General features: G+C 37.0%; 2 long non-coding RNA genes across 2 annotated transcripts; one reads left to right on the top strand and one right to left on the bottom strand.

Annotated features, from left to right (window-relative positions):
- Positions 1-48,456: 48,456 nt before the first annotated feature.
- Positions 48,457-74,809, bottom strand: LOC123480082 (uncharacterized). The gene is made up of 3 exons (XR_006655945.2): positions 73,814-74,809; positions 69,186-72,580; positions 48,457-50,276 (listed from the first exon to the last, which is right to left on the bottom strand). It is a non-coding gene; the product is annotated as an uncharacterized lncRNA (long non-coding RNA).
- Positions 74,810-78,985: 4,176 nt separating this feature from the next.
- LOC123480093 (uncharacterized) lies at positions 78,986-111,163 on the top strand. Its single transcript, XR_006655957.2, has 3 exons — positions 78,986-79,113; positions 104,692-104,862; positions 109,389-111,163. It is a non-coding gene; the product is annotated as an uncharacterized lncRNA (long non-coding RNA).
- The last annotated feature ends 33,016 nt before the right edge of the window (positions 111,164-144,179 follow it).

Here is a 144,179-nt window from a genome sequence, read left to right as displayed (position 1 = left end):
ATGCTCACAGAACTGATTGAATTTGGTCACAAATTAGATGAAAAAATAAAGGCTATGCTAAGAGAAACAAAGGAAAATGTACAGGGAACCAATAATGATGGGAAGGAAACCGGAACTCAAATCAACGGTGTGGACCAGAAGGAAGAAAGAAACATCCAACCAGAAAAGAATGAAGAAACAAGAATTCAAGAAAATGAGGAGAGGCTTAGGAACCTCCAGGACATCTTTAAAGGTTCCAACATCTGAATTATAGGGGTACCAGAAGGAAAAGAGGAAGAGCAAGAAATTGAAAACTTATTTGAACAAATAATGAAAGACAACTTCCCTAATCTGGCAAAGGAAATAGACTTCCAGGAAGTCCAGGAAACTCAGAGAGTCCCAAGGAAGCTGGACCCAAGGAGGAACACACCAAGGCACATCATAATTACATTAGCCAAGATGAAACAGAAGGAGAGAATCTTAGAAGCAGCAACAGAAAAGGACACAGTTACCTACAAAGGAGTTCCCACAAGACTGTCAGCTGATTTCTCAAAAGAGACCTTACAGACAAGAAGGGTCTGGAAAGAAGTATTTCAAGTCATGAAAGGCAAGGACCTACATCCAAGATTGCTCTATCCAGCAAAGCTTTCATTTAGAATAGCAGGGCAGATGAAGTGTTCCTCAGATAAGGTCGGATTAAAGGAGTTCATCATCACCAAGCCCTTATTATATGAAATGTTAAAGGGACTTATCTAAGAAAAAGGAGATAAACAATATGAACAGTAAAAATGACAGCAAACTCACAGTTATTAACAACCACACCTAAAACAAAAACAAAAGCAAACTAAGCAAACAACTAGAACAGGAAAACCACAGAAATGGAGATCACATGGAGGGTTATCAAAAGGGGAGTGGGAGAGGGAGAGAGGCAAGAAAGGTACAGAGAATAAGTAGCATAAATGGTAGGTAGAAAATAGACAGGGGGAGGGTAAGAATGGTGTAGGAAATGTAGAAGCCAAAGAACTTACATGTATGACCCATGGACATGAACTATAGGGGGGGAATGTGGGAGGGAGGGGGTGTGCAGGATGGAGTGGAGTGAAGGGGGGGAAATGGGACAACTGTAATAGCATAATCAACAAAATATATTTTAAAAAGACAATAAATGGGTCAACAATGAAATCAAGGAAGAAATCAAAAGATACCTTGAAACAAATGAAAATAAGGACACAACAATCCAACATCTGTGGGACACAAAGAAACAATCCTAAGAGGCAAAATCATAGCATTATAGTCCTATTCAAAAGCAAGAAAAAGCCAAATAAATAATCTAACTTCACACTTAAAGAAACTTGAAAAAGAACAACAAATAAAGCCCAAAGTAAGTAGAAAGAGGGAAATAATAAAGATCACAGCATAAACAAAATAGAATTTAAAAAATGATACAAAAGATCAATGAATCTGAGAGCTGGTTTTTGAAAATATAAACAAGGTTGATAAACCTTTAACCAGATTCATCAAGAAAGAAAGGGAAAGGACCCAAGTAAATAAAATCAGAAATGAAAGAGGAGAAATAACATCTGACACCAAAGAAATACAAAGGATTGTAAGAAAACATTATGAACAACTATATGCCAGCAAACTGGACAACTTGGGTGAAATGGATAAATTCTTAGAAACATACAATCTTCCAAAACTAAATCAGGAAGAATCAAAGAATCTGAATAGACAGATTACACCTAGTGAAACTGAAGCAATAATCAAAATTCTCCCAAATCACCTGGATGGCTTCACAGGTGAATTTTACCACATATTCGGAGAAAAATTAACACCTCTCCTCAAACTATTTCATAAAATTCAAGAGGAGGATAGTCTCCCAAACTTATTTTATGAGGCCAGCATTATCCTAATTTCAAAGCCAGATAAAGACACTACAAAGAAAGAAAGTATAGGCCAATATCCTTGATGAACATAGATGCTAAAATCCTCAAGAAAATATTAGCAAACCAAATACAACAATGCACCAAAAAGATCATACACTATGATCAAGTGGGATTTATTTTGGGAATGCAAAGTTGGTACAACATTCACAAATCAATAAATATGATTCATCACATAAACAAAATGAAGGATAAAAAACATATGATATCAATAGATGCACAAAAAGCATTTGATAAAATCCATCACCCATTTATGATCAAAACTCTCAGCAAAACTCTTATACCTAAACATAGTGAAGGACATATATGACAAACCCACTGCCAGCATCATACTCAGAAGGCAAAAACTACAAGCATTCCCCTTAACATCTGGAACAAGATAGGAATCTCCACTTTCCCTTCTCTTATTCAACATAGTACTGTAAGTCCAAGCCACAGCAATCAAAAAAGAAGGAATAAAAGGCATCCGAACTGGAAAGGAAAAAGTAAAATTGTCTTTATTTGCAGATGACATGATACTGTACATTGAGAATGCCAAAGATTTCCCCAAGAAACTACTAGAATTGATAAATGAATTCAGCAAATTAGCAGGAACAAAATTAATATCAGTTTCATTTTTGTATGCCAATAATGAATTAATAGAAAGGGAAATTAAGAAAACCATTCTATTCACAACTGCTACTAAAAGAATAAAATACCTAGGAATAAACCAAACCAAGGATGTAAAAGACCTGTACACAGAAAATTATATGACACTGAAGAAAGAAACTGAAGATGATACAATAAGTGGAAGCACACACCATGCTCATGGATAGGAAGAATTAACATGATTAAAATGTCCATACTACCCAAAGCAATCTATAGATTCAATGCAATTCCTATCAAGATTCCAATGATGTATTTCACAGAATTAGAACAAATATTTCAAAAATATATGGAACCACAAAAAGCCCTGAATAGCAACAGAAATCCTGAGAAAGAAGAATGAAGTTGGAAGAATCATGCTACCTAATATCAAACTATACTACAAGGCCATAGTAATCAAAACAGAATGGTACTGGCATAAAAACAGACATATAGATCAATGCAACAGAATAGAGAACCCAGAAATAAACCCGCTATAATTGACTATAAACCTATAAACCTTTATAGTCAATTAATATTCAACAGAGGAAGCAAGCACATACAATGGGCTAAAGATAGTTTATTCAACAAATGGTGGTGGGAAAATTGGACAGATATGTGCAGAAAAATGAAACTAAGACCACCTTCTTATACCACACACAAGAATAAATTCAAAATGGGTCAAAGACTTAAATGTTAGACCCCAAATCATAAAAATCCTATAGGAAACATAGGCAGCAAAATCTTGGAGATGCTTGTAGAAATTTTTTATTGGATATATCTTCCCAAGCAAGGAAAACAAAAGAAAAGATGAACAAATGGGACTACATCAAACTAGAAAGTATTGGCACAGCAAAGTAAATCATCAACAAAATAAAAAGACAACTCAGAGAATGGGAGAACATAATTACCGATACATCTGATAAGGAGTTAATATCCAAAATTTATTAAGAACTTACAAAACTCAACACCAAGAAACAAAAGACCAATTAAAAAATGGGCAAAGACCTGAATAGACACTTCTCTAAGGAGGATATACAGATGACCAATAGACATATGAAAATATACTCAACATCACTAATCATCAGAGAAATGAAAATTAAAACCACAATGAATTACCATCTCATACCTGTCAGATGACTATCACCAATAAATAAACAAACAAGTGCTGGTGAGGATGTGGAAAAAGGGGAACCCTTTTTCACTGTGGGTGGGAATGCAGACTGGTGCAGCCACTGTGGAAAGCAGTATGGAGATACCTCAAAAAATTCAAAATGGATCTGCCTTTTGACGCAGTGATCCCAATTCTGGGAATGTATCTGAAGAAACCCAAAACACTAATTCAAAAGAACATAAACACCCTTATGTTCATTGCAGCATTATTTACAATTACCAAGATATGGAAGCAGCCCAAATGCCCATCAATAGATCAGTAGATAAAATAACTATGGGACATTTACACAATGGAATGCTACTCGGCGATAGTAAAGAAAAAACTTTATCCTTTGCAGCAGTATGGATGGACCTGGAGAATATTATGCTAAGTGAAATAAGCCAGTTAGAGAAAGACAAATATCATATGCTTTCACTCATGCAGAATCTAATGAACAAACTGAACTAACTGGCAAAATAAAAACAGACTCATAGATGGAGAACAGCTTGAGAGCTAAGGGGTAGGGGGAGGTTTGGGGGTGGAGAAATTGAGCAAAAGGGCAAAAGAACTCATGGACATGGACAACAGTGTGGTGATTGCTGGGGAAAGGAGGTATAAGGGGACTAAATGGTAATGGAAAAATACAGTAAAGATTATATTTAAAAATGTAGTTAGATGTGCTCTACTTCTCCAATATATATAATTTTTAAACAATAGTCTGGATTATGAACTAGAAAGCTAGCTATTACCATGTCATGGTTTTATGCAATGGGGTATTGTTTACTATTTGTTCCATATTTTCTCACCTTCCTTCCTTCTGGCCTTCCTCCCTTCCTTCCTTCCTTGGTAAATTTTCAGTAGCTCCAGGTCTGAATAAATATCAAGTTTTGCTAAACTCTGAGGGTTGATAAAACAGGTGTGATTCCAACTATCTTATCTGTGTGGCCTTGAGCAAATGATGAACATCTCTAAGCTTCAGATTCTTCTAGTATAAATGGAATAATTAGGATACCTTCCTCATAGGGTTGCATTGAGGTATAAATAATGTAAAGTGACTAAATGATGTAAAAGAAATAAAACATTTCCATTTTTTTCAAATAGTTCAGTATTTAAGTTTGCTAATGTTGAAAATAGGACATGTCTATAGTCTTTTCTTCTATCACATATGCCTTTAGCTCTGTTGTTGAAAGTATATTGTATAAAATGTATTTTATTTGTCTGTTATCATATCATGGGAAAAGTTCAGGACTGATTTTCACCAAATTTGAGGTTATGTCTGACTGGAACTAAAGATTCAAAAATGTGATAGCACTGGCCAGTGTGGCTCAGTTGGCTGGAGAGTCATCCCATAACCGAAAGATTGTGGATTCAATTCCCTGTTAGGGTACATACCTGGGTTGTGGATTCAATCCCAGTGCAGGCAGGTACAGGAGGCAACCAACTGATGTTTCTCTCTCACACTGATGTTTCTCTCTCTCCCTTCTTCTCTTCCTAAAAGCAATGAAGGGATGTTCTTGGGTGAGGATTAAAACACACACACACACACACACAAACCCTCCTAAATGTAATAAACCCTCAGGGCATCTAAAACTAAGGCACAATAAAGGGTCCCTGTGACTACTCACTGGGAGAAGTAAGCCATGGGTAACAAGATGGAGTGGCCACTTTCCACATGGGCAATTCCAGATATAAAGACAGCAGCAGCAACAAATTATTTATTTTTTCCTTTTAATGACAATACATTTATATGAGGATATGAGCATGGGAAATATAAGTTACTATATTAACAAATGAAAAATTTATATAACCTCAAATACTTGCAAATCCAAATCCAAGGAGAACTAGATTGGAATACAGTATTTTTAAAGAAACTATTAGACCCAGCCACTGAGCTTCCTCCCTGTTTTCTGGGCTTCCAGAACCTCTGCACCTCCCTCCCTCCTGCCACTTCTCCCAATCTAGATAATAATGCAAAGCCAAGCCAGTTTTTCAGTTTAACTATGATTAGTACAGCTAATTTATATAAAACAGGATTTTTAACCTGTCTTATGTCGTGGCACACATAAATTAATTACTAAAATTCTGCAGCACACCAAAAAATATATCTTTTGATGATCTGACAAAAAATAGGTATAATTTTGATTGATTTTTAAAAAATAATAGCAGTAGTAATTACCTACCCATTTTCCTTCAAAGTGACTTTAAAAAAAAACAGATGCCTATTCTTGTATATAAGGATTTCTTAATACAAGAATTAACCAATCAGACACAGCCTTGCTATGTGATGTGATCAATCAGATGCAACTCTATTATATGACCTATATATATATGGTTCAAGACAGGACATTCACAATGGATGGCTATTGTTGTGTTGGCTATTGTATTTTCTTTTTGACAATCTAAGGGAAAAGAGGTCAGTGCCCTTGACTAAATAGCAGGTATTGCATGTTTTAAAAACTGCTGTGGCACACTGGTTGAAAATTACTGATATAATAAACTGAAAAGAACCATTCAAGGACAAAGAAAAACATATACTATAATCGAAGACACATAACATTCATTTAATCTAACATATGATTTCTAAAACTGATATATAAGTATTTATATAAAACATAGATATAGATATAAAATGCATAAATATAGTTACTAGGCAATCATCAGAAAGCATACTAAGGTAAATTGCATACACTGTCAAAATCTGTCATATATTATATTTCTATTTAATGCACCCAAATGTCCTAATGATTACTAAGTGGAAGCAAGCTGATAAGCTGCAAAATACGTTTAGAAAATTGGTCACCAAGACTATATTAGAAATCTTTCAAGAACAGAAGTAAACAGAAAACAAGTCAGTCTAATTGTTTGCACTGTTGTAAATATTAAAATGTACTGCATCATTTTTAAACTTTTGATTTGAATTTTTTTGGCTTTAAATGTGAAGAATGCATCCTCTAAAGTATCCCTAAAATAAAATAGAATACTTAATAGCAAAAATAACTATGATAGAGCTCTGTGGTTTATTCCCTTATTTTATTTGTCTAGACTGTAAATAAAGGATTTCAACCCTTCATTTGGCATCTTTTAGAAGTACTAAATTCACACTCATAAAAAGTAATCATACTTTTATTTTCTTAAGTGATTTCAGAAAATAAATAAACTAGTGGTTTTAGTAAGCATTTATTAACCTTGGTACCATGCCTCAGACTAATGTTAAGCAGATTGCTTGTTTGTCTTGAGAACTATTTTTAAAATGGGGCGGAAACGGGCCATCTTTTGAAAGACAGAAGAAATACAGAACTAAGAAATATGCATTTTCATTTAAAATTTAAACAGCAGCCCTAGCTGGTGTGGCTCAGTGGATTGAATGTCAGCCTGCAAATCAAAGGGTCTCAGGTTTGATTCCCAGTCAGGGCACATGCCTGGGTTGCGGGCCAGGTCCCCAGTAGGGGGCACCCGAGAGGCAACCACACATTGATGTTTCTCTGTCTTTCTCCCTCCCTCCCCCTCTTTAAATATAAATAAATAAAATCTTTAAAAAAATAAATGAAATTTAAGCAGCATTTTTTTAGAGAGACAAGAAAAATACATAAAACACTTTTTTTCTTAATCAGAGTTTTTAGGTTATTTGGGGCTAATGATGGACAATAGGAGAGATTTGGTTGCTTGATATTGTTTCTGTGAGATATAATTCAACACAATACGTGTGAGACTTTGCCCTGGCCCTTCAGGTCTACTGAACTCTAAGACACATAGAAGTGTGCAAAGATTTTTCTGGTGCCATGTGGTTGAGGGCTTCCAATGCAGAATACAGAGACTCCCCACAATTGGGTAAGCAATAAAGAACAAGTGAAGATTAAAGGGAAGGGGTGGGTGATGGTTAGGTGTAGAAAAATCATTCTTAGGAAAGAAACTCAGTAATTTTCTTAGTGCAAAGAAATGGTAACGAAGAATTTGAAATGAAGAATTTGAATGACAGTGTCAAACTCAGGCATGTACTTATACAATATAATCTATAGTGGACTTCAAAAATGGGATCCCAACTGATATTTCAGAGATTCTTTAGATGCAAGTGAGATCTTACACAGAGGTAAGTGGAGGTGGTGGTAAATCTAATCAGTAGTTTTCAAACATTTTTAATAGTGAGCACTTAAAATAAAAAATAAGCAACCATATATAACATTTCATTAAGACCGATGAAAGCACAGCTGCTCTGGTTGATGTGGGAATGGGGAGGGATATTCCTACATCTACATGTGTCAGTATATCCTGCTGGCTTCTCTGCACAGTTTCAGGGCATTGCGCAACTTAAGAGGCATAGACTAATAATGGCTTCCCCAGTCCTTTATAATTCTTCATCAATGATAAACTAGCCTTGCTTTGTAAAGATGTGCACTTAGGTTTGCAAACCTCCAAATTAGTCAATACCACCAAAGTACATAATTATTTTTGCCCCCTGTTTAATATAGCCTAATTTTATCAAAATGACTGCACATACAATAAACAGAAAAGTACAGAAAGATCCTGAAATGACAGTGCCGGGTAATCCCCTAGGCTCACTGGTTACCTACGTGACTTGTTTCCTCACGTTAACCTTGCATAATAATGTAACTGTTCAGATACAGCCTTTTGCATAGGCCTTTATATAATCCCTTTTTTGGTTTAATGTTGAGCTTAGTATTTCACTCTTAAGAATGAATAAACTAAATAGAAACTTAAATACAGCCCCCAATTTCATTCTCAACTTTAGAAATTAGGATGGAAACATAGTGAATGATTTTGTGAAATTCATGTCTCATTTCTATCTGTCCTGTTAGGGTATGATGAAATTCTTGAATCAATGAAATATCAAAATTGAAGAAGTTCAGGATATCCATTGATTAAAAAAACATATACTTAGATACACAAAAGTAACAAACATAAAGATCTTTAAGGAATTCAAAATGTTTCACATATTATTCTTTATTATTCATGTTAATGAAAGGCAGATGACCTTCATTTTAGTTAATGGGTTTAATTGTCTACCCTGCCATATTTTTTAATAATCCCACTGCTAGATAATTTAAGCTTAATGTCCTCTTTCTCTCTTTGCATCATCATCCTTTGTGGGGAGAGCTAGTGAATAATACAAACACACAATTGGACAACAGGTCTAGAAAGGGCAAAAAAGAAATTCTGAATGGTTTATAACTTATATAATCAATTGGTGACTACCCCATTTAATCTCATAATTCTCTTGTGAGCTAGACTGGGAAAATGCGATTTGCTAATAAGGAAATAGGCAAAGAGAATATATTCACCATGCAAATTCCACATGATTTATCCAATGTCACCCTGAGCTAAGGCTCTGCATAGAACTGAGTGATTATTGAGATAATCCAAACAGCACATTGCATTAGTACAAAAGCACATAGATCTCCTTCTCAGAAAATTTAGAAATACAATTGGTGCTCATTGTGGCTTTGCATAATTTTGTCAAAAGATGCAATTATTAACTTTAAGGAGAATACTGTTTAAAAATATCATTAGATATTTCAATTCAAATTAAAATTTTTTGTTGTTTTTCCCCTTGATTCAGGACACTGTGTGGTGCTACATAGGTGGTCAAGGACAGCAACACACAGACCTTACCCTCAAGGGACTTTCAGTCTAGGAGAGAGTATAAAATGTATGCCAAGGGTTATAAAATGCTCATAGCAACACTAGTGCTGCAAGAAAAATACACAAAGGAGGGGGTGATTATATTCAAGTTGGGTAGTAGGTAAAGATACAAATGAAACAAGAATGGGCATGAACTGCTAATTATTGAAGTTGTATAGTGGGTCCATAGGGGCTCATTACATTATTTTGTCCATTTAACATTTTTCGTAATAAAATGTGTCCCTTAAAAAGGCTTCATGGGGGTTCCAAGATGGCTGCAGAATAGTTGGGAGCTCCATTCACTTGCTCCCAGCCTGCATTGGTCATGCAGCCAAACTACACAGCAATCAACTTGAAAATTCAGTTGAGTGTTTGTGAGAGTATGTTTGAGTGAGCGTGTGTGAATGTGCAAGCACCTGTCCGTCTGTGCAGGTGCTCGGCGGGGGGTGGGGGAGTCTGGGCTCTACTGGTGGAGCTGCTGCCACTGATGCTGCCCAGCTTGTCCCCTAGCTCTCTGTGCCAGACTGGGCTGCATGCCCTGACACTGGGAGCCACACTTGGGGGGCTGCAGTAATGCCAGGCAGGGGGCTGTCACCTCCCCAACCCCTGGCACCACTGGAACTGTGAGCTGGACAGTCTGACCGCGGAGGCTGTGGTGGGAGTGCAGCGGCAGGAGCCCAAGGCTTGGAGTCTTTGGAGAGTGGCATGAGCGCCCAGCCGTCGTCCTGTGTTACAGTTTTGCTGCTGGACTCTTCTCGCCCTTCCCCCATCCCATCTGGGTGATATGAGACTTAAAAGAAGACAATGCATACAGGATATATTCTATTGATTTGAGAGAGAAAGAGAGAAACACTGATGGGTTACCTCCATACATACCCCAGCTGGGGATCCCACCCATACCTAGAAGTGCTCTCAAGGCAGAGATGGATGTGGTAGGGATTGAACCCTGCAGTGAGCCAGCCAGAGCGGAGCTCCCACCAACGAATGGGCCAATAACAATCAGGACGCAAATACAACAGGAGAGTCCACATAACCCACACAAAGGACATTCATAGAGGATCCGGATCAGATCAAGGAGTCTGCACCATGGGGACTCTCTGCTAGGGAGGAATGAAAACTGCTGGAGACAAGCCCACTATCTTTTTTTTCCCCTTAAAGGGGCAAAGCGCAAGTTTTGTGTTTACAGCTTGGGCCCCAGCAAAGAGAGGGCAGGATGGACTGGAGTCACAGGAGGAGAGTTTGGAGTGGGAGGCACTGTGGAGAGACTTGGGGGAGTGGCTGTGGGATTTTCAGGGCAAGGATATACCTGGGCAAGGATATACAGCAGCCATCTTTCTTGAGAAGAGCTAGACCCTCTCAGGGGAAAATCAATTACCTTACTCTGTAGGATACCATTCCCCCCACCCTCTGGAATCCTGTTTGCTCCACCCTGTACATTTTCTTGTTCTTTTTTCAGTTTTGTTCTATCTTGAACTTTTGTTCTATTGTTTGTTTGTTTGTTTTCTTTCTTTTCTACTATCCTGTAGCTTAATCTTTGCTTAGGACACAGCAACATTAAAAGACTCGGGGGTCCTCAGACACTGGCTATAGGGCACAGCTAATCTGTACACTTTCCTGGAAAAGAGACTGGGTTTTTTCTGTCATGGGAGAGCCACACAAACACCCTCCTGGAGTCTGGAAGCCCCAAAATCTGGGCTCTGGAGACCTACTAGGGACTCTGCCCCACTGAGTGCAGGGACATAATCCCTGACAGACTCAGACTAGTGGTGCGGGGGAGGGGGAAACACACCCACCATCTTCCCTGAAGTCTGAAAGGCACCTGTCACGGGAGATCCAGGAATCACAGCCCTCCAGTTTCCACCAGAAGCCCTCTCAGAAAGTTGGGTCTATGACTGGTCTAAGATTGACAGCAGGCCAGCTGGCAGAGACAGGCAGAGGTGGATCCTATGGTAACTTGTGACATTTGCTGACACACCCCTGGACCCAGTGCCAATAAAAGCCAGCTTTGCAGTGCAGTATGGTTCATCCTGGGAGCAGCCAAGCCTAGAGGAATCAGTTGCAAACTGTAGATCACTTGTAGCTTCAAAAGCAGCCAAGGGCTAGATGTTGACAGCACCTGTGATTGGCTTACACCAGACTGAGACGTCAGAGCAGTTTCCAAAGGGAGAAACCAGTAGGTAAAATCTAAATTCTGCTGAGACAAATCCACTTAGTTCTTTCTTTCATTATTTCTGCTATTTTAATTTTTATATTATTTTTATTATTTGTATGTATTTTTCTTTCTCTTTTATTTTTTTGTGCTCTAATTTTTCCTTCATTTTGCCTATTCTATGCTTACATTTGATTGCTTCATTGTTTCCTTCTTTTCTCCTTTCATTATTTTTTTTTACTTTTTCTGAGTTCATTTTCCTCTTTCAGTTCATTACTATTATGAGTTCTCTTCCCCTTTCTCCTCTCATAATCACCTTTCTCCCCTTTGGTCTTTTCATATTCTTTTTCTGTTTCCTCTTTCACTACTATTCCATTTCTCTGTTGACTTTTATTCTTTGCCTCTTGTCATTGATATTGCTGTTGTGGTTGGCAGGGTCAGGCACTTGTTTTGGTGTTGTTTTCATATTGTTTTTCTTTGTTCTGACAGAACTGACACAACACGTGGTGGGTGTTGAGCTTTTTGGTCAGCCAGCTGGAGGGGAGCTACCACCAATGAATGGACCAATAACAATCAGGACCCAAATAAAACAGGAGTGTCCACATAACCCACAAAAAGGACATTCCTAGAGCATCCAGATCAGGAGATCAAGGAGCCTTAACCACTGGGTCCCATAGAACTCCTACCACATCATGCCACTCCACAAGACAGAGAATCAAAGCAGATCAATCTAATACATAGAAACAAACATAAAGAGACAACTAAAATGTAGAGACAAAGAAACAACCCCAAAATGAAAGAAATAGAGGAATCTCCAGAAAAACAGCTAAATGAAATCAAGGTGAACAATTTATCAGACATAGAATTCAAAGTAATAGTTATAAGGATGCTCAAGGAATTTAGTAAGAACTACAAGGAACTTAGTGAAATATATTAGCATAAAAAACATAGAAACCTTGAATAAGAACCAGTTGGAAATGAAGAATACAAGGTCTGATATGAAGAACACACTAGAAGGAATTAAAAGCAGGCCAGATGAAGCAAAGGATGGAACCAGCGAGTTGGAAGACAAGGTGGAAAAAACAGAGCAACAAAATGAAAAGACTCAGAAAGGAGGATGGTTTAAGAGAATTTTGGGACAACATGAAACATAACAATATTTGCATCATAAGGATACCAGAAGTAGAAGAAATGGAGAAAGGGATAGAAAAACTTGTTTGAAAAAAATAGTAAAAGAAAATTTTCCTAATTTGATGAGGGAAAAAAGTCAAACAAGTCCCTGAAGCACAGAGGGTCCCAATGAAGATGAACCCAAAGAGACCTATTCCAAGACACATTACAATCAAAATGGTAAAATTTAAAGGCAAAGAGAAAATCTTAAAGGCAGCAAGGGTGAAACAGCAAATGACATAGAGTTCTGATAAGGCTATCAGCTGATTTCTCAACAGAAACATTACAAGCCAGAAGGGTTTGGCATGAAATATTCCAAGTAATGAAAAGCAAGGACCTGCAACCAAGACTGCTCTAACCAGCAAAGCTCTCATTTAAAATGGAAGGTGAAATAAAGAGCTTCCCAGACCAAAAAAGGCTGAAAGGGTAGATTTCCAGCTTTGCAAGAGATACTAAATGGACTGCTTTAAGAAGAAAAGATATTTAAAAAATTATATATAAATATATAAAATATTCATATATAAACATAAAATTTTATATATACATAAAATTTATATAAAGATATAAAATATTATAAAGAATAAATATATTCTTATAAATATATAATATATTTAATAATATAATATAATATAATATATGCAATATATTACTATACTATATAATATAAAATATGTAGTATAATATATTTATGCCACAATATATATTTTATATATAATATTCATAAAACATATACATATATAAAATATAAATATAAATATATATAGAGAGAGAGGGGGGAACACAGGTACAAAAGAAAAAATGGCAATGAAAGTGTCTATCAATAATAACCTTAAGCCCTGGCTGGTGTGGCTCAGTGGATTGAGTGCTGACCTGTGAACCAAAGGGTTACTGGTTTGATTCTGAGTCAGGGCGCATGCCTGGGTTGTGAGCCAGGTCCCCATTAGGGGGTACATGGGAGTTAACCACACACTGATGTTTCTCTCTCTTTCTTTCTCTCTTCCCCTCTCTCTAAATAAATAAAATTGTAAAGAATAAGAAACTTAAATGTAAATGGATTAAATGCTCCAATCAAAAGACAAAGGGTACCTGAATGGATAAGAAAACACAACTGCCATATATGCTGTCCAAAAGAGACCTGCTTCAGCACAAAAGATATACACAAGCTAAAAGTGAAAAAATGGAAAAAAATATTCCATGCAAGTGGACATAAAAAAGGTAGCCATCCTTGTATCAGATAAAATAGACTTCAAAACTAAGGCCATAATAAGAAACAAATAAGATCATTACATAATACTTAAGGAAGTAATCCAACAAGAGAATATAACTCTTATAAACATATATGCACATAATATAGGAACACCTAAATACAGGATGCAGAACAAATAACACCCTTCTTTAATTACATAAAAGTCTTTTATTACAAAATCAAAAGACATAACTCTGTAACATAACAATGTCACATCCAAGCACACCATAAGACATTTTAGGTGGAATGTTCAATTTGCTGTCCATCTCATGCTAGACATTCATCTACCCTACCAATCACACTCAATGGTTTTACTTCTCCTGGATCCTGTATATAAAGAAAATCTTCAAGGACTTTAAGAAAGAAATAGACAGTAATACATTCATTGCAGGGGTTTTTAACACCCCACTGTCAACGATGCATAGATTGTCCAAACAAAAAATCAACAAGGATACTGCAGCATTGAATGGCACACTAGATCAAATCGACTTAATTGATAGTTATAGGACATTTCACCCCAAAATATAAATTCTTCTGAAATGCATATGGATCATTTTCAAACATAGGAAACAAAACACCCTTAACAAATTGAAGAAAATTGAAATCATATCAAGCTTGAAACTAAAACTTGGATCACAATGGCTTGAAACTAAAACCAACCTCAAGAAAAAAATTCAAAAACATTCAAATACATGGAGGCTGAATAACATGTTATTAAATAATAAGTAGTTTAACAATGAGATCAAGGAAGAAATTGGAAAGTATCTGGAAACAAATGAAAATGAACACACAACAACTCCAAACCTATGGGACCCAGTGAAGGCTGCCCTGAGAGGGAAGGTCATAGCAATACAGACCTACCTAAAGAAGATAGAAAACTCCCACATAAACAACCTAACACTACATCTAAAAGAACTAGATGAACAACAATGAACAAAGCCCAGAGTGAGCAAGAGGAAGAAAATCATCAAGAGCAGAGCAAAATTAAATGACATAGAGACTAAAAAAACAATCCAAAGAATCAATGAACCAAGAAACTGATTCTTTGAAAAGACAAACAAAAATGAAAAACTATTAACCAGACTCATCACACAAAAAAGGAGGGAGAACCCCCCAAAATAGAATCAGAAATGAAAGAGAAGTAACAACTGATACCACAGAAATACAAAAGATTGTATTTACTATGAATAGGTATATGACAAGAAATTGAACAATCTGGGTGAAATGGGTAAATTTCTAGAATCTTCCAAAACTGAATCAAGAAGAAGCAGAAAACCTGAATAGACTGATAACAACTAATGAAATTGAAACGGTAATAAAAAAAACTCCTGGTATACAAAATCCCTGGACCAGATGACTTCACAGGTGAATTTTGCCAAACTTTTAAAGAACTAACACATATTCTTCTCAAACTATTCTAAAAAGTTTGAGAAGAGGGAAGACTCCCAGACTCCTTTTTATGAGTCCAGTATTATCCTAATTCCAAAGCCAGGTAAAGACACAACAAAGAAAGAAAACTACAGGCCAATATCTCTTGTAAACATAGATGCTAAAATCCTCAAGAAAATACTAGCAAACCAGATCCAGCAATATATTAAAAAGATCATATACCATGATAAATGTGATTTATTCCAGGGAGGCAAGGATGATACAATATTCACAAATCAATAAATGTTACACATCACATAAACAAATTAAATATATAAATCACATGACCATATCAATAGATGCAGAGAAAGCATTTGATAAAATCCAGCACCCATTTATGATAAAAACATTCAGAAAAGTGGTAATTGAGGGAGCATACCCCAATGTAATAAAAGCCATATATGAAATACCTATTTTCAACATCACACTAAATGGCCAAAAACTAAAAGCATTTTCCTTAAGATCAGGACCAAGACAAGGGTCTCTGCTTTTACCACTCTTATTCAATATAGTACTGAAAGCCCTAGCCACACCTATCAGATCAGAAGAAATAAAAAGCATCCAAATTGGAAAGGAGGAAGTAAAACTGTCATTATTCACAGATGACATGATAGTGTACATAGAAAACCCTATAGGCTCCACCAAAAAACTACTTGACCTAATAAGTGAGTTTGGCAAAGTAGCAGGATACAAAGTCAATATTCAGAAATTGATGGCATTTCTGTACACCAATAATCTATCAGAAAGAGAAACTGAGAAAAAATCCCATATACTATAGCAACAACAACAACAACAAAGTACCTAGGAATAAATTTAACCAAGGAGATAAAAGACCTGTACTCCGAAAACCAGAGAACGCTGAAAAAAGATATTGAGGAAGATATAAATAAATGGAATCATATACCATGTTCATGGGTTGGAAGAATTAACATCCTTAAAATGTCCATACTACCCAAAACAATACATAGATTCAATGCAATTCCTATTAAAATATCAATGGCATATTTCACAGATATAGTCCAAGAATTTATATGGAACCCCCCAAAACTCAAATAGCTGCAGAAATCTTGAGAAAAAAGAACAAAGTTGGAAGAATCACAATACCTGATATCAAACAATATTACAAGGTCACTATAATCAAAACAGTCTGGTAGTGGCATAAGAACAGACACATAGATCATTGGAACAGAACAGAGAACCCAGAAATAAGCCCATGTCTCTATGCTCAATTCATATTTGACAAAGGGGGCATGAGCATACAATGGTATAAAGACAGTCTCCTCAATGAATGGTGTTGGGAGAACTGGATTGGCCCATGCAAAAAAATGAAACTAGACCATCAACTTACACCATATACTAAAATAAACTCAAAATAGATAAAAGATAAATATAAGTCAGGATAACATCAAAATCCTAGTGGAAAACATAGGCAGTAAAATTTCAGATACCTCATGTAGCAATATTTTTGCTGATACAGCTTCTAGGGCAAGGGAAATAAAGGAAAAAATAAATAAATAGGACTACCTCAAATTAAAAAGCTTCTGCATGGCTAAAGAAACCATCATCAAAATGAAAAGGGTACTGATTGCATGGGAGAACATATTTGCTAATGAGACATTGGATAAGGGTTTAATCTCCAAAATATATGAAGAACTCTTATGACTCAACAACAGGAAGACAAACAATCCAATTAAAAAATGGGCAAAGGGCCTGAACAGACACTTCTCCAAAGAGGACATACAGATGGCCCACACACATATGAAAAGATGGTCAACATCACTAGCCACCACAGATATTTAAATTAAAACCACAACGAGGTATCACCTCACACCAGTCAGAATGACCATCATTAATAAATCAAAAACAACAAAAGTGATGGTGCGCAAGTGAAGAAATGGGAACCCTGTTGTAACTGTTTTTGGGAACGCAGACTGTTGCAGCCACTGTGGAAAACAATATAGAATTTCCTCAAAAAATTAAAAATGGAACTGCCTTTTGACCCAGCAATTCCATTTCTGGGAATATATGCTAAGAATCGGAAAAAACAAATTCCAAAGAATGTATGCACTCCTATGTTCATAGCAGCACTATTTACAAATAGTCAAGATTTGGGAACAGCCTAAGTGCCCATCATTAGATGAGTGGATCAAAAAACCGTGGTACATTTACACAATGGGATACTACGCAGTAGAAAAAAAGAAGGAATTCCTACCTTTTGCAACAGCATGGATGGAACTGGAGACTATTGTGTTAAGTGAAGTAAGTCAGTCAGTGAAAGACAAACATCATATAATCTCACTTATAAGAGGAATCTAATGAACAAAATAAACTTGAGCAAACTAGAACCAGAGTCATGGAACCAGGGAATAGATTGACAGCTATAAGAGGGGAGGAAGGAGGTGGGGGCTGATTGAAAGGAGGTGAGGGATTGGTGGAAGAACATACATGAAGGACCCATAGTCATGGACAATGGTGTGGGGATTGACTATGGAAATGGGGGGCAACCTGGAGGGAGGAGAGTGAAGGGGAAAAATGGGACATTTGTAATAGCATAAACAATAAAACATCAAAAATTAAAAAAATAAAAAAGTAAATAAAAATCAATCCATCAAAAAATAAAAAAATAAAATTTTGCCATGTAAAAAAAATAAAAAGCCTTTATGGATGAAGTGGCAGTTGAGATAGGCTTTGACAGAAGTGCACTATTTGTTATACCCAGAAGTGCAGATAGAACAGCAAGGTCCTGACATGTAGTTTAAAAAGCCCTGGCATGTGGAGATACACAGTTTTACTGCCTAGCCAGAACATAAGATATATATTGGGGTATAGGAGAATGAAGCAAAGCTAAAAACTATTTTCATTATTATTGTTTCAATGATTTTGAATATTAAATGGTGACATTTATTTTATTACCTCAGTTAATAGCCATTCGTGACTTTAGCATGATTTGAATAAAACTTCAATTATGAGGAAGGGGGGAATGCTGACTGGTGCAGCCACTGTGGAAAACAGTATGGAATTTCCTCAAAAAACTAAAAATGGAACTGCCCTTTGACCCAGCAATTCCACTGCTGGGATTATACCCTAAGAACCCTGACACAACAATTCAGAAGAACCTATGAACCCCAATGTTCATAGCAGCACAATTTACAGTAGCCAAGTACTGAAAGCAACCTAAATGCCCATCAGCAAATGAGTGGCTCAAAAAACTATGGTACATTTACACAATGGAATTCTACACAGCAGAGAGAAAGAGCTCCTATCCTTTGAGACAGCATGGATGGAACTGGAGAGCATTATGCTAAGTGAAATAAGCCGGGCGGTGAGGGACAAATACCATGTGATCTCACCTTTAACTGGAACATAATCAACAGAAGACAAAAGCAAACAAAATATAACCAGAGACATTGAAGTTAAGAGCAATCTAACAATAGCCAGAGCGGGGGGGAGGGATAGTGGGGAGAAGGGTTTTTAGGAGCTATTATGAAGGACACATGGACAAAACTAAGGGGAAGGGAGGGAGGTGAATTTGGCTGGGGTTGGGGGGAGCTGGGGGGGGAAATGCAGACAACTATAATTGAACAACAATAAAGTAATTTTTAAAAAATTATGAGGAAAAGAGACTGGAGTGAAGCAGATCTGAATTCAATTCCACTTAAGAGGACACTGTAAAGTTCAGGGGACTCTCTGCAACTCAGAAAAAATGGTGACAGTTCACATGGAAAAGGAAGGCCAAAGCTGTAGAGGAAGAATATTAGGACAATTAATTTAATAGGGGGGAAAGAGACAGAGGACAGGGAAAGTCAAAGATAAATTTCAGATTTTGTTCCCAGTCTGGGTGTACTGAAGCAGTGATGGCAGTATCAAAATTGGTGAAGGAGACATAGTGGGTTTTGGCTGTGCCTAGTCTGAAGGACTGGGAGGAGGGCACCCTTACAGAGATGATGGAAAAACACCTACAAGAGAGGAATGGGAGAAGAGAGAAACTTGGGAGTTATTCTATGGAACTAAGCTCTGGAGCACAAAATTGCTGAGGAGGTGAGTGAGTAAAGAGAATAAAAGGCTAGAGGGATGAGAACAAAATCTGGGGGAATTAATGGCTTGGTTTGATACAAGAAAAGAAAAATAGCTAATGATAAGAGAACTAAGTAATACGACTAATAACATCTTGTGTTCATTCAAGATCAGCTAACAATACACAATGCCAAATTTAAATGGCATAAAACAATGAGTTTATTTCTCATTCAAGCAAGAGTCCAACAAGGATGTTTCTGCTTAGGGAACTCTTCTCTCAGCAGCAACTCAAGGATTCAGCTCCTTCCATCTCGGGCCCTTGTCCTCCTCAAGGTCCTTGAAGTCTTTCCCATTGATCCAAAGCATGGGGAAGGCAAAAGGAAGATCCTGGTGGGAAGGTTTTATGGCTCATCCTTGGAAGTGATGTGTATCACTTCTGCCCACATGTGATCAGCCCAATCTCAAACCACCCATGGACTTTTTAGAAATCTTACTTATACATCATTGTATAGTATAATTTCATGAAAGGCAATAAGGCACAGTGGTTAAAGCATGAACTCTAGAGTTAAAATCACTTGGATTTGTTTGCTGGCATCACTATTTGTAGCAAGGGTGTCACCTAGGATGAATTAATTCACCTTTCTGTATCTCATTTGTAAAATAGTGAAAATAACAAAATCTAACCCATAGGACTGTTAGACAGACTAAATGAGTTTGATAAATGTGAAGTGTTTAAATAGTGTCTTGCCTGTGTCTGGAATATAGTAAGTACTCAATAAGGATTAGCCATTATTATTGTATTAAAACTATTTCATTATGACTATAGCAATTTAATGGCAGATGGGCATGAAATAATGTGAAATGTAGAGAGGCAACAGCAGAGGTCAGAGGAGAAAAGGCCATACATTTGTCCATTAAGGTATATGAATGATTGAAGAAAGTTCTGCTTTATTATAGTTGTTTAGAACCAGCCAAAGAAAAGGTGAGAGAGGCAGGATTCCAGAATCACAGCAATTTGTTTAGAACTGCAAAATAAATGACCTCTGAGCAAATCAGATAGCGCTGCTGTTAAGTTAAATCCTAGAAGGCTGAGATGGGGTCTTATGCTACAGGTCTCACACTGAGACAAGTAAGCCAGAGTTTGGAGAAGAGTGCTTATCAATTTGAGATTCATGTTCTATCCCTTTCTCAGAACAAAAACTTTTAGTAGGTCACAACTGGAGGACCTGAGTCAGTTCCTTTCACCCGAGCAAGTGCTTGGTTGTCATTATACAATAGTGTAAGTGTGAATATTGCCCATTAGTATTTCTTTGTTTTTGGAAAGTTCACTTCCCTCTCCATCTTCTATTGCTCCCTCTGCACCTTGCACCCTTCTACTGCTCCCTCTGCACATAATCATTTCATTTTATCACTTCTGTGGTTTCTTGGTAAGTGTTCAAATATCTTTAAAAAAAAAATCTTTTGTTTTGACATAACTGTAGATTCACATGCAGTTGCAAGTAAATAATACAGAGCTCTAGCACACTCTTTACTATTCAGTTTCCCCAGAGGCAGCATGGTACTAGTGAACGTAGTACAGCACAGCACAGTGTCGTAACTGGAATTTTGGCAATGATATACTCAAGACACACGACATGCCCATCCTTACAAAGAACCCTCTTTTTCCCTTATTACCACTCAACTTCCCACTCACCCTGCTCCTTGAACCCTAGCAACAACTAATCTGTTTTCCATTTTTATAATTTTGTCATTTCAAGAATGTTCTATAAATAAAATAATGTAATATATGACCTTTTTGTCATTGCCTTCTTTAAAATCACTCAACATAATTCTTAGTAATATTAGTCCAGGTTGTTGAGTGTTTTAATAACTTGCTCCTTTTTATTGCTGAGTAGCATTCTATGCTATGGGTGTACCAATTTGTTTTACCATAAACTTGCTGAGGAACATTTGGGTTGTTTTTTAGTCAGGGCTATTACAAATAAAGTTACTATAAATATTCATGTACAGGATTTTGTGTGAATTTATGTCTTCATTTCTCTGAGATAAATGCCCAAAGTTCAATTGCTGGACTGGAAAATATTTGCGTTCACTTTTTAAGAAACTCTTAAACTATTTTCCAGAGTGGCCGTACTGCTAATTAACATTTTATGTTCCCACCAGAAATGTATGTGGGATCCAGATTCTCCTCATTCTCACCAATATTTGGTGTTGTCATTATTTTTTGAACGGCATTCTGGTAGGTGTTTAGTGGCATCTCATTGTAGTTGTTTGCATTCATCTAATGGTTAATGATGTTTCTGAACATCTTTTCATGTGTTCATCTGACATCTGTATAACTTCTTTGGTGAAAAATCTTTTCATGAATTTTGCCATTCCCATGTCCTAATTGGATTGTCTACATTTTTATTGTTAAATTTTAAAAAGTCTTTCTATATTCTGGATACAGAATCTCTTTTTGTCAAACATACACGTATCTTTTTTCAGATATGTGTTTTCAAATATTTTCCTTCACTATAGATTTTCTTGTCATTGTCTTAACAGAGTCCTTGCTGACCAACTTTTTAATTTTGACCAAATCAATTTATCAGGTTGTTTTTTTATGGATCATGGCTTTGGTGTTTGGTCTGATATTTCTTTGCCTAGTCCTTAAATTCCAAATTTTTTCTCCTACACTTTTGGTAAAAGTTTTATAGTTTCACATTTTGCATTTGGTTTTGTCATCCATTTGAATTAATTTTTGATAAGTTGCAATATGATCATCTATGTAGAAAACCCAAGAGAATTGAAAACAAATCTCCTGAAACCAATAAATGATTATATAACAAGGGTGCAAGATACAGGGTTAAGAGATACAAAATTCAATCATTTCTCTATATGCCAGTAATGAACAAGTGGAATTTGAGATTAAAAACACATATCATTTACATTAACACCCCAAAATACTTAGGTATAAATCTAACAAAAAATATACAAGATCTATATAAGGAAAACTACGAAATTCTGATGAATGAAATTTAAAAAAAGTGAGTAAATGAACAAGCAGACTCAATATTGTCAAGATATCAGTTCTACCCAACTTGATCAATAGATTCAATGCAATCTCAATCAAAATCCCAGAAAGCTATGTTGTGGATATCGACTAACTGATTCTAAAGTTTATCTGGAGAGGCAAAAGACCCAGAATAGGCAACACAATATTAAAGAAGAACCAGGCTCATGGGCTGACACTTGTTGACTTCAAGATTTACTATAAAGCTACAGTAATAAATACACTATTATATTTGCAAAAGAATAGATAAATAGGTCAATGGAACAGAATAGAGAGCCCAGAAATAGACCTAATGAACATAGTCAACTGATTTTTGACTAAGTAGCAAAGGCAGTAACGGAACAAAGGTAATCTTTTTAACAAATGATACTGGAAGAACAGGTCATCCATAGGCCCAAAATAATGAATCTAGACTCTCTTCACAAAAATTAACTGCAATTATCACAGACCTAAATATAAAATGCAAAACTATTAAGCTCTTAAAAGATAACACAGGAAAAATTCTAGAAGACCTTGGGTTTGTCAATGACTTTTTAGATACAACACCAAAACCACTATCTATGAAATAGGATTGATAAACTAGAATGCATTGTAATTAAAATTTTGTACTCTGCTAAAGACACTGTCAAGAAAATGAAAAGACAGTTCACAGACTGGAGAGATTATTTGCAGAAGACATATCTGATAAAGGTCTGTTACCATAAAATTAAGTTACAAACCTTAAAATTAGAAAACAGACAACCTGACTAATAAATAAACCAAAGACCTTAACAGACACCTTACCAAAGATGATATAGAGACAGCAAATAAGCATAGAAAAAGATTTTCCATATGATATATCAACAGGGAGATGCAAATTAAGACAACAATGAGGTACCACTACATACCTATTAAAATGGCCAAAATCCAGCACCATGACAACACCATATGCTGGTGAAGATGTGGAGCGACAGTAATTCTCATTCATCATTGGTAGGAATGAAAAGTAGTACAGCTGCTTTGGAAGATAGTTTCTCAGCTTCTTACAAAGTTAAATATACTCTTACCATATGATCCAGTCATTGTGCTCCTTGAAATTTACCCAAAGAAGTTGGAAACTTACCTTCACATAAAAACATGCTCATAGATATTTGTAGCAGCTTTATTCATAATTTCTAAAACTTAGAAATAACCAAGATGTCCTTCAGTGGGTAAATGGGTAAATAAACCATGGTTGGTACATCAGAGGATTTTTAGGGCAGTGAAAATACTCTATATGATAGTTTAATGGTGGATACATTTCATTATACATTGGTACAAATCCATAGAATGTACAACACAGAGAGTAAACTTTAATGATAATGTTGAGTCCAGGTAGTTTCATCAGTTGTGACAAATGTACTGCTCTCTTGGGGAATGTTGATAATGGGGAAGCCTAGGTGTGGGGACAGGGGCTATATGGGAAGTCTTTGTACCTTCCACTCCGTTTTTTTTATGAACCTAAAACTGTTCTAAAAATAAAGTTTATTTAAAAGGAGTTTATCAAACAATTAATTTAAGTAACAAGATTTTGTTTTGGTAATTACTGTAATCTCTCTCTGCTACAGAACCTGTGAAAACTCTATTCAAGTATAGCTTTTTAGTAACATCAATACTAATTCTATATCAATTTGCTTTCTTGTCTTCTGATTCTGAGTTACATGTAGATTCCTCTACTTCATTTCTACTAATGTATATCCTACACTAGATAGTGTTTGAATAGTAACTACACTGTATATGAGCTGATACTTAGTACAGAGAAATCTATCTTGCAACTATTCAAAATTCAGATAATATCTGAATGTTAAATAATATCCTCCTCAAAAGTATTTATTAGTATTTTTTTCTAGTCTTTCTTCCTTCTCTACCATTCTTTTACAATACAAATAATGAGATGTGATGTTCCAGGTATGAACGCTGGGAGCCTTCATCAAGGACATGGCAGATATCATAAGGGCATTTCATTTCCCAGAATTTGGGTGCAGGATGCTGTAGTCAGTCCCTGTGTGAAAAGTAGTGGGGTATTTATACCCACCCATGTATGGTGTGTTTCCCTATCTATAAAGACAAGGCTCTCACATCAAGCACCTCCACAGTGGGCAGGTATTTTCTAGGGAGGACAGTCTTATTGCAGCCTCCTCATTCTCCAGTTCTTCCTATATCCATCCTTGAAATTTCATCTCTCTATTTAACTAGACAGGAACTCCAAAAGAAGAGCTGGGAGGTCATATACTCAGGCAGCAAAATCAAGAATCAAGTTCTTCTTCTTCTTTTTTTTTAACCAGCAAATCCACACTAGCTAGGAGACTTCAAATATAAATATCCAGAACGTTGGGTAGAAATAATTTGTACCAACCAGCCCTCCATTTTAATATCTAAAGCAATGGATCAAAGAACAGCTTTGAAGGGAAGACTGGATTAGGCAGATTTTTCCTAACTTATAAATGTATAGGGAAAAAAGAAACCCAATATGAGGCCTCTGAGAGTATTCTGCCATGTCAAATTCAAACATCACTTTTATAATATAAATGAACAGCTCAGTTTTAAAGAACATTTACCACAGGAAATTTTAGAGAGCTTTTCCCTTTATTCCCCCAAATCCAGGAAAATTTAGATGTTATGAATCAGGAACTAAAAGGTGAAACAACAGGCTGGGGGGAAAAGGGAGTAGTCTAGAAACAAGGTGAACTGAGTTACACAAAGAAAGGTAAGAATGTAACAAAAAAATCATTTGCAGAATTGAAAACACTGTCATAAGTAATAAATTACAGATATAGAAAATGGTTTTGTAGATAAGAAAGATACACTGGGTAACTCTGTTATAATAGAAAAAAAATAAAATTATGAAAGACAGGATTATAGAAAGAGAAGGGAGAGAACAGAGAGCCAACAAATGAAAGAAAGAATAAATGAAAGTAAAGTTAGACTTAAGATCTGACAGAAGGAAAATTCTGGTCTGAAGAAAGACTGATATGTAGAGATTGAACAGGCTCACCTTGTAGGTAGCAAAATTAATGAGAAGATATAACTCTAAAAGAGACTACTCTTTAAATATACCCCCTGTCTTTAGGGAATTCCAAGTGAAAGGAAGGATCCCAGCGGCATCATGGAAAAAACAGATTTCCTACCCTAGAATAACAGTTGGGCCTTGGACATCTTATAATAAACACAATAAACATTTCACAATGAAGAAAATAGAGCAACATCTATAGTTTTGAGGGGGAAAGGGGAATCAAACTCCAGAATTCCATAGAAAAACAAATTTGTTATTTATTTGTGAAGGCAGAAGAAATGAGTCTCAGTTATAAAAGGCCTTAGAACATGTTATTGATACTCATCTATTCTCCTTAAATAAACTGTAGAGACGCATTTCAGCTAAGTGAGAGAAACAGCCAATACAAAAGTCAATAATGACATTAAGGGATTAGTTGTAAATATTAAAGACAATAAAACAGAATTAAATTAATAAAATATTTAAAATGATTTTAAAACAAAAAGACAAAATCACTTTTTAAAAATGACACATAATATAAAAAATTCAACAATAATCTGTATTTTGGGTAGATGGGGACACTTTCTTTGTAGTACCTATTTTATTTATTTTATTCAATGCACTAATCGTTTGGGAAATGGATTATTTATTCAATTTAATGGTAATCAGTAGAATGATAAAACTGGATACTATCAAAGTCACTAGACTAAGTGGGCAAACTGTTAAGTCAGTACAAAAACAAAATCAAAACGACAGATGTTAACATGTACGAAGATGTCAGCTATCACAATAACTATCAGTGAGTTCATATTTTCAGTTGACATAAATATTTTGTGTTTCAAACTGCAAAGTCAATTACATTTTTTTATAAGAGTCACATTGTCAAACAAAACAAAAGCATTTTAAAATAAAATAGTTAGACTGTTCTGACAGTAAAAAAGAGGACAACAAAGAAAAAGCGATATACTATTAATTCTGGTCAAGTAGAACCCAAGGTAAAGAAAGAGCACTGGACTGGACAAAGGTGATGATTATTTTATTATTATAGAGGATGAATCTGTAATAAACGTAAATGAATGTGCACATAACATATAAAACTATAAAATAAAACTAATAGACAATAACAATTCTATTAATATTTGATATGGTAAAACATTCATAAGTTGATATGGTGTCTAAACAGCATAATTGTTAGTTTGTTAGATACAGATATATACACTTAACTTTGGACCCCATGAACAGAGGGTACATTTTCTTTCAAGAATCAATGGAACTTTGAACAAATAGATCATGTTAGACCACAAAGAAAACACTGATAATTTTAAAAAGTGAAAATTATACAGATCTCATTGTTTTACTGTAAAGCATAAAACTTAAAATTAATAATAGAAGATGAAATAGACACTTGAATACATGAAGTCTTATGAGTAGTTATTGGATTAAAAGGATATCAAAAGTACAATTACAAAATATCTTAAAAGTAAATATAAAGATGCTGTTCTTTAAACTTCCGTGTAGGTTTGAAGAGTTTTCATAATAACATAGTTGCAAAACCGCAGTGCGGGAGCTATGTTTGAGCACTCTCGTTCTGCACGCTGCACTGCTGAGCGCAGGAAGTTTCATGGACAACTTTGGGATCAGTCACGTTGAGCACAACTTTCACAGTGGATACTACCTGGAGGAATTCTGTGCTTTGAAATCATTTGGAAGATTACCCTGGCAGCACCTGAAGGTTTACTCTAACTAATTCATGTTCACAAGGTACGGCCTTCAAGGATATGTGGCCATTCAAACCACTATAAACTTTAGTACAATCCTTGTAATGGAGTTGTCCATGTGGTATTTGAAATCTGGTGGTATATTCCTCTGGTATGATAGTGTGCTTTTGTAAGCTAGACATCAACCTTCAAAAGCCTCTTGGAGTTAATTTCTGTTCTGTACAATTCATCACCCCGCACGTCAATGCAGATTGTACTGTTGGAAGAGGGAGTGTTATGTAGGAAGAATGCCAGGGCTCTCCTTTTAGATAGAAAAATAATCTTAAATGTTAGGATTATCCTGCTCAGAAGAACACGTACCCTTTGGTGGCAATTCAGGATTTAAATGCTGAATTCAAAAGATCAGAACAACTTGACTTTTTTACTTTTAGGTATGAGAATAAATGGTCTACATCAGGATATTAAGAGGCAAGTGCTCTTGCAATTGAAAACAGCACATTGTTACCGGTAGTGATTCAAAGAAATAAATGTTTTTCACTTGGACTTCCAATCTCATATCTGTTCCTTCAGTTGATCAGCATTAAAATGCAGTCCCCAAATATCTGACATATTGTGCCTACTTCTTCCCACATTTCTGTAGCAGATACTGCTTAATTTTCTTTTTGTACCTTGTTTTTCTTATCCTTTCTATTTTAACCAAGTAACCACATTATACAATTAACAAATTAACAGTTTTAAGTGGTTGACTAAGAGGGAGTTCAAGAATATCTTTTTTTTTTTACTTTTTGAAAATATACTTTATTGATTAGGCTATTACAGTTGATCCAATTTTTCCCTCTTTGCGCCCCTCCACTCACTACCCCTCATACCCTCTACCAGTCCTCCCCCTTAGTTCATGTTCCTAGGTCATGCATGTAAGTTCTTATTTTTATCGTTGTTCAGTTACAGTTGTCCCCATTTTCCCCCCATTACTCTCCTCTGCCCTACCCATCCATGCTTTCCACCTTCAATCCTCCTCTTCCCTGTTGTGTCTGTCCATGGGTCCTTTATGTGTGTTCCTTGATGACCCTTTTCCCTCATTTCCCCATTATCCCCCTTCCCCTCCCCTTTGGTTACTATCAGAAGAATATCTTTTAGAATCTACAAATATGATCATCTTAAATATTGCCACCAAAATTATTTTTCAGATTACATGATCTTTAAAATTGAGTTTATGAGGTTTATTCAGTATTTGCTAGCCTTTGGTTTCACTAGTAATATGAAGATAATGAAAGTTAATCATGGACATGTTAAATTTCTCACTTTTTAGTTTTGGGGTTTTTTTGCTTTGTGTCATTTATCTAATTTCTAGACAAATGTCTAAGTTCAATGGTTGAGATCACAGGTCTAATGAACTATATCTTTTTAGTAGTGTTTTCTCTCTGGTGAAGTTCAAGAGCAGATAATATACTGTGGGAGATTATTGCTTCTAAGAATTAACATTTTGTATCTTTTTTTATATTTATTCAATTTATTTTACTTTTTTAAATTTTAAAATATTTTTATTGTTGTTCAATTACAGTTATATGCCTTTTCTCCCCACCTCTCTTCCCCACCCCAGCCAAACCCACCTCCCTCCCCTGCTTCCACCCTCCCCCTTGGTTTTGTCCATGTGTCCTTTGTAGTAGTTCCTAAAAACCCTTCTCCCCATTATCCCTTCCCCTCTCCCCTCTGGCTATTGTTAGATTGCTCTTAACTTCAATGTCTCTGGTTATATTTTGTTTGCTTTTTTCTTCTGTTGATTATGTTCCAGTTAAAGGTGAGATCATATGGTATTTGTCCCTCACCGCCTGGCTTATTTCACTTAGCATAATGCTCTCCAGTTCCATCCATGCTGTTGCAAAGGGTATAAGCTCCTTCTTTCTCTCTGCTGTGTAGAATTCCATTGTGTAAATGTACCATAGTTTTTTTGAGCCACTCATTTGCTGATGGGCACTTTGGTTGCTTCCAGTACTTGGCCATTGTAAATTGTCCTGCTATGAACATTGGGGTGCACAGGTTCCTTTGGAATGGTGTTTCAGGGCTCTTAGGGTATAATCCCAGAAGCAGAATTGCTGGGTCAAAAGGCAGTTCCATTTTTAGTTTTCTGAGGAAATTCCATACTGTTTTCCACAGTGGCCACACCAATCTGCATTCCCACCAACAGTGCACTAGGGTTCCCTTTTCTCCACATCCTCTCCAACATTTGTTTGTTGATTTGTTTATGTTGGCCACTCTGACTGGTGTGAGATGGTACCTCATTGTGGTTTTAATTTGCATCTCTCTGATGGCTAATGATGCTGAGCTTCTTTTCATATGTCTCTGGGCCCTCTGTATGTCTTCCTTGGAGAAGTGTCTGTTCAAGTCCTTTGCCCATTTTTTAATTGGGTTGTTTGTCTTCCTGGAGTGGAGTCGTGTGAGTTCTTTATATATTTTGGCGATCAGGCCCTTGTCTGAGGTATCATTGGCAAATATGTTTTCCCATACTGTTGGTTCTCTTTTTATTTTAATGCTGTTTTCTTTGGCCATGCAGAAGCTTTTTATTTTGATGAGGTCCCATTTGTTTATTCTTTCCTTTATGTCCCTTGCTTTAGGGGATGTGTCTGTGAGGATGTTGCTGCGTGGAATGTCTGAGATTTTCCTGCCAATGTTTTCCTCTAGGACTTTTATGGTGTTACGACTTATATTTAAGTCTTTTATCCACCTTGAATTTATTTTTGTGTATGGTGTAAGTTGGTGATCGAGTTTCATTTTTTTGCACATAGCTGTCTAGATCTCCCATTTGTTGAAGAGACTATTTTTACTCCATTTTATGCTCCTGCCTCCTTTGTCAAATATTAGTTGACCATAGAGACTTGGGTTTATTTCTGGGTTCTCTGTTCTGTTCCATTGGTCGATGTGCCTGTTTTTATGCCAGTACCAGGCTGTTTTGATTACAGTGGCCTTGTGATACAGTTTGATATCAGGTATTGTGATCCCTCCTGCTTTGTTCTTCTTTCTCAAAATTGCTGCAGCTATTCGGGGTCGTTTATGGTTCCATATAAATTTCTGAAATGTTTGTTCTATATCTGTGAAATATGTCATGGGTACTCTAATAGGGATTGCATTGAATCTATAAATTGCTTTGGGTAATATGGCCATTTTGATGATGTTAATTCTTCCAATCCATGAGCATTTGTTTGTGTCCTTAATTTCTTTCTTCAGTGTTGTGTAGTTTTCTGAGTACAGGTCTTTTACCTCCTTGGTTAGGTTTATTCCTAGGTACTTTATTTTTCTTATTGCTATATCAAATGGGATTTTTTTCCTGATTTCTGTTTCTGCAGTTTTGTTGTTGGTGTACAAGAATGCCTTTGATTTCTGAGTATTGAATTTGTATCTGGCTGTTTTGCCAGATTCATTTATTAGGTGGAGTAGTTTTTTGGTGGAGTCTATAGGATTTTCCATGTACACTATCATGTCATCTGCAAACAATGAGAGTTTCGTTTCCTCCTTTCCAATTTGGATGCCTTTTATTTCTTTTTCTTGTCTGATTGCTGTGGCTAGGACTTCCAATACTATGTTGAATAGGAGTGGTGAGAGAGGGCATCCTTGTCTTGTTCCTGATCTTAGTGGGAAAGCTCTAAGTTTTTGTCCATTGAGTATGATGTTGGCTGTAGGTCTCTCATATATGGCCTCTATTATGTTGAGGAATGCTCCCTCTATTCCCACTTTGCTGAGTGTTTTTATCATAAATGGGTGCTGCACCTCATCAAATGCTTTTTCCACATCTATTGATATGATCATGTGGTTTTTGTCTTTGCTTTTGTTTATGTGGTGTATTATGTTTATTGATTTGCGAATATTGTACTATCCTTGCATCCTTGGTATGAATCCCACTTGATCATGGTGTATGATCTTCTTAACATATTGTTGGACATGGTTTGCCAATATTTTGTTGAGGATTTTAGCATCTATGTTCATCAGCGATATTGCCCTGAAGTTTTCTTTCTTTGTTATGTCTTTATCTGGTTTTGGGATTAGGATGATATTGGCTTCATAAAATGAGTTTGGGAGTCTTCCATCTTCTTGAAGTTTTTGAAATAATCTGTGGAGGATGGGGGTTAACTCTCCCTTAAATGCTCTGTAGAATTCTCCTGTGAAACCGTCTGGTCCAGGGCTTTTGTGTGTGTCGGAAGCTTTTTGATTACTGTTTCAATTTCATCAGGTGTTATTGGTCTGTTTAGGCTTTCTGCTTCTTCTTTATTGAGTTTTGGAAGGTTATATTTCTCTAGAAATTTGTCCATTTCAACATTTTCTACTTTAATAATTAAAGTAAATTGAGAATAGAATAGTTAACTATACAGTAGTCCCCCATTATCCGTTGTTTTGTTTTCTTCAGTCTCAGCTACAGTCAACCTCAGTCCAAAAATATTACACGGAAAATTCCAGAAAGAAGCAATTCATAAGTTTTCAATTGTGTACCATTCTGAGTAGCACGTTGAAATTCTTTTAATGCTTACTGATTTTAGGGAGAGAGAGAAGCATTTATTGGCTGTCTCCCATACACGTCCCTACTGGGGATGAACCTGGAGCCTATTTAAGTGTTCTGACTGGGAACTGAACCCCCAACCCTTCAGTATATGGGACAATGTTCCAACCAACCAAGCCACGTGGGACAGGGCTGAAATCTTGTGATTTTCCTGATCTTTTTCCAGGGGTGTGAATCATTGTTTTGTTCAGTGTATCTACACTGTATTTTCTCCCCTCCTGTTAGTTACCTGGTAGACATCCCAGTATTCAAATCAGTTATCAGAGAGAAAGAAAGATACTACATTCACAAAATTTTTATTATAGTATATTGTTATAATCATTTTATTTTATTATTATTGTTAATCTTGCTGATTTATAAATTAAATTTATTATAGGTTTGTATGTATAAGAAAAACATAGTATATGTAGGGTTTGGTACTCTCTGTGAGTTCAATCATCCACTAGCGGTCTTTTAATATAGCCCCAGTGGGTGAGGTAGGATACTGGAGGTGTGTCTACAAGATTCATCTCCCAGGACAAGAAGGAAAGAATAAAATTTCTTTTCTAAATGCCCTTTGTCAACCCTCACAGATTGGAAAAGAGAAAAGTGTTCTTTGGAAAAGCTGACATTAAACATTTTACTGCCCACTTATAATTTGTTAATGTTTATGTTGAAAGATTTAAAGAGATAAAATACTACAAATAAATATCCAAGAAAACTATTTGCCACATTCTCAAGTTAAATCCCTTTCCATTCTCCATAATCTTCTTTTTATTTTTATACGTTTACAGTGTTTCTTTTTTAAAAAAACATTATTACATTATATGCATTTATTTAGGATGATTGCTCGATTTCAGCTTCAGAAAAAAATAAAGAGAAAAAATTGATTAATAGGATTTTGATAACAAAACACATTTCTTTAAATTTAATTCCAATTCTATTTAGATTTAACACAATTTTATAAAGGATTTTACCTCACAAAAATGTGCTTGCATATTTGAGATAAAAGTGACAGAAATTTTTGGACACGAGAAATATGAAAGGCATTCTGAGTCTGAAAGACTGTCTCACATTAGAACAATTGATTATGGCTAAAATGTGTTTAATATTTTGACACAAGGAAACCTTTTCTTTTTTCTTTTTTTATCTTTATTGTATTTTTTCCATTACCACTTAGTCCCCTTATATTCCCCTCCTCCCAGCAATCATCACACTGTTGTCCATGTCCAAGAGTCCTTTACTCCTTTTTGCTCAATCCTACCCTCTCCCACTAGTTGTCATCCTGCCCTCCATCTGTGAGTCAGTCCCCATCTTCCTTGTTAGTTCAGTTTGTTCATTAGATTCCACATGTGAATGAAATCATATGGTATTTTTCCTTCCCTGACTGGTTTATTTCACTTAACAAAAAATCACCCAGAACTACCAAACTTACACATAAAAACTTCATTATGTCAGTCTCTTTCTTTACCTTAGTCACTATAATTGGGGTAGAATACCTGTTAAAACAAACAGCCCATTCATTTGCTTTAAACAACTCTTTCTTGAGTTAACCAAGAATTACCTGCGCTATAGTGTCTCTAGATCAGTGATTAGCAGCCTCTTAGTTTTTGCTAATTATATTTTATTTCCCTGTGCCTTGCATTGATCATCAGATTTTATATGTAAGCTAAATTTTTACCTTATGTTCTTAGGAAAGTGAGAAAAAAAAACCAAAGAATGCCCCCTGAAAATAGACAAAATAGACTCATGCTGACACATATTATTTTGAAATTTTAGTACACTGAATTTGGTTTTCTAGAAAGAAAAGATTAGGTCACAAAACAAATTAAAATTATTTCATACTTCTCATAGAAGCATAGAGGAAGTTCAAGGTCAGTAGGAGTACACTTTAAAATTTCTAAAGGAAAATGACTTCCAAACTAACATTCTAAAGTAAGCCAGATTTAATCAAGTTTCAGGATAGAATAAGTAAATTTCAGGATGGCAAATTCTAAAAAATATATATTCTTTGTTTCTCTTTTTTGGGACATGGCTATAAGTTAAATTCTACCAAAATGAGGGAACAAGTTAAGAAAGAAGAAATGGCAAACCAAAAACAGTATTTCCAATCCAACAGAGAGATGAAAGTAATAACTATGATGCTCCAGAAGGAGATCTCAGGATGAAAAATGAAGGCATGTAGGATAACTTATCCATATTGAACCATGGCAGAAAGATCTGTGAGAAAATCCATTAGGAAAGTGAAACTGATAGAATAGCTGATCCATTTGAACATTTTAAGAAGAGATTTAGATAACTCATGAGACAGTTGGATAGAATCATTGATAAACATATGGAAAATAAATAAATAAAAGAATTATTAGTTCTAGACAAATAGAAGTTAAGAGTAAAAGAAAAGTAATCATGATTTTCTTCTTGGGCAAGCTGGGAATAGTGTTCAAATTATACTAGTTTAGCCACTCTAGCTGTCTTTTAGTTAATCTTTCCATGGTATATCTGTGTTCTATTATTTTACTTTCAACCTGTGTGTGTTTTTAGGAGTGTGTATCTTTATACAGAGCATGGTTAGATTATGGTTTTTAAAAATCTACTTTGTCAATCCTTGCCTGTTGATTAAGAGTATTTAATTCATTCACATTTAGTGTAATTATTTGTAAATCAGGATTTATGCTCACTTTGATATTTGTTTTTTGTGTCTTTTTTGTTCCTCTATTCCTCCACTACTGCCTTTTTTATATGTTAAATAGATACTTACTCAGATACCATTTTAATTCACTGTCTTTTCTTTATAAAGTTATTTTATTAGTTCTTGCCCTCAGGATTACAATTAGCAAATTAATTCAAACAATCTAGTTTGGATTAATACCAAGTTAATTCCAAAGTACACAAAACTTTGCTTCAGTTCAGCTATGTTTTCGTCTACCCCCACTCCTTAGTGCTATTGTTATATAAATTACATTTCACACATTATAAGCCCATCAACAGTCTTATAATTATTTCTTTATGCAGATATCTTTTAAGTCAGATAGGAGAAGAAAAGGGTTAAAAACAAAAATATATTTATGCTGTTTTTCAAATTTTATTTCTATAGTTACCTTTATGAGTGTTCTTTATTTCTTTGTGTGGATTGAGTTACTTTCTAGTGTCCTTTCATTTCAGCCTGAAGTACTCTATTATTTCTTGTAGTTCAGGGCCTCTAGTCACAGATTCTTCTAGAGTTTTTTTTTAAGAGAAAATGCTTCAAACTAAGAAGTCAGGAGAAGGCATTTCAATAATATTATTTAGAGACAAAGGAATACATACTAAAATAATCAGCTTAAATTTATGAGCTCCCTGAATTCCCCAGCAGTCCGCTTGATGTTACTGATGACTCTTCAGTTAGATGATCTGACACCAAATGCATTCTCACAAGCCACAGTGAGTAGGTTTTAAGATCACGGCAGGAAGGCTTGTTAAGCTCCCGGGGCATGAACCCATGTCTCTGTGGCATTCTGCCATCTCCACCGGTGAGGACTGATGCAGTGTGTACTCCTGGTTCCTTACCTCACGCTTTGAAGAAGCCTATCACCAACTTCCCACTGGCTCTCTCTGTTGCCAGTGATGTTCACAAGGTCACTGGATCTACTCAGCACCCATGAGCCCTCAGAAGCTTACTGTGGAGCAGGGTGCAACTTGCTGGTGGGCAAATGGGGAGTACCATTACCATACAGTCACTCACTGGCTGATTCTGTGCAGTGTGGCTTAAACCACTGCATTCCTAGGTTTTGGCTTCCCTGGAAGCTGCTTGGACAGGTTAGATAGTGCAATCTGGAAATGTTAAGGAGGTGATATTCAGGAGTAAACTTTGACCAGGGGGAAACAAGAACTATTAGGTAAGTTTTTCCTCCTTCCTTACGTCCTTTCTGAAGACATCCCATTAGGCCAAGCAATCTGCTGCACTTGCCACAAAGCTTACACCAAGTAGGTGAAGTACATCCTGTTGTTTATTTCCTCTCTTTCCCTCCTTTACTTTTTTTTTTCCCTTACTACTAGGTTTCTGGATTACAGTAGAAGAAAATATATGGAACATAAACTTTTCCTTTGAACCCAGGTTTCTAGGGATCCCAAGCAAGGAGATTGTGGCTTTCCTAACATACCTGTAAAAAACATTTTTCTTTTCAGACTGGATGCATACATAATGTTGATAAAAACAGAATTTTAATCTTTAAGGGAAAAAAAAGATGGAAAGGAGGAAAAGGTACCAGAGAATGTGTTGCATCTAAATGAGAAAAATCAACCAAGAAAAATGATATTTCATCCCAAAATCATGGAATTCATCAGAAGAGTGATAAAGAGAAGTTTTGGAATGATATCTGAAGCACGGATCTAGAGCAGAGCAAGGAAATGCAGGTCTGCAGGGGCGAGATGCCAGGACAAATGAAACTGGTCAGTTTTCTGATGTCGGTTATTCTGGAAAGTAATGTAAAGAGGGTTTGACCATGTAGATTTTGGAGTGTTTGGAAAGAATTGGCAATATGTATGCAGAGAACCAAGCGAATAAAAAAAAAAAGAAGCAATTATTAGTTTTGGAAAAAGCAAAGAGTGTATAATAAAGGAAAGGAAATCAGAACACAATTTAGCTCATCAGTGAACAAGATTACACAATGATAGTAACGTGAACACTGAATGTGGATTAGCTAAAAACTGTGATATAAATATAATGGGAAGAAGGAACGTGTTCAAAGAGAGCTAAATCCTCATCTGTCATCACAGAAAGTCAGTGCGTAATGTCCAAGACAGATCAATGAAAAAAGTTCCACAAAAGTATATTATTTAGAAATATAGTACAAGCTCTGAAAAACAAATCGATTGTAAATGGTTGCCACTAGGACAAAGTACTTAGCGCGATGGCAGGAACTACTGTTCTTCTTTTCTTTGTGTCATATAATTTATTTATGCCATTTCCTTTTTTATAAAAAATGGACTATTTTAGAATGGTTTAGATTATTCACAGAAACCTTGAGAAGATAATCAGAGAGTTCCCTATTTCCCCTGCTATTAACATCTTACTTTGGTATAGTACATTGTTTACAATTAAAGAACAAAATCTGGTACATTATTGCTGTTAACCAAAGTCCATCTTTATTCAGATTTTTTAGTTTTTGCATAATGTTCTTTTTCTGCTCCAGCATCCCATCCAGAATACCACATTTAGTTGTCATGTTTCCTAGACTCTAGTGGCTGCAACAGTTGCTCAGCCTTTTTTATTTTTTTAATAACCTTGACAGTTGCGAGGAATATTGGTTAAGTATTTTGTAGAATATCTGTTGAAATCTGTCTGGTTTTTCTAATAATTGTTTTGGTAAAGAAGGCCCTTTAAGAGGTAAATGTTCATTTTCGCCCTATCCTATGTCAATGTGACTTCCTGCACTGGACTCGATCCTGTGGGTGAGGTGGTGATTGTCATGGCTCTCCTTTGTTAAGCTCGCCTTCTCCCTCCCCTACTGTCTTTTTTAAACTATATGCATTTATTACTCTGATTTAATTTAAAATCAATTAAAATATATAGATGTTTTCCAGATGTTTCACTTCTGAACTACATAGTACATTCCTAGAACTTTGGGCAGCAACATACAAAAGTGCAAGATAAGTAGCAATAAAGAGCTCTGGTGAGCATGGAGAGGCCTTTATGCAAGGAGGAGCAGAGCAGCCTGTGGCCTGCCAGTATGAGTTGGAGCAAAACCATCATCAAGTTCAGGACTAGCTATGGATTGGAGAAGCATGAATGGATTAGAAATTGATGGGTAGTGACTCAGGGCCCAGACAATGAGAACTGAGATAAACTAAACTGCCACAAAACGTTGAGGTGGATCAGAGAGGTTTCTAGGCAATTGGTTTAAGTATTAGAGTATCAGGGATCAACTCAGATAAATAATGGATCAGGACCAGGCAAGGAATCTGAATAACAGGAACAGAGCACCCTTGAGAAAAACAAGCAGACAAAATAAAATGTGGCGTTATAAACACATTTTGACTCAGGTCAGGGACTATTTCTGAACACAGAACCAGCCTCCTTTATTATCTACCTAGAGGCTTCGGCTGGAGTCCTCGAGGCTAGGTTGGATCTTTTGACTGGAGTAGGGAATGAGGAAGCAGCATTTCTGGTATAATATAAATCATATCTTGGTAATGTATGTCATAAAGTTTCAGTAAAATGGCACAGTTAACATTTTATGTGTTTGATAAATTGAAGCTGGTATTCCTTCCATCTCCAGAAGTGTATAAGTCACTATTCTGAGCCAGAAGGAATAAAAAAACCCATTTTCTTCTGGGATATTTTCCTAGAACTGATGGCCTCTACAACAATAATCAAAATTGCTTTCCCACGTAATTTTATAATGGACAGTGAAGCATGGCAAACCTTTGTCTAATATAAACCACCCTTCTGGGTATGAATGTTACTCCTGTGCAGTAGAGGAATAATCTCCATTGTGACTTTTCCTCCTCTCCCCCCAGTTCCTTTATTCATGGAAGTCACTGGTCAGAAACAGGTTCTTAGACCAGTTGTCTATCTTCACAGCGAAAAGAGCTGCTTGTTAATTTAGTTAAATGATTAAGTACTTAAGTCTTAATTGTACCTCTGAAAGTCTTAACTCTACAAGGGGCCAGGGCTGCAAGGTAAACAGGACACAGAGACTGCTTTCAAGTAGCTCACATTCTAGTGAGGAATGGAGGCAAGAACACAGTTCTCTTGCTCTGATTAGGATAAGCACACGACGTTATGGAATCCTCCTGGGAAGCATCTAACTCAACATTGGGGGTAGAAAAGCTTGTCGGAGTAAAGACTTTATTCAAAAGTGTTATTGCAGTCGGGGGAGGGGGACTGTTTCAATGAGGATAAAGCTCAAACCATAAGATCTGCAAACATCTGAAAGGTCATGAGGAGGGGAATTTTTTTATAGGGAGAGAAAAAGTCTAGAAGGAATAAGGTATGTGGGAATGGAATGAGCAGGTGGCGTGATCAGACAGTTGATGAGGGAAGGTCTTTTCTTGGGGTCAGCTAATCATCTGGAGAGGCTGTTAAGGAGGGACTGTTCTGCACCAAAGCCCAAGGGTGGAGCAAGGTTCAGGTATGTGGGGAAGAGAGAAAGGCCTGACAAAAGTTTGGTCAAGTCAGGCGTGTTGTTCAGATTGGCCAGTGGGGACAGTTTAGCTCATCGTTTATGAGACAAAGATGGGAAGGGAAGGGTCTGTGTTTGCCCTTGTCATAGGTAAACAAGGAGGACATCGATGAGCCTTATCTAAAAAGAGGAAGACTGGTTCTTGTAAGTAAGCCTTTTCCTGGAGCAGAGGGCTCAGGTAAAGTTCATTATCTGTGTCTAAAGTGACACTACTAAGCAAATTAAGGAGGCATTTCAGACAGAGGCTAGGGGGCAAGGGAGACAGCCACAAGGCAGGGTAAACATGGTGTGTTTAGGGAACATGAGAAACTGGTGTAGTTGATCTTGGAAAGAGAATGTTAGAAGGCTACCACGGCAATTCAGAAAGAAATCTTCACCTGAATTAAAGAGTGGTAGTCAAATGCCAGAGGAATGTTCTGTGAGGTGGAGTGCAGGGGAATCTAGGCAGTGAGAGCTACTGAAGAGATTTACTCAGGAAGACAGTGCACCTCTCTTGAGAAAGTAAAGGAGAAATCAAATCAAGAGGGTGGACACTCAGTTGACCTAAACCAAGATATCAGACCTTTATATCCACAAGGCCAACAGACAGAAGTACATAAAACAGGCCTATTTTCTGGGCAATCATTGTTTGGATATGGCCCAAAAGCACAGGAAAACAAAATACAAAATATTGACAAATGTTTAAAAGGCTCTGCACAGCAAAGGAAACGATCAACAGAGTAAAAGGTAACCTATGGAATGGGAGAAAATATTTGCAAACCATACACCTGATAAGGGGTTAATATCCAAAATGTTTTATATAAGGAACTCAAACAATTTTACAGCAAGAAAACTATTAACCTGATTAAAAAACAAAGAACATGAATAGACATTTTTCAATGGAAGACATACGAATAACTAATAGGTATAGGAAAAATTGCTCAACATAACTAATCATCAGGAAAATGCAAATCAAGACCAAAAAGACAAAAGAACAAATCTTGGCAGGGCTGTGAAGAAAAGGGAACCATTGTACACTCATGGTGGGAATGTAAATTAGTACAGGCCTTATGGAAAACAGTAAAAAGTTTTCTCAAAAATTAAAACTAGAACTACCATATGATCCAGAAATCCCACTTCTGGCTATAGATCCAAAGGACGTGAAGTCAGTTTCTAGAATAGGTATCTGCACTCCTGTGTTCACTGTGGCATTTTCACAGCAGCCATTGTAACCCAGGTGTCCACGGATGATTATATAAAGAAAATGTGGTACATACATACCATGGAATATTACTCGGCCTTTTAAAACAAATGAAACCTTATCATTTGTAATAATCATCTTTCTTTTTTTTAAATTTTTTATTGTTATTCAATTACAGTTGTGTGTCTTTTCTCCCCATCCCTCCACCCCACCCCAGCTGAACCCCCCTCCCTCCCCCACCTCTACCCTCCCCCTTGGTTTTGTCCATGTGTCCTTTATAGTAGTTCCTGTAACCCCCTCTCCTCACTGTCCCCTCCCCACTCCCCCCCTGCCCATTGTTAGATTGTTCTTAACTTCAATGTCTCTGGTTATATTTTGTTTCCTTTTTTCTTCTAGTTATTATGCTCCAGTTAAAGGTGAGATCATATGGTATTTGTCCCTCACTGTCTGGCTTATTTCACTTAACATAATGCTCTCCAGTTCCATCCATGCTATTGCAAAGGGTATAAGCTCCTTCTTTCTCTCTGCTGCGTAGAATTCCATTGTGTAAATGTACCATAGTTTTTGGATCCACTTGTTTACTGATGGGCACTTAGGTTGCTTCCAGTACTTGGCTATTGTAAATATAATCATCTTTCTTAATAGACTTTCTCCCATGTATTCATCCAGCAATTACTGAATGACTGATGTGCCAGAACATGTGCTGGGCCTCAAAAATGCAAAAATAAATATAACAAGGCTTTATACTCGACCATTTCACAGTAATGAAAAAGATAAGCATCCATATAGTTATACTATATTGTAAATGTATCATGTACCAATTTATAAATAATGATGTGAGCTCTTTCATTCTCTAGTCTCATTCCAGCCCTAGCATGGTTTTTGTATGGTGGGGGAGTTAAGAATATTCTTTACATTTTTAAAGGCCTGTAAAAAAACAAGAAAGAAGATTGGACAGATACCTTATGTGCCTGCAAAGGCTAAAATATTTACTATCTGCCTCTTACAGAAAAAGTTTGCTGACCTGAGCTCTAGACTAGTGATCCTTAAACAAGGGTGTTCCTGAAAATCATTTGTGAGCTTTGTTATTTTAAATACACATGGTGGATAAGATCCTGGCATTGCTATTTATGTTAGAATCGGGTGATTCTCATGTGCACCTTGGTTGAAAAGTTTTGTTCTACACACCTTCCCTAGGACAGTTCCCAGAACACTTACCTGGATTTATAGAGATGCTTAGCAAAGACTTTCTTCACTAACAGAGCTTGTGCTACAGATCATACAATATTCCTTTCATCTTATTTCACATGCCTTGGTAGGACTGCCCCTTGCCTCTTATATAACATTTTAAACTAATACAGCTCTTTAAAAGGCAGAAAACACATTTCAATCTATTTTATAAATTGATCCTATAATAATATGGCCTAGAATTACTACTTTATAGATAAAGAAAGTAAGGTTTGGAGAAGTCAAGTACTCAAGGTCATACAGAGCTTCTGACTCCTACTTCATTGTTCTTTCTCAACACTGTCTCCTACTTGCTTTTTCTGATTCTCCACTGAAATAGACTGTGCAGTCTATTCTTACTACCCACTAGCAAAATTTCATTACATTCCATAAATCTGTTAGCTAAAGAATGTAATTCCTGTTTAACTTGAGTCTGTATGTCTTAAGGCAGACTTCTGTTACAGTAATTCCTCTAATTTGCAAGCACTTTTTCACATATATTATGTACTTGAAATAAACTAGAAGCTAACACCTTCTTGGGTATAAATGGAGAAAGGAAGTATCTCTCTAGAGCATTATTCAACATAAAGCTCATGAAATAATTTGCAGAGGCACAAGGTTCATCCTGCCTAAGCAAATTAAACAATTTTGTTAACCCTGATGTCTTTTGTTAGAAGTGAAATTTATGATAACTATATTGGCTCTGCACTACATAGCACCCAGAAGCCTTTGTTTGCTCTCAGCTAGAGCTATTTATACCCCAGGATATTGATATTCCTCTACTTAATCAAAAAAAGTATTCTATCTAAATATTACTGCTACATTATTTTGAATATGCAAAGCCAAAAACAAAGGAAAAATCATAGAGGATTATTTACCAATATTTTGGATGTACTCTTCATTCTTTCCACATCTTTATTTTTTAAAAATATATTTTATTGATTATGCTATTACAGTTATCCCAGTTTATCCACCTTTGCTGCCCTTCACCAGGTACCCTCCATTCCCTCTGAAAATCACCCCCCTTATTTCTTGTCCATGGTTTGTGCTTATAAATTCTTTGGCTACTCCATTTCCTATACTGTTCTTAACATTCCCTATCTATTCTGTAGCTACCAATTTGTACTTGTTAATCCCTGCATCTTTTCCCCATTTCACCCCTTCCCCCTCCCAACTGATAACCCTTCGAATAATCTCCATATCTATGATTCTGTTTCTTTTCTACTTGTTTGTTTAGTTTGTTCTTTAGATTCAATTGCTGATAGTTATGAATTTATTATCATTTTAATGTTCATAGTTTTGATCTTTTTCTTAAATAAGTCCCTTTAACATTTCATATAACAATGGCTTGCTGATGATGAATTCCTTTAGCTTTACCTTGTCTGGGAAGCACTTTATCTGCCCTTCAATTCTAAGTGATAGTTTTGCTGGATAGAATAATCTAGCTTGTAGGTCCTTATTTTCCATCACTTTGAACACTTCTTTTGAGAAATAAGGTGACAGTCTTATGAGAACTCCTTTCTAGGTAACTGTCTGCTTTTCTCTTGCTGCTTTTAAGATCCTGTCTTTATCTTTAATCTTTGGCATTTTAATTATGATGTGTCTTGGTGTGGTCCTCTTTGGATCCATCTTGTTTAGGACTCCGTGCTTCCTGGACTTGTATGTCTATTTCCTTCACCAAATTAGGGGAGTTTTTTCCCATTATTTTTTCAAATAAGTTTTCAATTTCTTTATCTTTCTCTTCTCCTTCTGGCACCACTGTGATTCAGATGTCGATACATTTGAAATTGTTCCAGAAGCTCCTTACCCTATTGTCATTTTTTTGGATTATTTTTTTCTTCTTGTTGTTCTGATTGAATGTCTTTTCTTCCTCATGTTCCAAATCATTGATTTGATTCTTAGCTTGATCCACTCCACTGTTGCTTCCCTGTAAATTATCTTTATTTCACTTACTGTAGCCTTCTTTTCTGTCTGGATCTTTTTTATGTTGTTGAAGTACCCAATGCATTCCTTTAGCATCCTCATAGTGAGTGTTTTGAACTCTGCATCAGATAAATGACTTATCTCCATTTTGTTTAGATCTCTTTTCTGGAGTTTTGTTCTTTTCTTTCATTTGGGCCATATTTCTTTGTTTCCTCAAATTGGCAGCCTCCCTGTGCATGTTTCTATGTATGAGGTAGAGTTGCTTTGACTCCCTGTCTAGGAGCATGGCCTATTGTGGAAAAGTGCACCAGTAAGTTGGATGGGGTGGAGCCTTAGGTAATTGCTTGGGCAGGGTAACCTTTGTGAACCAGTTTGATGGAGACTCAGATATGATGTCCCTGCTGTGGCTCTGTGTGGGGGATTGCTCAGGAAGGGGACAAAGCCACTGCCTGGACTCTGGAGTACTGTCCTCGAGGAAGCTCTCCCCTGGCACTCACCCTGATGCCAGACACTTCAGTATCTCCCTGTGTGCCACTGGTGCCCTTCCAACTGTTGTGTTGAAGCCCAGAGGGAGTGAGTCTGCGTAATTCCACTGCAGGCCCTTTAATAAGAGATGCCTGAGAATCCTGCAGTTTATTCCACCACCCCAACCCCCACTGGTTTTCACAGCCAGAAGTTATCGGGACTTATCTTGGCACTGAAACCCTGGGCTGGGTGGTCTGGTGTGGGGCTGGGATCCCTTGCTTACAAGGTATCCCTCCTGATTTTCATCTACCACATGGGGCCATGTGACTGTCTGTTCCATGTCTCCATACACTCTGGGCATCTCTGCATCTCCACCCCTCTTACCCTTCTGGATGAATGTCACTTCTTTAATTCCTTAGTTGTCAGACTTCCATACTGCTTGATTTTCTGATGATTTTGGGTGACAGTTGTTTTGTAGTTTAGTTGCAATTTTTGCTGAGGTTTGTGAGGAGGTGAACCGTGTTTACCTATGCCTCCATCTTCCACATCTTTATTTTTGACCAATCATTATAGTCAGGAAATGTCAGAAGAGGTATAGACTTGATCACATCCCTTATTAGATAGTGGTTTTGACAGCTTCATTGAGAAATAAACTTGATGTTAGGAATGAAGGAGTACCACATTTTAACCCTGTATTGACATAGCTTTGGAAAATATTTACTTCTGTTACACAGGAAGTATCATGATATCCATATGCTGTTCATGTTTGGAGAGGGAGTTTTAGCTGAGAATAAATCTGGAAGTTCATGCCAAAAGAGGCAGTGGAAAATAATTCTGGGACATTACTGTGTGCAGAACACAAGGGCAATAGGCCAGAGAATTCTGAGTGCAGTTTTTAAAAGATAGACTTCATTTTTTAGAACAGTTTTATGTTTACAGAAAAATTGTTCAGGAAATATATTCCTCCCCTCCCCACCCTGTTTCCTCTATTATTGACATCTTGCATTGGTGTGGCACATTTGTCACAATTGTTGAACTAATATTGATATGTGACTGAGTATTGTTTTAGAAACAAGTTCAAGTTTTGTAAGTCAAAGGAGAGCTTTGGGGGCTAATGAGTAATAAATAACAGGCATTTTTGAAGAGAAATCATTATTCTCTTCAACTAATTATTCTTTTTCTGGCACCAAAATACCAAAAACCCTTATGTGGTGCTTAGATCCCTAAAAGTTGGTATTTTCCAAATTTGGAGGGTAAAGAATCTCATTTTTAGAGTGTTAAAAAAGTCTCCTAAATGAATATTTATGTTAAGCCAGCAAATGGCAGGCTTGGGCCCTATCTTTTGACATCCGAGTGTAAAAATTACTCTCTCCATTTCATTTATAAAATAGCTACTACCCCTCAAAAGTTAACTTTTGATTTACTGATCAATGCTGAAAACTCTTTGCTTTTATGAATTAAAAATGAAATTGTTGAGCAAAAAGTAGACTCTTACTGAGAAATGAGGGCTATGAATGGTGTATTATGGGTTGGTTTAACAACTAGCACTAACACACTTTGAATAATAACTCTCATTAGAGGACTTCATTCCTTTTGAAATACACATGAGAGCTTTGGATATTTTCTTCTACATATTATCGTTTGAGTTGGTTATTTTATTTTTAAAAACATTTAGTTTAGGTACATTTAAATCCTTCAAATTGGTATTTGAGAATGACAATAAGAATTTAAGTGTAGTCTATTTTCTCACTTTTGACCTGCATTATCAAAGTCTTAGCATGAATATGAGAACTTAAAACTGAAAGAACTATTCTAGATTTGTACTGAAGAAAATTTAAAGTCCTTTTCAATGCATCTAGTTAATACATGTAAATAATCCTCACACCTGCTGCCCATGAATGGGGGAAGTACCTTGTGCAGGGTGCAGAAACAGGGTCACCAAAGGTTTTATGGGTCAGAAACGGAATTTTAAAACCATGCCACTGCTTCACAAGGAACCTGTGTAAAGAATAACATCAGTCCATGTATTCTGAGGAGGGAGCGAGTTAACAACCTGATGACAACTGCCTTCAAAAGCTGTGCAGAAAAGCCCTGGGGTACTGGGGTACTCAAGGTTGGGGCATCACACCTACTGATTTTCAATTCTGGTGAAAATAGAACCAAAAGATTTTGATGGCCTCCAAACTGGTTTTTGTTTTGTTTTGTTTTGCTTTGCTTTGTTTTTGGAGGGGGTTCCTGAGGTTAAAGTGTAAGGTTAAAGAAGCTCTAGGACTAGACACCAATATATCATGACCTGCGCCTCACAAGCCAGTCTTTCTGCAAACTGCAACAGGCTCTCTTGGGTTTCTTATGCCAGCTATCACATCAGGTAGGCTCGGGTTATAGGAGCTGTGATAACCTGGCCTTAAACTGACTTTTCAGAATTGTTGAAATGGAATAAATAGCATGATTGTGTTAAAGTCAACTTTTTGTTTAACTGTGGAGATCTCTTTTGTTCCTAATCAGTGAATTACTAATTATAGGTGTTACACACAAAAAGTGATTTAAAAGGTGATTTAGAAATCACTAATAGGATTGTGTCCTCCAGATGTTCAAAATGCTTTGCTTATGGTACCCTGTCACAGTTAGGGCTCCACTGTGGTCAAGAAGAAATATTTGAAAGTTTTCAATGATTAACAAATCAAAGTCATTTAAGATTTTGTTTGTTTTCACATTTGTCTCACTTCTTAGGATTAGTATTAAATGGAGGGTATAAGAGTTCTTTAAACTTGGAGAAAAGACTGAACTTATCTGATATGGATTGACTGACTTAGGACAAAGTTTAGATACATCCGAATATGCTAAAAATCAGATAAGATTCAGAGGAAAAAATTAAATTTGTTAAAGGGACAAAAAATTTATATTTGTCTGGTAGTGATCATAAAATTATTCTCACAGCAAAAATATAAGGAAACATAATATCTCATAAGGGTAACGATTAGTTACTAGTAAAATGAATAGCATAATCTCATTTCTCTCAAAGGAAGCTCAAGCAGTTGATATTTTCAAGAGAAAATAGTTATTTCTGGATTACAATTGAGTTTGGAGAGACCTTTGAAAAGCAAAGTGCTTTCAACCATGGCTTGGTGTGTTATTTTGATTTAAAAAATAGCCCCTCAGGTAAAATTGAAATATATTTTTCAAAAAAGTGATCTTAGTATATTTTCTAGCAAATTCAAACAACTGCTCAGAAGTACTCTCATCAATATTAGCAATTATTAGTAATAATGATGATTAAATACTTGTATGAACAATGAGCACAATTATTTTCCTTTAAATTTACTTCATAATCAAGGAAGCAAGCATAATCTCCACCTGATGTTACACTGTATGCTGGTGAGTGAACACCTTTTCATTTAATATCCTCATTCACATTTTTCTTGATGCTTATTTGTGTCTTTCTATTGATATAATAGTTTGCAAGAAAAAGAGCTCATGTCTCTGCCTGAAGGTGGAATCTTATGAATATGCAAATAATGTTTTGATGTGATGAAGTTTTTCTTTGGAATGGAACCGTGCCCTCTTAAGTTACATTGAATATTAGCCGTAGCTTAGAAGGACACAAAGCACATGAAGACTTGAGTTCTTAAAGAAAAAATATCTAAGAAATAGTTGGTTTCTGGTTATAAAATGCTGTATTGTTAAATCTGGTCTTCTCGATTTAGGTTAATGCTTTGTTGTAAAAAAAAAAAACCACCATTTAATTTTTGTAGAAAAGAAGAGTAGTGAACCAGTAATATAAAAGATGTATGGATTGTCTACCCTGTATGTTACAGTGCACTTCTTAAAATGCAAATTCTGGGGCACATCTTAACAGTTTTAATTTTACCAGGTAGGATGTGTCCATATGATTTAAAAATGTTTCTTTGGTAAACTCTGCAAAGTAAGCCAGTTTTTCATAGTTTCTTGTACTGTAAAAATAATCTACTGATGTTTAATTTTAACCTTAGACAAAAATCTTGCACACAAACCCAGTGAAATATTAGGTTGGGAATTTAGCAGGATAGTGTTGGCTTGTGAAGCTATTATCAGTGTATAGACAGGCTGATTGTGTGTTTTCTATTCGATGTTAGATTGGTCTTCACCTCCAAACACCAAAGCAATGGTTCTTACACTTTGGTTGGTATCAAAAAAAGCCAGGGATCTTGATAAAAGTACAAAAGCTCAGGCTCTTTCCTAATTGAATGAACCTCTACCAATATGTTCTTTTGTGGGGCTCTTTAAGATTCTGATACACACCAAAGTTTGTTAACCACTGCACTGAACGAAGCCTTAGAGAAAATTTAGGATAATAAAACAAAACTTAGGATACAGGTCAAGTAGTTCTAAAATATTTGAGGTATGGCTAACTAAATAGAATATTTTAAAAGAAAGAACACAGAAAAATACTGAGTAACACTTTTATGAGACAACAATAAAGTTGTCCCCTTCTCACCTTAAGAATTTGGAAATATGGGGGGGGTGGGAAATGGAGCTAACTCTACTTAAACAACAATAAAAAAATTTAAAAAACGAATTTGGAAATAAAATTGCCCTCTGAGATTTAAACTAAGACAAATTCACAGTTAAAGAAAGAGATTAGCCCATTAGAAGCTATCCAGTATACTATCTCTAAAGGCCAGGCAGAGATTTGGAGCCTTCTGAAAGCACCATTTAAGATAAATTAGGGTGAGAATATGACTATAAAAAAACCCATCAAATCCTGTTAACCATATTTCACTCTTTTTAATGAAAGACTATGTTAAAAATAAGCATAGACTAGAGTAGATATTCGGATGGCAAGTAAACATAATAAAATTCTCAATATTATTTGTTATTATGGAAATGAAAATTAAAACAACAATGATATATCACTACTATTAGACACACCTATTAGAGTGGCTAAAATCCAAAAAGCTGACAATATCAATTGCTGGCAAGGACTTAGAGCAATAGGAAGTCTCAATGCAAAATGGTACAGCCACTTTGGAAAACAATTTGATAGTTTCTTACTGAGCTAAACATAACCTTGCCATAAAAGCCAACCAACCATGCTCCTAGGTATTTACTCAGTTAATTTGAAAATTAGGTCCACAAAAAGCCTCTACATAAATGTGTATTCCTAATCACACAAACACACAAAAAATGGGAGCAACCAAGATACCCTTCAATAGGTAAATGGATAAACTAACTGCTGGATATCCATTCAACGGAATACTATTCAGCAATAAAGAGGAATGAGTTGTTGATCCTTGCAAAGACAAAAATGAACCTTAAATGCATATTGCTAAGTAAAAGAAGTCATTTTGCAAAGACGACATAATGTATGGTTCTATTTATATAACATTCTGGAAAAGGCAAAACCATCAGTATGGAATTCAGACTATGACATCAGAATATTATTATACTAGAAACGTATGAAAGAATCTCACTAAACGTAGTTTGAAGTTGCTGACCTGAGGAACTTGGAAATGAATGAACTCTGTAAAACTAAAGACAAAAGCAACTGTATCACTAGTTGATCATGTTGTTTCCTATGGGGTGTGGGTTAAGAATTTTGAAATCCGTATATGTGTACACTGGAACTGAAAAGTTAAGTAAATGAATGTGGATGGTGAGAGTCAGGGTTCTCACTGTTGTAGTGGGAGGCTCCAGGTCGGCAAAGAGAAGGGTAGAATAATCCATATTGTAATGGATTAGAGCTGGACACTTTGATACAAAATCATGCTTAGCTTAATATACATACAGATGGCATACATATAGATACAGTTATACATATTTATAGTGGACACACATGTGTTTCCTTGCTCTGTCAGCTGAACAGACCTAAACACGAAGATGCTCCCCCAAGCAGAAATGAGCACACCTAATGCTCACATCTTTGTTTTTAATATAATTCTCCAATAAAGGCACAGACCTGCTTGGAGAAATGATTGATTCTAGGACTTGGGCAGGAAATATACAAAATGAGTCTGGAGCATCTTAAAGTGCTAGAAAGTGAGGAAGTGCTCATAAAACAAAAGCAAAACCAAACAACCCTTTATGGGCATATGTCAAAGGTACACAGGAGTTAATTGAAAGAATTCCCAATAGCCAAATTGAAAATAATTGAGCAACTAAATAAATATAATGGTATGATTATAACCCAAAGTATATAATAAGTAGACATAAAAATAGTAGGTAAATCTCCTGTGCAGAAAAGTTCCACATAATCTATGTTGATATTCATCTTTCAAGAAGGCAGATTATAGCACCAACTTCTTCAAGTGTGGGCCATGTACAGTGACTTCCTTACAAAGAGTATGGCATGGAAGTGGGGAAAAGAGTAACTTTTGAGCAGAAAAACAAAACCTCAGCCAGATGATCAAGGTTAGCTTCAACAGGGATAAGTCATATGAACAGTATGTACCCTTGATATAATATCTTGAGAACGACACTTTAGTTCTGACGTCTTCCTCCCCAAACCAGTAATCTCTGTCCAAGTGTGAGAAAAACACCACATTCCAACTGAGGGACCTTCTTCACAGTACTTGACCAGTACTCCACAAAACTGTCAATGTCATCAAAAAGAAGGAAAGACTGAAAAACTGTCACAGCCAACAGGAACCTAAGAAGACATGACAACGGAATGTAATGGGGGATTCTGAATGGAATCCTGAAACAGAAAAAAAAAACGACAGGAGATTAAAAACTAAGGGAATAGCCCTGGCTGGGTAGATCATTAGGTTAAAGAATCGTCCTGATACAACAAAATTGCAGGTTCATCCCCAGTCAGGGCACATACAAGAAGCAAACCAGTGAATGCATAAATAAGTGGAACAACACAGCAATCTCTCTCTCTCTCTCACCAATTAAAAAAAAAAAAAACTAAGGGAATAGTAATAATATGTGGACTTTCATTATAATACTGTGTCAATATCTGTCCATTAATTGTACAGAATGTGCGATACCGATGTAAGATATTAGTAACAGAGAACACTGGGTGTGTCACATATGGAAACTGTACTATTATCACAAATTTTCTCTAAATCTGAAACTATTCCAAAATAAGACATTTATGTATACATAGAAAACATTGATTCAGGAAGAAAGAAGAAAATAAAACAACAAGAATAAGACTCCATTCACATGGCCGTTTACTGAAGGTACAGGGACTCTGAGGAGTGAGCAGTTTAGATAACCTCAGACTGAATTTTCACATTTCATTCGGCCTTACCGACTGGCCATCTTCTGTTTCTCCCCTACTTTCTTCTCTGCACACTCTCTCTCTCTCTCTCCAAGTTCCTATTCCTTTTTGAGGTGGAACCATTTAATTACATTATTTGTTCTCTTGTTGCCTGCTAATCCCTTACCTCAGGATCTTATTTCCATTTTAAAAAGACACTACACTGATCAGGGCAAATCTGTTGGCACACAGGCTTCTTTACCTTTTCTTCTCTGCTGCCTACAAGGCCTAGTCAACCAACTTCCTAGTTAATGTACTCTTTCTTCTGATAATATTCAATATATTAATTTACATATTTATGTTAATTATATTTCTATCATGTGTTCTTGAAATTATAGACTACTTTTATTTCTTGGATAGAAATGCACTGAATCATTTGTGTTTTTTGTTCGTTCATTAAAAATATAATTCTCAGTATATATTTCATTTTGAAATCACTTACCAACTAGAAGAGCTGTATTAGCTAAAACTAAAGCAAGCAGGTATTTCTATTTTGCATATTTCAAGTAGAAAGCTCTAGCTTAAAGGGGTTCTTCCATCAATGAAGCATAGAAATTTTATTTGATTATTTCCTACCGGTGAGCTGGTAAATGATTAACAACTGACTCCCCCCCCCAAAAAAAATCATCTCATTTATACTACTTGGCAAATTGCATGGTATAAAAAACTCCAACCAAAGCCAGCTTCAAGCTATCAACATAACATTGTTGACTGGGAAGAGACCTGTGGTATCCAAACATTATATATGATTGCCACTATAACGCTACAACAGACATAAATAACTTCAAGGGTATAGATAATAATAAAATGTAGTGAATGAAATAATTAGGAAGTACTTCTTAGTGTTTATTGTTCTTATTTTATTTTTAAGTATATTTTATTGATTTTGCTATTACAGTTGTCTCATTTGTTTCTTCCCTTTATCCTCCTCCACCATACACCCCTGCTCCCTCCAGCATTCTTCCCATTAGTTCATGTCCATGCATGGTACATATGGGCTTCTCCATTTGTCTCTCTTTTTACAAGATTTTATTTATTTATTTTTAGAGAGAGGGGAAGGGAGGGAGAAAGAAAGGGAGAGAAACATCAATGTGTGGTTATCTCTTGTGTGCCCCCCAAACCCATGAATGTGCCCTGACTGGGAATCGAACCAGTAACCCTGGTTTGCAGGCCAGCACTCAATCCATTGCACACCAGCCAGGACTCCATTTCCTGTACTATTCTTAATTTCTCCCTGTCTATTTTTAACCTACAAATTATACTTCTTATTCCCTGTACCTTTTCCCCCATTCTCCACCCTTCCTCCCTGCTGATAACCCTCCATGTGATCTCTATTTCTGTGAATCTGTTCCTGTTCTAGTTGTTTGCTTAGTTTCTTTTTGTTTTTTACGTTCAGTTGTTGATAGTTGTGAGTTTGTTATTATTTTACTATTCATAGTTTTGATCTTGTTCTTTTTCTTAGATAAGTCCCTTTAACATTTCATATAATAAGAGCTTGGTGATGGTGAACTCCTTTAACTTGACCTTATCTGGGAAGCACTTTATCTGCCCTTCCATGCTAAGTGAAAGCTTTGCTGTATAGAGTAATCTTGGATATAGGTCCTTGCCTTTCAGGACTTCAAATATTTCTTTCCAGCCCCTTCTTACCTATAAGTTTTCTTTTGAGAAATCAGCTGACAGTCTTATGGGAATGCCTTTGTAGGTAACTGTGTCCTTTTTTCTTGCTGCTTTTACGATTCTCTCCTTCTCTTTCATCTTGGGTAATGTAATTATGATGTGCCTTGGTGTGTGCTTCCTTGGGTCCAACTTCTTTGGGACTCTCTGAGTTTCCTGGTCTTGCATGTCTATTTCCTTCACCAGATTGGGGAAGTTTTCCTTCATTATTTTTTCAAATAAGTTTCAATTTCTTGCTCTTCTTTTTCTCCTCTGGCACACCTATGATTCAGATGTTGGAATGTTTAAAGTTGTCTCAGAGATTCCTAAGCCTCTCCTTGTTTATTTGTTTGTTTGTTTTTGAATTCTTGTTTCTTCATTCTGTTTTGCTTGAACATTTATTTCTTCCTTCTATTCCAAATCATTGATTTAAATCCCAGTTTTCTTCCCTTCACTGTTGGTTCTCTGTATATTTTTCTTTATGTCACTTTGCATAGCCTTCACTTTTTCCCTTATTTTGTGTCCACACTTAGTCATTTCTGTGAGCATCCTGATTACCTGTGTTTGAAATCTGCATCTGATAGGTTGGCTATCATCTCATCGCTTAGTTCTTTTTCTGTAGTTTTAATCTATTCTTTCATTTGGGCCATATTTCTTTGCCTCAGTGTACCTTTTATGTTCTGAGAGGTACAGCCTTAGGTCTTCCCCAGGGTGGGGCAACCCAGGTCACTGTGTTGTGGCACTGTATGTGGGGGAGGGGTTCGAGAGGGAAGAATGCCACTTGCTCAGCCCTTGGCACACTTTCAGTCACTTCCTCCACTACCCAGAAGTGAATTGGGCCCTTCTGTTCCTGATTCCCAGGTAGGTGGGTTTGTGTACATTTTAGGACCCTGTGGATACCTGCAATGGACTCTTCTGTGAGACTGGGAGTTTCTCCTGCTGCTGCAACACCCATAGGTTTTTACAGCCAGAGGTTTTGAGGCTTTATTTCTCCACACTGGAACCCTGGGTTGCAAGATCCATCTCACTCCCCAGTTGTTCCTCCTGGTTTATACACACACAAATGTGGGACCACTTGGCTCACCAGCCACCACCTCGCCTGCACAATCCCCCAGCTACTGCCTTGCCTCATGTCTTCTCTGCCCTGGCTGCCTGTCTCTGCCTCTCCTACTGGCCTAGATGGATGTTTCTTCTTTAACTCCTTGGTTGTCATATTTACATACAATTCAATTTTCTGGCAGTTCTGGTTGTTTTTTTGTTTTTAAATTGGTGGTTGTCCTTCTTTTGTCTGTGTGAGGAAGTGAAGTATATCTACCTATGCCTCCATCTTGACTGGAAGTCCTATTATTCTTATTTTAAATGAGATTTATTTAATTGAAAGTCTGTATGATTTAACTTTTAATAATGACTATATTTAATAAGCAATTTACAAAATATTTTTGAAAATTTAAAAAAGTGATCCTCCTAGGTGAATAAGGCTAGCATCAGCACCACCATTGTCTACCACACACCTCAAAGTTGAATAATTTTGATTAAGAATGCACAATTTAAGGTTACACTAAGGCATAGAAAAATAAATCTTACCTGCAAATTAAAAAAAAGTAAACCTGGAGTAAAAACTAAACTTGATTTTAGATTTTGAAGCATGTGAAATAGTCACAACATTAATTTAGTTTCTCAGCCTGAAAGTCTAAAGGGGACCTGTGACCTAGAACAGCAGAAATGAGAGTGAGGTTGACAGTCATTTTTAGAATCAGAAGTCTGTCATTGTCCTTTAAAAGGTAGAGATAGGTAGTCTCTGTCCCTTGATTTCTAGGATAGGGATGGGAAGAAAGTGAAAATTTTGGAACAGAAAAAAATATATAATTTTTGGACCTGGTATCTAAGATTCTAAAAGGTGTGTGTGTATATTCATATATATATACTCTCAAGGGTCAGAAATCAGGTCCCTTCTTCCAGATGAAAAGCCTATGTATTTGTTAGTGCAGGCTAGGCTACAGTACAAAGAGACTCTCAAACTTGCTTAAAGAATACCCTCATATTTGCTTTAAAAACATGTAACTATGTCTATAGCTATATCTATAAACAATCCAGGGCAGCTGCTCACATTGGGAAGGACACCATTGGGCGGATGACAACATGCAGTCATCCGGAACCCCAATCTCCTTCCAACTTCTGGTTCTACCATCCTCTAGTGCCTCCTCATCATCTGCACTCAGATGGCACAAAGGGAAAGCACATGGTCTATATCTGCATGATAAGATGGGATGTAGTCTTTCTTTTTGTGCAAGACCAAAGGAGAACAGTGGACAGCTAGCAGTCTCCTCTACACTAAGTAATATTCTCTTGAGCCTGGAAAAGTTTATCCAGTGGAGAGCAGAGAAGGATGCCCACAAAGTCCCCATAGTTGAGAATGTGGTCAAAATCAACCAGAGTGCAGCAGAGGTCTTCTATTGGTGAATTTCAGTTAATCATTTCTAAGAAAGATTGAAAGACTTGGATACCACATTAGCCATGTCATTCAACAATGAAGAAAGGAAAATGCATGTGGATTTATCAGTGCACCAATACCACAGTTCATGAGGCAACAATTATTCCACTTATTTTAGATAACTTATCTGGGAGCAGGTAAAGAAGTCCATGCAAATGATAGGTTTACTTCTGGTCATATCTCTTCATTGAGAGTAGAAAATAAGTCAGTTATGGAAGGTGCTCTGCTAACTTCAGTGAGTGGGTCAATTCTACTTGGATTTACACCAGAGAGAACCTACCACATGGGAGCAATGTTATCTCATTTGGCATTTTCTCCCTAACATCTCTTCTGCAGTTTTCTTTTTCTTTTTTAAAATTTTTATTGTATTTTTTCCATTACCATTTAGTCCCCTTGTACCCCTCTTCCCCTAACAATCACCACACTGTTGTCTATGTCCATGAGTCCTGTTTCCTTTTTGTTCAGTCCCTCCACCCCCTTCCATCCCCCCCAATAGTTGTCACCCTGCTCTCTATCTATGAGCCTGTCTCTATTTTGCTTGATAGTTCAGTTTGTTCATTAGATTCCACATATTATTAAAATCATATGGTATTTGTCTTTCTCTGACTGGCTTATTTCACTCAGCTTAATGTTCTCCAGGTCCATCTATACTGTCACAAAAAGTAAATTTTTTTCTTTTTTATGGCTGAGTAGTGTTTTCTAATATACATTTTTGTATGTGTGCTTCATGAAGAATATCCTTGACTCAGTGGGAGCACCTTCCTAAAAATGTAGCCTCATTCCCATATTGTAGTAATTATACCTAAAAGACAAAATACTTTTGAAAGCCTTTCCCTTTTTGAAAGTCACCTTAACAGCTAATTTTTAAGCCATTCAAAAAAAATAAGTTGTCTTAATTTATTTTCATACCTTGATTTTACCCAAAATAGTTTTAGCCAGCTTGCCCACTCAGAATTAATGTGATTCCCAATAATTTCTGGTTCTTTTAAAATATAAATCCATAAATTGACACCTTTGAAGTTATTTTTAAAAGTTTGCCACAGACTTCAAAATTCTCAACAGTTCTAAAAACATTTCAGGTAGTTGCAACAACTTTGGATTAAATGTCTAACTTCTTAAGGGAAAAGCTTTGAAAAAAAACATTTGTTTGGTGTTTAAATTCTGGTGAACTTGATTTTAAAACACAACAACAAATGAACATTGCTTTAGAGTAAACTTATTAAATTAAATAAAGTTGTCTTTGTATCTAGTATGAAAATTGAAATAGTTATATAAATAATTACTTTACATAATTATTTCTGTTTGTACTTATGTATTTTTGTCAGTTATGGATGTATAGTTTAAAATGTAAAATAGATTTATAAGCCTTGTCATATAGAAATGGCAGTCTGCTGCCTTCTCTCCCTGTTCTATTTCCTCTTTCCAGAGTACTTCCACCATTTTGATTAATCATTTATTTAATTCAGTGTCTCCAAATAGCGTGCTACATAGCTTCTTGTTTTTACAGTTTTAGGTATTACCGATAAATCTATTGCAATAGAAGTTGAAGATTCTAAATAAATCCCTTTAACATTTATATAATAATGGCTTGATAACGATGAACTCCTTTAGCTTTACTTTGTCTGGGAAGCACTTTATCTGCCCTTCAATTCTAAATGATAGCTTTGCTGGATACAGTAATCTTGGTTGTAGGTCCTTGATTTTCATCATTTTGAATACTTCTTGATCAAAACGATGAACATTAAAATGACAACAAACTTACAACTATCAACAACTGAATCTAAAAGCAAAAACAAACTAAGCAAACAACTAGAACAGGAACAGAATCATAGATATGGAGATCATTTGGAGGGTTATCAGTGGGGAAGGGGAAGGGGGAGAATGGGGGGAAAGGTCCTGGGATTAAGAAGCATAATTGGTAAGTACAAAATAGATAGGGGATGTTAAATTTAGTATAAGAAATGGAGAAGCCAAAGAACTTATATGCACGACCCATGGGCATGAACTAAGGGGAGGAGATTCCTGGAGGGAAGGGGGCTACCAGACAGAGGGGAACAAAAAAGGAAACATTGGGACAACTCTAATGGCATAATCAATAAAATATACTTAAAAAAAAGAAGTTGAAGACCCAGCTCACTTTCCTCCTTATGTCCCTATAATACATGTACAACTCTCCCATACCCTCCTTCTCCACCATATTCATACCCTAATTTTGTGTTGACACTATTATTACTATGTAATCATTATTCATAGCTGTGCCATGTAGTAAATCAGGATTTCTTTCCCTTATCCTGTGCAACTTTTGAATCATTTTATGTTGTTCTCTTAGTTTCTTCTGACTTATCACCAACTGAGGCCCCAACTCTATGTCAATTGTCCAAACTTGTCTCAAGTACATCAATTTCATACCCTAGTCTCAATTTTATCTTATAGAAGAAATCTTTCTTGAAGCCTTCCAACTTTTTCCATTCTGGATGTTTTGCCTTCTCAATCCTGCATTATGGTTGTTTGGGGTCTTTCTTTACCATAATTTTGTGGTTCCTTTTGCCATAATCTCTGCTAATTCTCCTGTGTTCTCCTTCTTGATATTCTACTCTTTTTGATGGAGCAAAATCCACAGGTATTCTTCTGAGAAAAGTTACATGGGAAATAATTGAGATTTCACATGTCTGATAATGTTTTTATTCTATCCTGAATATCAATTGGTAGTTTTCTTATAGAATTCAAGTGTAGAAGTCATTTTGCTTCACAATTTTGAAGGCATTGCTCCATTACCATTGAGATTCAGGTAGTTCTATTTAGAAATTCAGTGCCATTTTCTTTGCTGATTCTTTGTTTGAGACGTGCCCTCTCTGGAGGTTTATCAGATCTTCCTGTGGTACAATTTTCTGAAAGTCTAATTTGGGTCATCTTCATCATTTTTCTGGCATTTGGCAGGTTTTTTCAATCTGGAAAATCATGTGTTTCAGGTCAGAATAATTGTCTTATATTATATGTCTAGTAATTTTCTCCAGTTCTGTGATAGGCAGAATTTTAAGCTGGCTTCTATGATTCTCACTACATGGTATACATGCCTTTATAGAATTCTCCTCCCCTTGAGTGTCGATAGGACTTTTAACTTGCTTCTAACCCACAGAATATAACAAACGGGATGAAACAGCATGCCTATGATTATATAGTGTCATATTGCCAAGGTGAAGAGATTTTGAAAAAGTAATATAGATCCTTAATCAGTTGACTTTAAGTTAATGAAAAAAGAGATTATCCTGGGTGGGCCTAACTTGGCAGGTAAAACTTTTAACAGAGGGTCTAGACATAAAAGGTCTCTGTGGCTCACCTTGAAAAAGCAAGCTACCATGAGTTTTGAAGCTATAAATAAATTCTTCCAAAAAATACAAAAAGCAAAAGCAAAAGAAAAAAACAACACATGAGCTTAGACTAGGACCCTGAGTTTCTGAGGAGACAACAGCCTAAGCTGACTCCTTCATTGCAACTTTGTGAGATCCTGAGTAGAGGATTTAGCTAAAGGTATGTGGACTCCTGAGCCGTGGAAATTGATGGATAATAAATGCACTATGTTGTCTTAAGGTGGTACATTTGTGATAATTTGTTATGCAGCTGTAGAAGACTAATGCATTCCTTCCTTCCACCACCCTTATTTGTTTTTTGTTTGTTTGATTTGGATTTTGAATTTTCTGGGCTAGTTATCTTTTTTCCATGTTTTTCTATTCAACTTTCTGAGGAATCCTCAGAATTTTTTATCTTCTAATTTTTATAATATATTTTTCATTTCTACTATCTTATACAAGAGTGAGCAAAAGTAGGCTTACAATTGTGAGTATGTGAAACAGACTTTATTCTGGTATTATGCATTTTTCCATAAGAAAAATTGTGAATCTAGTTTTGTCCACCTCTGTATATATTTTAAAATTCTGATAGCTTATTTTGTCCCCTGAATTCTAATTTTTATAGCATCCTATTCTTGTTTAATAGTTGTAATATCTTTTTCCTTATACTTCTGAGGATATTAATAATGTGATTTATATTTTATTTTGATTTTTGGATTTTTCTTTTCTATGTAAGACTTGTATTTCCTCCAAACTGCTTTTATGTGGAGCTTGATTTTAGTCTTTTTACCTTTCAAAATTGAAGATTTCTCTCAAATGATAAAGACAATGATCCTGTGTGTGGGTATGCAAGAGCCACCTCCCTCAGCCCCGTTTTCAGAGATACCTACTGCTGCCAACCTCTGCTGTGAAATCTGGTTGGTTCCTAGCTTTCGCCTTGGCTGGCTTCTGTACTCTCAGGTCCATTAAGTTCTCCTGACCCCTCAGTCACTTATTTTTCTGGTCTCTAGGTTGTTTGTTCACTGGTTTGTTTGTTTTGTTCTGTTTTCTTTGTTAGTTTGTGGTTCCTAAAAATGTCTCTTACTTCCATTTCTGGGGTTTGGGGGAGAAAGTAAAAGTAGATGTATGTATTCAATTTGCCATACTTTCCAGTAAGTCTCTTTATATTTTACTGGGGAAATTTTTTAGTTCCCGATATCTGCCCTACTGAAAAACAAGCATTGCCTTATGCTTGGCAAAAACCCGCTTGCCTTATCTTTTCTGGAATCTATTGGAAGAAGTACATTCACCCCCTACTCCCCACCAAAGCTTTGGCTCAGGTCAGTAAATTGATTAAACAATTTTAGAGAATGGGTCTTTCCTCTGGGGAGATAAAGAACATTTATTTGTCAATAAATATGTGGACTGTGAAAGACGTAAATGCCTTTTCATTGAGAATTAATTTTTCATGCTCCCATAAAACTAGCAACTTCCACCTGCAGATAGATTATTTTGGAACACTGTTGCTTGAGGCTGAGGTTTCTGTTAGTGTTAGTTTTATTCCATTGTTGACAGTCTAGTCCATCAAACCAGAAGAGCTTCTGACAAAGTGATGAAGAACCAACATTGCCTTTGTCTTCTTTATATTTTTGGAACTTGTTCACATAGCAACTATACAAAATAATATTTAATCCAATTCATAGTTGTAAAAAATGTTCATAATGTAAGGAATCATCTACCTGGAGATGTATTTGGCAAGTTTAAGGTTGAGAACATCTTCAAAAAGATCACAGTTGTCATTTAAAAGTCTTTGTCTCTCTGGGCATTTTAACATTTGTTAGATTCATCCAACATTTGTAACCTTGGCAAAGATGGCCTCGCAATATTTGTTTATATTTTTAAGAACCCTTATGAAATTCACTTCCCTACACAATGTGTCCCAATAGTGTACTCGGTCATTTCCTCTAAGTTACAAATTCCTTATGTCTCTGAGTATTGTCATTGCCTCAGAGAAGGCTTTCCTGCCCACCCTATCCAAAACTGTCCCTTACCTATAACCTATAACTCTACATTTCATTTTCTTTATAACACTTATAACAATCTAACTTCAAAATTACAACTAGAGACCAACCATCATTCAGAACCACTTGAAATGTAGCTAAATGAAAGTCCTACAACTGGGGATTTAAAGAAGAAGTTACTGTGAGACTGGTAGGAGGGGTGGAGACAGAGAAGGCTGGTCCCACACCCATGTGTGGCTGATAAAAATTGGGAGATATATCTCAGCTGTAGAGGACCCCCTGAGGAGTGAGGGGCCCCAGCCCCACACAGGCCCTGAAGCCCAGGGTTCCAGTGCCAGGAAGAGAAATTCCCATGACTTCTAGATGTAAAAACCAGCAGGGATTGTGGCTGAGGAGATGAATGCTGGAATCTCAGGCAGTACTTCTTGAAAGGGCTATGCACACACTTACTTGGACTCAATGTCTCTGAGCTCCAGCACTGAGGCAGCAGCTCAAAAAGCACCAGGAACATATGGGGAAAAACTGAACTGTCCAGCATTAGGATGAGAGCTGGGGAGAGGAAGCTTTCTGCCAGACAAAAGTGATGGCAGAGGCCTTTGTTCCTTTTCTGAGACCTTCCCACACAGAACTGACAGGTGGGTGCCATATCTGAGTCTCCATCAACCTGGTTCACACTATTAAGCACCCCCTGGTGATTCCGAGACCCTGCCCCACCCAACTTGTGAGCCCACCCAAGCTTTTCCCAGTGGCTTTTCCATACAAACAACCACTCTTCGCTCATGCTTTAGACTTTCCTAAAATCTCACCAACAAGCAGCATCTGATCTCAGCATGTTCTGTACCTCTCACTAAGTGGCCTCAGGCCTGGCACTAGCAGCAGCCAGCCTTGGCTCACAGCTTGGCCTTGCCTGTGCCCTCCAAGTGCAGCACAAATAGTAGCCATCTGCAGGTCACTTTGTAGTTTATGCTAGGTGGTCCTGGGCAGACCACAGATGGCAGCTGACCTTGGCCTGCAACTCCCAGGAGGCCCCAGAACCAATTCACAAGGAAGACAGCTTCAGACAACATTGAAGCACTACCCAAACACCTTGAGGCAACAGTCTGCCTCAAGGCGCAGACTCAGTGGGCACCACAGCCCAGCTGAAGTAAGTCCTGCTCTGTGGTGTGGGCCCCTGCACAGCTGATTCTCCATAGTGATTGGTGGTCACAGCCAGTCCTTTCAGCTGATCGACCTGGGGGTAAATCCTTCCCATTGATGTACCAACAGTGATCAAGTCTCATCCACAAAATGAAGGTGTACTCAGGCCATACAAGGGACACACCTGCAGTGCCCAACTTGGGTGATTGGGGAGGCTGTGCCACTGGACTCTACAGATCGCCAGTACATAAGGCCAGTCTACCAAACCCCAGAGACCTAGTAGCTCTACTTAATTCATAGAAACAAATGCTGGAAGTCTCCCAAAATAAGGAGAAAAATAACCATGTTCCAAATGAAAAACAGAACAAAACTCTGGAAGAACTAAACAAAATGGAGAGAAGCAATCTACTAGATGCTGAGCTCATAACACTGGTTATAAGGATGCTCGATGAACTTAGTGGGAACTTAAACAGCATAAAAAAGGACATGGAAACCAAAAAGAAGAACCAGTCAGAAATGAAGGATATACTAAATAAAATGAAAAATAATTTACAGGGAAACCACAGTAGAGTAGATGAAACCAAGAATCAACACAGCAATTTGGAATATAATGAAGAAAAAAGACCCAAAAATATGAAAAACAAGGAAACAAAACCTATCAAAACAGCAAAAAGAAAAACAAAACAAAACAAAATGAGGATAGTGTAAGGGACCTCTGGGACAACTTTTACATTTGCGTCATGGGTGGCAGTGTGGGGGATGTGGGAGGAGAAGAGAGAGAAAGAGAAAACAAGAAGTTGAAAACCTATTTGAGAAAATGACAGAACAATTCCCTAACTGGTGAAGAAAATAAAATAGACATACAAGTCCAGGAAATGCAAGAGGAACCCAAAGAGGCTCACACCGAGACACATCATAATTAAAATGCAAAAGGTTAGAGACAAACAGAGAATCTTAAAAGCACGAGAAAAGCAGTTAATTACCTACAAGTCAGCTCCCATAAGATTGTCAGCTGCTTTCTTAACTGAACTTCACGTGCCAGAAGGGATTGGCAAGGAATATTCAAAGTGATATAAAGCAAGGACTGACAACCAAGGTTCCTCTACATACGACTTGAAGGACATATCAAGCTTCCTAGACAAGAAAAAAGCTAAAGGAATTCATCACTGGAAACCAGTATGACACGAAATATTGGTAGTCTTTAAAAAAAAAAAGAAAACAAATATATGAACAATAAAATGGCAATAAATACATATCTATTAACAATTGAATCTATAAAAATTTAACAAACAAGCAGAACAGAAACAGACTTATACACAAAGTCTATCAGCAAAAGTCCAGACATTATTAATATAACAAGAATGATTTGTGTGACATCAATGTTACCTGGCAGCCACAGGGAGTGGACTGGGACATGCATGCATGAACAATGATGACTTCACTGTACCAGTCAGTGGGGGCAGTAGACACCATTGACTGAGCATGTGTACTGTGTGGCCATCCCATTCAAAATGACTGAGTGAGTAGAGCAATGAATCCGCATCAAATTTTACGTTAAGCTTGAACATTCCTCTAAAGAAACCATTTCTGTGGATTCAGAAGGCCACAGCTATGGGCAACTGCTGATTGGCTGCTTTGTCATGACAATGCACCTGCTCATGTATCACGTCTCATGCAGAGTTTTTTGGCAAAGCATCAAATTACCCAGGTGACTCAGCCCTCTATTGTCCAGATTTGGCAACCTGAGACTTCTGGCTTTCCCCAAAACTAAAATCACCTTTGAAAGGAAAGAGATTTCAATATAGAAGCAGCCCAAGTGTCCATCAGTAAAGGAGTGGATAAAACAACTATGAGACATTTACACAGTGGAATACTACTTGGACATAAAAAAGAAAAAAATTTTACCCTTTGCAATAGTATGGATGGACCTAGAGAACATTATGCTATGTGAAATAAGCCAGTCAGAGAAAGACAAATACTGTATGATTTCATTCATATGTAGAATCCTGGAACAAACTGAACTAACAGGGAAAGTGGGGACAGACTCATAAATGGAGAGAAGGATGACAGCTAGTTTGATGGAGGTGGGGGGTGGAGGGATTGAGCAAAAAGATAAAGGGACTCATGGACATGGACAACAATGTGGTGATTGCTGGGGGAACGGTGGTGTAAGGGTACTAGATAGTAATGGTAATAATACAACAAAGATTAAATGAAACAAAAGAAAAAAAGAAAGCAAACAGATTTCAAATCATTGATGAGATTCAGGAAAATATGATAGGGCAGCTGATGGTGACTGGGAGAACTACATGAGGTTCCATGGTGCCTACTTTGAAGGGGACTGAGGTGTCATTGTCCTATGTACAAAGTTTCTTGTATCTTGTGTCTTCTTCAATTAATGTCTCTATTCTTCATATTACATGGCTGGATACCTTATGGACAGGCCACGTACACATAGAGAATATTTTGACTGTCGCCAGATGGGAAACGGGTTGGAGGATAGGTGAAAAAAGTAAAGAGATAAGAAGTAAAAATTTGGAGGACTTCCGGCCAAGATTCAGGCATAAGTAGACACACTTGGCCTCCTTGCACAACCAAAAGAAGGGCAACAACAAATTTAAAAACAAAAAATAACCAGAACTACCAGAAAATAAAACTGTATGGAAGTCCAACAACCAAGGAGTTAAAGAAGACACATTCATCCAGACCTGCAGGAAGGGTGGAGGTGGGCAGCCAGGGTGGAGAGGACTCACAGCAAGGTGGTGGCTAGAGGATGGGGCAAGAAAGGTGGCAGCTGGGGGACCAGGCAAGGTGGAGGCCGGAGGAGTGGGCTGTCCTGCATTTGGGTGGATAAACTGGGAGGAACAACTGGGGAGTGAGATAGACCACACCACCCAGGTTTCCAGCAAGGGGAAATAAAGCCTCAAATCCTCTGGCTGAAAAAAACCTGTGGGGGTTGAGGCAGCAGGAGAAACTCCTGGCCTCAGGGGAGACTTCACTGGAGAGACCCACAAGGTCTTAGAACATACACGAACCCACCTACTTGGGAATCACCACCAGAAGGGCCCAATTTGCTTCTGGGTAGCGGAGAAAGTGACTGAAAGCCAACCAAGAGCTGAGCAAGCAGCATTGTTCCCTCTTGGACCCCTCTCCCACATATAGCACCATAGTGCAGTGATGTGGGCTGTTCCACCCCTTCCTACGTAACAGGCATGCTGAGACAAAAAAAAAAAAAATGGCCCAAATGAAAGAACAGATCAAAGCTCCAGAAAAAATATAACTAAGCAATGAAGACATAGCCAACCTATCAGATGCATAGTTCAAAACACTGGTAATCAGGATGCTTACAGTTTTGGTTAAGTATGGTGACAAAATAGAGGAAAAAGTGAAGGCTATGAAAAGTGAAATAAAAGAAAATGTACAGGGAACCAGCAATGAAGGGAAGGAAACCGGGACTCAAATCCATGGTCTGGAGCAGAAGGAAGAAATAAACAGTCAACTAGAACAGAATGAAGAAACAAGAATTCAAAAAAATGAGCAGAGGCTTAGGAACCTCCAGGACAACTTTAAACATTCCAACATCCAAATCATAGGGGTGCCAGAAGGAGAAGAAGAAGAGCAAGAAATTGAAAACTTATTTGAAAACATAATGAAAGACAACTTCCCTAATGTGGCAAAGAAAATAGACTTCCAGGAAGTTCAGGAAACTCAGAGAGTCTCAAAGAAGTTGGAGTCAAGGAAGCACACACCAAGGCACATAATAATTACATTACCCAAGATGAAAGAGAAGGAGAGAATCTTAAAAGCAGTAAGAGAAAAGGACACAATTACCTACAAAGGCGTTCCCATAAGACTGTCAGCTGATTTCTCAAAAGAGATCTTACAGGCAAGAAGGCACTGGAAAGAAGTATTCCAAGTCATGAAAGGCAAGGACCTATATCCAAGATTACTCTATCCAGCAAAGCTTTCACTTAGAATGGAAGGGTAGATAAAGTGCTTCCCAGATAAGGTCAAGTTAAAGGAGTTCACCATCACCAAGCTCTTTTTATATGAAATGTTAAAAGGACTTACCTAAGAAATAGAAGATCAAAAACTATAAATAGTAAAATGACAACAAACTCATAAATATCAATAACTGAATCTAAAAAACAAAAACTAAGCAAACAACCAGAACAGGAACAGCATCAGAGAAATGGATACCACACGGAGGGATCTCAGTGGGGAAGGGGAAGGGATGAATTGTGGGGAAGGTACAGGGAAGAAGCATAATTAATAGGCATAAAATAGACAGGGAGAGATAAAAAAATGGTATAGGAAACAGAGGACTCAAAGAACTTATATGTACAACCCATAGACATGAACTAAGGGCGATGGGATGATGGAGGGTTGGGAGGCAGGGTGGAGGGGGGATAAAGGGGAAAATTGGAAAAACTGTAATAGCATAATCAATAAAAAATACTTTTAAAAAAGCATAACTGGTAGGCATAAAATAGACAGGGTGAGGTTAAGAATGGTATAGGAAACAGAGAAGCCAAGGAACTTATATGTACAACCCATGGACATGAACTAAGCCAGGGGGAATGCTGGAGGGTTGGGGGGCACAGAGCCGAGGGAGGATAAAGGGGAAAAAACTGGGAAAACTGTAATAGTATAATCAATAAAATATACTTTAAAAAAGAACTAAAAATTTATTGTTACAGAATATTCATGGGTGTAAAGGATAGCATAAGGAATATAGTCAATAATATTCTTCTTTTTAAAGATTTTCTTTATTTTTAGAGAGGGGAAGGGAGGGAGAAAGAGAGGGAGAGAAACATCTATTGATTGTCTCTCACATGCCCCCAGCTGGGGACCTGGCTCACAACCCAGGAATGTGCTGCAACTGGGAATTGAACCAGCAGCCTTTTGGTTTGTAGACTGGCACTCAATCCACTGAGCCACACCAGCCAGGGCTAGCTGATAACATTCTTATAACTATGTATCATGTTAGATGGGTGAAAAATTTATCAGGATGATCACTTAGTAAGTTATATAATGTCTAATCTGTGGGATGTACACCTGAAACTATATAATATTGAATGTCAACTGTAACTGAAAAATAAAAAAGATGATTAAAAACACGGAAAAAAGAAAATATCAAATAGCAAGGAATAAGTCTAATAAAAGGTATTAAGATTTCTGCAGTGAATACATTGAATATTACTGAGAAAATCTGCATGTATTTCTTAAAGGTTTTTTAATTTTATTTATTTATTTTTAGAGAGAGGGGAAGGAAGGGAGGAAGATAGGGAGAGAAACATCAATTTGAGAGAGATTCAGCTGCCTCTCGCATGCCCCCAAATGGGGACCTGGCCTGAAACACAGGCGTGAGCCCTGACTGGGAATTGAACTGGCAATGGTTCACTGGCTGGCACTCAGTCCACTCAGCCACACTACCCAGGGTGAGACAATCTTTAAAAAGCTAAAACAAGTGAAGATTAATACCCAGTTTATGGACTGGAAGACCAAATAGTGTTATCAACTAAATATGTCACTTCTTTGTAAATTAACCTATCTATTCAAGGCAATTCCAATAAAAATCCCAGCTGGTTATTTTGTGATAATTGAGAAAATGATTCTGAAATTTGTATGGAAATCCAAATGATTTAGAATAGTCAAAGCAATTCTGAATATGAACAAAATCGAAAGACTTATACTACCTGATTTCAAGATTTACTATAAAGCTATAGTAAGTAAGAAGTCTGGTAGTAGTGCAAGAACAGACAAATAGACAGATGGTGTGGAAAAGAGAGTCAAGAAATTGTCCTCACATACTTGGGACCTGGATTTATGACACCAGCTCCGTGGCAAATCAGTAAGGGATGAATTTTTTTTTAAATCAATGATGTAGGTCAATTGAACATTCATATGGAAAGTTTAATCTTGACACCTACTCTACACAATATACATTAAGTAACTTGAGAGGGATCCTAGTTCCAAATGTGAAAGTTAAAATAGTAAGCATGATGGGATGGAGTATCTTGGCTGTGGTGGTGGTTATGTGACTGCATGGACTTGTTGAAAGTTTGTCTGCTTTGTGACAATTCATCCAACTATAGATTTGTTTTCTGTCTTTTAATCTACCAATCATATGTACTTTACAATAGAATTGACTTAAAAAGCAAAAATAAAGCCCTCATAATTATCAGAAATTATATTATTATTTGTCTACCTTCTATGGTCCACACACTGCCACCAGAGGTAAAATACACCAAGGCAGAAACTGTATCTGTCTTGCTCTCTGCCAAACCCCCAGCTGCATATAGGAGGCTTTGCATTTCCTTCTTCAGCTCCAGTTTTCCCTACCTGTTCATGTTACTTACTCCTTCACATTCTTCCTGCCCCTGTTCAAATATCACCTTCTCAGAGAGACCTTCTTGATCAACCACTATATTCTAAATTGGGCTCTTCTGTTTTAATTACTGTTTGCTTCCATCAGGATCTTTAGTTGTAAGCAATCAAAGGTGACCCCAGTTGGCTAAGCAGAAAAAGAGTTTAATATAAGGATATTTTGTGTTTTACTGAATTGTTTAAAGGGGTAGAGAGCTAAGCTTGAGTTAACTTCCAGATAAACTTCCAAAACTATGTTACAGAACTGATTTGAGAAAGAATGAACTCTAGCTGCTAAGTACAAGTGGGCTCTTTCATGCCATATATTACTTTGGAGATCCAGCTATTAGTACAGGAGGGAGAGAAAGGAAGAGAAATTACCTAAACTATCATTTTGTAACTGAATGCAGGTTCAGTGCCTGCCACTACAAAAGCCAATACTCAAGAGGCAAGTGCTGATGTAAAGGAAAGTGGTTTATCTGAGATGCCGGCCATCTGGTCTGAAGATGGGGGGACTCATGTCTCAAAGCCCATCACCACCTCTCGCTGGAGACAGAGGTTTTTATAAGGACAGAACAGAGGGGAAGAGAACAAAGATGATCAAGGGAGGGGGATGAAAGTTCTCTACATGCAGACAAGCACAGACAAGCACCCTCCAATAAGGCAAGTGATGGTCCGGTGTGGGTCATCCTGACTTTAGGTCATCCTGGCTTCACGGTTGAAGGTCAGAAAATCTCCCAGAGTGGGGATGCCTGAATGTCAGAGTCTGTGTCTTTTAAAGTTAGTTTCTAGGTTTCTTACACAAACATACTGTTCATCTACAAGCTGCACATTAGTCAGAGTCAGCATTTACAAAACAATGTCAAAAGAATGGTGGGGTGGGTTACAATTCCCCATTATAATTTCCCTCTGTTATAATTCTTTTGCATCAGTAGCATCTGATTCAAACTCTGACATGGGTGTGTCTACTTAGTGGAATCCAAGTTATATGACTGTGCTCTAGTCTAGATGCAAAGGAGACAGGTTGAAGAGAGTCCTGGAGGAACAGCGGGTGTTTACCTAACACCAAAACTCATGCAGTAGACATTCTCAAAGCATTGAAACATTTTCAAGGGTGTCCATTGTAATCTCCATCACGTTACTTTATTCATTTCTATTATAATCTTATTAGAATATGCAAATGGCCTCTTGTATACATTTATTTTTATTGTATTGGATTTAATTTATTGCATTACTAAAATACACACACAAAAAGGAAGGGGATCCTATTAGTTTTCTACTGCTGTGTGACAAATTAACATAGATTTAGTGATTTAAAACAACACAAGACTTATTACCTTACCATTTTAGAGATCAGAAATCTGACCCAGGCCTTAATGAGCTAAAATTAAGGAGTCAGCTGGGCTATGTTCATCTCCAGAGGTTCTGGGGGATAGTCCATTTCTTGCCTTTTCCAGCTTGTAGAAGCCTCTGCATTCGTTGAGTCATAGTCTTTCACTCCCTATTCAAAGCCAGCAACAGTAGTTTCATCCTTCGTATGCCCAAATCTGTCCTTCTTCTCCTCTCTCATCTTTTTTCAGCCTGCAAAGGTTCTCAGATTTCTTAAGGATCCCATGTTATTTGATTAGGTCTATCTAGATAATATTGATTAATCTCCCATCTCAAGGTCTATATCCTAAATCACATTTTCAAAGTCCCTTTGTAAAGTAACAGTTACAGGTTCTTGGAAAATAGGACATGGATATTATTGGGGGCTAATAGTCTGGCTACCACTATGACCTTGTCATTCTTCACTGTTGTATTCCCAGAGTCTCAAACAATGTCAGCCACAGACTCAATAAGTATTGATGGGATGAAGGAACCTAGATAATGACAGTGTTGGACCAAATTCTGTATTCTCCGCCCTGTCCCACACCCAGCCTGCTTTGTGTGGTAGTAAAAGAGGAAGTTTTAGATGGCAAAACTCTATCAACAGCCCATAAGGGAACAGGCTTTCGAGGGTGCTTCACCCAGACTCTTTTCCACAAATGCCCAGTGCATCAGGCAGGGTTTTGTTTTGTTTTTTTAAGCCTGGGCCCCATATTTTTCACCTATCCTGACTATTTGAACCCATACCACTGGCAATCAATATAGATCATGGAAAAATTCTTGGAAACTTGGGGTCCCAGAAAATGATGGGAATCCTGAGGAAGGCAATCAGCCTTATAAATGAATTCATAGTGCATTCAGTTCAACTAAAAAAAAAAAATCCTGGTGCCGTGACTTCGCAGACAACTAAAACCTCACATTCAGCACCCTCCTCAGTGAAACCCACGTGCAGTCACGTGCAGGCAGACTGAGGCTAACACAGTAATCATGATGTCTCTTCCCAGCGAGTCTGTCTGACAAGCAACAAGTCCTTTGAAGAAATATTTTCTTGTAGAACAAATATGGACTTATTATAAGGTAATATATAACAATATCTTAAAATTTCAAGGAAAGCAGCACAATATAGTGGTATGTCAGTGCCTGTCATTAATTCCCCCTGGAACTCACGATGAGCACTGAGCCCAATGAAAACCAAGCGATGAAGCATTTTCTCTTGTGGGACGGCATTGTGACTCATATAAGTTTTAGCAAGTGCTGAGTGCTTAACCATTTTTTTCTCATCAAATTGCAACGGGCGCAAGGTTTGATGAGTTCTGAATCCGATAAGTACTGAGGTATGACTGACTGTATTTTAAAGACTTGCTGCTTTTGAGTTACCCTCAACAGTCCTCCTGTGCCCTGCTTCCACCGGTGTGATTCTGTTGATGGAGTTTTGCTACCTAAAACATGCTCCTCTACTACCAGTTAAGGGGGACTTTGGCTGAAAATGTCAAAAAAATTGTTCTAAACCTGCCTCAAATATTGATTATCTGGCTTATGATGTAGTCAGTGTAAGAACATACAACAGTCTTCCTTTTTATTTTTCTGGGGCTAGAGCTACCACCATGACAGCTGACTAAAGTGCTGTTTTGCAGATATCACTCAAGGCTGATAATATCCAGACTTCTCTAATAAAGTTTCTAAGGTCACAGATTCCTGGGTCAAGAAATACCTAAGGCAAGTGGAGACAAAGCTTCTCCTCATCATCCTTTTACCTACGTTTCTCTAGATACCCAGAACCCCGAAGCAGCCACAAAGTTTGCATGCCCTCTGGCATCACGCCCTTTCCATACTCTCCATGCTCTAAAATTTCCTCTCACTCTTTATTGTTCTTTCTCTGTTTACTGCCCTGCCTTTTCACCATAAATAATAAAACTGAGCTATTATTAATTAACATCCTCCTAAAACAAAGAGTCAAGATATTGATATTCATCTAAAGTAATTCATACTAAAATATGAATAGCTGATAAGTATGCTGCTTATATTTTGAAAGTAGAAGAGTTATCCAAATCAGTTAATTCGGTAGGGTGAGGATTATGTCTGCTGTGTGCACTCTCAAGCTTCTAATACAGTGCTTGACAGGAAATGGGTACTCAATATTTGTTGATTGCCTGAGAGATATTGGGAAATGGCAGCTTTGTGCAAGGCAGCCACCTTAGTGTCCATATTTTTCTTCGACTACCTACATTCTTGCTCATTTTGATAGGCAGAGAAATAAGGTTCCCTGTCCCCTCCCCCACTGCTTATTACTAAGGCCTCTTCTGTGTTGTTTCATAATAACAAGTGCATGGTAAGGTTCTTTGTTTGGTTTTGGAGGGTTTTTTTCACTTAGAAATTTCTCTTCCTCCAGACGATGTTCTGATTTTTTTTTCTAGAACTGTTTGGGATGTATCCTATTAAAAAAAAAAAAATCCCATGCGCAGGGAATACCAGTGCAGTTCTCTCTAGCACATAGCACTGACCGAATTGCAGTTGGAAGACAATGTGTAGGATGCAGAGTCTCAAATCAAAGTCCAAATTTCTCTCTCAGGCTCAGCCGGTTGTGCGATTCCTTGCAAGTCATTTAATGACTTTGATAAGTTATTTTCTCCCACTGTTTCCACATCTTATCCTAAACCTTCTAACCTGTGAGGCTTAAGAACCTCAATTAAAGTTGTATTAAATTGTTTTCAAAGAAAATCAAAGTGTCAATGATACAAATTATATAGGTTATAACTCTGTTACATTTCCAGAAGATTTAAGATGCGATGGATAAAACATGTTATATGGTTGCAATGAACAATGCTAGAATTTAATCTTACTATATTTTTCAGTGAACCCATCCATGTTCCAAGTACAAGCTCAGCACAGAATCTAACGTGGCCTTATGGTTCAGAGGAGATGCATAATAATTTCCGCTGAGGACATGGAACAATCCAGAGGTAGCTCTAACAATGATCCTGCGTACCAGGCCTCTCCTGGCCACCCCCTTCCTTCTGTCACCCTCTTCTTCTGGGGGTACACTTTCACTGGCAAGGAGTATAAAAGCTATTACAAAAAGAGACTGGTAACATGATAAAGTATGGACCCAGTGGGCAAGGGTATGAATTATATAACTATAGAATGGTGTGTGGGAAAATATGTACAGACGGGAGATGAATAAAAAGAGGCACTGTATGTTATTAATTTGGACAGGAATAAGAGAAAAAAAATCTTATCTCACTTTTTTCCTGTCTTCTTTTTCCGGATAAACTTGACAGCTTGAAATTCCTCAGTGACTCTTCCTTCTTTGTTTCACATTTTTTTGGTTCATCTCTCTTACCTTCCTTTCACAGTTTTCAAGTCCCTATCCTAAATTCAAAAAAGGAAGAAGAAAAAGAATCACAGGCCTGGGGCTTGCATGACTCTGCCTGACTCGCGGTTTCGGTTTTTCTGTGCTGTGTTTCTTCATCTGTAAAGTGGGAGTGATAATACTTGTCCCAGCCGCAACACAAGAGCTAGCAAGCTATGCTAGTGACTAGCACGTGGGAGAATGTGTTCAAAAATTAACCTCCCAAGGGTCACCATCGCCCTTTCTCCTCTCGAATCCCTCCTCGGCTCAGTGGAAGCCCTGCTGTGGTGCACCCCCGGGGCCCCTGACCGCTCACCTGTCTCCACGCCGCAGACCTTTTACTTGTCCCCCCCCATTAATGTTACTTTATTTGCCTTCGTTGGCATCCTATTTTATTCCTTCTGCTTCTGTCGTATTTTTAGTTCAAATAAACAAATAGCTCATCGATAGCTATAATTTATTTACCCATGATTTTTAAAAATCACATAAGACCTTATTCTTATGTGAGATTAAAATGTCCATTCTATTCTTCCTCAAATTGGAACCATATGACATTTTCTTTAAAAACTATTAATCATATTTATAAATAAGAAAGCTTAATTTTAATATCCTTTATATTTACTATGTGACTAATTTTGTTTTTGCTTGCTCTGACCTCTTTTGAAACAGCATTTAAACAGGTCTCCTTAATGTTTGTTGGAATAAAGTAGGACAAATCCCAAAAACTTCTACAAATTTCTGTTGGAAACAAATTTTCTTAACACTGCCCACATAATTTAGTACCACAAAAGGTTTTCTTTCAATTCTATACCCTAAAGAAACTAAAAATAAAAAGTTTGATTCTCACATTACTTCAAGAATATAAATTTTTCTTGTGGGATATAGAATTTTGTAACACTGCATGCAACATAGTCTATAATTTGCTTTGTTTGATTCTTTACAATGATTGTTTTAAATAAAGTAAATTGAATAAAGTAAATGGTGACATTGGACTGGAGTACTCTGATGCAAAATTACAGATCTCAGAGTGTCTTTTAAACACGCTTTACCTTGTTGCTACTTATTACCAAACATACCCAAATGTGTGTAGCGTGTGAACATTTAAAACAAACCTACCAAGTGTCTGAGTACAGAGTTAAGTCAATAGTTTGCAAACATCTCTTTGTTTCTTTGTATGCATTTAGCTACTGATATATCTTTTTCAAGGAACGAAGCAGACCTGAGAACATACAATAAAGGAAAGCAAAAATTACCAGGTTTGGACTTCACTTCACAGCCGGAAAGATTCTGTTGAGTCTGCCAGCAGGGGATCTTGCGTATTAATACCCTACCTGGAAGAGCTGACACGTTGAAAATGAGATTAACATCTTCCTGTTTTACATTAACTAAGGCTAAAGTGTCATTTGCCTTATCAGGAGAAAACCTTTAATGCTGAAATGATAGGGTTGCCAACAAGGTGTGGTTTTAAGAAAATGTTAAATTATTAAATAGGATTTTTTTGTGTATGGTGGTGCTGATGGTGAGTCTTTGAAGATAAATACCTCATGCAAATAAAAGCCAAAAAAGTGAGGATGACTGGAAAGCGAAACGCAAACACCTGTAACTCAGCAACTCCTTTTCAGGCCAATGCTAATTGACATTTGGCTCACAGTAAACAACTTGTCAGAGCACTTAAAAAAAAACAACAAATAAATGAATACTCCATGTCAGAGAGTACTGATGGCTTGATATTTGTTGCCAATTCCAGACCAGCCTAGAAACAGAAGAGCTAATATAAATGATTTATTCATTCTGATATAAGATAGCACTTTTTAATTCCCTCACTTCACAATCCATCTAGTTATGTATTTACTAAAGATGAGCATTTAGATGAAAAAATATTAAAAATTCTAACGTAGGGAAGTCTTGAAATCATTGTGAAATAGAAGTGAAAATGAGGCTGGAGAAGTGGGCTGGAATGACTTGATGTCCCCTTAATCTTGGGGGGCCCCAAACAGGACCTGGTAGGCTTCTCTCCGGCCCTGAAGAAGGCCCGCTGGCCATCCGTGCTTCATCCTCAGGTGACAGAGCCTCTCTGCCCATTGATCTGTTTCCAAGCCACAGCTCTGTTACTTGTCCACCCCCATAAAAGTTATTTTATTTGCATTACTGCTGTGCCAGGCACTCTCCTGGGAGTAGCAGAGGGTCCAGAAAGGAAGACATTAAGTTTTTTGTCCTCCAATCCTCATTGTCTAGCTATGCAGACCAACACTGACAACAACTAGATTTAAAAAGCCAGTTCCAATCAGAGCAGAGACATAAACACCTGCAATAGGAGCCACAAGGGAGCGAGAAGAATTCTCCAGGGAGGACCTGGGAGAATTTTCTTGTGGAGATAGGGTGTGTGGGCTGGATGCTGCAGAATGGGTGGGATTTTAACAGGTGGCAAGGGGAAATCGTAGGGCTTTCTGGGTAGAATAGACCAATTCATTATATTTTGACATCATGATCACAGAGAACATTATAGTTAAATAGACACTTAAAACATATCAATAGAAAATACATTATAACAAAATACTGTCAGCAACCCCTTTAAAAAAAGAAACTATCTCTACCTGTATACTGAATATACAAATGGTAAGAAAAAGGAAGAAAAGATGGAGACTTTATTCTGCTTCCTAAATGTCTACTATTCAAATCTTAAGAATAAGCCATACCAGTAGCTATTGTTTCTATTCATTTCAGAACTTCTAATTGCTGTTATCTTATGGAGTCTCAATGAGAAGAAAGGAGGAGGGGGGAATGAAAATGCATGAGATTTTCAGGAATGCCAACAATGTGAAGTTGGATTCCCACTGTAACTATTTGCATTCATTGTTCCAAAGATGCCACTGGTCCTTGTGTTCAAAGGGAGCTGCAGGAGGACAAGCAGTTTTAAGGTAGCACAAAGGAAGGCAACTTAATGCCTCCCTAAGGAGAAGCTGCAGAGGGCTGTGCTGGTGGAGAGAATGATAATAGCAATAATAACAATAAAAGAAAAGAGTGGGGGTGGAGTGGGGTGGGGTGGGGTGGGGAAGGAGTCCTGATAACTAGAGATGAGGTGGGAGGAAGGGGTGGAGGTAGCCTTTGCAGGTGTTGCAGGAGGATTTGTAAGTGATGCAACAGAACAGCGGAAGCTGTGAGCCAGGATGCAGAACATATCCAGGGAGCTCCCAGGAATAATGGAGAGCACACATTGCATCATCAGGATCACTGAGACCCGAATCCTCTGGGGAAGTCATGTCTTTTTTGTACTAGATGTTTTGAAGCTGAGCTTGGGGGTGGAGTGAAAGAGGAGGGGAAAATACCGGGAAAAATTAAGCAGTCTGAAAGGAGTGTAAGATTATGAAGATAAATGTTTACCTCTCCACTGCATTGTATCTCTTGAAATGAAACTGTTTTTGAATAGTGCTGCATCCATAATGCAAGAATGTGGGCATTGTGAACAAATTGACTGTCTCAGATGATTTGACACATTTTGATTTCTGCTTAGGAAAATATCTGTTAATCCTATTAGAAAGGGAAGGAGAGGGTCCTGAACAGGAAGAGAAGAGATCAAATCACTCACCACCTTGCTCACCCTCTCCCAATGCCAAGGCTTTAAAGTTGCACCTATTTCCACAAGACTTGGCACCTCATCTGCACCCTGGCTGTAATATATAAAAGCCCCTTCTTCTTCACCTCCCGTCCTTGCCATGGCCCTGCTAAAATCAAGACAAGACTGGGTGGCTGTCCTCTCCCTGGCAAACTACAGCAGAAAAGAGATCTTATTTTATGCTTTCTCTTTGCTGTAATTTTCCTTCCTTTCTTCCGTCCTTCCTTCTTTTCTTCTTCTTTTCTTCCTTCTCACGCCCTTCCTCCCTCCGTCCCTCCCAGTCTTCTTTATGTAGTTTCCTGTTTGCTAATATCCTACTCCAGACCATTCTTTGTGTTTGGCAAAGGAAGCAGTTTCATTGTTTGGGAACTCCAGGGGGGATATGGTGTCTATGATGTTGCCTAGGCCAAGCCTCCCCCAGGAAGGTTAACTATCTCTGGCTTGTTCTCCAAGGGACAAGGATGGCAACCTCCCACCTGAGGTCTTCAGTGACAAAGTGGATCCGGTCCTACCCGGGAGTACCTTTGCTTCCCACAATGGTGTATCAGTGCTGTGATGTGAATTATTGGGACCAGTTACCTGGAATCGAAATCTATAGAGTGCAAGTTAAGAATAAGAGAAATAGAAGACATTTCCTCCCAACTACTCTCTGAAAAAGGTGCTTCTTGGAACAACACCCAAGTCTGATCAAAGGGTCTGTTCATCTGTCTCAAGAGCCAGCGCTAGAGCCCAGCATGTAGCTAAAAATATGCACTCACAGCCCTAGCAAATTGTATTCATTAAACTCTACCTAAAGGTCCTCACCCAGAATCTCCTCTATCCAAAGCAGCGTGCTGCTGTTAATCCTCCTTTATAGATTAGGCAGTAAAATAAAGAGGGTGGGACTGAAATGCAGGGGAAGTCTGCACACGTGTTTGGGAAAGAAGAAAAGGAAAGCACAGGGATTTCTTGTTTTCTCCTTCATGTTCTGAGTTGCCAGGGTTGTCCAGGCACCACTGAGAGACGCAGGGCTTTTTCCTGTTCACAGGACTTTCCCTTCCACAGGGAAAATGCTACAGGTAAAATGGGAATTTAGAGACAGATCAAATACATGCCTCTCAAACCGTGTCACACTGTTATTTCTGTGCACCCCCTTCCCCCCATTTTTATCTGTTAAGGAGGAAATAATGTGAACCCTAGCTGACATTATTCAGCACTTACTGTGTGCCTAGCACTGTGGCAAAGTGTGTCACATGTGTAACCTCAGTTGCCGCCCTCTTCTAGGATCCCTGTGAGACAGGGCCTTGTGTTGCCACCATGCAGGGGACAACATTAAGGTTGTAGGAAGGTGAAATATCTTGAGCAAGTAAACATCAAAGCTGGGATTTGAACCTGAAGCTCTTGCTCTGAATGAGTGTATCATAGTGCCATCTCTAAATAATTCCTGTAAAAATGTGTTTCATGGTTTTCATTTAAGATTTTGGTGACTGTGCCAAATAATAATAATTCTATTATCTTAACCTTTATAATTTTCTGCAGTCAAATGGTAGAATTTCTTGAAGGGAGGAGTGTCCTCCCTCACCTTTGTATCCCCTGCAGCCCTTAAAACAAAGTATCTTGCACAGAATAGGAGCTAAAGAATTATTTGTTGAAATGCATTTTACACTATCTTTGTATCTAAATAAAGCCTATCTAAACAAGTCCATTTCCCAAACACTGGGGCTTTCTCTTCTTTGTAGCCGTCCTCTTCTTCTTGTTTTGTTTTCGAAAGGTTGATTTTGAACTGGAGGGACATTGCAGTTGTCTTGTCACTTAGCGTGATTTGAAAGTGAGAGTCTGTGTAGTGCTTTAGCCTGCCCTCAGCAATCAGGCCTCACACTCGCGAGGCTCTGATTGTAGGAGTTGCCTTATTTGCATTGATGAGGATGAGCCAGCTGCTAGAGCACACAGAACTGCACCTGACACAATCACTGAGTTCAGGATTAGCACAGGGAATCAGGAATCCACCGCGCTGCACGGCAATCTCAGCTCTGCATCAGAGTCACTCATGCAAAATGACCCAAATTTGCAATGAGCATAATTAGCAATCCAAAGATGCATATTAATTTGGGGGCCAATATTTTCCTACATTTCCCTAAATTAAAAATAATGTTCTTTCCTAGACCAGTCTGGGCATGAAAATAATTCAGGGGCTTGTGAGTTTGTAAATTGTGTAAACCCCAGAAAGTGATGTAGATTTCTTTGGGTAACTAGCCACCAACGCCCCCTTCTCGTGTTCCGCCCCCCCGCCCCCACACTGAGATATTAAGTTTGGCATCAAATATGGTAAAGGCTTTGTGGTGTCATGCTCCTTTTTAATCAGGAGAAAATAGCTGTTTACAAGGATAAAAATAATAATAATAACAATAGCTACATATGTGAAAAAGGTAAATTTAAGCTTTAAAAAAGGGATTTGACATTTTATTTATGTATTCATATTTCTGAGGCTTTGTCTTGATCAGGCATAACTACAGATATTCTCAGTGATTTTAGGATTTCCTAAAAGTACACGAGATTATGTTGAATTTTTATTAAACAGAGTTTATAAATCAAATGGCACATTCTCAAACCCTAGGCTGTGTTTCCATATGTCTGCAGTCTATAGGTATTGAAATGCTCACCTATACTTCAGGAAAAAAACCACAACATTTTGCAAAAATTGAATAAATGATCATTTGAAGCAAAAGCATGCAGTTCAAAAGCTAAACCTCCCATTGGAGAACAGAAAATTTAATGAGCTTTTAATGGAATGCAATGCTCAGAGTAGTAAATTATTTGTTAGTTGACGATGCAATCAGCATGCTGATTAAGGTTGCTTGGTTTTTTACTAAACATTAACTGAATGAAAACGGGTAGTCCTTGTTCTGCTTGGGGGGCTTTAAGGAAGCAAATGGACTTTCAGAACAGAGCTTGTCAATAAAGGTGAGTGCACTCCAGGTGTCATTTGAATATGATGATAAAATACTTCTGATAAATATTTAAAAGCATTTTAAATCCACAATGTTCGCCTAGTGTATTGTGGACTCTGTTTAAAGAAACAGTGGGCCTTAGCAGGCCTAACAACAATCCCTCTATCTCTCTAGAAAGGAATATCTAGATCTGCTTTCTTTTATTGCAAAAGAGAAAAAAAGGGGGATGGTATGCTTTGAAAATATAAGTCAGCATGGACTCTGGGACCAGGAACTGTTTGGGAGTTTGGAATCTATACCTAAAAAAAGACGAAAAAGGACAAAAATCAAAACAAAGAAAAATATTCTGACAGCAAATAAAAGAAGAGACATCTGTTTCTCTGGGTAGATTAGGATAAAAATTTAATTAAGCAGTTGTAATAGTTCGATGCTTTAAAATAATTGCCACTGGATACGTAGATGTATATTTTAATTTATAAATGATGGCATTTTCAGAGCAAGAAGTATTGTGATATCGGACTTATGTTCTGTCTAATTTAGGAGGTTTGAAGGGGAGTAAAAGAAAAAGAACAAAAATTGGAGATAAATTATGTAATGGTTATTTTTGTTGTTAGGTTGTGAATGCAGAATTTTCAAGATATATCATTCACCATATATTAATCCATATGTACATTGGCTATAAATTACTATTTCTGGGAGAGATTTTTGTTACTAAATCTGTTTAAATAGCAATATTTATTCCCCCCACCCCAAAGAGGATTTTTTTTGTTTGTTTTTTCTCCCTACAATTGAAGAATTATGGGTTTGTAGGTTAATTTTCTTTGAACAGCTACAAAGTTCTTTTTCTATAAATCCTAATTAGTTTCATTATCGGGGATTCTCTGGCAATGATCAGGTACCCTTAAAATCCGATAAATAACTACCTCTCACTTTTAACTGTTCCTGTTTATGACCCAAGAGGTTAAAAGCCTTTGACTGGCATTTGACTTCTGACCTCATATAAATGTTATCTTATCAGTTCCTGCTTGTTAACTTGTATTGAGTGCTTGTCCCTGATGGCTTTTAGATAAAGGGTTGTGGGTTTTTTCTTTTTAATATATTTCCTACAGGAACTAAACCATTTGCTTTGTTCTATGCCTAGTGCGCTCCAGTCTACACAGTAACCTGCTATAAGTCTGTCAGAAAGCCCCAAATGTACTTTTATTTATTCTTCACATTATTTTAGTTTAGCTTTATAGCAGGATTTTATGATTGAGAATATATATTTATTATAATTAATAGCAGTAATTGCTTGTGATCTTAATCTTTAACATGTTAGTCAGGGAGCTATGTAGCTTCTTATTCTCTTTTTTTAAAAAAATGCAAAAATAAAAACAATTTTAGCTTTTCATTTCGTACCAGCATGGGATGAGTTAGAGAGATAATTTATGGAAATCTTGTCTCCCCAGACTTCAGAAGTCCGCCTAATGAGAGAGTCATCAGTAAGATATATCTTTTAAAAAATCAAATCCAGACCATGAACAAGATATTTTCGAACCTTTGGGGAGGAAGGTGGTGGCCTGGCACCCTCCTTTGCCCTTCTGTCCTAGGAATTAAGAGAAATTTTGATCTTTTATTCCACTTGCAGCTGTGTGTGTTGTTCCCACATTTGTGTTTATGTGTGTGAGTCCAGGCACTATGTACAAATCTAAATACATTTAAATGTTTGCATTTTAATCTCTCTCCATACCTCGATGGCATCCTGAGAGTATTCTAGGCAGATATTGGTGCCTCCGAGGCTGCCTCATTTACAAATGACCTACAATGTGATTTCTAAACAAAATATTACATTAATTTCTATGTGGAAAACAGGCAGAAGGAGGGCGAAGGAGGAAGAGGCAGCCATCTTGGAGTCATTTTGCCTTTTAGCCTCCTTCTTTCTCCTCCTCAGGCTCGATAGTTAGGATATTATCTTTATTTTTAATTGGCCTTCAACATAACGTAGAAGGCATATACAAGAGACCTTTGTATTCGTGTTTGGAGCAGAAAAAAGTTGTAACCTCTTTGGACTTTAAATAATAACTGCGACTATAGACAAACTACACCTATTATTCTGTATCCTTCTAAATAAATATACATATAAATGAAGCATATGCCACAGCTTGTAAGGGACCTGTACAAAACCTATTAAGGGAAACAAATGTCTATTTGGACCATTCATTTACTGCTATCTAAAGAATTAATATGTCAGTAAAGTTATCTGCCCTTCCTCCTCCCCCATTCTTTCTTCTCTCCCCAAACACACACTCACATGCACACACAAACACACACATCCAGCCACCACTATGGAGACAGGGCAATTCTGGAGACTCGGTTTTTATAAACAGGAGTTCCCTTCCTCTAGGATCTTAAGTATTTAAGAGAAAGGATAAAAGAGCAGCTTTTATTTTGTATTTTATTTTAATTTTCTGTGTGGAGCTGCTCTGGCTCCGCACTGCCCCAGCACTGCTTTCATCATGCTCATATTCTGGCAGCACACGGGTTTAACGCAGCTTGTCCCAACTTTTCATTCCAACCATTGCTTTTCTCAAAGTGGCCAGAGTTTAAAGACTGCAAAAGCAAAGGGAAAAGAAATACCACGGCAGGGGGAAAAACAAACCAACCCCCAAACTGGTGCTGGTATTCACAGCACTGACACATTCTCAAATGTTTTCTCTGTAGTTATAACACAAAAGCTCTTTCTTCCCTGTTTTGATGTGTTAAAGACGGGAAAGAGAGAGGACACTTGGAAGTGGTAAAATAAGTATTTGGAAGCACAGGGAAGGTGTTTCTCCTTTGAATGTCCAGCGTGTGTCAATACCATGTAGTTACTTACGGTTTAATATTAATTAAATTTTTAAAAATGGAAAGGGGATGAGAAGTTAATTTTAAGCAAGTTGTGTCACATTTGTTGAACTTTTAGCTATCTATGTTGCCTTTATCTGTGTGTGTGATTATTTTTTTCTGAGGGTGTAATTAGAAGTGCATTCAAGACCAATCATTCTGCTATGTCTGAAAGAGGGATAACCAGAATCCTAAGTCTCTCTGAAAAGGGTGTGAGTGGATCAATAACAAATTATTGCCTAATTCTGGTATTTGGCCAGAAGAAACCACAAACTTTTATTCCTTCAATGTCCATAATTGGAACTAATTTTTCTAGCCAATATTGGCAGATTGTTTTACTGCATGAAACAAGTAAGAATTTGGAAGACAAGTAATTACGTAATTTCTAAATACTCTCCTATTCGGATGGCTAAATTCTCTGAGTCGCATCCCAGAGTCCCTTACAGTTGTGCTTGCACCATTGCTTTAAAAACAAAATTCAAACATGTAAACTAGCTGATTACAAAACCGGTACAAGCTGTACCGCCATTCTTATTTATACTTAATTAATCTTTGAATATATGGTTGCAGTCTTACTATATTTAAGGCAGAAAAGGTGCTGACTTAAACCAGTTTTATATCAATCAAAATAAACTCCTTCAAACATTTTTGATGTAATATTTTAAAGTCATTGTAGTTAGTAATACTTTTAAATTGTAGTTAGAGGATGAAGAAGATGAAGAAAAATCAAGGTCCTTGTTTTTCTGCATAGCTCTATCTTCAATCATGATAAAGTTACCTAAGGGTATATTAAAATACATAGCTTTTATATGTTTATAAACTTACCCTAAAATATATTAAGAAACATAGTCCATTTGACTTTTTCCTATTCCTTGCCAAAAATCAAATCTTCTCTGTTTGGAAAAAGCAGAGACTTTTGTCATATCATGGACCTTTTTGTATTTCAGCAAAGAGGCTGATGACATAGAGTCAGAAATATCAAAATTTGGGGGACATAAATTACCACTATTGAGTTTTTTATTCTTTCCTTTGTGAAGATTGATATAGATGGATTTCTAATTTCCTTTGGTCTCTGCCCTTTCTTTTGCCTGTTTTCCTTTTATTTGTTTAAATTAGCTTTGTTGTTTCCTACTAGAATGTTTAATTTGGGCACACTCTCCCAGCCAGGTTCTCATTCTCGCTCTCCCGACTTGCCTGGCTTTTGGAATGGGAAGTGGTTTTCCTTATTTAAAAACATTGTGATTCAGACTCAGAGAGCCAGGACCTTTTTTCTGGACATGCTGAAACTGGACATGATTTTATGACCCCTTTTCATGGACATTCATCTGCACATGCTCAAAGGTCACACCCAAGATCATAAGCCATGTTTGTATCCCTCTTATGGGAAAACCATAAAATAATAACCACAGGCATCTGATACTAAGGGCATGGCCTGGACATACACCTTGCCCTCTTCCCCTTGGCCTTGCTTGTCCTGAAGAATGAATACGTCCACCTTCAAAGTTGATGCTTCGAAGTGACCAGTCAGATGCTAGCAGGTCAGCTGGCTCTCCTCTTGGACAGAGGGTCCATAAATCAGAGAAATGTTGATGTGGTTGAAAGAAGAAGGTAGTCCAGCCTGAGGGAAGCCACGTAAATCTCTCCCAGAGCATTGTTCCTGGGTAGGGAGTGGGGGTGACTGTTAGGGTAGCTCCCGGGGCGGGGGCCTGTTATTAATGCCTTAGCCCTCCTGCAGTGGGTGCTAAGTTGTTGTGCATGAGCACTGCCACCACCTTTCCCAAACATCGGGCGCTTGGAAAAGTCAAGCACTGCTGAGCCCTGATTTTCATTTAATAGTCAAAACCAAGATGCATTTGGGCTATGATGATAGGACAGCTCCCTTGAAAAGATTATTTTGAACTACAAAGGCATTCATTTAGGGCTAGCAATGTTGCAAAAGGGCCTGCTAGAAATTAGCAGCCTGTCCTGGTATTTGGAGAGCAAGAGTGACAACTTATTGGAAGTTCTCAAGGAATCATTTATATTTCACACTCCACTAGGCAGCTGATTTGAGATTGTCTGTTAGCATAACAAAGGCTCTGAGCCTGTGAACTTCAGAAACCTTTCGACCTCTTAGCTGCTGGCATGAATAGCCCCCAGTCCTGCCTATAGAGATCTCCCAAAGCTCCCCTGTTCGTGGCTAAATTGTTAATCAGGGTAATTTAATATAGTTTTCAATATGCCTCATCTTTTATTGGGAAAGGTATTCACAGCTTCCCTACCCCTGAAAAAAAAGTTCTTTTATTCAAGTGTGAGAGGGGCAGCTGCAGACAGACCCCCATCCCTTGCTGCTCCCCCCAAAGCCCCTCTGTAGCCACAGCAATGTTCTGAGCAGCAACCACAGTGAAGGGACAGAAAAAGAAACTCCAACCACGATCCCTTTGCATGCACTCCAACCTGAACCTGAAATTCCAGCCTATTTACACCAGGAACCGACAAAACAAAAACCGGAGGCTCAGCCATAACTGAAACCTCAGAGCACGCGCGCGCGCGCGCGCGCACACACACACACACACACACACACACACACACGCCACACCCCGTTCTCCACCCTCCCTTCCCCACCAACCTTCTCCTCCCTCCTCATCTCCCAACTAAGCTTCTCTTCTGGCTCCCAACAAAACGCACCAGACCCCAAGGCCTGCTAATTTTCATTTCGCTCACTCTTTGGAGGCAGCCTACACTGTCGTGCAAGCTCCTTCACACAGCCACCCTCAGCCTGGAGCCTGCATCCTCTCCCAATGTCACATACACTTGCTCTCACCCGCTCTCTCGCACACCATCAATTCACATGCACATGAGTTAGCTGAAAAGAGCCAGAGCACAAATATATTCATTTTAATCCAGTTAAGACCTAAGAGGTCTCATAGGATATTATTCAATAGTTTGAAAACCAAGAATAAAACTCAGATTTTGCTACACCATTTTATCTCAAATAGGCCTACAGCGTGCCTTTCTTTCACTTTCTACCAGTACATATTGTAAAAAAAATAAGATAAAGTGAATAAAAAACAATCACAAGCAAACCACCCAGCTGCAGGCAGACGCTGCTCAAATATCATTATGTTGTCTTTTATTAATGACTGTGTTTCTCATATCCATGTGCAAAGTCTGAAGAAAATCTCACACAAAGAAGGAAAAAAATGACATTACTATTTTTGAAAAATAAAAATGGAAGGCTACAATCTCCTAATCTCATTTTGCCACATAAGAATTTTAGAGAGCTATGATCTCTTGTCTTTTATTTCCATGTGAAGATTTTAAGACATCTGGATAACGTATCCAAACATTGCCTGATGGCTCTGGTGGCGATTTTCTGTGTAACCCTCACTCTATCTTTATGTGAGGGTTGTCTAGCCTGTGTCTAGCTTCTTCCTGGAGCAGCCATTTCTCATGTGCCCTGGTTTGGTTGGTGTGCTTGCCTCTCAGTCTCCTGAAGTTGGATAAAGCCAGGATCCAGTGCCTGAAGTATTTTCTTTGGATTTGCTCTAGTCAGAGTGGTCCATGATGGGGGTGGGGCCACTTTCTTCACTCAGTTGGGATCCTCATCTAGTATCTAAAAACTGCTGAGAGATGGGAGACAAATTTCTGTGTACAGGATCAAGGAAAGGGCTATTTGTTTCCAATATACAATGTACCAACATAGACCCACAATTAATAAGACAAAACAAATAACCCAATCACTTTCCCAAGATAATTTTTCTTGGAGTTAAGAAAAACATTTAAAAAAATAGGTTTCCTGATCAATTTTAATAACCAAACAATGCCCAGAATGATACTTTGGAACAGAAAATAAAATAAGTGTATCTGGTTATTATATTATATGGGAATCCTAAAATCTGATTTTTCTTTCTTTTTTTTTTAAAGGAATCTGAGAGATTTAAATTCAATGTTGTACAAGTTTTTAGATTGTAAGCATTTTTGTCAATCTGTGCATTATTTATTTTAATGATAGACTTTTTAGTGTATTTTGTTCAGTAAGTAGTGCTTTTCATTTTCTTGATGTCTTAAGCCAGAATATTTTAAAGATATTAATTGACAGTTACTGCAAATCAGTGGATAAATATTTCTGGTTTCTCTTTTAAAAAGCCAGATATATGAAATCACCCCTATATACATTAGCAGAAATTTTACTTACAAAAGATGTTTAAAGAGAAAAAATACCATTTTTAAACCCAAGAAAAATACACAATTTGCATTTTTCAGTGCTTTTGCTTAATATTTTTTCATTAGCCTTTTCTTCATTAGAATTTATGACCCATGTCCATCATTACACTTTCACATCTCTGATTTCTGTTAATTTTCTAACAGAGGTTAATAAATATAAAGGGGTAAAAAGGCCTATTTACTTTCATGTAAAGTGCTCAATATTTCAAGGTTATTTGTAGTTTTGTTTTAAATTTTTCCATGTTCTAATTTAAATTATTAAAAGCTAAATGGAATTAATTCTATCTGAAGTTAGGAAGTAACAGGGGAACCTTTCTTTTTAAGGAATTAAACAACGTGGTTTTGCTACATTATGGTGTTTCCTTGGGGTTGGACCATCTAACAACCTCCTCTAGCATGGCACAGTTTGGGCTTTATATTTATGGAAGGAAAAGGGTCTGGGGCAGAAGGATGTATATTAGGAATGGTGTTTGACAGGGGGAATGAACGCAGACACCAGAACAATTATATTACAATCCCACTGGGAATGCCAGCACCAAATTTAGCCAGACTGATGGGGTACTGTCTAGACGGTCCCTTTTGTGTATCAGCTGTTTTTTCTCTGCTTTATTGCACTGCCTGAATGTGTGAGTTGAACATGCATATGGATCTCAAACATAACCATTCCTGCAACCATACATTGCTATTCAACTTCCTTTCATTTGGCTCAGAATCACGGGTTGTGTATTCCTACTGTATTCCCTTTATGATATTTAGTAATTAAAATGCAGCTTCCAGAATTAGTGGTTTAACAAAGGTCATAAAGACAAAGTAGAAGGCACCTAGGATGTTTTTCTATATAAAAAAATGCACTAGGTAAACATTTCTATCTTCTGATACATGTCCACCTCTTTTTTACACAAGGAAAAGAAATCCAGAAAGAAAAGAAATAAAACAATGAGAGGAAACAGGCATAATACATGTAAATTACCACCTTTCCTTTTGAAAAGGGCAAAGGATGGAAAGAAAGAATATTTATTAAATGTTTACAGTGTAATTAATGGCACTGTGTGTTGTGTGTGGGTTTCCTTTTTTTTCCCCTTTCCCTTTATTTGGTAAACCAAATAGAGTTCAGTAATCAAATTTCTTGTGAGGTCTTAGAAATAGATTCCCAAACTCTTTTAAATACATGCTTATGAGATTACTGTAGTGTTATTGGACAGATAGGAAATCTCAGATACACTTCATATCTGGCAACAGTCAGAGTTTTGTTTTGTTGGTTAAGATAGCGGCAGGAAGGCTAGGACTTACTTATATGTGATTACTGTATCCACACAAAATATTCATTGTTCAAAGGAGCGGGGATGCACCCCTATACAGGATGCACACTCCACGGGTGATAAGTACCAAGGTTGGATGCCTCTCCTAACAACCAAGAGTCTGAAATGAGCACAAATTGATTATTCCAATTAGCAAGTGAGAAATAGAAAAACATTAATGTTAATGAAAGTAGGTATCATACCTACCTCCTTCTACAAATGGTTTATCAGCAACTGTGTCTACTTTACTAAGAATTAAACAATATAAGAAATTGTAATCCCCCAAAATGCAAGTCATTATAAATAAAATTATTGCCTTGTAGTAGGAGGCCAAATGAACCCCCTGTTTCAAGAAAGAAAATCTCATGTTTCAAAGCACAGGTAACTTTTGTTAATATATACACAAACTATTTGGAGCAGGAATTCTACTCTTCATTTGCTGATTTATTTTTGCCTTGAAAACAGAAAAATGATGAAAAATTTTTCCCTTTAGGAGAAAAAAAATCAAAGTTAGTGGTACAAAAAAATGTAATAGATTCTGGTTTTGTGCACTAAATTTTTTCAGTGAATAAATAAATAATTTTTATATTAAAAATAATATTTTTTCATACTTTATACCTAGAATTCAACAACTACCACCTACTGTGGACAATAAAAATTTTATGCATCTTTTGAAGAGTGGGTATTGAAGAGAGGGCTAGAGGAAAGAAAAAGTAAATTTTATCTTCAATTTTACTGAACAGGATAAGACTATGATCTATTTTTCAGTTGGAAATATCAGATCACCAATCAACATTGATAAGTTATGATCAGTGACATAGAATTGGGGGAATTTCCTGGTTGGGAGAGGGTATGGAACTTGAACAACAGATCTTGAACATGGAGACCTTGAGTAGGCGCTTGTAGGTTGGTGTTAACAACCTTTGAGGCCTAACTTTGGTATGATTGAGAAAAAACGCAATCAAAGACTGAAACAGAGAGCAAAAGAAACCAAGACTGAGAAATAAGAAAGCAAGGGGAAAATGGGGCAGGGGGTGGAGGGTGGGGGAGGAGGTTGGAGAGCTCGGGTTGGGAGTGGGTGGCATGCAGGGTGAGTGAGTGAGAAAGAATGAAAGACAGAGCCGAGAATGAATATTCTAAGCATTGTTTTAATCTAAAACAGAGACGCTTCCAGGAGAATGAATTTCAATGGATCTGAGCCAAAAATAATTATAGAGATTTTCTTGTTTTGTTTTGTGAATGAAGAGCATCTCTTTTCTCTGGATATTTGAGAGGCAGAAATGACCAGAGCCAGGAGATTGAAGTGATGCCCCTCTGCCCCTTCACTTTCCACACAGCACAGGAGCAGACCTTTCTTTCTTTCCTTTTCCAAAAGCTATTGGCATCGACTAGTGCTAGAAAAAGGAAAGTGGCAGCAGCCTTCAAACCTAGCTGGATTTTCTGTTTTAACAACTGATTATTTACTTTAATAAAGCTGAGTATTAAAATTGGAAGCAAGATTGGGGGAGATATGTATTTTAAATTTTGGAAATAAAATTGAGCTATTTACATCTCAGAATATCCCCCTATTTGAGATACTTGAAACTTCCTTTGGGGTTTGTTTTACCAATTACATTTGTTTCCTTATGTTTGATCATCAATAGCAAGCTACTGAAGGAAATAAAGTATTCTTTCAATTTTTCTCCATTTTTTCTCTGTGATGTAAAATCTTTATCTTACATAAATTTTACAGGGGAAAAAGTTGTCTTTTGTTAAAATAGCTTGACTTATGACTAAATTTTTGTGAAAGCAATATAATATACTTCTCATGAAAGCAGAAATAAAGGGCTTTATACCACCATGAAATACACAGAATTGAGTAGAAACCCACTAACATTAATAGACTTTTGTGAGGAAGCAATCATAAACAACACAGAATTAATACCCCAAAACTATTACTTTTCTTAAGTTAAATTGACTCACACAGAAATCACACCATTAAGTAGTGTCTGAATACTCTTCTAAATGTCTTATTTTAGGTGTTGTGCCACATGAGAGATCCTGTTGTCATTTTTATCATTCATAAATGTTAATTCTACAGCGGGTTTAAGTTATCACTTTTATCTGTATTACCCGAATTTAAAGAAACCAATATATTTCAGAAAACTCAGAACCAATTCCTTTCCTCTATATCATATTTTGCAACTTGCAAAAATTAACTTTTGTTTTTATAAATATTTGATCTGTTAAGTTTAATAATTTGATTATCCAGTGAAAGAACAGCATAGAGAGTTGTAAACTTAATGGGGTTAATATAAAAAAACCTTGATATATATTTAAAATAAGAAAAACTATTTATGTTACATTGTTAGTCAAGATTATCTGTTGGCTTAAGCATAAACATCTCAGAAAGTAGAAAAATACATACAATTTTCTTTAAAACTTTACACATAAAATTGTTTCTGTTTTTCAGTCAAAAACTATTGACATATGGTGTTTGACAGTAAAGCTACATAATTCTATATGCAAAGTTTTAAAAAATTTCTCAAAAATGAAAAATGTCTTCATGTACATGGGGCTTTATTTAGGGATTTTCAAAATATGTTTTAAATGTCACTGTGAATATATTGTGTAAATTATGAATATGAGTTTTATAAATCCACATTTAATTTAATTAATCATATTGATTCACTTGACATTTTCTGCTCCTGATTTTCTCCTCCCCACTTTTTCATCTCTCTATTAAACACAATTCATTCACAATGGTACACTAATTTTTGAAGCAGATTTTACAAAATAAAACTGACAATGGTTTTAAAAGAACTTTTAAAAGCATTCAACTTAGACTTGTTAGCAGTGGTTAAAATGAATATTTAAGAATTCAAAGTACTTAATCACACTAATCTTAACATTATATTTAAAACCCAATCTCCCAAATGAGTAGATCTACTTTTTAAAAAGAGCCATTATTAATATTTATAACCAGAATACTCACTTAAATTCTCTAAGGGAAAATAATTAATCAGATTAACAACAGGTATTTTTCCAACATTTAAAAGAAAACTTTGCTTCTTAAAATAACTTGCAAAATAGAAAAATATTTAGTAATATTTAATGTCTATTAAAACCCCCCAATATATAAAATTTGAAAATTCATATTTGGTTACACTACATCATTAAATTGTTGAGAAAAATAGCCTACTAAGATATTTAGAATATGGTATATAATAATTTATTATTAATGACATGCAAGGTATCACATTAATATGTATATTTACTATCAAGCTCTAGAACTGATTAGGAAATGAAGAGACAAGAATAGATTTACAACTGATGTGTCTCAAAGATATTAGCAATAAAAACTAAGCTAAAATGAATATAGAGCCCTGGGTGTGTGCACCAAGGTTTCTATATTTTACTAGAGTATATGTATGTAGATATGCTAAACATAGATATAGTTGTCATTTGTTTGCATCAGTCACCAAATTATAAAATAAATATTTAAGGGTTCTGTCTTGACCATTTCTTTTGCAGCAGCCCCTTATTACTAAACTAATCTCAGAGCTTTGCTCAGAAAAGTTACATAGAAATTGCCTCAAAGGACATCTTGTTCTTTTCATTCTGGGGTGGTATGGAGTCCAGTAAGCAACTGTGGGCGACAGGAGGAAGCAGAAGATGCAATTGAAAGGATTAAGATGGAAACTTCCTCAAGCTTCATGGTCTTGTATGCTGGCCACAGATGCCATTATGGTGTAAAGATAAGATATGCTTAATATTGAGACTTTAAAAAGAGCCTTCACTCTTCCTGAAAATTCAGAGGCAAAGCCGAGCCTCTTTCTTTAGCTCATATACTTCACTGCCTTGGTCCAGGAAGCCTGGCTAAAGATAGTTTCATCCAGCTCACATGCTTGGGTTTTGTCACTTCATGTCATAACCTCCACATTACTTAAATGTAGTTATAAAATGTGTTCAGCGGAAATGCTGATATAAGCCTAAATGTAGCTGCACTTGCTGTTTCTGCTCTAAGTTCATTCATAGTGGAGGATTTAGTTAAAGGGCCCAGAACACCCATGCTTAGCAGTAAAGAAACAAAATCCTCTTGGCTTCAGTGGGGTCTAGGTGTATGTCAGAGCAGAGGGAACTCAGTGTGGATATTTAAGATAAGTACCTTCTGTAGGAATGTACACATCATTGGTGTCTTGTATAATGTAAAGAAAAATATGCTGCGTTACAAATAAAGCTCTCTTACCCTTTTTCCCCAGTCTAAATGCTACTTTATATATCTTGGACACAGAGAATATGCAGTAACACTTATGATAGTAATAGCTGACTCCAAATAAAAACTGCTCAAGTGATCCTAGATGTCTATTGAATCATAATCAAGGACTACCTGGCAAGCACTAAGTGACAATAAGGGGTATTCTTGCTAAAATATTAGATAAATTGATAATAGAGAAAATGGTCACTTTGGCAGAAAAGTCAACAGAAAATAGCAGTAATTATATGTGCCTTGTACACGAGCATACTGTATTACATCCAGTTGCAATGCAGTGTTATTAAAAAAAAAAAAAGTATGGTGCCTTTTCTAGATGAGACAGCTGCATTAGAAAGTTTTATAGCATGGCTTCTTTTCCCGAGCACAACATTTAGCTTTTCCACTTTTTGGGGGTAGAATTTCTCCTTCTTTAAACCAGTTAAAAGTTGGTTTTCATCACACAACCGCATAATTATTTTTATGCAACTAGCAATAACTACTTGTTTTGTATATGTCTACTAGAGTGATTCAGTGTTTGCTGTCGTACTTCATAAAATGCATCTGTATTAGAGGCATGTGAAAAGGGGTATTGACCTTATGTAATATATTGCTATATTAGTAGGGGCACACAGCCCTAATTCTTTGTAAAAGACACAAAAGTCTATATTGCTTTGAGTTTTCCTTTTTGAATGCTATGTGAGTGTTCCAACTAAAGCATAAAACTGGAGGTAACTGAAGACAAGAAACCTCACAACATGGAAATTACTCGGGATACAAAGAACTCCTTCTCAGATAGATGTACAATGGGTGACTGGATAAAGAAGGCCGTTGGAGGGATTTTTTGATAGTGGCATCATAGAAAGCTCTGGAATCAGTGTTTGTGAGATCTGCCACACCAAAAAATCAAACACAGATTTCAAATCATTCAAGAAAATTTAATCATTTAATGTCACTCACAAAGTTCCCCACAAATAAAAATGAAAGCTAAGCAGAGCCCCTCCTGCCCGTCTTTCATCTTATACCAGGCCTTCCAGTTCTCTCTTTTCCTTCCAACTCCTATTTGTCTGTCGTTTTCTTTTCTTTCAAGTTCCCTTTAATCCTGCTTTCCCATGTCCCTCTGTAGTCTTATTTAACCAGTGATGTCAATAAAAGTAAATAGTCTATTTAAAACAAATGAGTCAGGGCCAAAAATTACGGAGTTATTGTGTGCCTTATTTTTTAGTGAAGCTACACCTATGGCGTTGTCTTAGGTCAAATATTTATAATTTTAAAAACAAAACACAAGGAAAATACTGGAGAACTGAAGTGCTGTTTAATGTCTCTGGGTTTATTTATAAATATATGGAATGTTAAATGCAGTGAAATCCTTGTGAGACTACTTTCGTGCTTACTGATCCCAGGGTGCAGAAAGAATTAGCTTATCCAGGCAAACTCAAAGTCATAATTAGTCTTGTGAATTATAATAATCGGGTCTCATCCTACATTTCTTTTTCATATGGTACTCCCAGTGGGAGTTCTGCATGAAAGGGGACTAGAGGACTGGGCATTAATAATGGTATACTTGTGAAATATCAGCATTTCTCTATAGTGCTCATCAATGAAGTCAGAAATCTGCTCCATTTTGGTCCTATACCCTTCAGCCAATTAAAACAATAACATCAATAGATTTTTCAAATGAAAAAAATTGTTCTTAAGTTTTAAAACACCTCTCAAACTTATAAAATAGAAATGAAAGCCATTTTTTCTAACGTGATTATTCTGGTCACTCAAACACCTTGTTGACTGACTGACATGACCAATAGCTTTAATATATAGGCACAGGCTAAACTGTTTTGAGCAGTATAATATAGCCTGCTAATCCTGAAATGCTGATGTTTTGGCATTTTTGAAACCTAAATAACTTCTTTTAAGAGTTACATTATGATGAACTGCTAACTAGGCTTTAAAAAATAGGCAAATGCAATCATAATTGCATATGCATCTAAACCCCAAACCTGCACAGCTCTAATAACCCTGCTAATGTAGACATAGCTCATCAACAGGTGAATAGATAAGTGAACTGTAGTGTATTCAAACGATGGAATCCAATTCAGCAACACACAAAAATGAAACATTGACAGATTTTACAAGATGGACTAATCCCAACATAATTATGCAGAGTGAAAGAAGCTAGACCAAAAAAAGAGTGCAAATCATTTACATAATAGTCTAGGAAGTTCAAACTAATCTATAACGACAGAAAGCAGACCAGTAGTGGTCTGGGGGAAGGATCAAGAGGCAGGAATTACAAAGAAGCATGAGAAAACTTCTGAAGGTGATGGACATTCTCATTATCTTGATCGTGGTGATGGCTTCACAGATGTATATGTGTGAAAAAACTTTAAAAATTACAGTTAAATAAGAAATATTAATTTTTACCTCAATAGAGCTATTAAAAACAAATGGACCAATTAGAATGGATACAGCAACCAATTAGTAAGGATGCTAGACTATAACAAAGAAAATTAGCCAGGAGGTTTCAAAAATGTCTAGGTAATTGAGATCATGGACAGCTGACCATTAAGAATTTGGAAATTGAGATTGCCCTCTTATCCCCTGGCTGATCCCTGGTTTAACTTAAAATCATTTTTTATTTTTTCCTGTTAAAAATTGATACAGTCCTGAATGAAATAAGCATCACAATCTTTAGATTCCATCTTCAGCAATACTGCAAACTGTGTGACTTAGGGCAGGTGACTAAACCAATATCAGAAAACTACCAGACAATTTTTTGAGGTACAGGTAAACTGAAAGTACTTTTTTCTAGAGATAATAGGATTCATCCAACAAGCATTTCGATTTTGCAATTGTGTGTTTTGTCATAACATCTTTGAAGATTTCCCTTCCTTATCTTTACTACCGTGTGTGATAAAAATGGAGTAGGGAGGAGAATTGGGGGATATTATGAGCAAAGAACAGAAATTACCTGAAATTGTTTGTTTTAGGTAGATGTCACTATGTGAGCTGATCAGTTGTAATCCACTTTAGTAAAAATTTATTAAAATCCACAATAAAGTACAAAATCATCATATTGCAGCTCTATTCTGAAGTGGAGGATGACTAATTGAGTCACCTATTAAAGTGCCTTGTGTGGTACAGAGTAAAGGATTGATATAATTCTAGGTTTTTATTTTTCTTGTTCTATTTTTATTATAGCAAATGTATATTTGTTTACTTACAACTAAAATTTTAGCTGTATAACTTGAATTAGATCATTGCTCATCTCAGCGATGCAGAAAAAAATCTAGCCCTACGTAATTTTTAAGAATCTTAGGGGCTAAGGTGAAAGTCAACAAACATGGGAAAAGACTGGAAACAAATTAAATGTATGTGTGAATTGATATTTTACTAAAAGAACATGCTTAAAACTTTGGGTTTATCAAAAATGCATCAATGAAATTGAACCCAAAATCTATTAAGTAGAATGTATTTCTAGATGAAGAAATGTGTTTTACATGAACTAAAATGCAAACTTTTTCATCTTCTTGTATTTTTTAATTTTGATTTTAGAGTATAACATTTAAAATGTGTTCATGAAAGCATTTTTATTTAGAGACTTAGGTACTTTTAGTTCTTTAAAATGTCCTTTTTCTTAGGATCAGTCTTCATGTCTCACAGTTAGTTTTCTAAATTAAGATTAGTAGAAAGAAATATGTGCCACTGGTCTTAGACATAAAGTTGCAGCATGTCTTCTGTTGGTATGTAGCTAACTCCTGAGTTTTCAAACTATATATAATAGCTATGATTATAGTTTTTCTGGATATTTTTTAAAAATGGAAAAAAAAACCCAAGAGAAGTTGAACTTTATACTTTGGCCATGTCTCCAGTTGTTTCCATGTCTTTCCCCCTCTTTCCTTCTCTCCTTTCACTTCACTATGAGCCAATGATTATTTTTTCTGCTTTTGTTAATGTCAGTGACCAAGGCATTGTGTTAACCTTGAAGGCCTTTTGGCAAGATCCTTCACTATTTCTTGACTGTGCTTAAGGTTAAAAGAGCTCTCTAGATACACTGTTAACTATCTCTTTCTACAGTGCTTGTGAGACTGTTTTCCTTTGGCAGGAAAAATCCTGCCAAATCCGCTTAGCACAGGATTTTTACTTTAACCAGGACCAGTTCAGTGATAAAGGAATTTAAAAGGTTCTTAAGAGGTTCCACCACTGACCCTCCCCTCCACCTGAGTTCTGATGTTCCAGATAACCTAGTCAGATGAGAACACCTCCTTCCCCTTCAAACTATTGGCGGGGGGTCCACATCAAGCTGTTTGTAAGTCAATACACAGAGGGGAAACCCTGTGCTTAAGTCCTGGAACCAGGGGCTATTACCAGAAAAATCCAAAGGGCTTTTTGGTATGGAGACAAAGATCCCTGAAAAAGCTGATTTATTCTCTCTGTGGAATCACCTCTTGGTTCAGCCATGACTTCTGTTGTCAAGATACTCAATCAACTTCTCATCACCTGAAAGGAGATTGAAATTGGCATCCTACTTATGACACTACATGGCCACGCTCCGGATATCTGTCCTACTCATTTCACTGCATTTTCCTTAGGGCCCAATGTGATAATGTATGTGAAATCACTTTGCAAACAATAAAGTATGATAAAAATGAGAGATGGTTTTACTGGAAACAATAGAACACTAGAAGCTGATATGGCATAGCAATGTCAAGCAGGTACCTATTGGTCAATTCAGACCCTTCATTTTTTTAGGTCCTGACACTACCAGCTGGTTTGTCAGATACGCACCTTTTTAGCTCATAGGAAATCAGATCATTATGCAGGGTCAAAGAGCTGCTCTTTTTGATGTTTTACTGTGGAATCTGGAGGAAATACTGGCAGAGTTTGTCAGAGGTGAACATTTGGACATGAGCAGTCTTATCAGAAAAAAAATCTTGTCTTCTCAGAAGATATGTGAAAAATGTTTATGGACAAGCCATTTAGATGATATCGTTAATGAGCCCTATCCTCTATCCTCTAATAACTTTCCTACCCACTCCTACAAACTTAAAGACCCTCTTTTCCTCTCATTGATCCATTAACATAAAGTCATTTTCTAATTCACTATTGTAAGTAATTACAATTAGAATGGATTTATTAATTAATGGCTATTATAATCATTATTAATTACTCTTAACTATACAGCATTCCATTTAATCTGTTCCATAATTCTTCATCTTTAGGAAGAGAAATCAGAGTTACCCCTGAAGACAATTGAGCCCACGAAATCAGTTAGGGACTACAGTTAGAACAAAGAAATAAAAGTACTTAACATTTCAGAATGAAGAGAGAACAGACCTCACAAATCTCCATGTTTATATTGCCTGTATCAGGTTAAATTTGTAAAAATTAGAAAAATCAATACACTTTCCAAATTCTACTTTGTGCATTGCTTTCATTCATCAGTTATTTGGGAATGTGATGATCTCAAATTTTTACTTATATAGACCTATAGTGTTTGGATAGACAATAAATAATTTTATCTATTTTTACTACAAATTATACAAAATATAAAATTAAGCAAAAGTAGTTTTTTTAATGCAGGGTCTGAGAATTATTTGCAACAAATTGATGTTGATTAAAAACAAAATGTTATTTTAATCTATGTCCAAGGAAATTTTTTGGACTATTTTAGAATATTCAAAGCTCCATGTATTTACTTTACCTAAAATGACATCCTTTGCTATACATATTATTTATCTGTAACTAATTATTTTTATGTGTTGTTTATTGTTCTATCCAAAGACCAACATATATCAATTCTTTCTCTAATACAATACAAAGTGGCAAGCACAAATACACAGAACCCTCTTCCAAAGTAAGCAAAATTATTCTATGGAGAAGCCTAAGCAGATATTACAAGTAGCAACAGATATACATGGGGTAAAGGCAAGGTTCTCTGCCTAAGAGATCCTAAAATTAAGTTGAGTTATGGAGATACAAAAGATATATAATTAGACATAAATTGTATGTTTTCCCCAAATAGCTAATTCAGATATTCCTTTCTACTGACCATTTTTGGTTCAATCTAATAATCTCCTACTTTGATACACAGTTGAAATACTTTTACCTTACTTGAGATTATGTGTCCCAAGAAAGGTGCCAGGACATCGTTTAGGATGCCATTGTACGAGAACCAGCAAGTATGCATCTGGTGCATTAAAAATGGCCTAAATGAGAAATGAGATATTCTGCAGAATTCTACAAGTCCGTGCACTGCCAATCCCTGGTTTCTGTGTCATTTTCCTTGGCTGGTTTCAATAGCCACTACTATTTTGGTTCTTGTTCTATTTTGTTTTTTAAAGTTTTTCAGCAAATGATGCTGGAACAATTTTATTTCCACACACAAACACACAGATAGACATGTACAAAGAAAGCAAAAACAAACAAAACCAAACCCAAAATACCACATATTAAAATTAATTAAAAATGGATAATAGATTTATCCTTAAGAAACTTGATAAAGAAAATAGGAACAAATCTTTATAAACTTGGGTTTGGCAAAGAACTCTTAGATAGTTAAAAGCATAACCCATTTTTAAAAAAGTACTTTATCAACATTAAAACCTTCTTTTCATCAAAATATACTGTTTAGAGAATGAAAAAATAAGCCACCACTAGGAAAAACAAGATATTTGCAAAACTTATATCTAATAATGAAACTGTTTCCTAAACATATAAAGAACCCTCAAAGCTCATATTTAAGAAAACAAACAAAACAATTTTTAAAACTGGGAAAATTATTTGAACAGATAATTTATTAAAGTAGCTATTAAAATGGAAAATAAATATGTGAAAATGTGCTAAGCATCATTAGCCACTAGAGATATATAAGTTAAAATTACAATGGGATACCACTGCATACTCATTAAAATGTATAGAATTAAAAAGACCAGTAATGCCAAGTGTTGGTAAGGATACAGTAGACTGGAACAGTCACTTTGAAAACAGTTAGGCAGTATTTTAAACAGCTGAACATGCACCTATAATGTTATCCAAATATTGTACTCATTCCTAAGTGTTTATACCTCACACAGGGGAAGATTTTACAGAGATGTTCATGGCAACTTTATTTGTAATAGGAAAAATCTAGGAATGATTCAAATAAGTAAATGAATAAATAAATTTTATTATATAGATATAATGGAATATTAACCATGAACAAAATATAAGGAAAGTACTGATATGCACATGAGTAAATATTAAAAGAAATATGCTATTTTGAATACATATGTTTATTAAAAAAGATCAAGTAACTGCAAACTATACTAAAAGAAAGCAACCAGTGGTTGCCTGGAGATTATTAGGAGGAAGGCATTATAACAGGGTGAAAGGAATATTTTGGGAATGATGGGTATATTCACAATTTTGATCATGGTGATGGTTTTACAGATATGTATGTTTGTCAAAACTAAACAAACTGTGCACTTTAAATATGCACATTTTATGATGTGTCAATTATACCTCATTTATGCTCTAGTAAATACTCCATATTCCAGTCTCTGACTTCCTTTATTCTTTCTCATTTGACAACAAAATCTACTCTATTTCATATTCCAATTTGCAACCTTTCTCTTGATAGAAGACTTGCACCTCATAAAATAAGCCACGCACTGATAAATTTTAATTAAGAAATTATACACATGGTTCTTGGTCTTACTTCAGTCTTTGGCATTTCCTGTTCAACCCCTGGTAATTAAACTTAGCTGCCCTCTATGGCCCACCTGAACCCGGCACGGGCTGGCGGCTACCTCGGGCGTCTTCTTTTGTCTATGTTAGCGTACACAGGGCATTTTGGTCAATTCAGAAAAATAAGCAGTTTATTTTAATACTTAGTTGGCCATCTAGGACATCAACTAGTAAATTGCTGCATAAAACAGTCAAAAGACTGTGAGAGTCAGACCTGCCACGGTAGCAGTAGGGGGGAAACATGACAGGTTTGAGAATTGGCTACTGAAGGGAGAGAGTCAGCATGACTTGATAGTTGATTGGAGATTAGAAATAAGGGAGGCCATGGATCGTGCTTTAATTCCGACTCAATAAACGGAGATAATCATAATGATGCTCTTTACTGAAGGGGGAAACACAAAAGGAAAAAGCAGATTTTGGGTGAGGGAGGCACGATGAATTCAGTTTAGCACAACTGGATCATAGTTGTGGCTGTAACTCACCTTAGATGTGATGTCCTTTGCATAGTTGAATATAGGATCTGCAGATCAGGCAAGAAGAAATCTAGGTTTGGGATATATATTTGAAAATAGAGTATTTTTAAAAGATTAAATGGTCAAAGTTGTTTTGGAATCACCAAGAACTCATAGAGGGTAGACACTGAAGCCAACTGGGTTCACCAAAAGAGGCTATTAATGAATATAGCTAGTAGAGATTTAATGAAATGGTAAATATTTTAAACATAATCTAGAATTCAGACAATGGAGAAGTACATAAAAGTGAGAGAATAGAATGTCTTGTCCTTATAATGAGGACAGGGTAGATTTTTTATCTCATCTCAGAATTAAGACCAGGATTATGAACATATTTTCTAAAAAAACTTGAAATGAGCCCTGGCCAGGTAGCTCAGTTGGTTAGAGAGTTGTCCCAATATGCCAAGGTTGTGGGTTTGATCTCTCATCAGGGCACATACAAAAATCAACCAATGAACACATAAATTCGTGGAACAACAAATCAATGTCTCTCTGTCTCCCTTCCTGTCTCTCTAAAATCAATAAATAAAAAATTTTAAAAATCAGTTGCCATGACTGTCAGAAGTTCTTAAAAAAAACTTTAAATGAAGTCTTCTACTTCTCTTCCACATCTATTCTCTATTCTTTCTTCTAGGTATCCCTGCTGAGGTAGTTCATTTTAAAGAGATAATGTTTAGCACAAGGTCTAACACAAAAAATGCTCAAGTAATGTAACTGCAGGCATTCCTAATTATTTGAATCTAATCTACTTCCGAAACACATGGAAAGGTAAATTTTTGTATAGCAAGAGCAAATACTTTATTATTTTAAGTGGGAAAATAATAATGTATTCTTAGAACATGTAAAAACCCAACTAGTCCACCTAAACATCATTAAAATAGTTTCACACAACTCTGTAATAATCTACTAAGGATTTGTGCATTGTAAAAACACATAATACTTTATTATTTGACATTTAATGAACACAGCAGTGAATATGTTGGTGTGGGTTATAGACAGTTTTAGATACAAAGTGCATCTTCTACACTACAATGAATGTGTGTTCTAATGCACACAAACAAGAAGACAATATGAAAAATGCATAATGGAAGCAATTAATATAACATTTTAAAATGAGGCCATTAAGAAATGCCTCTTTCCAGAGTGAGGTTTAGTGGTGAGGGAGACCTTTTCATTTAATAATGAATAACACCTTTAAATAAGGCAGACATGAACCACTGTCCTATTCGGAGAGCATCTGAGCTATGAAGGCTGTGCACTCTGAATCCTCTTGTACAACTCCCTGAAAATTCATTATAGGAGTTTTAGAACTCAGTCACTAAATTGAGGGTAAGCATTTTAAAAAGTCATTATTACTATTAGCAGTATTGTGCAGTCTCTTATGTAATCCCAGATTGCTGTTTTACGGGACATGAGCAAAGTAGAGCAGTGGTGAGCCAACGGGAACAATTTTGTTTCCCAGGAGATATTTAGCAATGTCTAAACATTTTTAGTTGTCACAAAATAGAGGTCAGGGATGCTGTTCAACATCCTACCATGCACAGGAAGCCTCTCTTACCCCCAACAAAGAATAACCCAGCTCAAACTGTCAATAGTGCCGAGCCTAAGAAACTCTGAAGGAGCAAAAAAGAGTGGAATCAAACCAGTATTCCAGAAGAAACCTCAACTGGACTAAGGAACATATTGAACATTACAAAATCAGAAGTTGGAATGAAATGATGTTATTAGTTTAGGGATCTATAAAGCAAGTCTTATCATCAATTACACTAATAAATATAAGAAAAGGAGCTAGTTTGAGAGGAGACTTTGAGGAAAAACATTAAGCTTAGTTTTCACCATGGTACACTTCAGATATGGAAGGAACATTCAAATGCATGAGATAATGTTAATTAGTGCAGAAATTTTTAACCTAAATTTTCTGGTTAATTCTTTTAAAAAGCATTTAGATATTTGACAGGTTATAAGTCATCTGTGCTCTGATTCTGTGTCATATACTATACATCTTTTTTAACATTCAATCTCAATCTTCAAGGCATTAACTATAGAAAGGTCTTACCACCCCATTTTATGGATGAAAAAATGAGGCTTAGAAAGGTTAAGTGACTAAGGTCATATAGTTACTAAATCATTGTACTAGGATTTAAACCAATGTCTTCTAAGTCTGAGTCCTGGTTTTTTCTAAAATAATTTTCTCTAAGTACTCATGCATGCTCCAGTTATTTCAGACAATCTCCTACAACCACATCTTTACTGAATTTAACAAGTAACTTCCTCCAGCTATGTACTCACACACACACACACACTTTTAAAAATACATTTTAAGCCCTAGCTGGTGTGGCTCAGTGGTTGAGTGCTGGCCTGCAAATCAAAGGGTCGCCGGTTTGATCCCCAGTCTAGGGCGCATGCCTGGGTTGCTGGCCAGGTCCCAAGTGGAGGGCACTTGAGAGGCAACCACACATTGATGTTTATCTCCCTCTCCTTTCCCCTATCTAAAGAATAAAGTAGATAAAATCTTTAAAACATTTTTTTAAAAATAAAAATAAATAAAAATACATTCTAAAAATAAAAGTGACACATGACAATGTAGAAATTTGGAAAATACAGAAAGCATAAGTCAAGAGGACAAAAATCATGACTAATTTCACTACTTAGAAATATCTGCTAATAAATAACTTTAAGGTAATGGCTTGAATCTTTACTATTTTTTTATGCTTTTCCCCTGCTAATGGTGTTGTTGACATACAATGATATTTCTAAAATGAATCATGAGGATTTAGAAAGGAGAGATGAAGGGAAAGATGGTACACAAGCTAGAGAATTAGTTCTCAAATTCATAAAGGAGAAATGGTGTGTGGGGGTGAGGAGAGAGATCAGGAAGAGGGTAATTTCTAGAACCTCTTTTTGCCCAAGGAGTACTTGGAACTTAATAAATCTTAGTTCATCTGTCATCTCTCTGCTCTCCTAATGACAAGATTAAATTGGAGCTACACTTTCCTGACTGCTTATCATTTGCAGACGCAGTACTCACATTATCTTATTTTATCCCTGCAGCAACCTTGAGTAGGATATTATTATTTCCAACTTAGAGAAGAAACTTAGGTTTAAAGAGGTTTTAAAAACTTACTAAGTTCCACATCTAGCAAGTGGGGAATGTGAGGATTCAAAAGCAAATTTGGTCACAAAGGCAGTGTTCTTACTCTGTGCTGTGCTGCCTCCTCTTGCTGAAGAAACCCAGGTGTGCAGAAGTGTGTGGTTCAGGAGCAGGGAGTCTGAGCAGAGGTGAAGGAAATCTGGTGATCTTGGGCAGAGAACACTTTCTCGTGGTTTCTAGCTTCAGACTTCCTTTTCTTTTCTCTCTGTAGGGCTGATATTAGGCATCTAAAATATGATTCCAAGCTTGAGTCACTAGATGTTTCATATTTGAGTCATTGAAAAAATAGAGTTTGATAAGAAATTACATGAGGAGATTATGATGTGCCTGATGCATGGTCGGCCCCAATAGTTTGTTAAATAAATGATCAGGAGACGGGAACCCCACTAAACTGAAGATCATTTCACTGGAATAACTTAAATAATAAGCTGAGCCAGATGCCTATTGAAGTTTACCACTTATCTGTTAAGAGTGGCTAAATCTCAACAGATGTTGGATGACGGAAGCTACTATTACCTGCCACTTTTTTTAAAAAGATTTTATTTATTTATTTTTAGTGAAGGAGAAGGGAGGGGGAAAGAGAGGGCAGGAAACATTGACGTGAGAGAGAAACACAGGTTGCTGGCCTCTCCTATGCGCGCCAACCAGGGATGACCAAACCCTCAACCCAGGCACGCGCCCTAACCAGGAATCAAACTGGTGACCTTTCACTTTGCAAAATGTGGACCAACCAACCTGAACCATACTGGTCAGGGCTCTTTTCTTAAAGTCAGAATACTGCTCTTGGAAAAGAGAAGAATATTAGAGTTAAAAATTGTGTGGTTACAAATTATCAAATTTTAGTTCAAATTTAAAATAAATAAAGTAATCCTGTGGTTTTGACAAAATGTTTGGAAAATGTAGTTTTTAGGTTTTCAGTTTGAGGTTGTAGGATGGAGCTGTTGTGGAAAAGTAAAGGTTTGTATGCATTTTCCCAGCTAGGCTTCTAGGTTGGGAATATTCTGCAAATCTGTGGAAACATACTTTTCCTGTGAAGCTCAACGTAAATCACTGGTTTTACATGAAGGCCAATATTAGTCTAGTCACTCAGACATTTTATGCATAACTGGTGGGTAATAGTCAGTGTTTATTTTTGTGATAAATGTTTCAAGGCTACTGTTCACTGGGGTTCTCACATAAAGGAAATAGTTATCTCTTTAGAATCTTAATCACACTACAATTAAAATGAAGTACAATAAATAAAATATTAATACAGGTATGTTTGAAGATCAACTATGTAATGGTTCGGTCCACATCTACCATTCTTTAGCTTTCTGAAGGTCAATATATAGCAGAGTCAATGAGTTAACCAGCCAATTGAAAACACAATTATCTGTCTAATTGTGGGTCTATTATTAATTCCTTAATAAAGTGCATGACTTGCTAATGAGAGTTTATGCTATCTATTCTTTTTAAAACCTCTAAGACCGGGTTGCTACTTTGAAGTCTGAGATTATCGAGCATTATTTTTAATGCTCAATATCCCTGTAACACTACAGGAATTAGAATCATAAGATGTTGAAGCAAGAACTGGCTTGTAAAGATCCCTTCTCACCCTTTCTTTTAGAGAAGGAGACACTGAAAATCAGTGAAGACAAAGGAGTTGCTCAATGTCGCAGATAGTGGTGGAGATGAACCTGAACCTGAAACCCAAATCTTGTTCCCAGGCCCTTGCTCTCCAAAACACTAAGCCATTGAATTTCAAGATTCCAACTCAGCATCTGGTTTTGCAGATAATGTGGGTAATTTGCTGTGCAACTTGTGGGCCTGGCTCATGTTCCTTGTTTTCTAAGCACAGTGAAGTAGGAATTAAGTAGCTGAAGGCAAAAGGGAGCATCAGAAGCTTGTGTGAACTGAAAATTCTATCTCACAGTGGCAGGTGCTGTGGCAATATTTTTGAGGCTGCTCTTAGTGAGGGTGGGCCACCTATCTCACATTTCGAAGTGAGCATCTGAAATAACTAACACCAACTTTAATCCTGTGAAAAGTACTCCTTCTAAGTTCCAGGCAAATAGATGGAACTCCTCAGAGTTCTGACCAAATAAAATGGATTATTAAAAAATATTGATATCTTAGTTGCTATTATGGTGTTTATATTTGCAGTAGACCAAAAATAACTACAAATTTTTCCATTAATTTTCTATTGCTACTTTCTATATGAGTCAGCTTTAATTATTCATTTTACTTCATGCTGGATAACAAAAAGATGATAAACTTTGGTCATTTGTATAACTCTAGAAGCACTCTACAGATGGAGGAAACAAAGTTTTTGAACTCAGGTTTTATTTTGTCTAATTGTACAAGTTCATAGCAAAAAAACCCCCAAAAATTGCAAATGGAAAGAGCTATTCATATCAGTTTTTAAAACATTTACTCCCATCATATAAATGGACACTGGGTGGTTAGAACAAGTTAAAGACGTTTGAGTAAGTGTAGCATTTTTACCCAACTTACAGCTACTTTGTTAAACTGATCCCAGCATTTGCCTGTCAGCTCTGCCAAAAATAGTTTCAACTCATTCAATGACATATTTCAATTTGATTGTTAGATAAAGCTCTTTTGCAACAACCAAATCAAGTTGACCAGTTGAATCCTCATTCTGATCTTATTCACACTTCCTCATTACCTTTTCATGTCTGAACAAGTTACCCAGAGTCACAGAATAGAGAGAAGAGTCAGCTCTTCCTATAAGATGTTTGTGCCTCAGCTTTTCAGAAAAGAATGTACCTCTGTGCCTTTTTTGTATCTGTAAACTGAAATTAGTGATGTACAATATAATAAACTCTTATAGCTGGCAGAGGCCTTAGACAACGTTCAACCCAGTGTTTCCCAAGTTGAGGGCTACATACCATTAGTGTGTATAAGATAATTTTAGGAGGCATATCGATATTGAATGACATAATGAGAAAATTCACTTCCTTTCAGGTTTTTGACACTTCTAATTATATCAAGAAGAAAGTTTCAGGCTGGTGCTGACAAAGAACTCGCTAAGGCTTTTCCTTTTTAAGAAATAGAAGGCAAGCCTCGGGCTCAGAGTTTTCAGCAGATAACTATGTGGAGTTAGAATGTAACAATACTGTATGGTTTTCATTAAACTAATTTTCCTGGGCCACCATCTATTTATGGCATGGACATAAAACTTCCTTTTAAAACACATTTATTTAAGTTAAAAATAAAAATAGTTCATTTAAAGCCACAAATTAAGTAAAATAAGCAGGGAGTAGAGCAGAGCAAATATTGCAAAAAAGCTGTAATCACTGATGTGGTGAAAAGTATGAAGCTGCTGTGGGAGATGCTATCTTGGCGGCGGCGAGAACATTCCACATAGAGGGAACAATTATGCAGAAGTGCAGACATATGAAAGTGGGAGACTTTAAGCTCAGAAGGTAAATATCTCAGAAACTCAAATGTGAAGTCATAGTTCATAAATTTTTTTCCTTCAGTCTCTTAAGAAGTTTAATTAATTAAGAGAGCGATATCTTTTTTGTCTGATGCACTGTTTAACTGCTTCAATGACCAGACTTAAATAATCTTTTCACAGTACTCCTCTTCCACACAACCTCGGGTGCGCCAGAAAGGTGCCAATAGAGAAGTAAGCTTATAGTAGGAGCCCTGCGTAGTGACAGATCGGTCAGTTTCTTTGAAACATGAGTGCTCACAAAAGAGCATGTTATAAGATGCTTGAGGATTACAGTGTAGATGCTATTACAAAACTGGATGGATTCAGTTAGTGAAAACTAAGGTTTGCAGGTCTAAACCTTGGGGTTGAGATTAGGTTTTAAAATTCATATAGAATTTTATGTGTGAGGCAGGAGGCAATGATATGAAAATGGAGGCCAGTGGGTTTTTTGTTTGTTTGTTTGTTTTTGCAAATGATTATGCAGGGTACTGAGGTTGTCACAGAAGGGCCCTTTATATCAGCAGACATGTTGTCATGACGTGAGGTGGCTGTACATTTTTAAAAGCATTAGGATTATATTTTTTTATTTTCCCAATGTTAGTAATTTTACATTTAGGTAATCAGGTATCATTGTACAGCACATCACCTACTTTAGATATCTTCATACATTCACTGAAACTGATTCTAGGGAGTAGACTCTTAGGAGCTAGGAGGAAGGAAGGAAGGAAGGAAGGAAGGAAGGAAGGAAGGAAGGAAGGGAGGAAGGAGGAAACAAGCAAGCAGGCCATAGTCCCTGTCCCTAAGGTACTACCATGTGAGATTGGGAGGAATAGGTTGATGTGCTGAAAGGCAGTCAGAAGATAGTATGAACTACTCATTTTGGGGAGAGAGTATAGCAATGGGAATGGTTAAAGTTCAAGATTAAGAGAAATTATTCCAGTGGAAATTACACTCCATATAGTCATTTGAAACCTAACTCCTTTAGAATGTGTAAACTTTTTCTCATAGAATATGAGATCAGTAAACTATCACACCTTCAGCAGTCTGGAACTATCAGGATACCAAAGAAGTGGCTGTCCAAGAACATGACTAGAAAAATATTTCAATCCTCAGGCCACCTGGATAGACCCAAAGCATCTATTGTGCTACGTACCCCTTGTACTCCAGCCATACCCAGCCAAGTAATGCATCAGAATTAGCGATCTTCTCAATGAGGCAATAATGATCTGACATCCAATTTTACTATGTATCATAAGTAAATTATTAGCTCATGCCAGGACAAGATGGTCATTGCCACAGATATTTAATTACCCTGCATAATACAAAGACCATCCATAGGCTACATGTAAGATTTTCATGGGTTTCCAGGAGTTCTTGGCTCACAGTTTGAGAACTACCACTCCATTGTACTTTATGCTGCTGTCTTCTTGGATAGCATATGTCTGGGATATATAGATGGAAAGCTCATGCTTCCAAGAAGGTCAGAGATGGAAACTTGAGGTGTACAAATTTTAGGAAAACTTCAGAAAAGCCTCAGGCTAATACGTTCACACTTTACTCAGTAGATTGTTTAGAAATAATTTTTGATGAGTATAGTTTTTTTTCAGAAAGTATAGGAAGTTGCTTTTCTTTTCATCTGTGATATTCAGCATTTCAGCCATATACACACACTTTTATCAGAGATGCTTATTCATTTTTTGGTTTACTTTTTGAGAAGCCTGAAATGAGTTTGGGTTTTCTATGACTTTGACTGGTAAATAAATATGCAATACAGGGAAAATCAACCTCATTTTAAATTTTCATTTTTTCCCCATAGAGAGAGCATATTTACTAGTCTCTACTCCCAATTTTTGTCACCAGTGAAATAGTCTGTTTTGGCACATGAATGAACCACACACACACACACACACACACACACACATACCTATGCACATCCTTGCCTATTGTGACATATAGTTTAGGAGTTTGTCATTCTAATTACCACTGGTTGAAACTCTGATTTCAAAAAATAATGAAACAATTTGAGGAATCCTTAGATTTTACCTTAGCTAAGCACCCAGCAAGAAAGATAAGCTTGATTTAAAAAATGACTTGATTTTGTATCCAGCAGGAAGATATACACCATGAATAAGATGCTAAGAAGTAAACCAATAGGGCACCATGTATGATTGTTTTAAAGGGGGAAAAAGAGTCTACAGGACTTATAAGTCATTATTTCAAATGCTTATATAAATATAGTTTAGCTCATCATCACCTTTCTAATTATGTTTATGTTCAGCTCCAAAGTGCAGCCTCTGCTTCCTTGTTTAAAATGCCACCAACTGAACTAGCATTTCCATGAATACAAACAATGTTTACAGTGCCCAGAAATGATGGAGGAAATATCATTTTGTTATTTGTAAACTAGACATACCTCAAAGAGATGCCCTATTAACTCTAGCTGAGCATTCAGAACAAAGCCATTTAAAATACTATAATTTTTAGATTCCTCATGAAATTTTTATATTTCTATAATGATAATTATTATGTAGATAAGATAATATCATTCTACTTCTGAAAAATATAATTTGCATGCCTAAATATATTAGGAATTAAATCATAGTTTCTTTTATAACTTATTAATTAACTTTGACACTTATTTTTATTTTTTTAGAAACTTTAAAAAACTTTAGTTGCAGTTAACATACAATATTATATTAGTTTCAGGTATGCAGCATAGGGGTTAGACATTTAGATGACTCACAGAAGTAATCATCCAGTCTGTCTAGTACCTGCCTGATACCACACATAGTTACTGCACTATTATTGACTATATTCCCTGTTCCATACTTTAGTTTCTTAATAAAAGACAATTTCTTTTTCAGGTCAGTCCTGGACCCACTAAATACTTGGAAACACACCTATAGCTTTGTTTGTAGTGGGATCATATTCTCAGAAGACTATCAAATATATTAACTGCACTAACTGTCAGTAGGAACTTGGCAAGACGATGGACCTCTCTGCGCCAGTTTCCTTATCTGTGAAGGGGAGATAATAATAGATCCTATCTCAGAGGTTTGTTACAAAGATTAAAGTAGTAAATATTTGTTAGAGAGAAGAGTGAAATAGAAGTGTTTACTCTTGCTAATAGAGCATTGCACAATACAAAACAGAAGTTCAAGAAGGAACAAAATGAGAAATATGTCAAGTATGGCCCAGCTAAATGGAAAGATGACTTGGCAAGTGCTAGGTTGTGAAGGACACTTTTACGTCATTGGTCTACCTCAGTAACCAGGATATTATCTAGAAGTATTATTGAGTCTGTGTATTTAGCCTTATTTCCTTAATAATACCTGAACATGATGTTTTTAACACTTATGATCATCAGAAGATAATTATGAATAACAGAGTACTAAACTAACTGCCTCCAGCTCTGCCCTTCAGTCCTATTTTCCAGGGTTCTCTAATTGTCACACTTGAAACACCTGGCGTTTGACTCTTTTTTTTTTTTATTCCCATGTTTAGCTATTGACTCATTTGACCATTCTTTCTGATATTTCTAATTAGTCTGAACATGGATCATCATTATCTTTCTTCCTTGTCAACTATTCCTTGATGCTTTTTCTGTTGTTCACCGTAATTCCCCCTTTCCTGTACTCAAAAGGAATTTTTTAAAGGAATATATGCTACCTTACCTCACCTGGTTGCTTACACTGAACTGCCCTTCTTCTAATAGCATAACAGACACACCATGTGACACTGGAATGACTGATGGTTACTGCCCTGCTAGTTCTCAGAGGTAACAGTCCTAGTTGATTCCTCACCAACACACCTAAATCAAAGTAGGGAAGGAATAGCTTTATGGTACAATATACCAGTTTAAAGATATCAGTCTGGTCTTACTGCTTGAAGTCAGGTTAGAAGAAAAGAGAACCATATATCTTTGGATCTGAACTGGTGACCTAAACATGAGTTCCAGCACCTGTTAAATACCCCAGAGCTATTCTAGCTCTTAAAGTGATTTCTCACTGCTCGTTTGAAAACAGACATTAAGGAGGAGGAAAAGGACACACTGAAAACCAAGCATGAACTAAAGACCTTTAGAAAATCACTCCAATACTTGCCTAATCATGCTCAGTGGGAAGACTAGCTTTATTGAATCAATACTTTATCAGAATGACTTCTCAGAAGACACCCTGTTTAAAAAAAGAAAAGAAGAAAAAAACCTTGCTCAGCAGAAAACATTTTAGATAATGGAAGGAAGAAGAGACAAAGATGGTGATTATTCCATGTCCTCATCTCTTTATTTGTCCTTTTTTCACTAAAATTCAAGCCAAGTTTCATGGACAGCAGAATGTGGCAGCATGATGGAAAAAACTCTGGACCAAGCAATAGGGTCAGAGTGTGGGTCCAAGGTCTGTTCCTTAGGAAAGCTATTTCTCCCTGTGAATTTCAACATCTGTCCATATGAGGAAGTAGTAACATCTGTCTCACAGAAATGTTGTGAAGATACCTCTGTATGTTGAGATAGTAATATTGGACATTATTATATTTTTATTAGCAATAAATGATTTAATATTATAGATCTAAATAATTAAAGCTTCCAAACCTCATCTTATACCAAACTGGATGTATGATTTTTTTGACTTTTTCTCTTTTTCTCCAGAAATTCATAATCTTCACCTCTTCTGGGATGTAGTGGATGGAGGGCAAAGAGCTCAAACACTGGAATATGAGAGATCTGGAATCAGACTCTGTTAAGCTCTCCGAATTAGTGACAGCCAGGGCTCTAACCCTTGGTACTCCTTTCTGTACTGTGGGGCTGACATCCATTTTGCAGAGTTGTGGAGATTAGGGACAATGTATGAAGGTGCCTAGCTTAGTGAATAGGTCACAGTAAACAACCATTATTTTGTAGGGTAGTTTTTGGTTTCTTATGCTTTCATATTATCACTCAAAATATGGGTTTGCCTTTGTTGACAATTGCTTTATAGGTCTTCAAGTATTGTGCTTGATGGGTAGTAAAGGCTGACGAAATTGGGCCTTGAAAAAGATAAGTCATTTGGATTGATAAATCATTAAATGGTAACATAGTGGGCTCAAAGTTCTTTTTTTGTTCCGATATCCGAAGTAGAAATTCTTTAGAAACTCAAGTTCTTGAGGAGTGTGGACATTGTCGTGGTGACTAGCTTTAGGGAGCTTACATCCTAGCAGATGGTATTTCTTTCACTAATATATGTTGTTTTTGGATGGTGACTAGGCTATGAACTAAGAAAAGCCAAAAAGTCTTTCTGAGACTAGACAGAGGTCATTAAAGTCATAAGTCTGTCAAAGGGGATGCATGACGGGGAACTGAGTGAGTGGGGAGAGAATTAAGATCTGTTAACTGTTTTCAGGCATGGTACCAGGCAATTCACATTCGTTGCTTTTGTTAACCCTAAAAACTATCCTATGAAATGGGTTGCAAAATGGTGATTTTATGGTTGAAAACAATTGCTAATCTCAGAGAGGGAAACAACCATGTCTAAGATCTCACACCCAGTGAATGTTGAAGATGGGATTATTTCAACCATTAACTGGAGGAGTAGGGTTAGAAAGTGGGTTTTGTAAGTGCCCATCAGCAAACGAGTGGATCCAAAAACTATGGTATATTTACACAATGGAATTCTATGCAGCAGAGAGAAAGAAGGAGCTTATACCCTTTGCAACAACATGGATGGAACTGGAGAGCATTATGTTAGGTGAAATAAGCCAGACGGTGAGGGACAAATACCATATGATCTCACCTTTAACTGGAACACAATAAATAGCAAAAAAAAAAGGAAACAAAATATAACCAGAGACATTGAAGTTAAGAACAATCTAACAATGGACAGGGGGGAGTGGGGAGGGGACAGTGAGAAGAGGGGATTACAGGAACTACTATAAAGGACACATGGACAAAATCAAGGGGGAGGGTGGAAGTGGGGGAGGGACGGGGGTATGGCTGGGGTGGGGTGGAGGGATGGGAAGAAAAGCCACACAACTGTAACTGAATAACAATAAAAAAATAAAGTTAAAAAAAAAGGAAGTGGGTTTTGTTCATTTTAACAGAAAAACAGCTTAAAAGCCTGAGTATCCACCTTCTCTAAAAATGTCTTATTTTTATCTCCTGGATTTTCTTCTTCCCTTATCTGTTGGGCCTAACAATGGGTTCAGCTCTAGATTTTGAAACCCTCTGATGTGGGCTATAGTCATTGCTTTTGTGCATACAGTCCAAGGCTCATCTCATGCTTTAACCTGCACTTACAGCAAGAAGAATGGAGAGCTATTTCAGATGTGCTAGGGTTTCACATTCAATGAAAAGAAACTCATCCAACATTAACTTACTTGTAGAAATATGGTAGAGAATATCCCACAATTAAAATATACAACTCAGTCATCTATCCTTTTATTTTCACAAATATTAGTAATTATTGCTCCCCCTCCCAGTACATCACAAAACTTTATACAAGCATACTTCAGAGACATTGTGGCTTTGGTTCTAGGCAACCATAATAAAGCAAATATCACAATAAGGCGAGTCACAGGAATTTTTTTATTTTTCATTGCATATGAAAGTTATGTTTATACTAGACTGTAGTATATTACATGGCCAATAACTTGTCTAAATAACAAAGTACCTATCTTAATAAAAACTTCATTACTAAAAGTGCTAACCATCATCTGAGTCTGTTGGAAAAATGGTACCAGGAAACTTGCTCAACACAGGGTTGCCACAAACTTTCAATGTGTAAAAACTGCAATACCTATGAAGCACAATGAAGCAAAGAACAATAAAATGAACTAGGCCTGGAAAGCAGTCTTAGGTAATCAGTGTAGTCAGCCATGTTCACGAAATTACAAGGCTTAACAGAAAGTATTTTTTTCTCTTTATGTGTCAACAAACCTGAAGATGAATAATCTAGGATAGATAAAGAAGAAGGGTGGATCCCTCCTACTGTGTTCTTCTTTCCTTAAATTGTCGCAGCTCTTTGGGGTCATTTAGTGTTACATATACATTTTTGAAACATTTGTTCTATATCTGAAATATGTCATTGGTATTTTAATAGGCATTTAATAGTCATTAATGAGCAAAGGACCTGGACACTTCTACAAGGAGGACATACAGAGGGCCCAGAGACATAGGAAAAGATGCTCAGCATCACTGGCCATCAGAGAGATGCAAATTAAAACCACAATGTGATACCACTTCACACCAGTTGGAATGGCCATCATGAACAAATCAACAAACAAGTGCTGGTAAGGTTGTGGAGAAAAGGGAACCCTAGTGCACTGTTGGTGGGAATGCAGACTGATGAAGCCACTGTAGAAAACAATATGGAATTTCCTCAGAAAACTAAAAATGACCCAGCAATTCCACTGCTGGGATTATACCCTAAAAATCCTGAAACACCAATCCAAAAGAACCTATGCACCCAATGTTCATAGCTGCACAATTTACAATAGCCAAGTGCTGGAAGCAACCTAAGTGCCCATCAGTAAATGAGTGGATAAAAAAACTATGGTATATTTACACAATGGAATACTATGCAGCAGAAAGAAAGAAGGAGCTCCTACCCTTCTTGACAGCTCTGGACCTGGAGAGCATTATGATGAGTAAAATAAGCCAGGTGGTGAAAGTCAAATACCATCTGATCTCACCGGTCAGTGGAACCTAATCAGCAAAACAAATAAGCAAACAAAATATAACCAGAGACATTGAAATAAAATACAAACTGACAGTAACCAGAGGGTAGGGGGAGAGGGATAATGGGGAATAATAGGGGAAGGGCCATCAAGGAACATGTATAAAGGACACATGGGCAAAGCCAAAGGGGGTGGGTTTGAGGGTAGGAGGTGGGGATGAGTGGGGCTGGGGGATGTGTTGGGGTGAAAATGGAGACAACTGTACTTGAACATCAATAAAAAAAGATAAAATGACTGTAAATTAAAAAAAAGAAGAAAGGTGGAGGACTGAAGAGATCAAGAATCTCTTTATCTCTGTGTGTGTGTGTGTGTGTGTGTGTGGCTACAACACTTAACATGAGATCTATCCTCTTAACCAGAGATCTGCTATCCAACTGAGTCCGCTGCTTTCAAAAAAAAGTTCTGTGAAGCCCCAGCTAGCAACTTCACCTTATACCTTGTTGGTCAGAATCGATCACATGGTCACTCCTAGGAGCAAGGACAACTGCATTGTGGTTTGGGATGTAAAACTTGAAAAAAAAAAAAAAAGATTATCAATGAGACAGAACGCAGTCTCTTTAGAATGTCAAAAATTGTAGTTTTCCAATCTCCGTGATAAAGAAAAACAGGCAGAAAAGGGCTGTGAATGGCTCTGTGGGAGCCATCAGCTCGTTCACAGCATCAGGCACAGGGGCTGCTATCCTTCCCTGGGCTGTATTTGAGGCCACAAAGGCATCCTGGTTCTACTATTTACTGTGAAACTGCATTAAAATTTTTTCACCTCTGTCAAACTTAGCCTCCCTGTTTACAATACAATATAACTTCAGAGCTTATTTTAAAGTAATCTTGTGACCATTTTATACAGTCATGAGTATTAAGTCCTTAACATAGTACCTGGTGCATAGTAAACTTTAATAAATATGATCTATTCTAATACAAATCATTTGTATTATTAACACCCATACTTCTCCTTGACTAGAATGAGCATTTTCACATATTGCCTGTACTTTTTTTGTTTGTTTTTATGCTAGGAATGTGCTCTCTGGATGTGTACCCCTGACACAGACCACACTCGACACCAACTCAGACATTGGGGAAAGGTTCTGTAACAGCTGAGTTCAGACACGCTGATCACTGAGCTCCTTGATGCAAAGCTGCTAATATCTCTCATCTCCAGCTGACGGAGGCTGGTGCCACTCTGAAGCGTTGAGAGATGCCATGACAATTTATGCGAGGTCTTTATTGCTGAAACTCTTGCATAATGACGTCTTTATTCATGTGAAAATACAGGATAAATTCCAACTATAGGATATTGTTTATGTTCATCAGAAATGTTATTTGTCTTTACAAAGTCTGGTTTCAATGAACTGTCTATGTAATGGATATTAAATAAACATGGAATTTTACATGTTCATAATATTTGGTTTCTTGTTGTGATTTTGATGAACTACACTTTCAAGCACTGTCAGTTCATCCTTATTTACAAACAAAACGTTTGCTTGTAGCAGAGTGATGTAGTGACTTGCTGTATTTTAAGATAAGTCAACTTCTCTATTCAATGTTTAATGTGAAACTGACTCAAAAATGTTCTTTTAGGCAACATTTACATTTCTCTCTGTATAACATATATTATACTATTTTAACTTAATTCTGCAAGCTATATAAACCAAAGACATTCTAATTCTGTTTTTAATGTATTTTTCCAAGATAAATAATTTATAATGCACTAATAAAACTAAGGAGCTTATATTAAAATATAGTATATGACCTACTGAAATTGATATATGGAAATTGACTCTCTTAAAAGTAATTTTGTGAAATTATTTTGTATAAAATTGACTTTCTTATATGAATTCTTGACAACAAATATAAAACAAAAAGAATTTGAAATCTCTCTCTCCATCCCTCTACACATTGAAGAGAAGTAATCAAATACTTTCTAACTTTATGATTTTGGGGTTTCTTAGAAAAAGAAACCAGATGAATAGTAACCATTTTAGTTGTGCATATCATCACGTGGCTGTCTATTTAAAATAAAAATCCTTTCCTCAGTACACTTATTCTTCTCACATCTTTAAAAAGGATACAGTTTGGGGGGGATTTATTTGTGAAATATTTTTATTTTGCCACCCAGGGGGAGAAATATCATTTTGTGTCCTGTTTGTTCATTTGAAAGCTGAAAATAAGTAACCTTGAGCCCATGTTCCTTTATCCTGTAGCCTTTGCTCCTAACAGGTACCCTGGAAGCACTCAAATGCATCAAATGAGATAAGAAAAGCTATGAAAGGGCAAATAAATATTGTAAACATCAAGGTTCCTTGAACTTTTAAGAAGCTTATTTCAAATGAGTACTTGTGGGATTCCATGACCAGCTAACATCATCATGGGGACCTGTACCTGACACTCTGCCTTTACAGGAAGGCACCCAGAAGATGTTGGGGAAGGGAAGCTGACCATCCTTCAGAGAGGGTTTCAAATATCAGAGTGATGGTGCCCTCACACCTATGGTCTGTTCTGTAGTTTTGAAGCTGGGATGATGGTTGAAAGAAGGGACAGAAAAGGGAGGAAGGAATTGAAGACTCTGAAAAGTAGAGATAAAGAGTGGAAGAAGTTTACAGGAATTTAAGTGACAAAAATGCTAATTCTTAGGATTATAATTCAGAGCATCCTAACACTAGCTTGCAAGGGCCAGCAGGACTTTTTAAAAGAGTTAAAACTTTGGAGTCCATAAAAAAATGCTTTTCTGTGCCATTTTTTGGGTTGGGCTACTTTTGTGGATGACTAACCTCACCCATTCCTAAGATTCTTTCCTTTTGACTGGTTTCATTTTTCAGGCAGTGACCTTTCCATGACCTTGGCCCCTAACTCTGGGTCACCTTGTTGTAGCTCTCGTGTAGCAGTGAATACAGGGCTTACCAGATTGTTGGCACTGGATAAGTGGTACTGAACACAATCGTCCTCTTTCATGAGTGGAAGGGAAGTTGCCTTTCCTAGGGTTCAGAGAGCTGAGCTGACTTATGCCTCCTTTTCATTTTGTTGCCTAGTAATCTTCCCTCTGGCCAAATCTGCAAACTGGTTGCCTTGCAGGAAGGTGATATGCACCACTGATGCAAAAAGAAAAAAAAAAAACTATTGGCATCAACACAACATTCAATGGTATTTCAAAAGAATTTCATTTTATGATGAAATAGGTCAATTATTTGTCCCAAATAATTAAAATTTTTAATTGCTTAAACTTAATCTCAGATATCTTTACATTCCTATGTTGTTATTTAATAATTCTCCTCCTTTTAGTGGAATCATTATCTGAACACTGCACTTTGCCAGTTTTCTAATCCATTTTCTAAATTACCCTAAGAAAGAACTCCCTACACCTCGAAATGAAGACAAACTGTATCTCGCAAGTTTTCAAATAGTGAAAAGAATTGCTTAAAACCTCAGTCAGAGACTCTAAATAACCTCTGTCCTTGGCCTCTATGTTGCCACATGTCCATACCTCTACTAGCAGGGTGGTCACTTCTGAAGTTCTAGACTGTTCTGCTGCTTCTTTTTAAGAAAGAAACCTCATGGGCCCTAATGCTGAGATTCAGGGCGACAGTGAATGGCACATTCTGACAGGTCACATGGAAATGCAAGATCAGCATACCAGCCTGTCTCTTTTGAACAAATCAATATGGCAATGTCGACCATTTCCCAGGCTACCTCTCTATACTATGCATTTGCTCCCATTCTCAGGATGTCAGCACTACAGAAGGACTAAAAAGAAGGATCTCAGTAGCTAATAAGAAATATCAAGCTAATCTCTTACCTTGCCATCCAACATTGCCAGTTCTTGGAAAAATCGTCCTTCAAATTATTTTTCAAATGAATGGACTCATGTCTTATGTTTGGACATTTAATTAGGCCTAAGGGGGGAAAGAAAGGAGAAGTTTTTAATATCATTTTCCTATGTAAAATACTCACGAACATTTCCACCATATTAGGTAATTCTCTATCAAATATACTTGCGATTCCAAGTGGCCTGGCCCTGGTTGGGAGAGCGCAACCATCCGTCAGCGTTAGCTGCGCGCGGGACACATTTTGCCCTGTGCGCTCTAAAGCAATCAAATGAGACTGCAAATGTTCCTCAAAGAATACATCTAGAATGTTACTTCGTTAAGCATCTCGTTGGCATTCATCCTATTTTCCACTTTGAATTGCTGCATTTAGTTTTGTAATGACCCTCTATAGCAAGGAGGTTTTATTAACTCTTTGATCTTTCAGCTTTGGGATAAAAACAAAGAAAATACAAATGAGCACTTTGTACACTGTCTTCTAGAGGAGACCAGAAGAAAAAAGGAAATATGTTTTCATCAAACAGATTAGTCTGTGTGGAGACTTTCAGCCCTTCCTGTTATTTTCTCCCTTTAAGCAAAACGCTTATCAATGTTGTACATGTGTTTGTTTTAATGTCGTCTGTATAACTAGGTCTTTGTTTCTCTTCTCTCCAGCTCCCACAGATGAGGTTAGGGTCAGATACCTCTTTGTGGATTTTCTTTTTAAGACACTCTCCATCCTTGATTTCCTCTAACCCTAAGTGTAATTCTTGGGAAATCCCCATTGCTTTTACGGGCTGCTGGTAGCCATGCTCTGTTTCCAAGCATTCCCTTTGCATGTGTCTGTGTGAGTGGGGAAGGGGCGAGGACCCTTGATCAGGTAGTTAACTAGCACTGCAGTGAGAAAAAGACTGAGAACACTTTGCATGTGAATCCCAATTCTGTACTTCGTTATAACTGTGTCTTCATCTACTGGAGTGAAATCTCAAAATTTCATTATCTTGCTCCCAAAGTCCTGAACTGGTAGCTTTACTAATAATGTATAGATGAGACACTGCCTTTCACACTGACTGACTGTAGCTGAGTTTTATTTTTCAACCTTTGGTTTGCTTCCTTTTACGTACTCATCTGATTCTATGTTTTTGGTCTTGATCACAATTTTGGAAGCAAAGCTTTAGGTAAAATATTATAAATTACCTGCTTTTTTATGATGAAAATTAAATGCAAAGGGTGGAAATAGTGACTAACGAGAACACAACTTGTCTTTTACCTGTCTTATAGTCAGCAGTTTATTATATCACACACACCCTTTCTTTAGCATCTTGAAATCTGAAACTCTTACTTGTTGTTAAATCTAAAGCAACCTAAATTGCCTGGGGACTTTCTAGATTTGCCGAACTCAGGGTCTAAAATAACAGGTGATCTAGTTTTATGCTGGTAACGCAATCAGGGCCTGTTGTAGTGCTTTAGGTCTATGGAAAACAAGAAGCCATTTTTTATGTTGAAAGGGCTTCGTTTCATTTTGGCTAAGTTCTTCTTTTACTTGACTCATTTAACATGAGTTGCTATGGCATGGTATGTGCTAAAGGTGTTACTATACAATTCACTGGCCTTACTTTAGAGAAGAAAAAAAGTGAGAGTTTACTTACCAGCCTTGCCCAAATAAAGCAGGACCACCATTAGAACCCACAACTTTTAATTTTCTGTGTACTTTCATTTGATTTTTCTGGTTCAGACAAAGAGTGGGAGGGAAATGATCAATTATTAAAGTGGGGACATGCAGCTTCTCACCCTTGGTGTGTTCTCAAGTGATAACCTTCTCTGTCAGAGGAATGACAACCAACTTGATAAATCCCTTTTTCACATCCTCACAGTTGATAGTGGTGCCTATCAATTGTTTTCTCCTTCTGAGAACATACCTTCCTCTTCTTAGCAATTTTATATTATTTTATATTTAATTTGTCTCATCGTACTCTAGATTATATTTTCCCTAAGATAAAAACTTGCTTATGTTCTAGAATATGTTCTAAATATATTTTCCTGTGATATCAATAACCATAAATTGCTGTAAATTGTTTAAAACAGTATAACATTTTTTCAGAAGCTAGTAGCATTTTAAATCGATTTGATAATATTATACATTTCTTTCAAAAATCTCAAAGTATGTAATCATGCAATAATATTGTAGAGAGTGTGCATAGGGTGTACTATTAGCTGAAGAGACAAACACTTTATAGTGGACAATTATTTAGATTTTTTATCCATGTTACTAGGTCAAAAAGTAAATTTGTTTTTCTACTTTGCAAAATGATGGGAGAAAACAAATGTAAGGTTTAAGGGCTCTTCTGAAATCTTTGTTTGCCTTGATGTTTGTAGAGAAACATCTTAAGGGGCTTATGGTTAAAATGGCGAATTAATTACATGTACTTTTCTCCTCCCACAACCTCTGCCAAAATGATAGCAAAAGAATAACGAAAGTATTTTCCTCTAAGAAAAGAAAAGGAAAAAGAATAGTGGACATGGGACTTCCACAACTATTCGGGAGATAGGCGAGTAGAGAGTTTTTGGCTGATCAGAGCGGCACAGCCAGTAGATGTGTCAAAACATTCTCAGAGACTGACCGCGGAAGGGAGGGTGAACCGTACAGGGCTGCACCTAGAAAACTAGGAGTGGTGGAAAGTCTGGGTACAGACCAGGGGAACTCCCAGACCACGTCTCTCCTTACACACACACACACACACAATACTCTCACACACACTACCCTTCACCCTCTTCCCAGCTGGAGAGAGGAGGTTATTTTCCAAAGAAAATTAACTATAAAGGATCCCACGTATAGCAGAGGCTAAGGTTAAGAAGGTACATAAATAATTGAAAAATATTAAATTATAAAACCTCTATCTCTTTCTCTGGCTCCGCTTTCCAAATATTGGCAGCCAGGAATACACCTTCCTAGACTGGAGACTTCATGATACCTCACCCCAGACCTATACAAACTGAAATTTGGGCTTCCCCTAAGAAAACCCTGGTTTACCAGTCACCCCCTTATGGTGAATTTTAACCATCAGTCTCTGACCATATATGCAGAGTTTTCACTCAGCTTTATAATGTTCTACTCTTAAATATGATTGGACAACTACGGCTGACCAGGCACATAAGTCCTCAGCATGAACTACAGAGACAATCTAAAGACAGAAGGAAAGATAGTGGCCCAAGAACAGTGAAAAATGCAAAGTTATCTGAATATTAATATCAGTATCTTCAGATATATAATAGAAAATATTGTGTCCAAAAAAACAAGAACAGAATGCTATGTAAAAGAAGCAACAACACAAGAAATAACTTTTGAAGATGAAAAATGTTGTTATAGTCTTACTTAAAAATTCAAGAGAAGGGTGAAAGGATAACGTTGAGAAAATAATCTAGAAAGCTGAACAAGTCAAAATTAGAAACCAAGAGAGAAAAAAATATGGACTAAGAATTATCATCTATCTGAGTATAATAAATACACAAAGAAAATACCTTCCTCTTGCAATTGTGTTCACATATTGATGGTATATATCCCACATGTTGGCGGCTGGTGTCATGAATTTTCAATAGAAGAAAATGCCACAACTTATAAGAAGGGGCCTATAAAGAGTTGGAAATTGGCCCAGCTCACTATGTGCCAAACTCAATATGGTCCAGTTTTAAATAAACACAATTTTCCACAAGTTCAAGGATACCAGACTGACCCAGGTCACTCTAGAACTGAGCATTCCATGGAGGGTAGCCAGTTAATCACAGAGACTATTAGAGGGACTGGGTCCTCTCCAGGGCATTTTATCTGCATCCCACCCCCTCCCATCTCAGTCTGAAAAAAAGTCATATTATAAGCCTGTGTCATATAGAATTTCCTATATAGTGCTGGTTTATTATAGTGTATTCATCTCAGAAATGTTTGACATTAATTTGTATACATATTATAATACATGTGCTATTGACCAAATATTCTCCTTGTGTACATAAGAAGACTTTATTTACGTTTCCTCTTTGAAATAAAGCATGACAATTGGCCATGTGACTTCTTGGCCAATGGAATCTAAGCAAAAGTGAGTATAAATTGCTATAGCTTTTTGTCTCTGCCATGGTGACGGGGGATGTTCCAGCTGCTTTTCTTTTAGATTGAAGTGAGAATGACTTGGAGCAAAATTCCAGGTCTACTCATGGAACAAGAGATAATCTATGGTTTATAGTCTGAGATTTGAGGATTGTTTACATTGCAGCAAAATGCAACCTATCCTGACAGATACAACTACAATATAAACATAAAAGTATACATTTATTTCTTATAGACCGTCAGCCAGCACATTTGATGAATATCGTTCTCAGCCTTCGATCAGTGACCATTCATATGTCATTCTGTTTTATTTAATGGTACTTCCTTGAGCTGTTTGTTGAGGTCTGCCATTGATTTAGTTCTGGGGAATAATTCTGAGCAATAATGACAGACCAAATGTTGTAAATGGTTGTTCTGGATATTTTCCAAAATTTTCTATCAGATTAGATGTTAAAATATAAACTTTCAAAGAAATGGAGGAACTTCCAAAGAGGCTGGAAACCAACAGGTAATTAGAAATTATGAAGGGCAAGCATTATTGCAATCTGGAAGATGTTAATAATTATATGAATAGTAGCCAAAAGAAACCATAGCCATAGACATGCCATAATTCAGATTTTTAAAAGATAAGAATGTTAGCTATTTCTTGCTGTGTAACAAATTTCCCTTCACTTAGAATTCAGAAGTGGTTTAGATGGTAGTTCTTGTTAAGGGTCTTTTAAGTCTGAAGAGTTCCTTGGAACAGTGGTCTCATCATAGGGCTGCTTGAGGGTCCACAAAATGTAACACCTAACTTCTTCTAGAGCAAGCAATACAAGAGAATAGGGCAGAAACTTCACTGTTGGTTTTGACCTAGACTTGGAAATTACACTCTGTCATTTATACAATATCTTATTACACCAGTCAATCCTATCCAGTATAGGTACCAACATAAGGACATAAGCACCAGGGGACAAGGATCACTGGAATCATCTTGGAGGGGCTGGCTACACTGTAAGAGAGTTTTTGTCAAAGGGAATCTGCTCCAATGGTGTTGCTGTTTGCTGATTTAATGTTTCCATTCTAGAAACACAATCTCTCCCATCCCATCTGTATCTACTCAATGGCATATAATGAACAGACATATTTCAATAATATAAAAATTATTGATTGACACTTTTAATGAGCTACTATTGGTTTAAAAAGATATTCTTCCTCAATATTCCTAGTGTTTTACTATCATTCGCATAAAAAGATTAAACTTTTTGAATCTCAATTAAATCTTCCTTTGTGAAGGACTATATAGTATTTTCTATCATGTAAATATCAAGCTATTTTAACAAAAAAAGTTAAATTTTAATTTTTCTAAAGGTAAAATCTAAAAAATGAAAAGAACAACACTTTGCATTGCATAGCACTTACTATCTGCTGTAATTGTACCCTTTTGGAATAATTGTTTCCTTAGATGTTCTGCAATGATTGATAATTATCATCATAATTTTCCTCCTTTTCTCATGTCTTTAAAATTGGAAATATTTCTTTATTTTTGTTTTAAGGACAAATTCATTATATACCTTAAGAATTCTCATTTGAAGAAAAGTTAACATTTTTATTATTCAATGAAAAAAGGCAAATATAACAAAGTATTTCATTTACAAAATTTTAGGGAAGACATTTCTTTAGTAAAATTAAATTAACAATTAAAAATTTGTGTTGATTTCTTTTTTTAATAAAAAGCTGCAGAAAACACCTAGTATGATGCTGACAAGACCATGAGTGTCTAAACGGCACTTGTATTCCTTGCTTCTCTTCAACCAGAATGTACTCTCTTGGCTATGCTACTTTACTGATGAGTCTCATTTCAAAAGTTCTTTTCTAGTTTGGTTTGTTTGCAATCTGCAATGTATTTGTCCATAGAAATAACCAGAGAATTCCTCAATTTACTATTCTCCAGCCACAGAATCTAATAGCCTCATGTGGGAAAAATCCAAGGAGCTTATCAGAACAACGTGCTAGCTGCTTGTGTTTTGATTGGAGAACAAAAATTGTAGTCTTAAGTTTTTTCATTTTGTTCTCTACCTGGTGACATAGATATAACTACTCTTCTTCCTACTACTGTTGCTACTGTTGCCTTTGCTTCTGCTTACAGTTTATCTCCTTCCTTGGTTTACAAAAGACACAGAACTTACTTTTTAAATAGTAATAAAGTAATAACAACAATAAATACCTTACATTTATTGAATGCTGCTACAAGTTAGATGCTAGTCTAAGTATTCTGTGTTATTTTTTTCTCAATTGAGGATAAGTTCACGGATAGAGAGAGAGAGAGAGAGAGAGAGAGAAAGAGAGAGAGGTGGTGGGGATGAGGAAACATTGATGTGAGAGAGAAACATCCATCAGTTGCCTCACAGACACACCCAGATGGGGGGTCGAACTCGGAACCTTTGGTGTTTGGGACAATGCTCCAACCAACTGAGGGACACAGCCAGAGTTGTATTATCTTATTTAATCCTCACAGCAACTCTAGATGTAATGCATTATCATTACCCCTATTTACAGATGATATACTTGAAGAATTTAGAAGCTGAATAACCTGCTTAGAATCAAGCAGTTAGTACATGATAAGAATTTAAACTTAAGCAGTTTAACTCTTGTCACATCTCTTGTTAACCATGAGAAGATCTATGAGAATTCCTAAAGTTATTTAATGTTAATTTATTACTTCATTTCTTTAATCCATTGCTGATAGCTGGGAACAGAATCAAATATCACAGACACCTCTTGAGCAAGTTGTGAGTGGCTATGAGAATAAGCTGTTCTCAGGCCCAGAAATTAGAATTCCTTTTCCATTGTACATTCTTACATCCTTAACAGGAAAATGGGTACCTTTCCATTGGGAACCTCCCTGCCTGGTTTCAGAAGCTGTAATCCCCAGTGGCTAAGGATGAGTAAAAAGACCTTGGAACCCTAAGCCATTTAGGAGATATAAAGCTTATCTTCCTGGTAGGGATGCTGCCTCTGCCCCCTTTCACTTCACCCTGCTTGGCCCCGGACAAATAACTGGTTAGCCAATGATGGGTAAGATTCTCAAAGGAGGAACTACCTAAGACAGGCACAGTCGTGAAGGGGCCCTCAGGGAAGGACTTGGGGGGCTATAGAAAAAGGGGGTGATGGACCCTCACCCCTTGGTTTTGACATAGTCCTCAAACTGTTTGCAAGAAGTCTCCTAATCTCTTGGCTGCCTTACTTCCCCTCCCTCACTTAAGCCGGAAACAATGCCCAAAGTGGGTGTGGCCCTGTGCTGGAAAGGTTGGGTTCCCTAGGGCAATCAAGCCTAAGAAAGAATGCATAAAATCCTATGAAACCTACTTTGCTAATACTCTTAATTTAAATGATGAGGGTCCAAACCTGAAATGAGCTTGTTTCCCCCAAAGTTTTATGGCCCTTTAGCTAACTGACCCTGGCTCTAAGTAAGCCCTCATAGTTCTTTGAATGTTATCTATTATTTGGTCATTTCTGCCTGACGATTGATGAGCTTTTCATACACACCCTGTATTTCTATGCAAATTAGGTCAATAAAAGCCTGTCAAGGCAAGTGTCGGGGCGCTCTCCTCTTGAGAGAGTGGCCATGCCATCCCTTTTCCTCCAGAGGACTCAGTAGTCCATGTGAATTTGTCTCATCTCAGCCACGACACCATAGACACTGCTTGCAGATGACCTCATCACCTTTCCCCGCTGGGAACTGAACAAAGTCACCCTGGCCCAGGTTGTCAGGAACTAAAATAGTAACAGACACTTGTCTACAGGAAGATGAATATATTTCTATCAAAGATTTCTAATATCTCTTAAAAAAGAAAAAAACATAATAACATGTAGAGATTTAATGAATATTTAACAAGTATGAGTGGTAATTTGGTTTATCAATACCATTAAGTAATTTTATTAAAGAAATAAAGAATGAATGAATGAGTAGATAGATAATGAGTCTAACAGGTAAGTAGTTAATTGATGTCCTCTAGCTAGACAAGAAAGCAATAGATGGAATAAGAAAAAATTCAGCCCATTGGGGCACCGGGAGGGATTGGCAGGTCTTCACAGAAGGAAGCATGGAAGTTGGTCATTGCAGGGGAAGTTAAACTTTTACAATGCAGGAGAGTTTTCATACAGACAATTGTAATGAGAGTCACTGCTGATTTTGATATGAACAGTTTTGTGATTTTGGAAAATTACTCTTCTTATTTGGGTCTTGGTTTCCCTTACAAAATTAGAGACTTAAAAAAAAAAATCAACATTTCTCAAAGAGTATCATTTCCCAAAGCTGTCGGGAACAGCAGCTTTTGAGGATATAAATACACACAATAAAAAAAGCAGAAGTTTCAAGTCAAATAATTGTTAGAGCTTTTCATTTTTTTATTCTTTCTCTTTTCATTTTATTTATTTTTAAGTATGTATTATTGATGATGCTATTACAGTTGTCCCAATTTTTTTCTTCCCTTTATTCCCCCTCTGCCCTGAACTCCCTACCCTTTAGCATCCCCTCCCTTAGTTCACATCCATGGGTTGTACATATAAGTTCTTTGGCTTCTCTATTTCCTATACTATTCTTAACCTCCCCCTGTCTATTTTATGACTACCAATTATGCTTCTTATTCCCTGTACCTTCCCCCCATTCTCCCCCTCCCCCTCCCCACTGATAACCCTCCATGTGATCTCCATTGTATGATTCTGTTCCTGTTCTAGTTGTTTGCTCAGTTTTTCTTTTCATTTTTTAGTTCAGTTGTTGATATTTCTGAGTTTCTCATCATTTTACTTTTCATAGTTTTTGATCTTCTTCTATTTCTTAGAGAAGTCCCTTTAACATTTCATATAATAAGGGATTGGTGATGATGAAGCCCTCCTTTAATTTGATCTTTTCTGGGAAGCATTTTCTCTGCCCTTCCATTCTAAATGAAAGCTTTGCTGGATAGAGTAATCTTGGATGTAGGTCCTTGCCTTTCATGACTTCAAATGTTTCTTTCCAGCCCCTTCTTGCCTGCAAGGTTTCTTTTGAGAAATCACCTTAGAATCTCAAGGGAACTCCTTTGTAGGTAACTGTCTCCTTTCCTCTTGCTGCTTTTAAGATTCTCCCCTTCTCCTTAAACTTGTGTAACTTAATTATGATGTGCCTTGGTGTGTGCTTCCTTAGGTTCAATTTCTTTGGGACTCTCTGAGCTCTCTGGACTTCCTGGAAGTCTATTTCCTTTGCCAGGTTGGGGAAGTTTTCCTTCATTATTTGTTCAAATACTTTTCAATATCTTGCTCTTCCTCTTCTCCTTCCAGCACTCCCATGATTCAGATATTAGAATGTTTAAAGTTGTCCCAGAGGTTCCTAAGCCTCTCATTTTTTTTTTTTTTTTGCATTCTTGTTTCTTTATTCTGTTCCAGTTGGATGTTTATTTCTTCCTTTTGTTCCAAATCATTGATTTGCATCCTGGTTTTCTTCCCTTCACTCTTGCTTCCCTACATATTTTGCTTTATTTCACTTTGTGTAGCCTTCATTTCTTCCTTCATTTTGCCACCAAGCTAAATGATGTCTATGAGCATCCTGATTACCAGTGTTTTGAACTCTGCATCAGATAGATTGTCTATCTCCTTATCGCTTAGCTCTTTTTCTGGAGATTTCATTTGTTCTTTCATTTGGGCCATATATCTTTGTCTCAATGCACCTGCTATGTTGTAAGGGCAGAGCCTTAGGTAAACATCAGGGCAGGGCAACCCTCTTAGTGGGGTTGTGGCGTTGTCTGTGGGGGAGGGGTTAGAGAGGGAACAATGCTGCTCCCTCCCTCAGCTGTAGCCCCACTTTCCAAGGAACTGTCCTATGAGATTGGGAATTTCTCCTGCCTTCGAAAACCCTACAGGATTCTACATCTAGAGGTTTTGAGTCTTCAGTTTTGCTGTCACCCAGCCCCTGCCTCACCTGTGTGGTTTACCACATCTCTGCCCCTCCTACTGTTCTGGATGAATATTTCTTTAAATCCTTGGTTATCAGAGTTCCACACAGTTTGACTTTCTTGCACTTCTGGTTGTTTATTTTTTTTAAATTGGTTGTTATCCTTTTTTTGGTTGTGCAAGGAAGTGAAGCATTTCCACCTAAGTCTCCATCTTGGCCATAACTCTGTTAGAGCTTTTTAAGTTGCAAGTGACAAAATACCTGATTCAAGCTGGCTCAATAGAAAAAAAAGATTTATCCTCTCAATAGCTTAAAAGTCAAGGGGTAGAATTGGCCTTTGCCACGACTGATTTCCTGGTCTGAATAATATCATTAGGCAGAATAATGGTCCCCCAAAATGTTCATGCCATCACAGGAAACTGAATACGTTGTATGACAAAAGAGACTTTGCAGGTGTGATTAAGGTTTGAGATGAAGAGGATTATCTTGGGCCCAGTCTAAGCACACAGTCCTTAAAAATGTAAGAGAAAGGTAACATGAAAAGGGTTACCTGCTATTGTTAGCTTTCATATGGAAAAAGGGGGCCACAAGCCAAGGACTGTAGTTGCCCCCAAAAGTTGCAAATGCACTCTACTGAACAGCCAAAAAGAAAGTGAGGACCTTGGTCCTACAACCAAAGGAACCAAATTCTGCCAACAACACAAGTGAACAGAAAATGGATTCCTAGAACTTCCAGAAAGAGGCACAGCCCTGCTGACTACACCATTACTTCTGACTTCCAGAACTGAGAACTCTAAGACAAATTTGAGTTGTTTTAAGCCTCTAAGTTTCTGGCAATTTTTGTTATAATAGCAACAGAAATTTAATACACCTCTCTTTCTGCTTTATTAGCTTCTTTCCTGAGCCAGGTTGTAACAGAACAGACCCGGGGAGGGGGGAGTGGTGAACAATGCACTATTACCGAATGGACCCACCCTTGTGCTCTGGGGGTCCCCCACCCCATACTAGGTTCGCCTTGCCAGTCACCAGGGAAAGATGTCTCTCAATGCCAGAGATTGGTGAAAAGGAAAGGGATTATTTATTTAAAGAGTTATACAAACCTAAAAGTAATAACTTAATGCCTTCATTGAGATCCCAAAGTCTTTTAGAATACTCACAAATGCACAGTCCTTCCTTCCCCCTCTGCCCAGTCTGGGGTACCATATCTCAGAAAAAGAAATAGAAGTCCGTGGTTCTTCTCTGCCTAAGCCGAGTGGTCCCAAAAAGACGCCGCTTGGCTGCCGTGCCTGGGTTTAAATCCCAGGGCCAATCTTCCTCTGCCACACCATTTCTGACTTCTCCCACAATTGGCCACAGCTGCCAGCATTCCTGTATTTTTTCCAGCTTTACTGGGCTGCCATAGTAAGTCCAGGCAGGTGTGGTCCTGTGGTATGCAACCAATTATCTCCAAGCTCTTACGCAGGCTCTGTAACCAGGGGGAGTTGCCTCCCAGTTATATCATGGGTTGAAATCACTCCCATCCCCTTGGCTCAAAGCATGGCCGGAGCTATTTAACATATCTATAAAACCAGCTAAAAGTTATAGGTATGTTAAACGACCATTCTAGAGGTTATCTACAAAACTGTTGCTATTCAAAATAACTCTCAATAGCCCTGCTCCTTTCAATGGGGATGTGTCCCATCCCCCAGCTCAGACTTGTGGGGATAAGGACATCATATATATATATATATATAATATTTCCTGGACACTGAGTTCTGGACCCCATTACAAATCCCTATTTGTCTGCCCTCCCCTGGCTGCACCCTGTTACAAGATGGTTCCAGCACTTCCAGCCTCCTTCCTCTTGTCTTCACAACATGTATAAGTAGAAAGGTCCTTTTCCTAAATAAATACTAGAAAAGTTCTTGGCCTGACTTCCATTTACTAGATGTGGCTCACATGCCTATCCTCGAGCAGTCACTGTAGTTGGGGGTGAATTTACTAACTGACATAAATCACATGCCTATTTGTGGAATAGATTAGGGTTAGGGTCAGATCAGCCCCTTTCCAACCACAGGAAGTGAGATAGGGGAGGGATGATTTCCATAAAAGTAACTAGGGTACAGATAGCAGAATTAATGCTCAACAGTCTCAAAAAAGTGTTCACTAGTTTGAAAAGCTTTCTGTTAAGCAAATATAAAAAGTTTTACCCACCAACATTTCTTAGCAACTGTAATATACATAATGAATATCCAATAAGAAAAATATACTCTTCTATGTTTTCCAAATGTGTTAGTTTCATATTGTTGCTGTAAAAAAATACTATATATTTAGTAGCTTAAAACAATACCAATTTATTATGTTATTGTTCTGGAGGTCAGAAGTTCAATATGGGTTGGCATAACTATAATTTTTCTGGAGGCTCTGGGCAAAATTCTTGCTTTTTTGAGCTTCTAGAAATTGGTTGTATTCTTTGGCTAGTAGACTCTTCCTCCATCTTCAAAGCTATCAGGTTAGTATCTTCAAATCTCTCTTTTTCTCTGTGACTCTAACCTTCTGTGTCACTCCCATAAGCACCCTTGTTATTACATTAACTGCAACCAGATAACCTCTCTATCCCAGCCCCATACACTTTTTTTTTCAAATTTTATTTATTTATTTAATTATTTATTTTTATTCAGTTACAATTGTCTGCATTTTCTCCCCATCCCTCCACCCCACCCCACCCCAGCCAGTCCCACCTCCTTCCCCCACCTCTACCCTCCCCCTTGATTTTGTCCTTGTGTCCTTTATAGTAGCTCCTATAGACCCCTCTCCCCACTATCCCCTCCCCACTCCCCTCTGGCTATTGTTACATTGTTCTTAATTTCAATGTCTCTGGTTATATTTTGTTTGCTTTTTTCTTTTGTTGATTATGTTCCACTTAAAGGTGAGATCATATGGTATTTGTCCCTCACTGCCTGGCCTATTTCACTTAGCATAATGCTCTCCAGTTCCATCTATCCCATTGCAAAGGGTATAAGCTCCTTCTTTCTCTCTGCTGCATAGAATTCCATTGTGTAAATGTACCATAGTTTTTTGATCCACTCATTTGTTGATGGGCACTTAGGTTGCTTCCAGTACTTGGCTATTGTAAATTGTGCTGCAAGGAACATTGGGGTGCATAGGTTCTTTTGGATTGGTGTTTCAGGGTTCTTAGGGTATAATCCCAGCAGTGGAATTGCTGGGTCAAAAGGCAGTTCTATTTTTAGTTTTTTGAAGAAATTCCATACTGTTTTCCACAGTGGCCTCACCAGTCTGCATTCCCACCAACAATGTATTAGGGTTCCCTTTTCTCTGCATCCTCTTCAACATTTGTTTGTTGATTTGTTTATGTTGGCCACTCTGACTGGTGTGAGATGGTACTTCATTGTGGTTTTAATTTGCATCTCTCTGATGGCTAGTGATGCTGAGCATCTTTTCATGTCTCTGGGCCCTCTGTATGTCTTCCTTGGAGAAGTGTCTGTTCAAGTCCTTTGCCCATTTTTTAATTGGGTTGTTTATCTTCCTGGAGTGGAGTCATGTGAGTTCTTTATATATTTTGGAGATCAAGCCCTTGTCTGAGGTATCCTTGGCAAATATGTTTTCCCATACTGTTGGTTCTCTTTGTAATTTGGTGCTGTTTTCTTTAGCCATGCAGAAGCTTTTTATTTTGATGAGGTCTCATTTGTTTATTCTTTCCTTTATGTCCCTTTCAGCCCCATACACTTAATCACATCTGTGAAGTTCCTTTTGCCATGTAAGGTAGCATTTACACAAGTTCTCGGGATTAGGACGTGGATATCTTTGGGGGTCATTGTTCTGTCTACCACTGCAAACTTATTTGATCATGTAAAATAGGAGTCCAAAAACTGTGGCTCATGGACCAGATTTAACCTATTGCCTGTTTTTATACAGTTCCTGAACTAAGAATATTTTTGATGTTTTAAAAGGATTGTGTAAAATAACACAAAGGAAAATGTGTTATATTGGGGCCTGCAATGCCTCAAATGTTTACTATCTGGCCCTTACAAAAACAGTTTGCCAAACCCTAATGTGGAATGTCTTACAGGATTAATGTTTCTTGGAACACATGTAAGGAAATAATTAGGCCAGATGATTAGTTTAGTTTCTTTCTCCCTCAATCATCTTATTCATGCATTAAATGAACATTTACTGAGTATGCATTTGTGTTAGGTGCTCTCCTAGGGACTGGGATGTAAAAACATGAATCAGTCATAGCCTCTGCCCTCACACCACTTACAGTCCTTAGGAAGCTGTATTTTTTTTTTTAAAGTGCAAAAAAAATGCTTCAGGTTGTATAATAGATGCCTTGATAGGGTTCAGCGGCAGGCAGAAGCCACATTTTGGTGAGAACGCTTTGTTTATGCCCCTTTCCTGAGAACTTCCCACTTCAGGCAGAGTTGGACAAATGCAGCAATTTCTGTATTATTGGCCCCTGCCATGTGACCAGTGGTTATTGGGCCAGGACTGACACTCACTGTAAGCCAGACATTTTTACCCCCAGGAATTAAATTAGTAATTACAGATGTTGGTTGGTGTCTTCTGTAAGCAATTAGAAGTTGGAATAGAAACATGTTATAGTCTGAATGTTTGTGTCCCCCCACCCCAGTTCATAGTTGAAATTCTAACCCCCAAGGGTGATAGTTTTAGAAAGTAGGGCTTTGGGAGAGTGATTAGGTCACAAGGGAAGAGCCCTCATGAGTGGGATTAATGTCCTTGTAAAAGAGGCTCCACAGAGCTCCCTTGCTCCTTCTAGTTTGTGAGGAAACAGTGAGGAGGAGGGGCTATGAACCAGGAAGAGAGCCCTCACTACAACGTGACCATGGTGGGTACCGTGATCTGGGATTTCCCAGGCTCCAGAACTGTGAAAAATAGATTTCTGTCGTTTATGAGCTACTCATTCTGTGGTATCTCATTATAGCAGCCTCAACTAACTTAGACAACACGCTTGCCCTCATGTGCTTAGAGATACTGAAAAGCCAGTGTGAAATAAAACAAAAATTATAAGCAGCTTCACAGAGAGAGAAAGAGGCCATGTGGCCCTGGGTGGTGTGTTTTCCTGCTCTAGTTCTTGGTAACCACTATCCATGGTGTGGGAGCAGGATACCAGAAACTCCCTGGTATGCCAGGCGTGAACTCTGTAGTTCCTGTTCATATGAAGGGGTCCTGGAGGAGAGGCTGTGGTGGCTGGGCTGGCCACTATAAAGACTCAGGCAACTACTCTGGCAATATTTCCGATAGAAATATTTCAAAATTTTAGCCAATGGTATGCCTACATTTGAGCATAACTGCTTATACCCTTATAATAAAGCTTCACCTTTCACTGAAAATATTTGAAATGAATTTTTATTGCTTACAAACAAACAACCCCTGAGAAAGGGAAGTATCTTAAAGAAGAAAGGAACACATTCTATCTGGGAGTTAAAGAAAAATTTATAGCACATGTAACACCTGAGCTGAGTCAGGAAGGTTGAGAAAATATGTGCCACTGAGAACATGAGAGGTATAGTTCAAGTAGCAGGGACAAGGGTAGATGCACAAAATGGCCAGCCATTGTGTTAGGAGTTGTGCATGCAAAGACAAACACAGAAGATACGGTACTAGGCTTCATGGAGCTTAAAGCCTCATGATGGAGACAGACATGCTTATAATTGTGCGAGTGACAAACATCCATGACAGAAAAATATCTATGACCACTTTCATATGTGGAATCTAATGAACAAACTGAACTAACAAGGAAAATGGGGACAGACTCATAGATGGAGAGCAGGACAGCAGCTAGGTAAGCGGGGAGGTTAGGGGGTTGAGGGGTGGAGCAAAAAAGTAAAAGGACTCATGGACATGGACAACAGTGTGGTGATTACAGGGAGGAAGGGGTACAAGGGAAATAAATGGTAATGGAAAAATACAGTGACAATGAAATAAAATAATAAAATAAGTAATAGGAAAAATATCTATGACCACTTTCTTTAAAAACAAATTTTATTGTTATTCTATCACAGTTGTTCCAATTTCCCACTTTGTCCTCCTCTGCTGAGCCCAGCCCGTACTCCCACAGTCAGTCCCCACACTGTTGTCCATGTCCATGGGTCATTCATACATGTTCTTTGACTAGTCCTTTCCTCTTCTTTCCACCATTATCCCCCTCTTCCTCCCCTCTGGTCACTGTCAGTCTGTTCCATGTTTCCATGTCTCTGGTTCTATTTTATTTGGTAGTTTACTTTTGTCCAATAGGTTCCCCTTATAGGTGAGATCAAATGGTATTTGTCTTTCACCAACTGGCTTATTTCACCTAGAATAATATTCTCCAGTTCCATTCATGCTGTCATGAAAGGTAAGAGTTCCTTCCTTTTTTTTTTTCTGCTGTGTAGTATTCCATGGTGTTAAATGTACCACAGTTTTTGACCCACTCATTCACAGATGGGCATTTAGGCAGTTCCGGCACTTGGCTATTGTAAATTGTGCTGCTATGAACATTGGGGTGCATAACTTCTTTTGAGTTGATGTTTTGGGATTCTTAGGGTATATTCCCAGCAGTGGAATCACTCAGTCAACAGACAGTTCCATTTTTAGTTTTTTGAAGAAATTCCACACTCTTTTCCAAAGTGGCTGCACCAGTCTGCATTGCCACCAACAGTGCACGAGGGTTCCCTTTTCTCCACATCCTCACCAGCACTTGTTGTTTGTTGATTTGTTTATGATGGCCATTCTGACCAGTGTGAAGTGGTATCTCATTGTGGTTTTAATTTGCATCTCTCTGACGGCTAGTGATGCTGAGCATCCTTTCATATGTCTCTGGGCCCACTGAATGTCTATGACCACTTTCTGACAAAACACATAGAAAAGGTACTTTACTCAGACTTTGGGGTTCACGAAAGTTTTCCACACTAGGTTACATTAAAATTAGAAACTTTAGGAGTAGTAGGATTTAACTGAAAAAAGATGTCAGGGTGTCAGGGGTTGGACCATGGAAGAATGATTCCAAGTAGAAGGGTCATCATGTGTAGAGACCCTAAATTATGTTCCTTCTGCTTAAGATACCTAGACTGCTGGTGTCTTTTCCCTGCATCAGGCCTTAGCTTTTACTTGGGTCCATTCAATACAGCAGGAATACAACAGGAAGAGGAAGGGAAAAGAAAATGAGTTCAATTTTGATCATGTTGAGTTTAAACTTTCTGTGGACATCCCACTGATTTTGTCAAGTAGACTTATAACTACTTGGGTGTAAAACACTGACGTGTGGTCTGGACTGAGAGGAGATTTGAGAACAACCAACATAGATTATAAGAAAAAGCCAAAGAGTGCATGAGATTGTCTATGTAGTAAATGTAGCATTAAAAAAAAAAAAAGCCCAGGACATAAACCCAAGGAACAGGTAATGCAGAAAAGGATTCAGAAAGAAATTTATTTAAATGTGAAGATAAATTAGGAGAATGCAATGTCACAGATGCCAAGTTCAGCACACATTTCAATGAGGAGGGATGGTCAACTGTGTCAAACACTGCTAAGATGGTCAAGTAACATAAGGGCTAAAAGTGCCTAATGGATTTAGCAGAAAAAAAGTTTTGGCCATCTGGAAGAGAACAATTTAGAGCATTGGTGGCAACAAAAGCCAGATGGCAATGGTTTCAGTCAGCAGCACAAAGGTGAGAGCAGAAGACATGAGCCCCACGGACCACGGAGCAAAACGACAGGACAGAGGTGAGCACATTTTTTAACCTCAGGATGAATTCAGGAAACACAGAATTGTTAAAAGATTATAATTTTTTGATTTAAGATGGAAGGATAATTGAATTCGATAAAAATAATATGAATCCCTACCATTTTGGTTTTCTATTTTATTGAATAAAAAATTCAGAATTGAGAGTTTTTGTTTATCATTAAATTATTACACACTAGGCACATTTGTTAAGGAACAACACAGAGGCGATTTCCTAATCTTTTAACCTTTACATTTGTACAACACTTCAAAGTTCAAAAATATTTGTTCATTCTCAAAATCACATCCCAGGAAAGCATTGCTATTACTTTCTCCATTTTATACATGAGAAATCTGAGGTCCAGAGAGTTTGAGGTGACTTTTCCCAGGTCACTCAGTGCCTCAGGGTTGTAGGGCTGGAATCATTCCTTCAATTCAATGAAACATTCCCTCAATACCTACTGTGTATCGGGTGTTGTGACAAGTGTTAGTTGTGGAAATGAATGAGGTGCCCCTTGTCACCACCAGCTTCCCTAATACTATACATACATATATATAACCATAGGACCTCTTCTAGGGCAGTAGCGGGTGGGGTAGTGCATGGGAGGTGGGGTGCACCATGTAAATGGAAGCAATACCAACGCTGTGCTCCCAGAGCGCTCTAACACTTCCACCAAAGGCTGGGTTTGGTGGTTCTTTACATTCAGGGATTCCAGCCTGCTACAGAACTTAGCCCAAACCCATAGTGAGCCACCTTATGGGTTGCTCATTATTTGGATGGAGTGAGAAAAAAAGAGACTTAAGACAGATAGAACCTAGGAGCAGCTAGAAAAAGAAGAGCCTGTGAAGGAGTCTAAGAACAATGGCCAGAGCTTTAGGAGGAGAACCAGGAGACCCTTGTGTCAGCTTCACTTGGAAGGGAGATTGATTCTAGGAGAGAATGCTCAGCAGCATCAGATGTCCCAAGGAATTCATGGAAGATGAAGTCTAAATATGTCCATTGGCTTTTGCTGGTAAGAAGTCATTTATAAATGACCTTGCCACCAAAGTACTGTTCATTGGTCGGATATAGTTGTACAAGTAGTTGACTGAACATGGATGTCAGACTGCATTTGGCCCACGAAATCATTCTGAGAGAAAGGGATGCATTTTTTTCCTAACTGGGACAAAGGCACCAAATGTGCTTGTGAAGAAACTGGTGGTTTCAGTGGAGTGGAGTGGGAAAGCCATATTAGAGTGAGTTGAAGACTAGACAGGAGGACAGAGAGAGGATACATCCTAGGGCCTAAGCTCAGCACTCCTATTGGACACCTTTGAACTGACAGGAAGAAGGATTTTCACTGTGAAGGAAGAGGTGAATAAGAGGAGAGAGATTAGAAGAGCATATGGAAAGAGAGGAAAGGGAGAAAGAACTGGTGGATTATGCATAGTGACTTTTATGGCTAATAAAACCTAGCTTTTTATTCTGTCAATTCTTATGTTTGCAAAACTCCACATAGTTTGAAAAGTTGTTTCACATTGCATTTGATTCTTAAAACACCTTAAGAGATTGGTAACACAGCACTTTTATCCTGCTTCACACATGAGGAAACTAATGTGCAAAAAAGTTCAATTTTAAGTGAGGAGCCAGAGAATGTGTGTAGTAATGGACCAAGGATGGGCATCGCCTGCAAATTCATGTGCCCATCCTGGCACTGTCACTTAGGGGCAAGTTAGATCAAACCGCTGAGCCAATGTTTGCACATTTGTTAAATGAAACACATAATATCTGCCTTATTCAGATGCGAGGATGAACTGAGATGAGATATACAAACACCTAGGACAGAGAAGAGCACAATCAACATCCATAAACTCTCCTTTCCTCTGTTCTCTACCTGGAACTCATATTCAGGCTACGTGACTCCAGGTTGACAGTTATAAACTACATGGCTACTATAGTGATTTACTAATTTAGTCATTTTCAAATTACGTAATCTTTGGTTTAATGAGAATGCAAGAATAGAAATGAAGTTTCTTACTGTTTTTCATATAAATTTCCTCCAATTATATCAATTATAATTTTGAAATATTTCTTAAAAATTATAAATTTTGCTTCCTGTAGGTGTACTGAGAGGGCTAATAGTTTTTGTGTGTGTGTGTGGTTTTCAGGGAATAGAGAAAGAAGAATGTATTACTTTCATGTTGGACTTCCATATTATCAAGATGTAAGAATCATTTCAGATTTTATAGCTAATATTTTACTGTGTATCACATGTAATTCTACTTATATGATTAGAGAACACTAAGGTTGGGAGCAGGCTAGGTGAAAGTCACCATGTATATAATCTAAGAAATTTCCATCACAATTTAAAACTCCTTTGCAAAATCAGTAAGTATGGGTTTAACTTATATCATGATATATGTGCATATATATGCTGATCTGGTGTTTTAGTGTCTTAAATAGTGGCTGCTTGTGCAGATGCGTTCTGGTAACAAAGAGCATAGTATTTTTAAACTGATGCCAGCATTGTAGCTTCCAATTGAGAGTAAACGCAATGAGAATATCTTTTCACATTTTCAATATTATAGTGCCACCGACATCACTATCTACTGGTCACGTTAATCTCAAAATCCACAATTCATTTTTATGATCTGTATAATGGAAAAAGTGTTCAAAGATGTGATAATGTACAGCTTCGTTTGGGTATTTATTATCTGATTATCATAATGTGCATCTGCTTAAAGATTCTGATCTTGAAAACAATATGTACTATTCTTACAATCTTGTACCACACAGTTTGCTGGATGTGGCTAAAGAGAACTTTTTCTGCATTCCATGGTCTATGTAAAAATACATTTACATCTAACCAATAAAACAAAAAAGGAAAATTGTAGACAGCTGGTTTACCTGACTTTTTCAAAAAGCTTATATTCTGATCCATAATATGTGTGGAATTTGTATTAGGTTTGGGGAAAGAAAAAGGGAAGTCACTACAGCTGTGAGTCAAGAAATTAAGTCCAGGGAAAGGAAATAATATTTCCTTTCTTAAAAGATAGTAGCAAAATGTCTTCTTAATTTGGATGTGTGACTTGATTTTGTGTTTTGGCTATAAAATATACCTGCCCAGAAAAGCAATAGCATCTGATATGAAATTATTAACCTGCTTCAAAACTCTAATATGGGAGCATCTCTATTCATAATGTTCTAGTTTATAAAGATAATTGACCATGGTTGAACTCATCAAGGTAGTAAAGAAAGGTTTTTATAAATTTGCAGATATCCTGTGTGTATGTGTTTGTGTGTGTGTTCCGTTCACATAGTTTAACGTCCATAAAGATTAGATAATAAGGTGAGGCGCCTTGTTTTTTTAGGATAAAAAAAAGCACAGGATATAGTTTTACATATAATAAACTCATTAGAAATAAACTTGTTTGCTAACAAATTCAGTTATTTCATGGTTTAAATAAGTTCAGTGGTGTCACGGGAGTTCAGAATATGTATGTACATGGATTTTAATACTTTCCCCCTAAATCCACACTGAAAGAGAGCTCTACTGCGTCATTATATTTAGGCAGTGTTAACAGCTGTCTGAGTTGAGCAGTCTCGACTCCTTTTCCTGTCAAAACTTTCTAAATGCTTCTTTTTTAGTAAACATTTCAATATCATATTTAAAAAGATGTGGTTTGATATGAAACTGTCATCAAAATAGGGCTCTTGTTCAATCTCCTTTGTCATTAGGAAATCATAATAAGGCTATATAACTTTTGCCAATTTCACTTTACTTAAAGCCCAACCTCAATGCCTCTGTATTTAACAGGTTGCTAGAGAAGATTCTTGTATACACTTTACAGCTATCACTGACAATAAAATTTTTGCAAAAATAAATGTGCCAACTTTATCTAATATTATGATTATATAGTAGAACCATAACTCAGTCTAACAAACATCAGGGTTTTTTTGGTGGACTATAGAGTTAACTTAATGACTAATTCAATGTTATATCAAGCTGCACTGAACTAATAAGACACTGTTTATAACTTAAATAACTATTCTAATGGGCGTATTTCTTCATAAAAATAGAATAGATGACTCTTCCTAAGTTACTCTTCTTTTACTTGGCATTCTTCTTTGAAAAAATTAAGAAAAACCAAAAAATAAAAATTAATGTGCTGAAATTATTAATAATAACACAAAATGGAAGGCTAGATCTCTAATTATTGTGGACTCATTAAGTGAGTTAGAGTATATCCGTACAATGGAACAGTGTAAGCAACCATTTAAGCCATATAGTAGAATGATATTTTTTGAAATGGGAAATTGGTTTTAACATAACTGATAAGAAAAGTACAAGCAAATTGCAAGTTATGACTTAGTGGTAATGATATGCCGAGATCTTAACAAGGATTATATTTGAGTAATTAACATGGTGATAATTTTTGTTTTTTAAATTTCATTTCTCCTTTGTGTTTTTTGGTATTTTTTAACTATATGTATTGGCTGTTTATTGCTTCTGAAATTAAGAGATAGCTGTTAAAAGATCTTCATTAAAGAAAAGAAGGGAAAATGTGTGCAGAGGCAAGAGCCAGTACTCTCTTCCACTTGGCACGATGCTGGGTTCACGCTCATCTGCACTCTTCCATTGCCAAGCTCCTTTGGGGACAAGTCAGGGCACAGAGGACTGGGGATGAGCCTTTACCTAGAACATTCTCAGACTTGATTATGATTGCTCTCCTAGTGAGAGAAGCTCATCATCTGATTGTCATTATTGAGTTTTTCCCCAAACATTGGGCTTACATATCTCCCACTTATTATTAAACATATACTGATCAAAACTGCTGTGTGACTGTCAGGTCTATAAATTGTGCTTTTACAGAGCCCACATAAAAACCACTATCTTCATTTTAAAGCCATGCTTCAGAAAGTATTTTTGCAAAGGCTAAAAAGCACTTTTAACGTATTTTGCAAACTAAGAGGGAAAAATCGTTTCTATTAATCTTCAGCTTTCCTCAATATTCAATCATCTGACACACTTGTCATTACTCCCACATGTGGCATTTTCTGCACATTGTTAATGCTGATTCTATCTGGTCATCTGCCATAGGGAAATCAGCTGCCAACTGTCACTCCTGAGTTCCAGAGTTCCTAAAAGAAATAAAGACAAATTTTTCATTCAAAAATCAAGGTGAGGAGAGGCCATTGTTCCTTTTTCTAAACCCTCCTCCCACAGAGCTGGCAAGCTGGTGCCATATCTGAGACTCCATCAACCTGGCTAACACTATTTGACCTGTGTTGGGGATTCCCAGAGACTCTGCCCCACCCAACTGACAGGCCAACCCAAGCTGCTTTTCCATATGACTGACTGGGCTTGGCTCATGCTTCACAACTTCCTAAATCCTCTCAAATAATCCTCTCATTGGCCTCAGTGAGCCCCAGGCCTGGTACTAGCAGCAGCCAGCCTAGCTTCACAGCTTCCCTTTGCCTGGGAATCTCCAAGCCCAGCATAAGTAGCAGCCATCTTGGATTGCTTTAGAGTTCAGACAGAATGGCTCCCGGGCCAAACACAGGTGGGGGCTGACCTTGGCCTTCACCACCCAGGAAATGCCAAGGCCAGTGTACCCAATGAAAAATGCCTTGCCTGGTGTGGCTCAGTTAGTTAGAATATCACCGGCAGACTGAACTGTCTTTAATTCCATTCCCAGGCAGGGCACATACCTGGGTTTCCAGTTTGATTCCTGGTCGGGGAGTGTGTGAGAAGGCAGCCTATTGGTGTTTCTCCTTCACATGGATCTCTCTGTCTCCCTCTAAAACCAATGAAAAAATATCCTTGGATGAGGATTTTTAAAAAAGGACAATGAAAAAGAAATTCAAATAATGTAAATAATTGCCTGATAAGGAAATATTCTATTCAGTAGTTTTGACTAAATTGGTTTGAATTATCAAATGCTGGATGGGGGATGTTTTTCTTAGGAGACTGTTACCCCAGGAGGAAAGAGCCTCACCAGTTCCATCCTAAACCAATACTGTGACCTTGAGCAAAACTTAGAAACCATGGGTTGTTTCCTTAGTTATACTTCACACAACAATTTTAATCACATGTATGAGTACTAGTTTAATGGTAAAACTGAATGTTTAAGCCCATAATGATGAAAAAGTAGACTAGATAATATATCTGGTGCATTCTAGCCTGAAATTCATTGGGTTTTTATACATGTTTATGTTTACATATAACATTTAATAAATTTTTGAGCATTAGTTATACTAGTGATGAGAGTTTACATAACGAACTGCTCCACCTTTCTATTTGTGGACAATTACTGCTCCAATCTAATGTTTCACTGTATATAAACTCATTTATTCTTTCATTCATTTCAAATATGTGATGATATAGCTATAAAATCAACATTTGGTTATTTTGAATAGCTTAAAATAGCAAATAATTTAAAAATCACTTTCACTTGACTTTGGAATCTATTACATGGGTTGTTTTTCCAGAAAATTTACCTCATAATTATGTTGTGTGAAAGCGAAATGAGTTTCTATTCCAAATTCACACATTACATTCTGTCTGCTGGGTGATGAGAAGAAGCATCCCTGGGTTAACATTTGCCACATTGCTATGATAATTAGGATCGATTGTGTGTGCCTTTAACTCTAAATTTTGTATTAATGCTTATGACTGAAGGTTACCATCTACTGTTTATATCCTTTTCTGGACGTTGTCAGGATCTCACCTCTCCTTTTGCAACTTTTATACACTGAGTATTGCCTCCGGAGGCTTTGTTTTTCATACTCCCTATAAGTGTTATCTACTCTTCTTCTGTGAAAGTTACCTATCATGATAAAAAGTGAGAGAGCCTTTGAAAAAGCATTTTAAAAAATATTACCATCTTTCCAAGATGTTATACAAGAACAATTTTTAACCTCCCCCTAAACCTTTGTTGCGATCTCAACTCAGTTCAGGTCAGGCTAGGTAAAGATGCTCGTAGAGGCTGCTCTTCTCACCTGGCGAGTTTCCACTTCCCTGGTTATAATTCCCCATCAGAACTTCGAACAGCTCTCACTCTCTACATTTGCTCCTTTGTCAGCCTCTTTTACCCCATCTCCAGGTTTTTTCACTTTAAAGAATTTATCTCAATCAACAACCTCATAAGGTTTCATTCTGGGTATTATGATACTTCAAAAACCTGTTTCCCAGACCTAGCACAATGTATTTTGATCACCGAAATACTGTCCCCTGGATTTCATAGGCCCTTTGCAATTAAAACATTAATAATTATTCCACAAAGGCACAGCCTTTTAGTATACGTTTATTAATTGCTAAAGTTTACATATTCTTATTTAAAACTTCTGGGGTTGAATTTATTTATCCATTCAGCACATATTAGCAAGTGTTTACAATGGACCAACACTATTTTAGCTGATATGGATGCTGTGGTTAATGCGGCAGACCAAATGCCTATTTTCATGGAAGATATTTTCTAGTTGGGAGAGTTAGACAACAAACTAAAAAAGAAAATATCAGTTGTGATAAGAGCTAACAAGAAAGAAAAACAATAAGGTAACGGGTAAAAAATTTCCTGGTTAAGATTTAGTTTAGGTGCTTATGGAGGTCATCTGAGGAGGTAACACTCGATTTCACTACCAAATAACAATTCCCCTCCCCCCAAAACATACACACACACACACACACACACAACCACAGCAAAATGTGAAGACCTGGGGCATTAGAGCAGATCCAATTACCTTAAGGAAGTATGAGCTTGGCACATTCACCAGTGGGTATTCTGGTTGGTTGGACTCAAGTTGGAACACAGTGAGTGAGGGGAAGAGTGAAATGAATTGAGGTCTGGGAGACAGGCAAGATCCAAATCACTTACAGCATTGCAGGCTGTGAAAGGAGACAGCAGTGAGAAGTTATTAGAGAGTTTTATTTAGTGAATCTACACTCCAATTTATATTTTTAAAAGATTATTTGCTGAGTGGAGAACAGACTGTAGAGTGACAAAGGTGGAAGCAGGTAGATCAGTTAGGAGATCCTGACCACCACTCAGATGAGAGATGACGGTGGTCTGAACTGAGGTGGTAGGCTGTGTGGGTGCTGCCAAGTGGACGTATTCAGGATAAGTTTCGAAAATAACTCTAGTAGAACTTCTGAAAGATTCATTGCATGTAAAGAAATTGTGAAGGGAGGGATGATTCCTAGATATTTGGTCTGAGCTGTTGGGTGAATGGTAGTGCAGGTTGTTACAAGGTAGAGGACTATGGGAAAGAAAGATGCTAGAAGGGGCAGGGACCAAGCATAGTTTTTAGACATGTTAAGTTTGAAATACTTATTATACTTCCAGTGAAGATATGGAGCAGGAAGTTAGACTTGGAGTCTAGGGGTCAAGAGAGGTCAGGGCTAGGTATATATAAATATGGAAGGATAAATAAGATGAAGTGTAAGAGTA

Source organism: Desmodus rotundus, chromosome 1 (assembly GCF_022682495.2).
Source record: "Desmodus rotundus isolate HL8 chromosome 1, HLdesRot8A.1, whole genome shotgun sequence".
NCBI lineage: Eukaryota > Metazoa > Chordata > Mammalia > Chiroptera > Phyllostomidae > Desmodus > Desmodus rotundus.
This window is presented reverse-complemented; position numbering and strand designations above follow the sequence as displayed.